Source organism: Bos indicus, chromosome 14, assembly GCF_029378745.1.
Source record: "Bos indicus isolate NIAB-ARS_2022 breed Sahiwal x Tharparkar chromosome 14, NIAB-ARS_B.indTharparkar_mat_pri_1.0, whole genome shotgun sequence".
Lineage (NCBI taxonomy): Eukaryota > Metazoa > Chordata > Mammalia > Artiodactyla > Bovidae > Bos > Bos indicus.
Window position 1 is genome coordinate 81,134,785 of NC_091773.1, and position 143,664 is coordinate 81,278,448.

Genomic DNA, 143,664 nt, shown 5'->3' on the forward strand with positions numbered 1-143,664 from the left:
ATTCTAAACATTGTATGCTTGACAACTTTTCTCACCTTATTTTGAAAAAATGAAATTCTTCCTCTTTACTCCATTTCTTCCTTTTGAAGGAGAAGTTGACATTCAGAACGAAGTGGCTTTGTTCAAATAATTAAAAGACGGAAAGCTGCTTCCTACTGCAAGGAAATAGGACGTTTTTCAACACTGTCAAAATACACGGTAGAAGCTAGAAAGCCTCCTGGACTTTCCCTGCTCCCATTCCTTCCTCCGTTGGGAGTCCCACCGCCAGGCTGTTGGCCGGTCCTCTCCCAGGAGCCTCATCTTTCCCCACCTGCCGCCTCTCACCTCCCCTCCCAGTGTGCCGGTCCCCCTGGAGCCCAGCATTCTCTTTCACAATGCCCATCAGCAGCGCAGGCCAGACCCTTCAGCGGTCAACCAGGCAACAGCTGGTCCAGAAGGCCAGCCCAAGGCAGCCAAGCAACGCTGGAACCCTTACACATCATACTGGGCTGCCTTAGGTATGCCAGCCTCCCCTGACCACACTTGTTGAGGGCACGGAGCTGTGCTTACCCGTTTCTGAAAACCTAGTGCCCTCCAGAGCGCTGGTTGTATGCACTGGAGAAGCTGTGAGCAAGATGACAATGGGGAATTTTTGCAACATCTCGTGTGCCGGGCACAACACGGATGTTGTTGCCTATATTGTTATATTTAATCCTAAATTTGACCATGTAAAGATATCTTCAGTACTCATCTGACACATGAAGAAAAGGAAGATCAACAAAGTTCAGTGATGGAAGGTCACTGCGGTGGAAGCTGTCAGGTAACTTCCGAATCCCCTCCAGCAGAGGACTGACGGGCTCGCCTCCTGGCAGCGTTGCCTGTGGCTCTCCTCACCCCAGGACCATGCCCTCTGCCAGGCAGCCGCACTCTGAGTGAGAGCCGCGGGGTCGCCCGCACTCAGGCGCCGCTTCCTGGTCCCCTCGTGGAGTCAGTAAGGCCTCCCGTGAGACCACACTGCCCCTCAGCTTCTCTGTGTAATCCCTCCCTGGGGCATTGATGCCAGTCAGCCTCATTCAGCTTCCTGATTTCTTTTCTGTCTCAGTCAGCTTCCCAGGGAGCCTCGCCGGGAGGAGTCTGGCAGCCAGTAATTGATGGACCCCGGGGACCAGACCAGCGGCCCACCTCAGCGCTCCGCTTGTGGTTCCCTGGACTGCACCCCCTCCTGTGATAAACAGGCCTTTCTGTTCTTTGTATCCCCGGGACTCAGCGCAGGTACTCAACAAGTATCTGTCAGTCAGCCTCCGCTCTGTGTTCTGGCTTGGTTGCTTAGGCTCCTTTGTTGACAGTTCTCGCCCTGGGAAGCCTCACAATGAAGTCTGCTGCCTCGAGGGGGCAGGCAAATGATCTTCTAAACTCGTGATTCAGGATCAGGTCAGAAGTGGTCAGTGTAGTTGCTTCAAGCAATACCCAAACCCTCTAATGTTAGACTTTGTTTTCTTTATCAGTGTTTTCAGAAATTCAAGCATTTAGCAATTACATTTCTCCTCCTTAAATAACAAGGCTGATCCAAGTCTTATTGATGTTATTAACTAAATATCTTTAAACCTGTTGAGAACGGAATGTTTTAAGAGGAGAGAGAAGTCACGAGCGCTGACCCTGGGCCTGGAGGGCGTGTGCATCACACGCGTCCTGTCGTGCACATTGTAACTGGCACTGCAGATGTCAGAAGCCGCGGCGACGGCTCCGTGCCCCAGATCCTGCCCACTGGCATCTTCAGAAAAGAAGTCAGAGCCAAAGCAACTCACGTGCCTTTGAGCCTTCATTGGAAAACATCATCTTGAACTTGTCGATCTTGACTAAGAACTACAAAAGGGCTACATTTTCCAATAGGGACTCAGGGGACTCAACGTTTGAGCTATTATTGGCTCAGTCTTCTCAGCTAAAGTTTGCTTTCTTTCTCTGCAAAACGCATACATGTTCATTAAAATAAAAACTCTGTTAGAAAAATAATTAGTATTAGAAATGCAACCAATCTGGCCCAGTTTCCCAGGAGCTTCTGATAGTTTTAGGCTTATGTAATTTTGTTATTTTGCGCTGTCCCAAGTAAAACAATCTTCTTGTTCTGGTTCAGTTGCTAAGTCATGTCTGACTCTGCAGACAAAATAACCTTCCTGGAGATGTGCTAGTGGGACGCCTGCCCCTTTTTTCTCAGTTTGGACCTCTGCTGCCCTCTACAGCCAACGAAAGACAACGAACGGTCTTTTCTTAGGTTCTACTTGTCTGGAACGATTTTTTTTAAGGATTTTATGCCTGTGTCATCTTGTGAAGGAAGCACTTGTATCAGCAGAAATACAGGGAAGAAATGAAGGATGTAGGTATTGAACTAAGAGTGTTAGTCACTCGGTTTTGCCAAGTCTCTGCAGCCCCGTGGACTGTAGTCTGACCGGCTCCTCTGTCCATGAGGTTTCCCAGGCAAGAATGCTGGAGTGGGTTGCCATCCCTTCTCCAGGGGATCTTCCTGACCGAGGGATGGAACCCACATCTCCTACGTTGCAGGAAGATTCTTTACCATCTGAGCCACCAAGGAAACTTGATTTCAAATTCTTCATTCTAATTAGCAATTGTATGACCTCAGAAAGTTGCTTCATCTTTTTGAGCCACTTTCAGATTTATTAATGACTACATATATCAATTAATTAATATCTAATTCAAAGCCATGTTTTACAAACTAGTGATATACTGAATAAGACCTTTTGCACTCAGTTGGCATAGAATTAGCACATGACAGATGGTGACAAGTGTTACCTAAATTGCCTCTGTTGCTTTGAGAATTGGCAAGAGGAGGAAGAAAGTAAATTATTAAGCATTAATTTTGTACCAGGTACTGTACTAGTTTTACATATATATTCCCGTTTAATTTTCATGATAATCCAGTGATGTCAAGGATATAGTCTTCCTATTATATCATAAAGGTATTTCAGCCTCAGAGAAGTTAAGAAACTTTCCCAAAGTCACAGAGCTGGACTGTGACCTACCTAAGAGCAGGATCTGTGTCTTGCTTAAACTGACAATATCTATCATTAAGTAGTCTTTGGTGAAAGAATATATGAAAAAGTGAATAATCTGGGGAACGCTGAAAGTAAATGCGAACCTTATTGCCCATGCAGTGCAGCTGGGCATGTGTCACACTCAAGCAAACAGGAGTCTTGCTGAAATGTTAACAAACCACGTGGCCTGTTATTCTGCTCTCATAAAAGGCACAGAGAGAGCGCTGCCCACCACTTTGTGCAGGATATTTTGTGTTATACAACATATTTTAGTTCCAAGTACTTCAGGAAATCTGCGTTCAATTATTAACTGACTGCTAACGGAACAGAGACTTCACTGGACACACAGCAGAGACTGCAGACAAAAATGAGTTCAGAAAAGTAAGCAAGCAAGCAGACAAGTTCAAGGAACAACAAACACTACGGGAAGGACTATAACATTCACATGTATGATACCAGAATGCCCTGTTTTCAACAACAACAAAATAATACGACACACACAAATAAGACAGTGTGCTCCAAACACACGGGGAGAGCAGCCAGTGTCCCCAAAACAAACCAGATGCTGGGCTTATTAGATATTTTAAATTGGCTATTTAAAATATCTTCAAACAGCTAAAACAAACCATTTCTAAAACAGTAGAGGAAATCATGAGAATAATTTCTCACCAATAGGAAATATCAATGAAGAGAGAGATTTCATGAAAAAATACCTAAATGGAAATTCTGAAGTTGAAAAACACGATATAATAACTGAAATGAAAGTTCACTAGAGGAAATCAGCAACAAACAAGCAGGCAGAGAGAAGGAATCAGTGGACTTGAAGACAGATCAATTAAGATTATCTAGTCTGAAAATAAAAAAAAATGGGGAAAAAAATGAACAGAGCATAAGAGACCTGTGTGAGACCACCAAGCAAAGTAACATGTGTAATTGGGTGCCCGGGTAAAGAGAAAGGGACGGAAAGAGGAAGAGGAAGGGGCAGAAAGAATATTTGAAAAAATAATGACAAATACTTCCCAACTTTGATGAAAGATATGAATCAACAAATCCAAGAAGCTCAATGAAACTCAAGTTGGAAAAACTCAAAACATCTACACACATTTTAATCAAATTGTCCAAAGACAAAGAATCTTTAAAGTAGTAAGACAGAAGAGACTCATCACATACAAAGAATCCTCCATGAGATTAACAGGTGTTTTCTCATCAAAAACCACGGTGCCCAGAAGAAAGTAGCATATTCAAATTTTTAGGAGAAAAAAATTTTTATCCAGAATTTTTAACTAGCAAAACTGTTCTTTAAAAAAAAAATGAAGGAGAAATTAAGAACTCCCTAATAAAGAAAAACTGAAAGAATTCATTGTTAGTAGACCTGCCTCACAAGACACGCTAAAAGGAGACCTTCAAGCAGCAATGAAGGGCACCACACAGCGATCTGCACCAACGCAGGTAATAAGGAGCAGCAGCCAAGGTGACTGCGGAGGGGAGTGCTAGCCAGCCTGAGGATTTTTAGTTGTAACTCCTCTGTTTTCCATTTTATTTAAAAGACAAGCGTAATCACTATAAGTCTGTGTTTACGGGCCCACATGCCTAAAGATGTAGTTTAGGCACCATAAAGGGGGATGGGAGATATATAGAAGCAAATTTTATATAACATTGAAGTTGTTTGTATTAATTTGAACTAGTTTGTTATAAAGTGTTATTTGTAATCCCCAAGGAAAGCACTAAGAAAATAAATTATATAGTGAAAGGAGCTGCAAGGGAATTAAAATAGTACACTAGAATGTATTTATTTGCTATTTATTAACTTTTTGAAAGAAGGAAGTAATGGAGAAATTAAGGGAAAAAAGACGTAAGACATAAATTATAGAAAACAAGCACCAAAACGGCAAATACAGTAAATACATCACATATGAACGATTAACCTCTCCAATTAAAAGGCAGAGATTGGGGAATGGATTAAAAAAAAGAAATATCTAATTTTATGCTATGTACAAAAGACTCACAGTGATTCAAGCACAAATATAGATTGAGAGTAAAAAGATGGGAAAAGATATTCTATGCAAAATGTAATCAAAAGAGAGCTGAGGAGAGTAGCTATTACAAACACCAGACAAAGTAGACTTTGAGACAAAGATGTCGATACGGAAGTGACGCCAGGAAAAATAAAGTGAACCTCTGGCCTCTAGCTGACTGGAGCCTGGGATAGAGGCCACAGCTAGATATAGAGGCCACAGCTAGATATACATGCAACTGCAGCACTGCCCCAACTTTAATCCCCATACTGACTCAGAGCTCAGAGGACAGTGCTTAGTAAATATCAGTTGATTGAATGAATAAATTCATATGAGCAATTTAAGTCATTCTCTCATAGAAAGGATAGTTGAAACTATAATTTTAAATGATACCTACGAATAGTATAGAAAAGAGAGAGCAAATAACTAAATTATTAAAAATCTGGGAAAGATTCACATTTATGAGTCAGGAAGAAGACTGAGCCCTCCAACGAGAAAACGATGCACGAGCTGGGACTGAGGGAGCACAGGAGAATCGTGGCGGGCAAGAAGCCGAAGACTTTCCCAAGCTGGAGAAGATGAACCGCTCCAGTGTTCTTGCCTGGGGAATCCTATGAACAGGGGAGCCTGGTGGGCCACAGTCCACAGGGTTGCAAAGAGTCAGACACGACTGCAGCTATACGCGTCTTAACACACGTGTATAATTTGTACATGAGCATATATGATCCACTTAGACACATTTCAGATATATAAACATATTACATAAAAGCATGCCACACGCCACCCACATGTCACCCTTTCGGTGCTTCACAGAGAAATCTGAATTGGAGACTTTGTGGATGCTGAAAAGGAACATTTAACCCTCCTGATAGCATAAGTAATAGTGTATAGACAGCCTTCAGTAGCCTGTGAATATCAGAAATGTTCAGGAGAAGGATTCACAGAGGCACTGCCTACTTGCTCAGCATTTGAACACCTCTCTTCTGAAGAGCAGTTTTACTGTTTTGCCCTGTCTGTACTCCGTCAACATACACTGTCTTCTTTTTCCAAAACAGTAGCTCCAATATCTTGTATAAAGTGCAATAAAACTTCTGGCCAGCCAGGAAACAAATGATGTAAAGCAAATTTGAAGTTGGAGTATTTTAGCTCATTTAAGAAATACTGTGGATCACAACAAACTGGAAAATTCTTGAAGAGAGGGGAATACCCAACCACCTTACTTGTCTCCTGAGAAAACCATATGTAGATCAAGAAGCAACAGTTAGAACCAGAAATGGAATAACTGACTGGTTCCAAGTTGGGAAAGGAGGATGACAAGGCTGTATTGTCACCTGCTTATTTATTTTATATGCAGAGTGCGTGCTAAGCCACTCAGTCAGGTCCTACTCTTTGCGACCCCATGGACTGTAGTTGCCAGGCTCCTCTGTCCATGGGATTCTCCAGGCAGGAACACTGGAGCGGGTTGTCATGCTCTCCTCCAGGGGATCTTCCCAGCCCAGGGATCGAACCTGAGACTCCTACCACTCCTGCATTGCAGGCAGATTCTTAGCTGCTGAGCCATCTGAGAAGCCCATTTTATGCAGAATGCATCATGCAAAATGCCAAGTTGCATGAATCACAGGCTGGAATTGAGATTTCCCAGAGAAATACCAACAACCACAAGTACGAGACATACCACTCAACGGCAGAAAGCAAAGAGGAGCTAAAGAGCCTCTTGATGAAGGTGAGAGAGGAGAGTGAAAAGGCTGGCTTGCAACTCAACATTCAAAAAACTAAGATCATGGCATCCAGTCCCGTTACTTAATAGCAAACAGAAGGGGGAAAAGTGGAAGCAGTGACAGATTTTATTTTCTTGAGCTCCAAAATCGTTGCAGATGGTAACTGTAGCAATGGAATTAAAAGACACTTGTTCCTTGGAGGGAAAGCTGTGACAAACCTGGACAGCATATTTAAAAGCAGAGACGTTACTTTACTGACAAAGATCCCTGTAGTCAAAACTATGGTTTTTCCAGTAGTCACGTACGGATGTGAGAGTTGGACCATAAATTAGAAGGCCGAATGCTGAAGAATTGATGCTTTCAAATTGACGTACAGGAGAAGGCTCTTGAGAGTCCCTTGGACAGCAAGGAGATCAAACCATTCAATCCTAAAAGAAATCAACCCTGAATATTTCTTGGAAGGACTATTGCTAACGCTGAAGCTTCAATACTTTGGCCACCTGTTGCAAAGAGTGACTTATTAGAAAAGACCCTAATGCTGGGCAAGATTGAAGGCAGGAGGAGAAGGGGACGACAGAAGGCAGGATGAGATGGGTGGATGGCATCACCTAGTCAATGGACATGAATTTGAGCAAACTCTGGAAGGTGGTGGAGGACAGAGGAGCCTGGCATGCCAAGTCCAGGTCAAAGAGAGTCAGCCATTACTGAGCGACTGAACAGCAATAAGAAATACTTCCTCCAGAAGAAACATCAGTTTGTATCTTAAATTGAAGAAACAAAAAGAAGTAGAGACATGAAGTAGACTTTGACCAGCAGTTCATAGGCTGGCTCCACTGGGCTGTAGCGTAACGCGACCAGGGTGTCCCTATTGGTGCTAGCGTCTCCGGAATCTTTCCTGTCTCTTTTTCTTCCTTCTTGCTGGACTCCTAACTTTAACAGATTATTCAGTTTGTTTTAGTAAGACATATAAATTGTGGTGTGTAAAGTATCTGCTACTCCAGTTTCTGCTAAATAAATCAGTGCTCAGACTCAGCGTTTGCCAAGGAGGAGGAAATGCTGCAGCTCCGACGTACTCATCCTCATTGCGTGCCTGGGCATTTGCTGTTTGAGGTGGCATTTTAGATCGAGAAGGCCAACATCCATTCCGTCTTCTTCAGGTAAGAGAACCTTGATTACGCTTTAGCAAACCTCCCTTCCTGCTTCTCAGCTCATGAGGATCCAGGGAGATTGGCCAATTAAATATTCTGGCTTTGAAATTTGATCCTGAACAGAATAACAGCTTCTTCACAATGGCCGCAGCTTAGCTTTCCTTGCTGTGGGGGACTGAGAAGATGGAGTCCCTTAGTCTGAGCTCCAGAGTCTCTGGCTTCTAACATTCCTCTGATTTGCATTTCCAGCATTTTCTTTGATTATGGGAACTATCCAAATCACTTCTAAAAAATCATAAGTTACGCTGAATGTGTTGCATGCACGCAGGCTCAGTTGCTTCAGTTGGGTCCGACTCTGCGACCCCATGGCCTGTGGCCCTCCAGGCTCCTCTGTCCACGGGATTCTCCAGGCAAGAGCACTGGAGCGGGCTGCCAAGCCCTCCTGCAGGGGATCTTCCCGACCCAGGGATCAAACCTGTCTCCTGCACTGGCGGTGGATTCTTTACCGCTGAGCCATCAGGTGTTCCTTATAACCAAAAAGAAGGAGAAAAACCTGAGGGATATATTGGAAAACACTTTTTTTTTTTTTTTTTTAAATTTTGGGGCCGGGCGCGCCGAGTCCCCAGCCAGGCGCAGCCTCAGAAGCAGAATTTGGGAGCCACCGCGGGAAAAAAAAAAAAAACACCCAAAACCCTTTGACTGGTCAACACCCACCCCCGGCCCGCGGAGAGACCTGGAAAACACTTTATTTAAAAATACAAGACAGCCCTGACCAAATGAGATCCACCCCTGAGGTGCCAGTGAGTCTCAGTGAAGCCAGGTCTCAGCAAACATCCCGGACTTTGTGACTTCCAAACAGAAGCTTTTCCATTCTAAGATGCCTTGCTGGAAGCGTATGTAGCTGACTGGTTAGTACCTTTATTCTTTTCAATACCTCTTCAATCTAAGGATGGTTTACTTTTATACCTTTTCCCTCACGTCTTTCACTGCTTCCTTATTGTCAACAGAGGGGCAACATTATGATTTTATTTCAATGTATTTTGTTTCTTTTCAGAATAAGAGTCACCTTCTACAAAATTTGTTTTTATTTTGAACACAGGCATTTTAGTACTTCAAATCTACCTGTGCACTCATTGATAATGAGAAACTGGTCTTCTTGCCCAAGGCTAACCAATAGAAATATAATGTGAACCACATATGTAATTTTTAATTTCCAAGTAGCCACATTTTAAAATGGTGAAAAGAAACAGCTGAAATTAATGTTAATAATATATTTTACTTAATACATTTAAAACAATATTTCAACATAAACTCTATATAAAGGTATTAATAAGATTTTCTACATCCTTTTTATACTCAGTCTTTGAAATCCAATATATGTTTTACACTCAAAGCACATCTCAATTCAGATGCAAATTTTAATTAGAAATACTCATTCTGTGTAGGGCTTCCCAAGTGGCTCAGTGGTAAAGAATCTTCCTGCCAATCCGGGAGATGCAGGAGACCCTGGTTCAATCTCTGGGTTGGGAAGATCCCCTGGAGGAGGAAATGACAACCCACTCCAGTATTCTTGCCTGGAGAATCCCATGGACAGAGGAGCCCAGCAGGCTACAGTCCATGGGTTCACAAAGAGTCGGACACGACTGAGCGACTGAACTGAACTGAACTGAATGAGGCAATATCCTTCCAAGGACTCAAGCTAATACCCCTTGGTAGGAGGTCTTGCCTGTGGCTGATGGAGACACGTTCCCCTGCCCTGTGTGAGCTCTCGGGACTGACCTGCTTGCTTCTTTCCAGTGGTCCCTCCTGTGACAGTCACTTCCTCAGACGTGTATACAGATCAGTTCTGAGCCAAAAACTTTGAAGGGGCGGCTCTGCAGATTTCCAGCACGCTCTCTCCCTCTCCGTGTAGCAACCTCCTTTCCAGAAATCTCCCCCTTGGATTTCCTCCCTTGGTAAGCCCACCAGGCTCTGTGGAGGCAGCGAGCGGGAACCACAAGTCCGCGTCTCATCTGTCTCCCTCCTCTGCTGCCTTCTATCCAATGTCTGAAAACCGTGCTTCATATCTTCTGTCCAGCTTTCCAGTTATTTGACAGTAGAAGGTAAATCCAGTTCCTGTTATTCTATCATGACCCAAAAGAGGTAAAAAGTCTTTCATGTAATATTGATAAATCTTTATTAAATGACAGCTGCATGAGAGAGGCTGTGCAGAGATACGCAGTTGGATTGAATGGGCAGAGACACAGTCCCTGCCCTCGAAGCAGCATGGTGCAGCATCACCACCTTGTCGTGGCAGAGGGCCTCGAGGAACTCAGAGACGCTAAGAGCCATGCTGGTCACGGCCACCCGAGTCAGACGGGTCGTACTCAAGAGTTCGGACGAAACGTGGCCCAGCGGAGGAGGGAACGGGGACCACGCTGGTGTTCTGGCCACGAGAACCCCATGAGAGTGAGGCACGACTTAGGGACTGAAGAACAACAGCAAAGGAGAGGAAAACAGTAAGAGTGATCATGCAAGTAAAATGCAACAGAAAACGTGACAGGTGACGGGGGAAAGCGATGGCTACGAAAGCATTAGAAGGAAGACCTGAGTTAGTCTGCAGGGGAGAAAGCGATGGCTACGAAAGCATTAGAAGGAAGACCTGAGTTAGTCTGCAAGCAGGAAAACACTTCCCAAAACAAAGGACATTTTAACTGAGATTGAAGAACTACGTAAGGTGTGGCATCTGTGTTGCGGGGGGATAGAAAGACTGCTAAGAAGGACATCATACGCAGAAGGCCTGTGGCAGGATGGAACCGCCAGCCGCATCAAGTCCAGCCCTTAGATTTCTCAGTGAAAAAACAGACTGAGTTTATGACTTGCCTAGTCGTACCGTGTTCAAGGCAGAGCAGGAAATAGGATCCAGAACTCCTACCTCCAAGTCTAGTGTTGTTTCCATTCCACTGACCTTGTATTCCCTAAGCTAATGTTGGGAATTACTAGATCATTTTCTATAATGACATTTGTCATTTTATGGCCCATGATACATTATGGGCAACACATAATTTTGAATTTTACTTCCATTTAAAAATCATTATGGCCAAATTTTATCTAAGATATATTTTTAATTGCCTATATTTTTATGTATTTACAAAGAATATGACACAAATTGTAAATAAATGTACGAGAGAGCCCAAAACAGAAAAGAATGAACACACACATTTAGCACGCTGAAGCCATAATAGCATCATAATGGCCGGGGAACGGTAATGCAGCTCCCTAAGTGGCTGGATGACACCCAGGAGATTCCCGCTCAGCAGCGGAAGCCGTTAGCGCTTTCAGACATTTGGGGAAATGCAGCCATTGCCCATTCCAAGCTTAATTGGCATAATAAATGTCAATTAAAACTCCTTTAAGATTTTAAATCGCAAAACTCAATGTAACTATTTATGTGTAAACTCACACAAGACTTCTTTACAAGAAAAGTTGTATTTCTTGTACATTGACCCTGGGCTACAAATCTCCTAACATGGACACGCTGCAAACCTGCCTTCGCACGGGGAGGAAAGTGCAGAGCACGTCACTCTGAAGTGGCTTACAGCTGATTATAGGTTTCATGTGTTAATAAGATTCAGTTTTCTTTCAACAAATACATAGAGAGTACCAACTACGTGCCAGGACTGGAAATACAGCGGGGAAGCAGTAGAAGGGTCCCTCCTATCGGGAGGAAGAGATCCTCCAAAATGCTGCCGGGAAGTCCCTTTTCATCTTAAAGGGATCCTAAATCTACACACGACTCCTTTAACTTTTACCTATGAGGCTTAAAAGACAATCATTCATCCAGTATAAATATAAAACAATCTGTGTTAGCTGCTGTATTTGGCAAAAACATCTTCGTGTCTTATGTACAGCTGTGTCCAAAACTTCCGCTCTAAGTAGCCCAAGCTGCCAAATGTTGGATGTCATCATCCTCTCCTTCTGTCCTCCTAGAAGATGCTGGAAAAACAACAACAAAAAAAGGATAAAAATCAGTCACTGGTGACATTCACACTTTCAGCACAGAAAACAAATTAGAATTACTCATTAAAAGGTGTATATTTATGAAATGGAAAATAAGTGCTAAAAGAGAGATGTGTGCTAAGTCGCTTCAGTCGTGTCCGACTCTTTGCGACCCCATGGACCCAGCCCCTGTGTCCACGGGACTCTCCAGGCAGAACACGGGAGTGGGTGGCCACGCCCTCCTGCAGGGGATCTCTCCGTCCGCTGCAGGGCGGGCAGGCTCGTTACCGCTAGCGCCACCTGGAGGCCCAGGCGTGCTCATTACTCGAGAGTTGCTTTTCTTGGCCGCGCAGGGCCTGAGGAATCTCACTGCCCTGACCAGGAATCGAGCCCACTCCCTGCGGTGGGAGCACCGAGTCTGAACCACTAGGCCGCCAGGGAAGTCTGCAGGAGAGGCCCCCTGAGATGGGCCTGGCCACGATCTCAGGCCAGCGTTTGACCACGGGGGCCGGGGTGAGGCACAGACCTGCTCGAGAGCGGCGTGCCGAGGGCGCGCCGGGCATCCTGCCCGACCCTCTGTCCGGCTGAGCCGGGAGCGAGGAGGAAGGCGCATTCGGGAGTCGGATATTTGTCATCTTCTTATTTAATTCTTCCTGCTCCAGTTCTTCAAGTTCTGCCATCAGCTCATCCTGAACACAGGAGAAAGAAAGAATTATGGAGTTAACGTTTCAAGACGTGGGTTTCCTCAAACACAATAACAAAAACATCTGCTACCCAATTGATATGTGAGAATCCAGTGGAATGGAATATTTAAGACTAAGTCTTTTTTGCAACACTGAGCAATAATTAAAATATGAATATTTGGGGCTGTGCAAATTTGTTGTAGCTAATCTTATAATACTTCAGTCAACAGTTTTTTTTTTTTTTAAGTAATTTGTGCTAGCTGAATATATAACCTCCAGAGCTTCTAGAAGTTTTACACTTTGCCTGTCATTTTTGCGATGTAACTTTTATGTTCTACTGTTCAGAATTCAGAATCTGTGAAACTTTAATTAGAGGAAATATATATTTTCATTTTGGCTAATGCTACTGAAAAGAAAACAGATATAGCAAAACCTTAACATACCAAATGTAAAAAGAATCAAAGATACTCTGGCTCCTTTGTTAAATTTCCAGAGCCAGTGAAAACCATGCTGTGTGTCTGAGTGAAGAATAACTCCAGGTGGGTACATTGTATTTCTTTCTGTTAGCAATAGTCCCCGACAGTCTTAATCTTAAATTACTCTGTCCCAAGAACCCAGAAAAGCAAGTCCAGCTGAGACTTTGAGGGTAAAAGCCGCCTTATGACAGAAATAATATAACTTGAGATGACTAGTTCAGGTCTAACCGGCTCCAAGAGTCCTCAGGTTGAGCCCAGCCCCCTGAGGGAGGTTGGGAGTCAAAACTAAACTTGTCGTCATTATGATTCTGAGGCCGTTGTCGTGAGCAATGACCTAAGACTCATATTCCACCAAGGAGATTTCTTCATTTATTCATTCGTCACTGAACAAATTTATCGAGAGCTTACTCCAGGCCAGGCATGAACTCAGGGCTCGGGAGACAAAATCCAATCAACAGTCCCTACATTTAAGGAGCTTTTTGGAACGCAGGAGAGAGGCTCACAAACAAATAATTATTCTATCTTAAAATGAGAGTAACAATACTATGGCCAAGGGTAGAGATCCTGAAGCCAAGCACAACACTGGATCAAGTCAGCATGTATCAGACACACGGCGAGCTGAGCTGTCTGAGAACTGGTATATCTATCTCAAAAAAGGAAATAAACACGAAAAAGAATAGCAGGAAGCCATGTGAAACAGTGCCTCAGGCTAGTTGCTGGCTTTTCAGTTCTCCACAGGCTGAAGGAATAAAATGCCTTCAGGACGAATATTCTGACATCCTATTTCTGCTAAAAGAACAATTAGGAACGAATATAGCAAATGTAGTAATAGCAGAACACACTACCCCACCCTGAATGTACGCCCAGAATCGCCAACACTGCTTGACGGTCATTACCAGCACTGAAAAGACTGATATTTTCTATAACAAATATGTGGTCACAAAATAATCATTTCCATCATTTTCAGATTTCAGGGAGCGAACACTTATTCATTCATTGGTAAAAGAATTTTAGAATTTAAGGGACTTCAGAATCGTCTAGGGACCGTCGTTCATTTTATGAATGAGAAAACCGAGGGTCCGAAAGAGAAGGGACCTCACGGGCTCAGCGGTCCGTGGCAGAGCGGGGCGTCCCCATGTGCCCAGGCCCTCCTCAGCGCGGCGTCGAGACTCCCCATGCTCACCAGCCAGCCAGGGGCAGGCGCACGTCTGGGGAGGCCCGGACAGCGCTGCAGGCCACAGATGGTCCCTGTCGAGCGGCCTTCTGGTCGCTACTGCCATTGCTGCTGCGGTTTCCCCCAGCCATTTAAACATATAAAAACCATCTTGCTCCACAGGCCAAACAGAAACAGAACTCGGGAAAGATCTGGCCTGAAAGCCACCCTTTTCCAAGCCGCAGCCTACATCACTTAAAAAGCTGCTGAAGAAACAGACCAGCAGACGCAGCAAACCAGCTCATGGTTAGTTACCAAAGGGGAAAGAGGATGGGGGTTAAATGAGGAGTCGGGATTAACACAGACAGTGTTATAAACGAAACAGACAGCCCTCAAGGACCATGGCACGGGGAACTCTACTCAGTGTTTTATGATAACCTGTAAGAGAAAAGAATCTGAAAAAACAGTTATGTGTGTGTGTAACAGAGGCAGGTTGCTGCACACGCGAAACGAGACAATACTGGTAAGTCAGCCGCCTCAGCTGTTTTAAAAAGGAGAATGGAGGAAAATGAGATGAAATGAAGTAAGTATAGAAACGAGAGCTGCTGACACCCAATCCCCACTTTCAAGGACTCTGGAACTACGTCTTACTTCCTACATGTGCTGTGTTCAACAGGACGTGAATGCAGGAGTCAGGTTCTTTGCCACGCTAACCTGAAACGTTTCAGAACATGCACCAGTCCTTCTTGTGTGTGCTTTGAGGAGGACAATTGAAATTCACAGCGCAGACTTCACCAGTATAATTATAGTCTGTTATTACTGGACTGATTAATCTCAATGGAATGTGTGTGTTAATAATGCCACTCCACGTTTGTTTCATAGCCCGGGTAATAAACAGAGGCAGCATAAGCCCTGATTTAACAGGAGCGTGATCTGCCTGTCCTGTGCAGAGTGACACAGTCTGCTCTCGTTCACCCAGATGTGTGAGCACTCAGTTTCTCATAATGGGGCTATTTACGCACCCGTCAACAATTAAAACTCACTGACTTCACATAATCACATGCTGCTTTTCTTTAATAGCTGAGAACTTAATTAGGGGGCTATTTGCCAAACTATATTAATCTTTCCTTTAAATCAGAGCTGCCAACACTTCATTTCCCTCTTAAGATAGGTGTTTTTCTAACAGATATCATTTATTCTTTAGTGATATTAAAGGACATGTGTAAGAAAACCTGCTTGCTTCACATGGTGGGAAGCTATCTTTTTTGTCAAGATTTTTTTTTTTTTTTTTTTGAGGTGGACCACTTTTAAAGTGTTTATTGAATTTGTTACAATATTGCTTGTTTTATGTCTAGGGTTTTTGGCCCTGAAGCAGTGGGATCTTAGCCCTCCAACCAGGGATGGAACCCACAGCCCCTGCGCTGGGATGTGAAGCCGTGACCAGCAGGCCTCCAGGGAAGTCCCAGGAAGAGCTGTCCTCCTCAGCAGCCATGTGCTCCATTCTTTACACTGCGTCACCCACCTCATCAAAGTCATCGCCAAATCCAACCCGTTGAGAAAATGCTTCAGAGATTTCTTGGGCAATATCCTGTTGCTCTGTAATCTCTTGCATCAAATCGTCTATTTTGTTCAGGTCCCTGGGAAACAATGTTTTGTTAAAATATTGTAGAATTTTACTTTCAAAGTATGAATTTAGACACAATAAAATCCCCTATGAAAAGTGAGTCAACTTAATATAAACTCTTGGTTATTTCAGTAGGATTATAAACGTCCCTGGTGGTAAGATTTATCAACTTGAAGACTTTACATTTCAAGAAATTAATAATTCTGTATATGCACATATTTTAAATTATGTAAGTTAATTGATAGCCATTATGTTTGGGAGTCACTAGGGGCATATCTGTAGACACATTTCGAAATTTTGTCTGGTAGGGCACGTTCAGGTGCTAAGTCGTGTCCGACTCTTTGCGACCCCATGGACTGTAGCCCACCAGACTCAGACTTTGTCCACGGGATTTCCTAGGCAGGTTGCCATTTCCTGCTCCAGGGTGGAAGGGCATATGAAACAGTTAAATACATGCTATGTATTAACTCTGCAGGAAGCGACGCCACGGGTCATCAAGGACCACGGAGAGTGAGATAAGCAGGAGCCGCTATCAGAGCAGCTTTTTGTAGAAGATGGACTGGAGACCAGAGATCCATTTTCCAGAATGCCACATAGCCCTGAGATTCTGACTCCCTGAGAACTTCCCCACGGCTGCTGATGGGCCGGGAGACAACGGATGAGAGCAGGGTTAGGCCTGTGAAGGCCTCAGAAGAATTAGCAGCTTCAGCAAAGGGATCACAGGCCCAGGGCCGATGGCAGCTCTCAAGCCAGTTCCTGGTGCCGAGCCCCTCTGGCCCCTGCAGCCCCATGGGCTCGGGTCCGAGTTTCCCGGCAGCCGCGTCTGCATCCCATCTCCAAATCATGCCTCCAGCTCTGAGGCCAGGCCATGCTGATGGGTACCGGGGAAGTGACAAGGCTACTCATTACTGAGCCGCTAACGCTGACATTTTCACTCCTAGTGGCATTAAATGCTTTGCGTGTTTTCCAGACTCCACGTATAGGAAAAGCTGAATATTTGACAGCATTCATGCAGTAATCAAAACGAGAACCTTCCATCTTGCCGTGCTGTGCTGTGCTAAGTTGCTCAGGCATGTCCACCTCTTTCGACCCCAGGGACCACAGCCCGCCGGGCTCCTCTGTCCCCGGATCTCTAGTCAGGACACGAGCCTGGGCCGCCAGTTCCTCCTCCAGCCGCCCTCCACCCACCCCTTATTTCCACTTCTTATATTCATAACAAAGATAGTAGGATCATGTATTTAAAAATCATATGTGAAATGTACAGCTAACATGTGGGCCCAGCAGTAGATTTTTCCCAAAAGGAACACCCGGGGAGGATGCGGCTTAACTGCCTGGGAGAAGGGCTGTGATTCTGGAACAGAGTTAGCACCTAACTCACAGCAACGACAGTGGGTGGTGACTCTGAGCGTGAATCTAATGATCCCTCAGAAGCTGTCAGAATGACGGCTGGTGGTCAGCTGGTTATCAGGACGGGAAAAGGTCAGCAAAGCCGCCTTCACTGGCCGCAGCCTCTCTCCCCCTTCTCCCATCCACAGAACCTTCTCCACGAGTCCCTCAGACACTCGTTGCCCTTGTACACCTTTGGCCCAAACTTCACCGTCATATTTAAGCTCAGGAAAGGATTAGATTCTCTGTGCAAATAAAAAGCAAACAGCCATGAGCCCCACTACCACTATGATTACTGATGACTGAGTGCTACTTTATGCCAGGAACTCCTAACGGCAGTGTATCTAGTTTCCCATCAACTCTCACAAGAACCACATGAGGTAAGTATGATTATTATCTTCAACTTATAGACAAGGAAGCTGAATCAGGAAGAGACAAAGTATTGTCCAAGGACAGTCAGCCAGGATCTGGGATTACAATCCAGAAAATCTGGCCCAAATCCATGTTTGTATCTATTATATTGTATGCCAGTGGTTCTCGAACGCTGGTTAGTGTCAGAATCACCTGGAGAGCTTGGTTGAAAACAAAAGGCCCAGTCCCGAGCTTCCTCAAAGGGGCGTGGGCATCTCAGTTCTCTTTAGTACTGATTTCTGAGTCCTCCCAAAGTTTGACCCTGGGAGGGGAAGATCCCCTGGAGAAGGAAACAGCAACCCTCTCACAGTACTCTTGCCTGGAAAATTTCAGGGATGGAGGAGCCTGTAGGCTACAGTCCATGGGGTCGAAAAGAGTCAGGCGTGACTGAGCAGCTTCACTTCTGCAAAGTTTGACAGCTACTATTGTACAGGTCTAATACCCTCACAGATGTTACCACTTAAGCCTTTTTGAAAGTATAGGATGAAAATATTTGCAGGTGGAGTATCAGAGAACAGTGAGACCTGGAAAACATTAAAGGCAAAATGAGTGCCCTTTATTTTCTCATGATCTTTTCTTCTTTGGCTAATATATTAAAACTTCTGCTTTTTCTCTGTGGGAGCATTCCATTCCAACATGTCAAAGAGTCTCAAATGAGTAAGCCCATCCCTGCCCAAGCCATCAGAGTTCCAAAGCTCTGAGGGAACGTAGGACTCAGAGGGAGATCGCGGTCACTCACATGTTCTCATGAACGGCTTTCATGGCTTTCGCTGCAAGGCCCATATTCTTTAACACTTCCGTGTTGGTATATGAGTTTTCCAAGGCTTCTCTCTGGAACTCAATGGTGGAAAGTGTGCCATCAATCTGAGTGAGCTGCTTCTCAAGCCTCTTCTTCCTCTTCAGGGCCTGTAATGCAGCTAAATAAGGGAGAAGCCACATTTATAAGGAGCTTTACATAAGCTCACTTACTCAAAAGACATTTACTCAGCATCAACCGTGGAGACCCGGGTTCAATTCCTGGATGGGGAAGATCCCCTGAGAAGAGAATGGCAACCCGCTCCAGTGTTCTTGCCTGAAGAATCCCATGGACAGAAGAGCCCGGGGGGCTAGAGTCCATGGTGATGCAAAGAGTCAGACACCGCTGAGCGCCAGATGAGTGAGTGAGTGAACCATGGACTCGGCACTGTAGAAACCCACAAAAGTGAAGTCGCTCAGTCGTGACCGACTCTTAGCGACCCCATGGACTACAGCCCACCAGGCCCTCCATCCATGGGATTTTCCAGGCAAGAGTACTGGAGTGGGGTGCCACTGCCTTCTCCGTTAACAGCGGCGAGGCCTATAAAGTGGACTCCAAATAAACCTGAGGAACGTAGAGGCAGCATCTGTCCTTGCAATTGCTTGCACAAACTATCACTCCCTAAAACATTTTGTTATTCTCCCAAAAATCTGCCAGGTGTCAGAGGATGAAAAGTCAGAATGCCATATTCTATAATATATACCACAGAAATGTTTTTGCTAAAGTTGGATTTTAGAAAAAGACTAGGTAAAAATAGAAGTACCTATTGTGTAATATGAAAATAAAGCTTTAGAGAAAGAAAGAGCCTGAAGGAATATCTATCTGAGCCCTATATTCTTATTTCAGTTAGCAATAATCGCGCCTCGAATAAGCGTCACTGGCTATGATACTGCCACTGTGCAAAGTTATTCTTATTTCAAAGACAAGTTAGTTGAGACCCAGAACAGTTATGAGTTGCCTGAATTTAATAACAGTCCAAAACCTAGCAAGCCAACCGAGTCTTGATCTGAAGTGACTATGAGACAATCAGTAAGGTTACATCTAATCTTAAATGTCATGAAATCAAGAGTCATCCTCGAGGATTAGATGGCGGACTGCTGAGGGAAAAGACTGTTGCCTTCAGAAAAATGAAATCCAAATTCCCTCTATCAGCACTCAGCAAAATCTTAACACGCATCTTTCAGAAATCACAAAGCTAATGAGTCCATTTGACTACAGCACCTTTGAAGGCACCCTGAAAAACAGGCCTTAAAATGTGAGTTTTGAAAAGGCATTTACGGAAAGTACAGGAAAGAGCAGCAGAAGAATGGCAACGTGAAGATAATCGAATGGCACTGACAAAAGAACGCAGTTTTATGGTTTCAGAGTGAAACGGGATTGCAAGAGATTTCTGAGAGAAGGCTCTTCTCTGTTTTGAATAATTTCTTCTTGCACTTCCAACAGATTTAGTATATTTATTCAAATGCTTTTTGTTTGGTGCACAAAGACTCCTAGCCATTATACTTTCTTGTTGGATTTTTATTAGTGGTCAATAAATAAATATTTCTTTGTTGTGATTGTTTATTGTTTAATCACTAATTCGTGTCCAGCTCTTTTGTGACCCCATGGACTGTGGCTAACCAGGCTCCTCTGTCCACGAGATTTCCCAGGCAAGAATCCTAGAGTGGGCTGACATATTACTTGCCGTCCATTTAATCCTTTTTACATTAAATTCCATTTTGTTTTATATTAATACTTAATATAAAATTAATACTTATATACTATATACTAGGATTAAAGAAAATTAATATTTCAACTTTTTTTTTTGAAATTTACCTGTAATAGTTCTATGTGTACCTCAATTTCAAAATTTTTTCTAATTTTTTTTTTGGTATGCCTATAACAGGTAGAATATATTTGAATGTTTAATGTGTATGATTATTTTTGACCATTTGGATAGTCTCCAACTTTTAAGGTAAGTTTTTAAGTTATTTTTATTTATTGTAATAACTGATATTGGTCCAAAATGGTCTTTTTACCATCATTTTTTGTGTTTTATGTTATGCTTTTTATTTTCTTTTTGCTTTCTTGTCTATATAAAGATTAATTTTCCTTTGTTTATTTTATCCCCCTTTAATTGTATGATAGTTACACATACTAAATTTATTCTCCTACTGGATACACTTGTATTTAAATAATATGCTTAAAATTAAACTTAAGCTTTCTATACATGTTGAAAATTAATCAGCATCTATAAAACTAATTTGGAGAAGGCAATGGCACCCCACTCCAGTACTCTTGCCTGGAAAATCCCATGGACGGAGGAGCCTGGTAGGCTGCAGTCCATGGGGTCGCTAAGAGTCGGACACGACTGAGCGACTTCACTTTCACTTTTCACTTTCACGCATTGGAGAAGGACATGGCAACCCACTCCAGTGTTCTTGCCTGGAGAATCCCAGGGACGGGGGAGCCTGGTGGGCTGCCGTCTATGGGGTCAGACAGAGTCAGACACGACTGAAGCGACACAGCAGCATCATAAAACTAATTGTTCCTAAGCAAGATTGTCTTAACACCCCAAAACCCCAAGTGTTTGATTGAAATTGTTAGGTAGGTAGAATAGGGAAAAGGAGTCCAAAATGGCGGTGGCTAAAAGACAAGGAAGGTCAAAGGAAGGTCCGAGGACCAGAGTGAAGACTTCAGGCAGAACAAACAGCACTCCTGGCTAAGCCCAATTTGCATAGGGCAGGCCCAGGGGGAGGAAAAAACAAATAAGAGGAGGAGCCAAAGCGCTTTCTCTCGGACTCTCTCTCCTGCGTGCCTGCGCTCTTTTCTTTCTCTCTCTCTCTCTCTCTCTCTCTCTCTCTCTCACTCTCCTGCTATCTTCTAAATAAAATGGAGCTGTAATACTGATTTGCCTAAGAGCTGTAACACGGTTTGTCCAAGACCCGAGAGCTGTGATGCGCCGAGGGCTTTAACGTCCGTTGCTCCAAATCTTTGTTGTGACGAGACAAAGAACCGAGGAACATACACTCACGTGACAAAATAATCTGACTTTTATTAGTTCCAGATGACTACCAGTTTTTAAAATTATTCTTTCAATGTTTAAGGAAATATTTCTTAACAACTGCATCAAGCTTCATAGACACAATTTCAACAGTTACTTACACTAAACTGAGAGTGTCTGCTGGCTTGCTTTCTTACTACTGCTTCTTGTATCCTATAATATCATGAATCCAAGAGAAGAGAGGTAATGTAGAGAATAAAATATGTTAAATAAAATCTGTTAAAAACAAAACTTACATTAGTGTCTACAGGGAGATCAAGAGGCTATTGTGTTATAAGACAAGAATGGGCTGTCTTAAAAATGAGCAACTAGAAAATAAGAAACAGTTCTTAGAAATTAAAGACATAATTAAAAAATAAATTAAAATGTTTAAAAGGTAGAATAATAAATACAGCTGAAGACTAAATTAGTGACTTGGAATATAAAGTTAGAGAATTCTCCCAGAACAGAGAACAAAAAGACAGATAATTTAATAAATTAGAGGACAGAACCAACGAATCCAACATCCATCTTACAGGAAGTTCAAAAGAGAGAGAATGTTTCAGGGGAAGTGTGGATACTAATAAAAATAAGCAGCAGTTTTAGTAGAAAATAGGCAGAAATAATGGAGGGGAAGAAGCAATAAAGAAATCACAGAATGCGCTGGAACTTTCTGCACACCCAGCACTTAGGACTCAGCCTACCACTGCAGAGGCCCAGGGTTTGATCCCAGGTTGGGGAACTAAGACCCTGGGAGCCATGTCCTGTGGCCAAATAAATGAAAGACAGTTACCGCTGATGACGTGATGAAAAAGAAATTAAAGAGTACAGTTTCCCCAAGACGAAGGGAGATGATTCTTCAGAATAAAAATACTCACTGAACACATAGATGGGAAAACAAAAAATAAAAGGCACATACCTAGACCTCCACCTCGAGAAAAAAAAAAAATCTTAAATGTTTCCAGAGAGGAAACAAACGAAACGATTATTGACAAACGGATGAGACTGATACTATTAGTAAACTTAAGACATGTTGGCTCTCCAACAGCAACAGCATTATAACTTTGGCAATGTGCTGAAGCCAGCATTCTGTAAAAATCCAAGCAATTATTTAGATTTGAAACAAATGAAGTCATCTTGAGACGCATAGGTATTTAGAGAATTTATATTTATGAACCGTTTCTGAAAGAGAATTCTTTTAGGTTTTACTCCAGTAAAACTAAAAAAAAAAAAAAGAAAAAAAGTCTTAGGACAATCTAGGATATCGGAAGCAACATTAAGGAAATAAGCCAGCAGACACCGTGGTTTGATGTCAATAGCTGCTGCAATCATAGTCACAGAGGTGTGTTTCTCCATGAGGCCTCCCCATAGACCTGGGCAGGGCGTGCCAACGGGCAGGCCTGCTTTCGGGGGTGGGGAGGAAGCAGACAGGCCGGGCGTTCCTGCAGTTGCCAAGGACGCTGTAGGTGTGGACATTCTTCTGCTTCCCTCGTGGTGGTAACTCTTCCTCCCCGTCCCTTCCGCCCGCGGGGAAGGTCCAGGGTCATCTCGCCTCCTCCCCGGGGCCAACACCACAGTTTCCAGGATCGCATGAACAGCCCTTCTGACTTTAAGAACGGTTTTTGTGTATTTATTTAATCTTTCCTTTAGGAAGGAAACTAAAAAAAAAAGAGGCCTCGGGCACAAGGGCCTTCCTACAAAATCGCACAGAGCTGCTCTGCGGAGCGGCTCAGCACGGTGGACCGCAGAGCCCTGCTATCCGCCGGGGGCCACGACTGTGAGCGGGCCTCATACAGGACTACAGTTCTGTGTTAGTAAAATCTATCCGACCCCATCTCCCCCACACTGAGAGTAAGCCCTCTGTGGAAAGATACAGTATCTTATTCCCCTTTCTCCCCAGCACCTGACCCAGCTCAGGGCACACGGCCAAACGAAACACAAAACAAAAACCGACTTTTATGGAGCATTTGAAGTGAAGTGAAGTGAGAGTCGCTCAGTCGTGTCTGACTCTGCAACCCCGTGGACTATACACTCCACGGAATTCTCCAGGCCAGAATACTGGTGTGGGTAGCCTATCCTTTGCCAGGGGATATTCCCGACCCACGGATCAAACCCAGGTCTCCCGCGATGCAGGCCAGCTGAGCCACAGTTTGTTACACACCAAGCTGAGCCACAGTTTGTTACAGCCAAACTGGTGCAGCCAAACTGCACCAGCTGAGCCACAGTTTGTTACACACCAAGCTTGTGTGAATTGCTTCGAGCGCATCATGCGATGTGGTTAACTCTCACAAAAACTGCAAGAGTAAACACGTCATTGATCCATTTCACAGAAGACAAGATGAAGGAATGTTAAGCGAATAAATCTGACAATTGTGTGCGCCATGACAGCACAGTACACTGGAAAGAGTTTGACCTTCAAGGCCAGAGGGTGAATTTTTCTTCCGTGACTTAATAGATGTATGTTCTTGGATAAGTCAGTTCCCTTCTCTGAGCTTCAGTCTGCTGTGCTGGAAAAGGAAGACAGAATCCCCCAGAGGCTGGGCGATTATTCTAAGAATTAGTGATCATTTATGGAAACCGCCCTAGACTGAGCAAGTAAATATTGTTACTAACAACAGTGATTTATATAACATTCCTTAGTTAATGAGACTGTATATCTTATTTGTTTTTTGTTTCTTTTTTTACTGAAGTAGAGTCAGACTTGACTGAGCGACTTCACTTTCGCTTTTCACTTTCATGCATTGGAGAAGGCAATGGCAACCCACTCCAGTGTTCTTGCCTGGAGAATCCCAGGGATGGGGGAGCCCGATGGGCTGCCGTCTATGGGGTCGCACAGAGTCTGACACGACTGACGTGACTTAGCAGCAGCATGGACAGGGGAGCCTGGCGGGTTACAGTCCTTGGGGCAGCAAAGAGTCTGGCATGACTTAGCCACTAAACAACAAAATAGTTGACTTACAATGTTGCATTAGTTTCTGCTGGATAGCAAAGTGACTCCGTTACACCTTTCCACGTTCCTTCTTATACTCTTTTCCATTATGATTTACTCGAGGTGTTGAGTACAGTCCCCGCACTGGAGAGCAGGACCATGTTGTTTATCCGTCCTGTATCACAGCTTGCATCCACTAATCTCAAACTCTCAGGCCATGGATATCTTGTTTCTGAGACCCTCTGGGCAACAAGTCACCTGTTTTTTCACCATAGCTCACCATAACAGGAATATACTATTAGAAAACAGCTCTACATTTCAGTGGTGCAGTACAAAATACTACGATACAGCAGGTATCCTCAGAAGTTAAACTCTAAATACACGTCTCCACCCGACAGACCCGAAGGGGAACATCAGCGTCCGCCTCCTCCCTGCCTTGCCGAGCAGGCTCAGTGTTTATGCTCTTTTGGGACCACCTACCCCAAGACATTTTCTTTTTGAGAACTTTACAAAACTTTTTCATTTAAAAATATGCCACGTTTCCTAGTAAGAATTGATTTTAGATTACTTTCTACAAATCGAGAAATATAATTTGGTAGAAAAGACAGGGCTTTGGGATCACTGCTGCTGCTGCTAAGTCGCGTCAGTCGTGTCCGACTCTGTGCAACCCCATAGACAGCAGCCCACCAGGCTCCTCTGTCCCTGGGATTCTCCAGGCAAGAACACTGGAGTGGGTTGCCATTGCCTTCTCCTTGGAGTCCCTAGATCAACATTTTAATCCTACCTATACCAATTAAAACCTGTGTGTAATACCCTTAGTGTGTGACCTTAACTCTCCTTAAATGATGCTTCCTCACTTGAACAATAACTGTTGTGGTTGCTAAGTCACATTAACTCTTTTGCAACCCATGGACTGTAGCCTGCCTGACTCCTCTGTCCATGGGGTTCTCCAGGCAAAAGTACTGCAGTGGGTTGCCACTCCCTTCTCCAGGGGGTCTTTCAGACTCAGGGATAAAACCCACATCTCCTGCATTGGCAGTCAGATTCTTCACCACTAAGCCACTAGGAAGCCCCCACGAAGAACAATAATGACACACGGAGGACGTAAACAGGCCTCTGCACTCTGCAGTCAGGCTGCCTCCTTTCCAATCAGCCTCCGCCCCTCCACGCTGCGTGGCCTTACACAGTTGCTTATGGGAAAATGGGGATAAAACTCACATTACTGTTGAAGATTAAATTAAATAAGGTATGTAAAGTACTTAGACTGGCGCCTGGTGAGTGATTAATAAATATTAGAAACCTTCATCATCATCACCATCTCCGTCACAAGATGTCAGACCACATGGTGGAAGCCACATGCTATCACGCCCAACCTTGCCAATGTTTTTTAATTAATAATAAGTTTTGGTTTGGACACAGTTTTGAATGTTGGTGTTCACATATGGATTTGGCTCTTCAAAGTAATTGGGAGTAATTTGAAAATTCACCAGTATGTGAGATCTCAACTTACACTATAATCCACATACCGCGAGCTACACAGTGGCCTGAATCAGAATCCTAAACTCTGAAAGCCAGCAGGTAATGAAGGAAGTGACGGAGAAAGAGGTCAAGGGGAAAAGCTTTCTTCGTTTTCTCACCTTTGAGGAAGAGACAGGGCAGTGTTTCAATCACAATAACAGTGCAAGAGTGAGAGTAAACGGCAGTGGAGGCTGGCTCCAGCATCCGGGGGCCCGCAGGAACAAGTGGGCCCTCTGGCCACCAGGAGAGGTGAGCCCCACCCGTGGGGGCAACACAGCTGGGCTCCCGCCCACCGCTGCCGTGAAGCTGCACACCCAGCTCTCCACACGCTCAAAACAAGCCAGACATCTGGGTTTGCATCCCAAATCCTTCAAATTTAAAAACTAAGCTACATTTTCAAAAAAACCTTGTGTGAGCCAAATTGATGAGGTCTGCATGGCTGAACCCAGCCCCAGGACAACGGGCGCTCATTGTAGCTTCCATCTGGCACAGTAAGCTGAGACAAGAGGCTTCTGTTTCAGAGCCAAGAGGTGTACATGTCACCAGTCTCTCTGTGAACTGTTTCTCATGAAATGATGATGCTCCTGCCCACCATGAGTTGGACAGGCTTTGTTTCCTAATAACCAATCTAGGAAAGAAACAGCTGTATTTTTTTTCCCCAAAGACATACAACAAATGTTGCAAATCAACCATGCCTCCAGTTTCCGCAAAGAAGGACACTTTTAGAATCCTGTAATTTAACCTGTGTAAAATGTGCAACTCAATCTTCCAAGCTCCTACATGCGGTTTTAGGCAGCTGATGAAACCTGGGGAACATCGTTTTGAAAACAAAGGAATCTGCTGTACTCCGTTGAGGGGGAAAAACTTGTAGGGGTTTTGTCTCTTTGCCTAATGGTGATGTTCCTCCAGCAATGGTTGCAGAACGTGCTGTATGTGTTCTGTCGAGGGATCCAGGAAGAGCCCTTCCTGTACATGCACTGAGCATTTGGGGCTGAAATGTAAGAACTTGAACCAAAATTCAACTAGCCCTATGCGACTTTATCACATTGCCAGAGGAGGAAGGCTTTCAGTCACCCACTAAAAAAATAACTTCAAACAGCAGAGAAGAGCAGCAGTTTCACTGCTCAGATAAGGTACAGGGCATCCCGGTTAGAAAGGTCGATTTGTTCTTTGCTCATTCAAGATGTATAAACATGTCCATTGTTCATCCATCAGGTGGCAAAAAAGCCTTTTCGGAACCATCATACCCAGGGACTATAGACAAAACTGTTTGTGAAATATGCAACTGCGTTATGACAGCTCCTCTCTCTCCCAGGAATGGATGATTTCTGGAGAAGGCCTAAAAAGACGAAGCCTGGAAGATTTAATCCTAGACAGCGCTTAACTGATGCGTGCCACGCATAATTGCTTATGGTTCTCTTTTGTTTTTAACTGAGTAGTCTCATAATTGTGCTGTTTTATATGAGAAACTTTAATGCAAGTCCTGTGACTCACATAAAACTCACTTGATTATCCAGTACCTTCAATTTATGGCTCCCTGCTATTGTTCTCAAAAAACACAATCTGAGTAAGCACCACCACGAGCATTCCATAAATGGAATAAAAACAAAATGTCTCTCTTCAAAGTCACAGGTTAGATGGGAAACAGCCAGTGAAATATTAGAGAATTCTAACACTCATGTATTTGTCCAGGGCCAGGCCTTAATGAATTCTCCCTGGCCTTCTTATTTATATAAAATATATATTGCTCATCTGTTCATTTTCAGTCACTCCACAAATATGTACTGAAGCATCATTGTGTTAGGCCACTGCAGGGACGAAGAAAGAAAGCTACGATCTCAGAGGAAGCAAAAGATAAAACAGGCGTTCAATCACTTATCCATCATTCAGCAACAGTACCATCTTACAGAACTGTCTCCATGGATACTAGTGTGTGTACCGTACCTCCTTCATTTCCCTGGTGGTTCAGATGGTTAGCAGTCTGCCTGCAATGCAGGAGACGAGGGTTCAGTGCCTAGCTCAGGAAGATCCCCTGGAGAAGGAAATGGCAGCCCACTCAAGTATTGCTGCCTGGAGAATCCCATGGACAGAGGAGCCTGGCGGGCTGCAGTCCATGGGGTCGCAAAGAGTCAGACATGACTGAGCGACTAACACGCTCCCTTCAAGCAGCAGAGGAGGCACAGAGGAAAAGAAAGAGCCAAGTACGAGGCACAGAAGGTACACGGAGGAGCACATCGACTCTCCGGAGGGCGAGGGACACCCTCACGGAGGAGTGCATCGACTCTCCGGAGGGCAAGGGACACTCTCACAGAGGAGGTGACGCACATTAAGCCAGGGTCAGGGTGACTGTCTACATGGATTCTCAAACACACAGCCCGGTAAGGACCATGAGTGAGGAAAGTTATTACACAAAGGCCCCCCCCCTCTTCCCTATTGCAAGTCTCCTACTCAATGATGCAAAGTTTCTGGCTGAGGTACATTAGAGACCAGAGCAAATCACGCCAGCTTGCCACACTAGCTGAAACTTATAAGTAAGATCCCATTTTCGGAGGTCTCACCAATATTAAATGTCACGAAAAAAGGATGACCAGCAAGTCAAAAGGAGACTAGCCCACAGAAATGATGTAGCGAATTATACAGTGGCAAAGCAGATGCCCAAGAAAACAGTAAAGAGGAATGAGACTGGACAAAGTGAGTAAGAGACATTCTGAGGAAAGGGCATTTGGAAGAGGAATGTTACTAAGCAGCTAGTAAGGTTGGGCTGAATTTTGTGTAAAAAGAAAAAAAAGAGTATTGATTAATACTGTACAGTGTGAAAGATTACAGTCAGGTGTCCTCACCCATCCGCAGAAAGAAAGAGACAAGGGAAGCGGAAGTTGTTTTCCAACAGAAATGTCCATCTCGTCATCCTAGAAAGCTCAGACTCTCTTTCGGAGATGAGTGAGAGCTTACTGTCAGGATGTCACCCAAGAGATCGTGAGAGGAGATAAATCTGAGAGGAGAAGGTCATGACCTCAAAGTGCCATCAGCCTTGAGTTGACAAAAAAGGAAGAAAGGCTTGCATAAAAGACTCATTTTAAATATCCACTGAAATTCCTTTTTTTTAAATAATTAATTGCTTCCAAGGTCAGTTTCCAGGCAAGTAAATTAACTTGATGTTGGAACATGATACCGAACTATTCATTAAGGTCTACTTGATATTCTTTGTAAAAACCCAATTAAGTGTCCAGGCAGAATATATAATCAATTGAATGAATGTGTTCTTCTTGCTACTAGTTTACACACTGGTAACCTCCGAGGGCCTGCTGTTGCCGAGAATACAGGGAGAAAAGTATAAACCTGAAACCAGCAAACACTGAGCAGAAAAACTCTCAAACAGCTGATCATGCTCCATTCTACAGGGTAGACACAGGCGCCTGTGGGTGTAGCTGTGTGGTGTGTGTGTACGTCTGTGTACGTCTGTATATACGAACACATGTGTGTATGTATACACACACATGTGTACACGTGTGCATGTGCACACGTGCATATGCATGTGTGCATACGCGTGTGCGTATCTGTGTGTGTGTATGCGTGTGTGTGTGATGTGCCCCTCTCATACTTGTCAGTGAGCATTCCTTGTTCACATGATGTACCAGTATTTCCAATGACTGTCGCTGTGCCTTGTAGGTGCTCCTGACAGGCAACAAACCCTGACCCTAGAGCCCCCTTTGCTCCCACTGCCTGTGACTCAATGACTGTTCCCCACAGATCCGGCGATCAGCAAATCTGGAGCGCCCCATAGCTCCTATCCCCAAAGCAAGCTATCACTACCAATACCTTTAATTCTTAAACAACACATTTAACTTGACCTCAGTGATGAACAATAGGCACTATGCTTTAGTTTTTCAAACGCGAGAGAAAAACACTCAGCAAATACAGTTCACATAAATAAAGCAGTCCGGTTGCTCAAAAAATGATAAAGCATAGGTTCTTGGGTGTATGATCTTTGAGCTACATATCAATATAAATTGGCTTAACATAATCGCAACTTTTTTTCTTTCTGCAGTTAACACAGTAGAAGTTCTGAGTTAGGATAATATCTTTATTCAAACTCCAAGGTTATATTGACTTTCACTTTACATGAATGAAATAGATGGAAAGAACTGGTAATGTAAATAGCTCTGCTCACTGAGAAAGGCTGTTGAACAAGGTTCCTGCTACAGCAAAAAAGGCACACCCACTATGACAAGCAACACGCAGCACTGTGTGAGAGAAGCAAGCAGAGTCGCCAGAAGCTCATGTTCAGAGCATGGAATCTCCAAAGTGCTTGCCAAATGTTTGGCCACACAATTGTCTCTTTTATGAGTAACCAAACACAAAAGTGTAAACTTCATTCATTTAAACTAGATGGTTGGCATTAAATTTTAATTTGCAAATAAAGAACTTCTAACGCAGGGATTCCCAACTTGTAGCAGAGAATAACCCACTTTTCCTTTCCTGTACTTCTAAAGTCACCACTCCTGCTTGCTTGCTCTTGGAGAGCTTGTTTTGTCTGAGGGTAGCAGTTACACCGTTGGTACTTCAGTCACTAGACTGCCGGACTCAGAAGAGCTGACGGAGGCCGCACAGAGCAGATGACGGGTGGGGCTTTAGCTTTTTCCCATCTTCTCACTGGAAATACCCACAAGGTAGAACTATTTGAGACAAAGGCTTAGCGTGGGCTGAGAAAGCCTCTGGTCCAGGTTTAAGAGTTCTTACTGCTTTAAAGTATAACCATATAAACTTCAGACTAAGTACTAGATATTTCCAGTGAGTTTGAAAAAGACCCTGATGCTGGGAAAGAATGAGGGCAGGAGGAGAAGGGGGCCATGGAGGATAAAATGGTTGGATGGAGTCACCAACTCAATAGACATGAGTCTGAGCAAACTCCAGGAGATAGTGAAGGACAGAGAAGCCTGATGTGCTGTGGTCCATGGGGTCACAAAGAGTTGGCTACAACTTAGCAAGAGAACAACAACAATTCCCTATTAGCACCATTTCTTGGAGGTAAGTAATTAAAATCTCTGGTACAAGAAAGTTAGTTACTCAGGAAATGGTTTACTATTTGCTTTATATTTATTCCATATTGGTTTTTTGTTGTTGTTGTTCCTTCACCTTCTGCAAATTTTTGAGCCAATTGTGTATATTAGAATTTCTATCAAATGATAGAAAAAGTAGGAGAAACTAAAATTACCAGTATATACTAGAAGTTATGACTACAGCTTGCTAAAGCAGAGGACTGAGAGTGTGACTTTAGAAAATAAATCCTCAATATTATCTATATATTTTAAGCATTGGCGATAATTTTGTCCCTTAAAAGCACAAATAAATCCATGTGTACTTAAGCATATAACAAAAATTGAGTGCCAAATTGGATTAATTATGTCCTTTCCAAACCAGAGCCCCAAGCAAGGCATCATAAACTTTAAAACTCAGAATTGGAGCTCTTGCCTTATATCTCGTATGTTTTGAGTTGTGTTTTATTCTGTTATCTTGAAAATAAAATCTGATCTGAAATAAGTAGTCCTAAATACTGAGAAACATACTAATAATACTAAGCACACCTGAGGACAAGCTCAGGGTCTTCTCCTGTCAGTTTCTTAAAGCTACAACAGGTCATGGGATTTTGGCATAATCATGGTATTAGTAGTAACTTTTCTATCTTATTCTATTTTATTGTGGCTGACTCAATAAACTGTAAGATAGCATAAATCATGGAAAATGATATCTTTGCTGAATGGAATTGTTTCCTAAAATAAGGTGCTCTTTTTTCAGCTTTGTGGAATTTAGATGAAGAATAATAACAAATGCATGCTCCTATATTTATAATATTGCTTCAAATTCATGATGGAAAAAGTTAACTGTATATATAAAATGTTATATAATACAAAAAATAGCAACAATTAGCCTCATATAAGGAACTATAATACATCAGCAAACTGTCAAAATTTGTGCCACAGGTACTTGAAAGAATGATTCTAGAAGAGAAACACTATATACTCTAGTTTCCGAGGAAGTAGAAAAGAAGCCAGTGGTAACTAGAAGTCAATTCAAGTTCACAAAGATGAAAAATGAGTTCAAAACCTAATCTTATAGGCTTCTTTTCTTTGGGTTACGCAAAGCTGACCCTAAGAAAAAATATGGACCACCCACTGGCTTTCTAACCTTAAATATATCAAAATCACCCAGAAAGCTATGAGTACCACTTATCCCAGATCTCAGAATCTCCTGCTGGGGCAGTTTAAAAGCTCTCCAGGTGAATCTGATGAAGCTAACACACTATCTATTCATAAACTGGCATTTGTGAACCAGAGGCGTGTGAATATAGTTCGGTTTTAGGAAGATAATTCACAAGGTGTGCTGAGGCATTGTTAGGGAAAAGAGAAAAAAACAGAGGAGTAACGTATATGGGCCAGAGATAGAGGTCAGGTGTATTCACAGCTAGATGAGCAACTGAACTCACTGAGTGCTGAGCTGTCAAACTGGTAACGTCGCCTTAGCTGAGTCTCACACGAAACAGCACTGCTCCGTGCAGACAGGATCCTGGACCGAGGGCTCTGGGAGCGTCCACCAGGCTCTGTCCTTGTGCGTGCAGACAGGATTCTGGACCGAAGGCTCTGGGAGCGTCCACCAGGCTCTGTCCTTGTGCGTGAGTGCAGTCGCTTCAGTCGTGTCCCACTCTCTTGTGACCCCATGGACTGCAGCCCCCCAGGCTCCTCTGTCCATGGCATTTTTCAGGCAAGAACACTGGAGGGGGTTGCCATTTCCTCCTCCAGGGGATCGTCCAGACCCAGGGATCTAATCTCTTGCATCTCCTGCATTGGCAGGTGATCCTTTACCACTAGCACCACCTGGGAAGTTTTATTCAGTATATTTTAACAAATACTTTGACAACAACGAGAAGAAAAGGGCAGCTGATTCAACTAAAAGAAATCGCTCATACATTCTGTTTGTTGTTCAGTTGCCCAGTCATGTCCAACTCTTTGCCACACCATGGACCACAGCACGCCAGGCCTCTCTGTCCCTCACCATCTCCCAAAGTTTGCCCAAGCTCATGCCCATTGCATCAGTGATGCCTCCAGCCATCTCATCCTCTGATGCCCTGTTCTCCTTCTGCTGTCAATCTTTTCCAGTATCAGGGACTTTTCCAATGAGTCAGCTGTTTGCATCAGATGGCAAAAATACTGGAGTTTCAGCTTCGGCATCAGTCTTTCCAATGAGCATTCAGGGTTGTTTTCCCTTAAGGTTGACCGGTTTATCAATATGTCTTATGTCTCATACATAAGATAATGAAATTGCAATTTAAAAATCTTAATTTTAAGACAACTGAAAATAAGATGATATTGAATAGACATAAATATAAAATGCGGAATGCAAGCTTAACATATTGATTTACACAAAGGGGCAAGGGTAAATCTGACTGGGATTTTTTTAACTCTTTCCAAGTCCAGTTGAACAAAAAGCAACTAAAATGGCATCTGGAAAAAGCAGATACAAACTCAAACTGTGTCAGCAAAAAAGAGACACGACTCTGAGCTGGTCAGTACCTAAGTGTGTAAGTGAGTGTGTAAATCTATGCAGGGCCCAGAGGGGAGAAGGAGGGATTAGGAAAGCAAGAAGTTTTTTAAATTACAGCTCAAGTGAATAGAGCTCCCAGGGCTAGTTCAGGTATTTTAGGTCTTGGTAAGGAACCTGCCTGCCAATGCAGGAGACATAGGTTTGATCCTTGGGTCGAGAAGATCCCCTGAAGGAGGAAATGTTAACCCACTCCAGGATTCTTGCCTTGAGAATCCCATGGATAGAGGAGCCTGGCAGGCTACAGTCCATGGGGTCACAAAGAGTGAACACGACTGCAGTGACTTAGCATACATCACACACACCACCGGGTAAAGCCCGACGGGCTCCCGAGGTGAGGGAGGGAAATTGAGCGTAGGGGTTAAGAAAGTATCACATTTATATTGATCTGTCTTTTCCAAGAGAGAGCGAGACAGTCGACAGGAGAATAAAACCTAGATGCTGTTTGTTAGGGGCTTCCCAGGTGGCTCAGCGGTAAAGAATCCACCTGCCAATGCAGGAGAGGCAAGTTTGATCCCTGGGTCGGGAAGATCCCCTGGAGAAGGGCATGGCAACCCACTCCAGGACTCTTGCCTGGGGAATCCCATGGACGGAGGAGCTGGTGGGCCACAGTCCACGGGTCGCAAAGAGTCCGACACGACTGTGCCCCGTACTGTCCAGGAATAAAGTTCCTTTCCCTGACTCAGGATAGTGTTGTAAACATAATCGGACAACCAGAGACCAACAGAACGCTTCGTTCTGAGATGCTTGGGGGCGATCTGAATACTGGGGCCCTTCGCGATGACTGTGGAGTTACAGGACCGTGTGACTTTCCTACTGGAAGCTAATGCGGGTGCCTGAAAGGCCTTGCCAGGAGCTCGGGAAATGTTCCCTCACAGCCCTCATGCGGGAGGCGGTGCACGTTTCCCGTCCTAGAATCTGAGCGGCGGCAGGCGGAGGGGAGAAACAGGGACGGATGACGGAGAAGCAGAGCGGAGACGGGGCCCCCTGTTTCCCGGCCGCGGAACACGTCACAGACCCTCAGACGGCATCCGAGTCACCGCGCTGTCTGCTCAGAGGTCAGGTTTCCGACCCCTCCACTCACCCACTGAACTGGAAGTTTTAGGGGCCTCCTTTTAAGTGCACCCCTTCACCAGCACCCTCGGGGTTCCGGTGCGGCTGGACTGAGGCCCGGGTGGTGGGAGCTCTGTTCAGAAAGGAGGCCGCCCCGTCGGTGAGGTCCCCGCCGGCCGGTCTGCCTCCTGTTACCTGAGCCCCTGGCACTCGCCCCGCTGGCACTGGGGTCGTTCTCTTCGCCCAGTTCTTCGCGGCCCTGGTGTGCGGCTGCAGGATTCGGCTCTGTGACCACTGTCCTAAAAGCCCAAAGGGCGTCCAACACGGAGCTAACCCGGGAGGGCTGTGCGCACAGCCGACTCCGAGGAAGCCCAGCCCGCATCCCGACTCAAGCAAAGTCATCCTTGCCCCCAGCAGCGGGGCTCAGCGTGAGCGAGCGACGCCCACAGCGGACTCCCCACCCGGGGGCTCTCATTTCACCCACGCCTGCAGCGGGGTGGCCGGCCTCGGCCCCGCGGTCGGCGCCCTGGGACGCGGACGGCCGTGGCCGCAGCCCCTGGCCCCGGGCCGCCCCTTCCCGCATGGAGACGAGTCTGGTTTCCTGCTCGGCCTGAGAGGCCGCCCCGGGCTGAGAGGAGAGGGCAGCGAGGGCGCAGAGGCCGCGCGCCGCTCTCGGGCCGAGCCACCCCCTGCGAGGGGCGGGACGGTGACAGACGCGGGGCTGCAGCGCAGGCGGCCCGGGGCTGGCTGACCGCGGCCTCCAGACGCCGACCGCCTGCAAAGACTCAGCCGTGCGGGGCCGACCTCACCTGTAACAAACCGCCGCGGAATCACAAAGGCGGATGCTTACAGAGCACCGAGTTAACGGCTTTACACAGTAAAGTCAAGCGCCCTCGGCCCTGAGGATCAACCTTATCGTCAACTTCACGAGGGTGAGGAGACGGAGACTCAGGCCGGCCCAGCCAACGGTTGGACATCTGCTTCTGTTAAGCGAATCCCTGTGACCATCTCTTAATGATACCAGCTTTTAAAAAAAGAAAAGCCTCATAAGGGAGGTTAGAACCGGGACCCAAGGTCTAAGGGTTCCACCTACCCGTGCGGCAGCAGGGGACGGCAAGGCACTGACACGCTGAGGCCCCGCTTGGGGGGCAAGAGTCCCTGGACACACGGCTGTTACTGTCCGTTTACGGTGGGGACGCAGACGCGGAGCACAGCCTTGTGGACGCAGCCGGGAGGGAGAGGGTGGGGCAGACAGAGAGCAGCTGCACACACACATGTATATGTATAGCCGACTCACTTTGCCTTACAGTAGAAACTAACAACGTTGTAAAGCGACTATACTCCAATAAGACTTTTAAAATAAACGAATAAAAACAATTGTTTACAAGTCCTCAAGCTGCTGGTCCTTGGTCATCCCAGTGACACACACAAATGTCATCCGTGCTCACGGGCGCCGTGATATGAAAATGGCCAGGAAGCGCTTGGAGTTCCACCCCATGGACATGACCATGGATTTGGTTTCCTCACCCTTAACCCTGGCCCCAGGGCAGAGTCACCCCCAGAGGCACTCCAGCCACTTACACTAGAATCTGTGGGGGTGGGATCCTCCGAGCATCGAGGCGACTTTCACATACAGCCAGGATTGAAGACTGCTCTGGAGGACAGTGCTCAGCAGAAGCAGAAAAAGGAATTAAGTGGTATCTAAAAAATGTGCTTTCCCACCAAGCGGATTGCTGGTTATAAAGGAGTTCTGTCATAGTAATCTGAACGAACTGTGCTAAAGACTTTCTACTCTTCTCCAGTTTTTAACCAGACTATAGACCTTGCTTCCAAATCTTACTCTTTCAGATTGACAGGGCCTTGATATCATGGTTGTTTTCACTCAGGCTCGTTTAGGTAGAACATGGAAACTGCCAGAGAAGTCTGAAGGAGCATTAGCCACCACTGCACGGCCTTGTTCTGAGTTAGAGTGAAAGCAAGTTTCAGACTCGGATCTGCAGATGCGCCTATTAAACAAACACATCTTGGCCATGTGGGCCAAAACAGTTTGTCAACCAGCTTTATGAGCTCACTGAAGCCCCAGCTCCATGTCTTTTAGTCTAATATACGTGATATGAAAGGCTCACTGAGCACAGACAATGACCTTCACTGGCAGGGTGCCATGCTCTATGGAAGGTCAGACACCCACCTGGACCCAGGACTGGACGCTGCACTGATCTGACCAATCCCCAGGCGCCATCCTAATGTTAGTTATAAACCTCATTCATCCTTAATGCCTGTCCTTACATTGCGAGCAAGGAAGTACCTCTAAACTCTTAGCCAACCCACATGTTTGGGATAGCCACAATTTCACCAATGAAACCCCATTTCTAAGGTTTATTATGCTAATATAACAGTTACTCATTTTACCAATAAAACCCATTTCTGACATTGAGGATGCTAGCTGTCAAAACTCCTGTTGTGGAGACCATGGAGGAACGTGAAGTGGCCGGGAATGTGCAGTGTGCACTGCAGCACTGCTCACAACAGCCAAGACACGGAAGCAACCTGTGTCCACGGACAGGGAACGGATAAAGAAGATGTGGTGCACGCACACAATGGAATATCGTCCTTGTTGTTTAGTCACTCAGTCGTAGCTAACTCTTTTGCGATCCCATGGACTCTAGCCTGCCAAGCTCCTCTGTCCATGGGATTTCCCAGGCAAGAACACTGGTGTGGGCCGCCGTTTCCTTCTGGAGTGGAATATTACTCAGCCATTAAAAAGAGTGAAATAATGTGCAGAAGCAAGGATGGACCTAGAGATTGTCATAGTGAGTGAAGTAACAAAAAGAAGGAGAAAGAGTATGATATTCTCTATATGCAGAATATAAAAAGAATCTAAAAGGAAATGATACAAATGAACTTATTTACAAAACTGAAACAAACTCACAGACTTAGAGAACGCGGTTATGGTTGCCAGAGGGATAAGAACAGGAGGAAGAGATAGTGAGGGAGTTTGGAATTGATGTGTACACACAGCTGTATTTAAAGTGGACGACCAACGGGGACCTACTGTAGAGCACAGGGAACTCTGCTCCGTGTCATGCGGCAGTCTGGATGGGAGGGGAGTTGGGGGAGAATGGATACATGCATATGTGTGGCTGAGTCCCTTTGCTGCTCACCTGAAACTATGACAGCATTGTTATCGGCTATTCTCCAATACAAAATAAAAAGTTTTTTTTTTTAATTGTTCTGTCTGGGAGTGTGGCCCTTTCTGAAATGATATTAACTGGACACCCAACGAGTGTTCTTGACAGCATGTTCTTGGACTAACCACCTCTAGAAGTAAAACTTTAACTGCAAGTACATGTGTCACTCTGATTACCAGGTAATTTACAGCCATTCTAACACTGACATTGTGTAGCACAAGGCCCTTTTAGTAGTAAGTCTATTTGGCTTTATTACATGTGTGAAAATATTTCTTAGTGGCTAGTGGAACACAGTAGCCATGAGCATGTGAAGTTACTTGGTTTATTTGAAGATGCTGATGCTGACAGTGTATCCAATGCATGGTCTATGACCAGATTCTCTCACAGCTTAGACTACAGATGGCCTCACGCCAGCCACACTTCCTATTCAAGGCCCGCTGCAGAACCAGGTGAGGGCCACACCAGTGAAGGTCCCATGGATAAATGACAAAAGATAAATGGCCTTTCTGACATCAATTGATTATTAATATTTGAACTTGAGACTTATATCTGTAGCTACTCTGATTTAAGGAAGTTAGATTGACGCTCTTATTAGTGTTGTCTTTGTGTGAATCTTTATAAAGACTACTTATAGACACTTTAGTGTATTGCCACCTCAAGGACACTTCTATATTATTTTACATTATTTTCTTCTGAAAGCAAATCTATATTTCCACCACTTCACAGAAGCAGTTGTTTTTTATTTTTCAGATTTTTTAAGCCAATATTTACTTAACAACCACTGTGGATAAAGCTACAAACAGATCCAAATGGATAACAAAACAAAACAAAAAAAACCTTGACAGACACTAAGCAAATGTCGGAGTGCCTATCAAACCAAAGAGGAGGGACCCAGGAAAAGAACAACCAATGGCTTTTTAGCAAGTCTTAATGTCAGAGTCTCTCCGCATAAACTGCCATTGAATAACATCCCAAAATATTTTCAGACATGAAGTAAAAATAGAAACCAGCACTTAACTCTAAAACAGGCCATAATGGGGACAAGAGTTGTACGCCAGAGCGGAGGAAAATGAAACTTGGTTTCTTTATTGTTGGCTATAAAATGGGCACAAGTGTATCGGACACATTTTGTGGGGAGAGCAAGACTTTCAAGGCCAACTCCAAGACATGGTTCCTTTCCAGCATTAAACAATGGCAGGGCATTTAGGGCGAACTAAACCTTCCCAAGGTTTCATTATGACTCAGAAAGCCTAACTTCTTGGGAATGCAAGTTCAGGGTTCGGTGGAGAGCACAGTCCTGAATTGCCAGCCCTATTTCTGGGTCTGCCATTGACCTTGTGTTACAAGAGCAAATCATTTCAACTTCTTACTGGGTTTTTATATGCGCCACGGGGGCTGTTTAGATTTGTTCTCTATAGAGAGAGCCATTCACCAAAGAAAGCAATTCACCCTGGCAAAGAACAAAGGGTTCAAGGTGCAAAAGAAGCATCCAGAATGATTACTGACTCAAAGTCCTTCCCAAGTGGCAATAGCCAGTGGTAGAATTAATATTTAAATCTCTGACTTTTTTTTTTTCATATCTCAACTGCACCACCAGCTAAAGTCTTCCACAGCGAAGGGAACCGGAACACACCAGAATATGCGTCCCTGGAGACTTACAGGCAAGGTAAACTGTGTGATTCAAAACACAAACGCAGGGCAGAGAAGTTGATATGTGCAGCTGGAGTCAGCAGGACTGGACCAGGGTGAGACAAGCCGGGGGCAAACTTTAAAGCGGCACCCCCCCAAAAAAAAGATTATCTTATAACCCAGATAAGTAAGATTTTATTGGAATATTTTTGAAATTCAAAATTAAGGCAAAAAACTCGATGATGAACAAAACATCACATTTTAAAATGAATTTGATTTTTTTTTAAGTCTGTACAGAACACATAGGTGTGCGTGTTAGTTGCTCAGTCCTGTCGGACTCTTTACGACCCCATGGACTGTAGCCCACCAGGCTCCTTTGTCCATGGGATTCTCCAGGCAAGAACACTGGAGTGGGTTGCCATTTCCTTCTCCAGAACACATAGGAGCCAATTGCAAAAGAAAAGAACCAATAACACCAATCCGGTCTTTACTTTAAATGTTGATGTTTTGTTCATCACAGATGCTTCTGTGTCAACTTTGAGCTTTCTAAAGATTGCATTAAAAATGCGATTCGTCTTGATCACTGAGATGTTTGGTGTGTCTCCCTCTTTCGCCATCGAGGATGGTGCTGCGCTCAGCCCTCTCCCAGTCCGGGCCGGGGGATCATCACCGGTTCCCAGAAAGGCCGGGCAGGCGCCGGGCGGACAGGGCTGCCCCAGGCCAGGGGGTGCCTACCTCGTTTGTTCTGCGTCCCGTGCTTCCTGGCCAGGCTGAGCTCTCTCTGGATGCGGCCTTCCAGGTACTCCTGCTTCTTGCCCAGCATCTCCTCCGTCTCCCGAAGTCGGGCCAGAGCTTCCTGGGCGCTGGGGGCCGCGCGGCTCTTGGAAGAGCCTCCGCCTTTGAAGAACTTGCCCAACTTGCTCATGGTGCTGGGGGGCCGGCCAGCGGTCCGCGGGGCTCGGGGCTCGGGGCTCGGGGCTCGGGGCTCCGGGCGCGCCTGCGAGCAGGTGAGCGACGTTCGCCCGGGTCTCGGCCAGGCCCGGGGAGGTGGCGCCCGCGAGTCCACACGCCGTCGGGCGCAGGTGACTCCCTCTCCCGGGCATTTCCTGGCGGCCGGGCCCGCCCCGCGCGCCGGGAGGGGAGGGCACCGCAGGCGGACGCGGCGGCCCCGCCCGGGCCCCGGGCATCGGGAGTGAAGAGAAGGAAAGAGCTGGAAAGGCCGCAGGGGCCGCAGCCCGGGGCTGTTGTACCCACGCTGAGGGCCACCCGGGGCCAGTGACCGATTTGATGCCGGCCCAGAGAAGCGCAGACGGCTGTCGGGGGTCTAGTGCGGGGCCCGAAGTTCAGTTCAGTTCAGTTCAGTCGCTCAGTCGTGTGCGACTCTGCGACCCCATGGACCGCAGCACGCCAGGCCTCTCTGCCCATCACCAACTCCCAGAGTCCACCCAAACCCATGTCCATCGAGTCGGTGATGCCATCCAACCATCTCATCTTCTGTTGTCCCCTTTTCTTTCTGTCTTCAATCTTTCCCAGCTTCAGGGTCTTTTCCAATGAATCAGCTGTTCACATCAAGTGCCCAAAGTATTGGAGTTTCAGCTTCAGCATCAGTCCTTCCAATGAATGTTCAGGACTGACTTCCTTTAGGATGGCTGGTTGGATCTCCTTGCAGTCCAAAGGACTCTCAAGAGTCTTCTCCAACACCACAGTTCAAAAGCATCAATTCTTCGGCGCTCAGCCTTCTTCACAGTCCAACTCTCACATCCATACATGACCACAGGAAAAACCATAGCCTTGACTAGACGGACCTTTGTTGGCAAAGTAATGTTTCTGCTTTTTAATATGCTTTCTAGATTGGTCATAACTTTTCTTCCAAGGAGCAAGCATCTTTTAATTTCATGGCTGCAGTTACCATCTGCCGTGATTTTGGACCCCCCCAAAATAAAGTCTGACACTGTTTCCACTGTTTCCCTGAAAGCCGGTGTGTAATGTACGTGCACCTTGATGACCTGGCCTGGAAGGACAAGATGCTGGTGTTCCACGTGTGCGTCCTGTGTGTTTTTGTCTGTGACTGCATATGAGTACAGGGTCAGGTCTCTGTGAATGAGAATATTCAGGTAGGTTCGTGCCGGGGTGCGTGGTGTGGGTTGGGAGGGTGGGGGACACCGGCTTGCAGGGACATTTGTGTGCCTCTGTGATGCAGGTGTGACGGCAAGTGGCTTATTCTCAGAGCACCTGGTCTGACTTAGACTGGGCATGTTGATGTGTGCTGGCTGCCCGTGGGCATGGGTGGATTCTAGATCACCACCACCCCCCACACCGCTTGAAGTGAGGGAGGCGGGGAGCATCTCTTTTCCTAACGTGGGGACTTTGGAGTGTGTTTCGTGGCCGCATTCAATTCAGTGTCACTGTAAGTATCTCTCTCTCTTTAGTCACTAAGTCATGTCCGACTCTTGCGACCCCAGGGACTGTAGCCCGCCAGGCTCCTCTGACCATGGAGTTCTCCAGGCAAGAACACTGGAGAGGGTTGCCATTTCCTTCTCCAGCTGTTAGTATATACAAAGCCTTTAATGGGGCGTCCTTGTGTTTGGATCTATATCAGATGCCTTTGCAGAGACACCTCAGTAACAAAAGGGAAAGAATGTCTTAGAGAAAAGCAACATTCTTTTGTTCCTTCTCAATATCTCAGTCCCGTCTATTAGAGCTGCAAACAAAGAATTTGGTAAGATGAAAGCACAGCAATGGGTAATGATTATGGATGATGCAATTCAGCTGAAAATCTGTGCAGAGCATGTTACAAAGATGTGGAATACGGGACTGAGTCTGTGTCCTAGTTTTCCAGGGCTCCGATGGCCTCCACATAATACAGGCCTATTTGAGCCACATTACCCACTGCCATCAGGACCTGTTTGTGATCATTAGCTACCCACTGATTATTAAAGCGGAGGAAGCACCCATTACTATGACAGACACACCTTGCTACTCAAGACCAATAACCCACTTTTGTCTGCTATCACACCAACCCAGAAGCATCAGTTCAGTCCATTTTACCCAACATTGGTAGATCCAGCATTACATCTTGACAAAGAAATTGGAAAGTTTTATAAGAGGCTTAGTGTCCTATATCTTAGACACACAAACATGTGAACTTGTAATTTCCCAGTAACTACAGCCTGCCGTCTCTTACCATTTCCTGCCTGGCCATCCAAAGCACTTATGAACTGTAATACATCTAATCTCGTGTATATTACACTATAATAAGCATTATCTTTTGTTATTATCTAAATGGTTCATAAATCTGTTTTGGAACTTATTTTCTTGCTTAGATTTTAAGCCCTTTGAGAGTGGAGAAATTGCACATGTTCTGCTGGTCAGTTTAACCAAAGTTTACTGAGAGTATTCTACACATAAGGTTCTGGGAATGCAAGTATAGTCTGCCATCTGGGAGCTCAGCTTATAGTAATAGTAGCAACGGGTGCCATATCTGAGCACCTATTATATGGCAAGCATGCCACATGTCTTCTTAATAACCCCTACATCAACCACACAAAACAGGTACTGCTGCTCTTCTGACAGGTAAACAACCCGGCTCAGCTGGTGACTTGGACAAGTTCACAAAGGTAGTGAGTGTAAAAGATCCTTTTGTTTTAAAGCTTCTGGTCTTTCTGCTGTTTACATGACCTTTCCCTCTGTGTGGTTCGGACCAGAGGAGAAACTCACAGAGCATTTATTTAATTAAATAACAGGGGGAGTAAAGAGGCTGCTATGAGGTATCAACTTTCAGAGATCATACAAGTATTACTGAGTCCATAAAGGGGTATGTTTAAATAAGAACCTCTCCAGTATAGAAAAAAAACATTCCTTTCTGGCTCACTAGATTCTGTATTTTTGTTGAGAGAACATTGAAGAAATAGAACAGAGGGACGGAAAGTTATGAGCTACTTAGTCATCCATCTAGCCATAGTTTCATTCAACAGCTACTTATGGAGCATCTCTGTTTCGGGCATTATGGTAGACAGTGAGGAGATGATTAAGAACAAGATGAAGGCATTTTACAGGTTAGGAGAGAAGACAGGAGGTAAGCAACTTATCCCACAAACAATAGGCTTTATAAGTTAAAGTTTTAATAAGTGCTATGGAGAACTCGGAAGGACAGAGACCTGTCAGAACAAATTGTAGATAAAGTTGATTTTGTCTTGGGTGTCAAAAAAAAGGTGGCTTGAAAAAGTGACATTTAACCTGGAATTTGAATGATGAATAGAGAATAGCTTGGTATAGAGAAGGGAAACTGGTTTTCCAAGATAAGGAATCATTCATTCATTATTTTTTGCTGAGTGCATACAATGTAGCCAGTACAGATCTGGATGCTGGAGACTCAGCAGTGAAGAAAGAGAAACTAAAATCCATGCGTTTTTGAAGCCTACTTTCTAGTCAGGAAATGATGGACAATTAATTAAGAAAGCAATGTACTCGATGGAAAAAATAAAGCAGGTAGTGTTAGAGAATTAATGATCCAGACAATATGTGGAAAAACATTGACTCTAAAGAATTAGGTTTTGACATAAGGCCAGGTTTCTGGTGACAGAAGAGCTGTGAGATTGTCTCTAAACGTCAGCTGAGTCCTGGTCACATAGGGGCCACCTGATGTTCTAAGGATCTTGTTTTGTATCCAAAGAGCAAATGAAAATCAGTCAGAATTTAAAAGAAAGGATGTAATCATTAATTTAAAATTCAATGGAAAAATCTATTTTACTCAATTTAGTGTGTCACACTTTCAGAAACACACATCGTGTGCAAAGCAAGCTACATTTGAATTAAAAATTGTTCCCTTCCATTAATATGTAAATTCAATAGGGAAAAAATAATACTGGCAAGCAAGCCATCCATCCAAATATATATTAGTGTTTAATCCAGCGGTGGGATTTAGAGAATAAATGTTTAAATCAATGATGTAGAAGCTGAAAATAACACATTAATCTTCATTCAATACTCATCCTATAAATGTGGTTTCATAAAGAGTTCTCAGCAGCTAGTGTGTTTTTCATTTTTTAATCTCAATTGATCTCAGCTAATAAGGAGGCTCTTGTTCAAAAGAATGATCTTGTTCAGAATGATTTACCATGGTTAAGATGGCAAAGGAAATTGGAAATTTATAGGTCTGTTAAAAAGACTTAGATGTCAGGCTAATTGATACATTTTGGTCACCCCTTGAAATTACATCCATTTTTAGAATGTCAAATGAACTCTCCAAAGCAGCAGCAGCAGAATTACCCTTTAAACACACTGCAGAATCATCAAATAGTTATTTATTAAACAGCTCAACGAACATGTACACATTCTTTCCATCAGCAGTTTTTTGTTTGTTTCTCAGAACTAGATATTCATTGTATATAACACAATCACAGTAATAAATACAAAAGTAGCCATTATGAAAAACAATAATTTTGCAAAAATAAGTTTTATTGCCCTAATTGATAATGAAGACCTATGGTGCCTCTGACTGAGTTTTGCCTGCATAGCTCTGTATGCATATTTTCTCATATCTCTGTCCATGCCTGATTAGAAAGAAATTAAAGAATCTAAGGGTTCTCAGATTGAGCTGTAAAATGTTTTCTACACCAGCCACTTAATGAATATAAAAGGAGAGGTAACCCATCCACCTCAGCATCATCTTTATCACATAACCTTCCCAAAGTTGATTCTTGATGCGTGCTAAGTCACTTTAGTCGTGTCTGACTCTTTGTGAGTCTATGGACTATAGCCGGCCAGGCTCCTCTGTCCATAGGGTTCTCCAGGCAAGAATACTGGAGTGAGTTGCTGTGCCCTCCTTCAGGGGATCTTCCCTATGCAGGGATTGAACCTGCGTCTCTTACGTCTACCTAGAAAGCCCCTGGTTCTTAACAAAGATCATTGGAGAATTGGATTCTCCCCCAAGAGCCTGCAGAAGGAACACAGTTATGCCAACACATTGGTTGTAGGAGTTTTCACATCCAGTACTGTGCAATGATAAATTTGTGTTTTTTTAAGCCATTAAATTTGTGGGAATTTATTGTAGTAACAATAGAAAACTAGTACATATAACAAGGAGCTGATCTGATCTAGGGCGGGTCCTAGAAACTCTTTTGAGAGCGATGAGGAGGAGAAAAGTAAGTAAGTGAGGAAAGGAGAGAGCATCCCAGACTGAGAGACTAGTCCATGTGGTGGAGCAGAATAGCTGGTGAGTACAATTACTTAAGACGTCAATGGGAAGACAGAGAAGGAGAGTAGTTTCAGATGCTAGGGACAGGGAAGCAGGAGGTGGGTAATTTTTTAAGCCATTCTATGAAATGGGAGTAATAATAGAATATATCTTAAAGTTTCATTATAAAGATTAAATAATTCATTTAGGGGCCTGGTACATAATAAAATAATCCAAAATTTTAGCTGTTATTATTGTTCAGTTCAGTTCAGTCGCTCAGCCGTGTCTGACTCTTTGCGACCCCATGAACTGCAGCAGGCCAGGCCTCCCTGTCCATCACCAACTCCTGGAGCTTGTTCAAACTCATGTCCATCAAGTCAGAGATGCCATCCAACCATCTCATCCTCTGTCGTCCCCTTCTCCTCCAGCCTTCAATCTTTCCCAGCATCAGGGTCTTTTCCAATGAGTCAGCTCTTCACATCAGGTGACCAAAGTATTGGAGTTTCAGCTTCCACATCAGTCCTTCCAATGAATATTCAGGATTGATTTCCTTTAGGATTGACTGGTTGGATCTCCTTACAGTCCAAGGGACTCTCAAGAGTCTTCTCCAGTATTGTTAGGTTTGAATAAATGTTCAAGATTTGATTTTGAATATATTGTGCAAGATAAGTGTTAGGGATAGATCAAATCTACTGAATGTTACATAAACATACAGAGACAGATTAACGAACAGCTACACAGTGAACATCTGTGTAACCACAACACAGCCCCCTGTCCTCGTGGAGCTTGCAGTACAGAGGAGAAGACAAACATTAATCAAATAATCGTATAAACAAGTAGAAAATCAAATCTGGGACAAATGTCTTGGAGGGGATATGAGGTGAATGTTACAATAGCAGGATTTGTCCTAGACAGGAAGAACAAAGAATTTCCTAAGGAAAACATGCTTGTGGTAACCGCTAAAGGAACAGCAGAAGTGAGCCAGATCAAATGGGAGAGGGAAGAGTATTCCAGGCACGACGAACACCAAGTGTGAAGGGCCTGAGACTGAATATGAAGAGGCCCCGGGGAGATAAACAGAAGAGAAAGACGGGTTGGGCCAAGATTTGTAAGACTTTAAATGCCAAGCAGAGTCATTCCTTTCTAGATCATGTGAGCTCCTTGAGATTGGGTCTTAATCAAACCTAGAATCTTTGATTCTGTATCAAACCTAGAATCTTTTTTGATATATAATAGATACTCAAAGGACTTGCTAAGTTGACTTAAGTGCAGATTTCATTTTGTAGCTAATAGAAGCCACTGAAGGTTTTTTTGGGGGGGGGACAGGTAAATTATAATCTTGCCTGGTTAGTGTTAGTAAGAAACATATGTTTCAAGTCCCACTCACTTACTATAGCAGACGGCTAATGTCCTGGAGGACTGAATTTTTGCCTGTGCATTCAGAGGTCTTTCGCAGGTGAAAGGGTAAAAGCGTTACACTCTGAAAGTGGAGTAAGAGTGAAACCTGTCTGCTAAACCGGCCCAATGACAAGAATGACAGTGAGGCCACTTGTTAAAACATAGCTTCCCAGGACCCGTCCTAGACCCTGTGAACAAGACTCCGGAGAAGCTGTGCGCAGCTGTATTTATTGACACGCACTTTACCTGATTCTTATTCTCAAGCAGCTTTGGAAAACTCTGGTATGGAGGACCTTTAAGGGCAACGGAAAGGCATGTGCAGAAGTATGAACATCTGAAAGAGCCAGAAGGTATATCATGAAAATGACTGGGGAATAGGGCGCCTGAGAGGAAGTGGTTGTTACTGAGGCTGGAAATTGTGAAAAGCTTTACTGGTAAAGTTTGTCCTCGCTAAGCTGAAAAATCTTGTGAATAATGGAGACCCAGTGGAAGATCTTAGGCAAGGAAGTGAGGTTTGGGGGAGGAAATAATTCAAGAAATGGAAAAGTACAGGTTTGAGAGACATTTTTGAGAAATAATTGAGAGTGCTTAATGGCTACTTTTATGAGAGAAGTGAGAAAGGAGAGGTGGAGAATGAATCCAAGGCTTATCATGTGGCAGAGTGCCTTTGTTAGGGAGCAGATGATGTGGTAAGAAAGCATTCCGTTTTAGACTTAGAAATACAGAAGGAGAAACCTCCAATTTGGGAGGAAGTTCTCAAGGCAGAGAATATGGTTAAGGAAGTCATTGGAACCATGGGAGTGTCACTTGTACGAGGATGTAAATTGATAAATGGTCCAAGCACAAAATTATGGGGAAATGGGCATGTTTAAGCGACACTTACGGAAATCCTTCCCAGGTGGCTCTGTGATAATGCACCTGCCACTGCAGGAGACTCAGGAGATGTAGGTTCCACCCCTGGGTCGGGAAGATCCCCCGGACAAGGAACAGCTACCCACTCCAGTATTCCTGCCTGAAAATCCCATGGACAGAGGTGCCTGGCAGGCTGCAGTCCACGGGGTCACAAAAGAGCAGGACACAACTCAGCAACCAAACAGCAACAAGGGGAGAAATCAGCAAAGAGACTCGATGGAGACGGAAGAGTTGGCAACTGTGTCTCAGCTGTCCTCACCATCTACTGGCAACCTCCTTCGAAAGGGCTTATGCCAGGACTGTTGTACTCATTGCCTCTGACCCCACAGCAGGCCACCACCGACCCCCGCCTCTGCTGGAGACTCCTGGACACTCACAGCAAGTCTGGCTCAGTCTCAGTGGGGCCACTGCTCCTTTCTCCTGGTCCTGGTGCGCATGAGGTTTTGTTTGTGCCCTCCAAGAGTCTGTTTCCCCGGTCGTGCGGAAGTTCTGTAACAAATCCCACTGGCCTTCAAAGTCAAATTCCCTGGAGGTTCTCAGTTCCTTTGCCAGATCCCCAGGTTGGGAAATCTGTTGTGGGTCCTAGAACTTTCACAACAGTGTGAGAACTTCTTTGGTATAATTGTTCTCCAGTTTGTGGGACCATCTAATGCTTCCTATACTCCCATGCTAGTGAACTGAAAGAACAAAAACATTTCCATTATTATTGCGCTGATAAATAAATATTTGCCACCCAGCTAGAACATTTAACGGTAAAATTCTATAGAATATGCCCTTGGTTAATGCTATCAGATAAAGAAACATACAAAATCTATATAAGCCACTGGTTTTAATGTTTAATTTCTTTATTTTTTATTGGACTATAGTTGATTTACAATATTGTTTTACCTTCTGCTATACAGCAAAGTGAATCAGTTATACATATACCCACTCTTTTTTTAGGTTCTTTTCCCATATAAGCCATTAAAGAGTATTGAGTAAAGTTCCCTGAGCTATTCAGTAGGTTCTGACTAGTTATCTCTTTTATATATAGCAGTGAGCATGTCATCCCAACCTCCCAATTTATCCCTTCCCCCAAGCTGAGCTTCCCTGTGGCTCAGTAGGTGAAGAATCTGCCTGCAATGCAGGGGATAGGGGTTTGATTCCTGTGTCGGGAAGATCCCCTGGAGAAAGAAAGGGCAACCCACTCCAGTACTTTTGCCTGGGAAATACCATGGACAGAGGAGCCTGGTAGGTTACAGTCCATGGGGTCGCAAAAGCCAGACACAACTTAGTGACTAAATCACCAATCTCCTCCAAGCCACTGGTTCTTCAAAATACCGGAAGCTGTTGACACTTGGATTTTAGTCCGAACTCTTCTACTAACTTGAGCAAATCATTTAATTTCTCTCAACCTGCAATGCATGAGACAGGGTGCTCAGGGCTGGTGCACTGGGATGACCCTGGGGGATGGAGTGGGGAGGAGGTGGGAGGGGCGTTCAGACAGGGTGCTCAGGGCTGGTGCACTGGGACGACCCTGGGGGATGGAGTGGGGAGGAGGTGGGAGGGGCGTTCAGACAGGGTGCTCAGGGCTGGTGCACTGGGATGACCCTGGGGGATGGAGTGGGAGGGGCGTTCAGGACAGGGAACACATGTACACCCATGGCTGTCTCATGTGAATGTATGGCAAAACCACCACAATATTGTAAAGTAGCCTCCAATTAAAATTTAAAAAAGAATTCACACACAAAAAGAATTTCTCTGAACCTGTTTATCTTAAAAATAAATAAATAAATAAAGAAGGAAGCTGGGATAGCTAGATATCTTCTGCTACTTCCAGCTCTAAAATCTAAAGTTTCTCTCCAGACCCAAACAAGCCTGAGATGAAAATTTTAAACAGATTTTTGAAGAGCAAATCTTGAAGTAAGGATACCTGTTTCCCAATCCACACTCCGCCTTCCTCAATGAATATTTGTTGGGAAATATTCAAAGGTATATAGGACGCACTGGATATTTCACAGTTCTTGTCCTTAGCACAGCTTTGTCACTCACCCACTCTGAGGCGGGTGGTGTCACGTCAGCGGCATGGCATCCCTTTAACCCCACCTAGAAGAGCCTCTCTTTTCTCAGTACCTTTGAAGTGACGCATCAAGCACATGAAGCTTCCTACCTCCCCATGGAATGACCACAAGCTTTCTTCAGGATATGTGTTAAATGAGTCTGTGTTCTCTCAACTGAGGGGCCCTAGGCAGCTCAGTGCACACTCAGGACTTCAAGAGCTAGAGACCTTTTTTTCTGCCAGAACGTTCTTATATCATCAAGTAACACTGGTGTAGAATGAGTCAGGAATTCACACACACACACACACACACACACACACACACACACTTCTGAGGAAGCCTTCCACAACTCCAATTTCGCGGAAGGAAGATAAGCACAGAGGGCACACAAGCACGCAATCTCCCAGAAAACCGGGTATTTTTTCTAAGGACTAGGCGACAGGACTTGCACCCGAAGAAACGCCGGACAGATCAACAACCCCTCCTCTGGCTCCGGACGCTCGGAGTGCCCAGTCCCTCTCGGCACGGGCCACACCCCCACCTGTAGGCCCTGCCCCCTCCCCGCCCATTCCCAGCGGGGACCGCCTCGCCCCGCCCCCGCCCTACGTGCAGGCCCTGTGCCACCCCGCCCGTTCCCAGAGGGCGCCGCGCGCCGCCTCGCCCCGCCCCCTCTGCGCCAGCCCCGCCCCCCTCATCCCGCCCCTCTTCCCGCCCCCACCTTCATGCCCCGCCCCCTCCCCGCCGGTTCCCCGCGGGCGCCGCGCACCGCCTCGCCCCCTTGCCCCGCCTCTCGCCCCGCCGCCCCTCCCCTCGCCTAGCCCCTCGCGCGCGCGGAGATGGCGGAGGTGGACGTCGGGCGGCACTGCCAGGTGGAACGCTGCAGGCGGCTAGGTGATGCGGCGCCCCAGCCCCGGCCTCGGGGGTCCGGGCCGCGCTCTGCCTCCGGGGCGGCGGGGCGTGAGGGCCGCGGCGCGGGGCGGAGGCTGAGAAGGGGCCGGGCGTGTCCCGCGGGCCCTGCAGTTGGCCGGGTCGGAGGCTTTCTGGCGGCCCTGGGGCCTGGGAGCGGCTTGTCCCCCTGAGGGGCCTGCGCGACCCTGGAAGCGTACCCGGCAGCGCCCGCTCCGGTTTCCAAGGCCGCCTCGCCGAGGAGCCGCGCGCGCCCGCTGCTGTCTGACGAGCCCGGGAGGGAGCGCGTTTCGGTGTGGAAACCGGGAAGGTGCCCCGTCCCGCCGCGGCGATCTGGGTCGTCGTCCACAGCCCTTCCGTTGTCTGTCAGGGAAGGACTGGGCTGGGTCAGCTTTGAGCCTCGTTTTCGCTGGCTGCTCAGGGGACGGACTTTCAGTGAAAAGGCCCCAAGCATCGCCTTGGGAGCGTGTCTGTGCGCTCTCAGCTCTGTCTTCTTCGGCTCTGACTGTTTCTGACTCAGTAGACGTTTACTGAGCACCTGCCTTGCTTCTGGCCCACGTAAGGGTCCAAGACATGGCCATTTCCACAGAAAAGCTCTCAGGGTAGTTCGCTGCGTTTTAGAGCTTTAGTCAGGTGATGTTCTGTCTCTGCTGAACTGAGAGACCTTGTGACACACGGAGTCCAAGCTCACGGCCAGTGGGCGTGTGGCACAGGCCTTAGGAATGTGCAGCAGGCAAGTCCTGAAGCCGAGAGCCACACAGAACGCCGTCTGTCTCTAGTACCCGGCTTGCACTCCAAATGGATGCTATCACATCTGGCTCGTGCTGTTACACATCTCGGGGCCAAACAAGTTTTCTCTCCCATTGCAGCTTCAGTCGTTGGTAGCAGGTACCCTGTCACTATTGAGAAGGGCTCTGGGGGTTAGCCCAGAATTAGTGGGAGTGCTCCAGTTGATCAGTGATGACCTGTTGTGGACGATGGGCTAAAGGGCTCAATCCCTACCAGGCTTGTTACTTACAGGACTCTGTAGCTTTCACCACTGGCTGTGATCCTCTGCCATTCAGTAGCAAGGACCGATGTTTCTTTGCAGACTCTCATAGGGAAGCTTAGCCTATTGGGTTTTGACCATAAGTGATGTAATTCTGGTATACCTGATTATCAAGTCCATGATATCTACCATCTGTGACATAGTTCATCTTCCCTTCCAACTTCAGGTGTCTCTTAAAATGTATGCACTGAAATGAGGCCAGGGTCTGGCTCTTTTGGAGTTCGGATTTCTCGCAGTCTCTAGTGGAGAGCAGTTAAGATTTAGAGGATATTGTGAGTGTACTCGGAGAAGGCGATGGCACCCCACTCCAGTACTCTTGCCTGGCAAATCCCATGGACGGAGGAGCCTGGTGGGCTGCAGTCCATGGGGTCCGCTAAGAGTCAGACAGGACTGAGCGACTTCACTTTCACTTTTCACTTTCATGCTTTGGAGAAGGAAATGGCAACCCACTCCAGTGTTCTTGCCTGGAGAATCCCAGGGACAGGGGAGCCTGGTGGGCTGCCGTCTATGGGGTTGCACAGAGTTGGACACGACTGAAGTGACTTAGCAGTGAGTGTACTAGATTTCATTTAGCTTCTGGATGAATAGAAGAATGGTGTCAAGTGTTAGGAAGTTACCTTAACTCTTACCCCTGGGTCCTCTTAGTTTCCATCTAATACTTAGTTGGTCACCAAAGTCTCTAAAAGTAGCAATCATGCACATTTTCCCCATTTTAAAGAGACATAGGAGTTTTGCAGAGTAATGTGTATTTCAGTTTTCTTCTCTTTGACAAATGTATATCTACATACCTGGTATGGAACAGATGCTTACAATATCATGCTTTCAGGACAGTAGTGACAGTGCATTAAGCTCACTTCTCAGGTGAGGGAAGAACTATATTAGAGTCCTCTTGTCCCACAAGCAGCAAGTAGCCACGGGTCCCTTTGGGTTACTGTGCACGTGTTTTAAGTCACTTCTTTCATGTCTGATTCTTTATGACCTTATGGGCTATAGCTTCCAGCCTCCTTGGTCCATGGGTTTCTCCAGGCAAGAATACTGGAGTGGGTTGCCATGCCCTCCTCCAGGGGATCTTCCTGACCCAGGGATTGAACCTGTGTCTATTACATCTCCTGCATTAGCAGGCAGGCTCTTTACCACTAGCACCAACAGGGAAGCCCTGGGTTACAGTAGGACCTCTTTTTTCTTATGGGTTACAGTAGGACCTCTTTTTTCTTATGGGTTAAGATACCCTGTAGGATGAGATCTTTTGGAGTAATAGTGGCTTTCTCTTAAGTGCAGTACTTTCTGTTTTCATTTTGTAAAGGCAGTGTGATTAGATACATCCAGCCTCACTTGTCTGTGTTCTGTAATTTATTATGAGGTACATTGAAAACAGATTAGAGAATGAATGATTATATTCAGTGATTTGTGGTCAATTGCCACATCTAAAAACAGATGCTTTCGTGTGCTTTCCAAAAATTCATTTCCTGACTTAATTGTTGCTTAGTCCTAACTTAGTTGTTCCTTAACAGCAAGGAAAGAAACAATTCAGGACTAAATTTTTCACTATCAATCCATCTATTTAATTTCTGGAATATCTTTGAACATGTCTCTACCTAGTCACCCCAGGATTTTTCTCAGAGTTTGAGTCTATTCAAAACAAGTGAATTGTTGTAATTATTCTTGTTAATTAACAGTTCTGACCTTACTATTATCTTTTACATATCTCATTTAGTTTTTACAATTACCCTATGAAGTAAGTGTGGCATATAACACAGGTATGTACACACAATAGATATACATACACACACGTATACATATCCACACAGGTGCAATGTACTTATATCCTATTTTTATCTATATTACCTAACAATATATTTTTGATTTTGTATACATATACAATACCATATACTGTATCTATATCTATATATATATCTAGTGTGTGTGTATGTATATATATATAACCCAGAGCTCTACTGTTAAGTAACTTGCCTAGCATTGCTAGATTAGTAAGCAGTGCAATCAAAACTGAAATCCAAGATTGTCACTTCAAATGCAGGATTTTTGTGATATATGTTCCTCAGAAGCAACATCTGGTAAATATGGGAAAAACACTCACAGAACTTCTTTTTTTCTGATTTAGTCTGTTACTGCAAGTAATATTTATCTCCTGATAATCTGGTTACTTCAGAGCACTTGAGGTTGTGATAGCCTTTGTTTAACCACTGCTTGCTGCACTAGGATATTGTTCAAAAGGAAAGTTCTCCTGTAGCCACAGTTCAGTGCTTGATTCCTTTTTACTTAAGAAACCTAAGTCAAAATCAGTTACTGACCAGAACATATAACATTTTCCCTTTATTTTAGATTTTCTTCCATTTGTATGTGATGGATGTTCAGGAGTATTTTGGTAAGTTAAGTTTTTATGCAGGATTTAGAAGTAATTTTAGTGTTGATATGAGATTTATTTCTAAAAAGCAGAATGATTTAAATAGTTTGTACTTTAGCCATTGATATCTGATATTCACTAGAATAATCACTTGAGGAAAAAACAGATTAGTCATAGGCTCTGATTACTTATGCATATATGTGGCTAGTCTTTAAACTTTCTAGAGTTACGTGTGTGAGTTTTATGTAAAAATTATGTGTCTTAATCACAAGGAGAGAATATATCCAGAATATAAAGAATATGGTTTTTAAAATCCAATTATGATTATTAGTTTTTATTTTTATTAGTACAATGGAAAGAGTCCAACCTATATATTTCTCAAATTGGGTACTATATGGCCTTTGCATATATATTACATGCAATGTAAAACCTGGGAACAAACAAGAATTTTGGAAAATGTATTTTCAATTAAACTTTCAAGTATCAGGCATTTAATGTATTTAATAGAACACTGAAAATAAATTCTTTTCAGACAATAGTTCAGAAAGACTTATTAGAAGTAAATAAAAATAGTACATATGTTTAAGTCATTCAGAACTAGAATACTCCTTTGACATATTATTATTGGTTATTTTTGAGAAATAAAAGGAATCAAAAGAGCCTCTTGTGTTTTCACATACCTTAGAACACTCAAAGTAAAAAGGTAATTGAGGTGAATTATTTGCACTCACATTGAAGTGGAACAGTAGTTGGGTTTTAAAACTTATGAGACTATAGGCGCTCTGTCTTTTGTTTGTCTTTTCAGCTGATTCTTGTATGCAGAGTTGTTAATGTGGTGTGAGTGTAATTAATCTTAAGGATTTAACCATTAAAATATCTCAAATTTCTGCAGTTATCTTTAAGTACGTTATTTGATTACATTTAAATAAACACTTTTCTGTTGTTGTTATTTAAGCCTTGAACACAGGAGCAGAGAGTCCCATAGCTGTCCTGAGGTATGTTAATATCTCCTAGTGAAACATGTTTGTATTTCAGAATTAGATTCTATTTATCTGTTTACTGTGGTTGTGCTGTGTCTTCCTTGCTGCTCACAGGCCTTCTGTAATTGCAGGGAACAGGGGCTCCTTTCTGGTCTCAGGGCGAGGGCTCTAGGCACCGAGGTGCAGTGGAGCTGCGTTCAGATTGGGGCTCGCGGGCTTCAGTGGCTGTGGCTCCAGGCCCCAGAAGGCACGGGCCCAGTAGTTGTGGCCCACGGCTCCAGTTGCTCCTCGGCGTGTGGGTCTTTCTGGACCAAGGGTCGAACACACGTCCCCTGCATTGGCAGGCGAACTCCTGTCTACTGTTTTGCCAGGGAAGTCTTGATTCTGATTAAAATTTGGCGTACTAAACTGATTTATAAGAGACTGTTACTTTATATTTTTTCCCAATTTGTTTTAAAAATAAACTTGCCTACTTGGTATTTATAAATTTTTATTCTTATAATTTTCATTCCTTTATACTACCGTTCTGTGGAGGTAGCCCACTTTTAGCTTCAGGCTCTATATTTCTAAATATGTAATGGAATTAACATCCTCATCATATGCTCCCTCCAGTTTGCTTCACTGTTGTGCTCATTTTCACTGGTGCCTGGGGTTAGGATTCTGTGGTAATAAACTGTGCTGACTCCATCAGCCTTAGATCATCAGGAGCAAACCTGCAGTCCAGCAAAATCCCTACCCTAATTCTGACCACGTCAAAGATTAAAAAGAGCTGTTAGATAAAAGCCAAAATACCGTCTTTATGACATGTAAAGAATAAGTTGAATGATGAAGCTTAATGTAGAGCCAAAAAGATCTTCAAAGAAAATCCAGAATTAGGTGGATTTGCCACCTGTCACAGCAGTGCTGCACCAGGTTAGGCCTCTTAGGAAATAAAGAGAAAGCTGAGCCTAATTTTCCTGAATTTGTAATCAGAGAAGTTGCTCCACCTCCTTTGGGTCAGAGGTCGGCTGGACGTTAAACTGAATTCACTCCATTTGGAAAGAAGCATTTGCCTGCCATTTTGCAGTTGATATTTATTCCTTCCCACCATTTACCAAACACTTTACCAAGGATTTTTACATCTGTTCTCTCAATTATAAAAATTAAGATTAAATGAGCTTCAGTCAAAATCTGGCCTTCTGAAGTTTTGGTGATTTGAGGGAAATAAAAATTAATTAACATACTGGTATTACTCAGGATTAACTGGAGAGAAATACTCAGAGTCATATAGTAAACATTATTATAAATCTCTGTGCTTTCTTTTTTCTTGTGATATAATTTGCTTTCTGTGAATGTCTCATAGAATGTCTCTCAGTTAGATCTTATTAATTAAATAGTGAAATAAAAATCTTCTACCTTTAGACCATTGAAATGAATTTGGAAAAATGGTTAAGAAATTACTTCCAATGAGATGTAACTATATTTTTATAGAGAATACCCTTTGGTCATGGATTTCAAGCAATTACCATTGACCCTTGAATGACACAGGTTTGAACTGTGTGTTTCCCTTACACGTGGATCTTTTTTTTTTTTCACTAAATGTGTGCTGCACAAAGCGATGAACCTGCAGATGCAGAACTGCAGCTATGGAAAGCTAACTGTGAAGACACACTCGGATTTTTAACAGTGTGGGGAGTTTGTACCCTAACTCCTGAGTTGTCCAAGAGTCAGCTGAGTTCATTTAACTCTAGAAACCTGGTTACTTAGTACTCACAATAGCCTAAGTGATCTGGATTTTTTTTTTTTCTTAATTTCATAAAATCTTTTTCCTCTGGTGTAATATTTGCTAGTAATACAGTAGGTGGCACTAGTGGTAAAGAATCTGCCTGCCAATGCAGAAGATGTAAGAGGCGTGGGTTCTACCCCTGGGTTAGGAAGATTCTCTGGAAAAAGAAAATGGCAACTTACTTCAGTAATCTTGCCTGGGAAATCGAATGGACAGGAGCCTGGCGATCCACGGTCCATGAGGTTGCAAAGATCGGAACCAACTGAGCATACACACAAAAAATATTATATCGTTGTGAAAACTTTTTTTAACTCTGTGTATCATGGAAAAATATAATTTTAAGTGTTCTTTTACATATATTTAAGCCTCTAAAATCAGTGTGGAAGGTGGATATGACTTTTCATTTGAGGAGTGATGGGCTGATTTCCCAGTCCGTGTAAGTCACTCAGTTGTGTCCAACTCTTTGCGACCCCACAGACTATATACAATCCATGGAATTCTCCAGGCCAGAATAGGAGTGGATAGCCTGTCCCTTCTCCAGCAGATCTTCCTGACCCAGGAATCAAACTAGGGTCTCCTGCATTGCAGGAGGACTCTTCACCAACTGAGCTATTACTGGGACATTGCTGTGTAGTACGTTACAAAGTAGAAGACTGAAATCGTGGAGGAGGACAGAGTAGTCATTTTAACATGACTTAGAAGGTAAACACGCCACAGTAGGGAAAATTTGAAAATGTGGGGCAGTCAGTACAGTAATCGTTCTGCACACAATTGTTATAATCTGTGCAAGATTGTGTGGGTTGCTTTTACAAGTTGAAGCAAAAATGCTCTGGATATCGAGAATAGATTTGTTGATTTACGTTTAATGTGAAATATGATGCCATACCCCCCTTCCACCTTTTCAGGTGACTGTAATCAACGAGAGACTGAAGTCAGACACCGGTACATCTCACCCATGCTCCTTCAGGGACTGTGCTGAGAGAGAGCTTGTGCCCATTATGTGTCCTTCCTGTGAGAAGAACTTTTGCCTGAGGTGACCACTAAGACCGTTCAAACTGTGTCTGTTTAAGTCACATGCAAGCACATGAACTACTGTCCCTCTTCTGTCGCTCACAGACACCGTCACCAGTCAGATCACGAATGTGAAAAACTGGAAATCCCTAAGCCTCGTATGGCTGCCACTCAGAAACTCGTTAAAGACATTATTGGCAAGTACCTGGAAAGCATGTTTGTTGTTTACTTACTGCCGTATACTCTTGAGTTCAGAGCCCTGCTTCTGTCAGCTTGCCGGTTATGGAAGGTGCCGTTAGCAGCCCTGATGGTTATAACTTGCTATAGATTTTGAGGGCATTCTTGTGACAGTATTTTTCCAAGTCTTACCTAGCCAGTGGAAATTTGGAAATTCCATGGAAATATCCGGTAGGTGTTCTCTTGCTGGACCACTTGTATCAGCTGGTTAACCATCTTGGCTAGAAGTTCCATTCATGAAGCTAAAGTAGTGGTTTACGTTCTTCAGAGACTAAAGTTAGGACTTCCTGGTGGTCCAGTGGTTAAGAATCCTCCTGCCAATGCAGGGGACACGGGTTTAATCCCTGACGCGAGAATATCCCACATGCTGTGGGGCAGCCAAGCCTGTGTGCCCTGGAGTCTGTGTTCCTCAAGAGAAGCCTGAACACCGCAACTAGAAAGGAGCCCTCTCTCACCACAACTAGAGAAAGCCCGCATGCTACAGCGAAAACTCAGCACAGCCAAAAATAAATAAGTAAAAATTGAATGAAAAAATAAAATGTAAAACTATTAAAAAAAAAAACTAAGAAAATGAAAGAAAAAGATCCCTTTTAAATAAAAAGACTAAAGTTTAAGCCGAGTCAGCTGTCCTCTGAATGCTGCTGATAATCTGACATATGAGGAAAGAATGTATTTGTGATGTTGACCAGTGTTACTGCCAACATACTCAACTGAATTTTCATTTTATATTAAGGATAATCAGATCAGATCAGATCAGTCACTCAGTCGTGCCCGACTCTGCGACCCCATGAATCGCAGCACGCCAGGCCTCCCTGTCCATCACCAACTCCCAGAGTTCACTCAGACTCATGTCCATCGAGTCAGTGATGCCATAATAATTTAAATTAAATTCTATTAATTAAGTAAAAAATCTTCTGTAACACTTCTCTGTAGAAGTGTTAGTGATTGCTTTGGATTAAATAGATTTAAGTTGGAAAGAAGGACATGTAACTTAAGTTTTTTAATGTGCAGCTCACTTACGTCCACTCAGTGCTATTTTTCCATTGTTCTTGTAAATATAATATCTACAAAATGAATGTGGTCTCCATATATCTTTGCTGCTGCTGCTGCTAAGTCGCTTTAGTCGTGTCCGACTCTAGTATATGTAATTCATATATGTTTCAAGGCCACAGTTAATAAAACTTTGGAAAATGTGCAAGTTCCTATTTGCTTATATCCCTATGCTTGCTTCTTAGATTCCAAGACAGGAGAGACAACAAGTAAACGACGGAAAGGTGCAAAAAATAGTGAAACAGCTGCAAAGGTAGCACTGATGAAATTAAAGATGCATGCTGCTGGAGACAAATCATTGCCACAGGTTGGTTTTAGATATTTAGGAAACAAAAAGGTTCCAGATACGGTTGGAGCCCCCTTTGTAGTCTTCCCTTTCATGAGTAACAGCTAAACCTGAACTCCATGTGTATCATTTTTGATACTACAAGGTATAAGCCTGCATAAATAATGGTCTTGCAAGTTTTTTTTGCATTATAGAAATGGCTGTAAGCCATATGTATCGTTCAACCTTTTTTTTTTTTACCCTTGGTATCATGTTTTTAAACATATATCCGTGCTGATATGTTTAGTCTGTTTCATTCATTTTGGTAGCTCACATTTTTCTGTAGTATGTATGTACCAGTTTATCTATTCTCTTAGTGAACACGATTCAGAATCCTTTTCCAAGCTGTTTGCTGTTATAAACTGTTCAACAGTGAACACCCTGTGTATACATGGGAACATTTCTCTAAGGCAGTTTCTTTCAAGCTCTGTATTATCAACTACATTTTCTACAACTATCCAGTACATATGTACCTACATATATACCTTAACACAGTTTTAGTAAGTAAGATCTAGCCTCATGAGGATGTGTATCTACTCTGATATTTTTTGTTCTATGTAAAGACTGTTGACTTTATAGCCCCTGAAGGATTGAGACCATCAACTTGAAAAATGATATTCCAGGGAACATACCTAGAAATAGAAAACTGGAGAATGGGGTTTGCTCATCTTTGGCTTTATTAAATATTGTCAGTTTTTTATTGTCAGTAATTGTACTGATTTATCTCCTTCTTGCAGTGTCTGAGTTTCCTGACAGTGTTGGGTATTATTGATTATTACCAGTCTAACAGATTGAAATGACACATCACTGAGGTTTAAAGTTGAATTTCCCTGTGATGAGTGTGGTTCAGCTCCTTTGCATATGTTTATTGGCTATTTGACTTTCTCTCGTGAATTGCGTATCTTCTGCTGGGTTGTTTGGAACTTTTAAAAAGGTCTATAAGGGTCTGTATATTCTAAGTTCTGATCTTTTCTTGATTAAATCAAATCCCTTATGATTATACAGTGGAAGTGAGAAATAGATTTAAGGGACTAGATCTGATGAACTATGGACTGAGGTTCGTGACATTGTACAGGAAACAGGGATCAAGACCATCCCCATGGAAAGGAAATGCAAAAAAGCAAAATGGCTGTCTGGGGAGGCCTTACAAATAGCTGTGAAAAGAAGAGAAGCGAAAAGCAAAGGAGAAAAGGAGAGATATAAGCATCTGAATGCAGAGTTCCAAAGAATAGCAAGAAGAGATAAGAAAGCCTTCTTCAGCAATCAGTGCAAAGAAATAGAGGAAAACAACAGAATGGGAAAGACTAGAGATCTCTTCAAGAAAATTAGAGATACCAAGGGAACATTTCATGCAAAGATGGGCTCAATAAAGGACAGAAATGGTATGGACCTAACAGAAGCAGAAGATATTTAGAAGAGGTGGGAAGAATACACAGAAGAACTGTACAAAAAAGATCTTCAAGACCAAGATAATCACGATGCTGTGATCACTCATCTAGAGCCAGACATCCTGGAATGTGAAGTCAAGTGGGCCTTAAAAAGCATCACTATGAACAAAGCTAGTGGAGGTGATGGAATTCCAGTTGAGTTATTTCAAATCCTGAAAGATGATGCTGTGAAAGTGCTGCACTCAATATGCCAGCAAATTTGGAAAACTCAGCAGTGACCACAGGACTGGAAAAGGTCCATTTTCATTCCAGTCCCAAAGAAAGGCAATGCCAAAGAATGCTCAAACTACTGCACAATTGCACTCATCTCACATGCTAGTAAAGTAATGCTCAAAATTCTCCAAGCCAGGCTTCAGCAGTATGTGAACCATGAACTTCCTGATGTTCAAGCTGGTTTTAGAAAAGGCAGAGGAACCAGAGATCAAATTGCCAACAGCCGCTGGATCATGGAAAAAGCAAGACAGTTCCAGAAAAACATCTATTTCTGCTTTATTGACTATGCCAAAGCCTTTGTGTGGATCACAATAAACTGTGGAGAATTCTTCAAGAGATGGGCATACCAGACCACCTGACCTGCTTCTTGAGAAACCTATATGCAGGTCAGGAAGCAACAGTTAGAACTGGACATGGAACAACAGACTGGTTCCAAATAGGAAAAGGAGTATGTCAAGGCTGTATATTGTCACCCTGCTTATTTAACTTCTATGCAGAGTACATCATGAGAAACACTGGACTGGAAGAAGCACAATCTGGAATCAAGATTGCCGGGAGAAATATCAATAACCTCAGATATGCAGATGACACCACCCTTATGGCAGAAAGTGAAGAGGAACTAAAAAGCCTCTTGGTGAAAGTGAAAGTGGAGAGTGAAAAAGTTGGCTTAAAGCTCAACATTCAGAAAATGAAGATCATGGCATCCGGTCCCATCACTTCATGGGAAATAGATGGGGAAACAGTGAAACAGTGTTAGACTTTATTTTTCTGGGCTCCAAAATCACTGTAGATGGTGACTGCAGCCATGAAATTAAAAGACGCTTACTCCTTGGAAGAAAAGTTATGACCAACCTAGATAGCATATTCAAAAGCAGAAACATTACTTTGCCAACAGAAGTCCGTCTAGTCAAGGCTATGGTTTTTCCTGTGGTCATGTATGGATATGAGAATTGGACTGTGAAGAAAGCTGTGCACCAAAGAATTAATGCTTCTGAACTGTGGTGTTGGAGAAGACTCTTGAGATTCCCTTGGACTGCAAGGAGATGCAACCAGTCCATTGTGAAGGAGATCAGCCCTGGGATTTCTTTGGAAGGAATGATGCTAAAGCTGAAACTCCAGTACTTTGGCCACCCGATGCGAAGAGTTGACTCATTGGAAAAGACTCTGATGCTGGGAGGGATTGGGAGCAGGAGGAGAAGGGGACGACAGAGGATGAGATGGCTCGATAGCATCACTGACTTGATGGACATGAGTCTGAGTGAACTACAGGAGTTGGTAATGGACAGGGAGGCCTGGCGTGCTGCAGTTCATGGGGTCGCAAAGAATCTGACACAACTGAGCGACTGAACTGAACTGATAAGGGTATATGTTCTAAGTTCTGATCTTTTCTTGATTAAATATGTTGCACATATCTTCTCTTGGTCTATAGCTTGTGTTTACTTTGTTTTTGATCTCTCTAGTGATACAGACTTTTTAAATTTTAATGCACTCAAATCTATTAATTATTTCTTTAGGATTGTAATTCTTAAAATGAGTTTTTTACTTACATTTTCCTTTAAAAGTTTTATTGCATTTTTTTGTTTAGCTTTTTATTGCATCTGGAACTTAATTGTAAGTAAGTAGAGGTAGAGATTTATTCCTCCCCCTCTCAACCAATGGGCTACTTATCATAACGTAAGAAAGTGAAGAGTTCATCCTTGTAATGTCACTTCTGTTACACACCAGCTTGTTCTGTAAATGTGGGACTCGTCTAGGGATCTCAGTTCTGTTCCTTTGGTCTGACTCTCAGCATCAATATTGTACTGTGTTAATCGTAGTAGCTTTTACAGTAGTAAGTAGGAGAAGGCTGTCCACCTCATTCTTGGCTTCCAACTGTGTCTATTCTTGGCCATTTATTCTTTTGTAAAAATTTTAGGATCACTTCGTCCTGTTCTGTGAAATGCTGATTTTGATAGAAATTGTGCTAAACTTTAAGTAAGAGACAGTGGACATCTTTAAAATTTCATTCCTCCTATTCATCTCCATAGTCTATCCCAACTCTATTTAGGTCTTTATTTATGTCTTTAAATAACATTCTATAATGCCTACCATACACATTTAGATGTCTTAAGTTTATTTGGCTCTTCATAACTTATGCTGCCATTATAAATGGTAATTTTTTTAAATTAACATTTTCCTAATTTGGTTATTGGTGGTTGTTGTATAATGTCTTTCTGTCTAGCAAATAAACTCTGATAGTTCCCATATTTTGTAGATTTCCTGTCTAGTTTTCTGTGCAGTCACATCTTCTGCAAATGGTAACTTTGTGTGGTTTTTGTTTTCAAATTTTCTTCTCTGTCACGCTTCCTCCTCCTTACTACTCTTGTGTCACTGTTGGCTGAGACCCCCGCCACCGCGTCAGGTCACGTAAGTGACAGCAGGGCTCTCCATCTTGTTTCTTTCTTTTTTTTTTCTTTTTTTTTTTCCCGTCTTGTTTCTGACTTCAGTGCAAATAATTCTAAAGTTTCATCACTAAATATTATATTTGCTGTGGATTTTTGATAGTAGCCTTCCTTGGGTTAACAGTATTTTTCTACTCCTAGTTTTCTAGGAATTTGTATCAGGAATGGGTAGTAAATATTGCTATAATTTTTTTCCTCCATCTAGTAAGACGATTATCTGGAGAAGGCAATGGCACCCCACTCCAGTTACTCTTGCCTGGCAAATCCCACAGACGGAGGAGCCTGGTGGGCTGCAGTCCATGGGGTCGCTAAGAGTCAAACATGACTGAGAGACTTCACTTTCACTTTTCACTCTCATGCAGTGGAGAAGGAAATGGCAACCCACTCCAGTGTTCTTGCCTGGAGAATTCCAGGGATGGGGGAGCCTCGTGGGCTGCCATCTATGGGGTCTCACGGACATGACTGAAGCGACTTAGCAGCAGCAGCAGCAGTAAGATGATTATATAGTTTTTTTCCCTTATTAATGTAATGAATTACATTGATCATCTTCTGTTGTGAATCACCCACATATTCTCAGATAAACCACTTGACTCTAGTATATAATTCTTCTGAAATGTACTGCTAAACTGATTCACTAATATATTATTTACTGTTTTGTCCTGACATTAGTAACAAAAAAAACTAGTTGAGTAGCTTTCCTCTTCTATTCTTTGAAATAGAGGCATATTGTTTTTGAAGGTTTAGTAATGGTTGTTACAGCCTTCAGATTTGTTGCCTTTTGTAGGGGGAGAGTTTTGAATACTAATTAATCTGTTAAATAGTTCCTTGGTTTATTTGGATAATCTATGTCTTCTGAAATATATGTTGGTAAATAACATTTTTCTTAAAAATTTCTGTTTAATACAGATTTTTCAGCTTACTGTTACGTTCCCACATCTCTGTTGTGTCTTTCATTAGTCCTTCATATTTTTCACTTGTACTTTGATTTCCCTTTGAACAGTCTTGCTAGGGGTTTGTGTTTACTTTTTTAATTTGCATTTTAGTTTTTTCAGAGAGTCATGTTTTGGTTTTATTGACTTCTCTATTGTTTCTTTGCTTTCTGCTTTACTGATTTTGTTTTTATATTATTATTTCCTTTTTTTGCTTTGCTCAGATTGTCTCTGATGTTGTTTTTCTAACTTCTCACATTGAATGGTGAGCTTACTTTTTCAACCTACTTATTTAGGTGTTTTTTTCTAGGGGAGGTAACTTTATTTTGAGTTTCCTGTGTGGCACTAGTGGTAAAGACTCCGCCTGCCACTGTAGGAGACATAAGAGATGTGGGTTCAGTCCCCGGGTCAGGAAGATCCCCTGGAGGAGGGCATGGCAACCCATTCCAGTATTCTTGCCTGGGAAATTCCATGGACAGAGGAGCCTGGTGGGCTACAGTCTATAAGGTCACAAAGAGCTGGATATGACTGAAGTGACTTAGCACACATGCATGCAACTTTATTTTAATACAATTTCAAACGCAGAAAAGTTCTAGAATAGTACAAAGAATGTTTTCATACTGGTTACCCAGATGTTCCAATTACTTACATTTTGTCCTGTTTGTTTTTTAATGTGCAATCATTCTGTTTGTCCACGTGCATATGTGTGTGTGCGCTCACTAACTTTTGGTCAGCCTGATCTATCAGGTTCTGAAACAGATGGTATTAAATAAAATCTCTCACTGTAGCTGTGGTTTTGTCAGTTTTTTCCCCTATAATTCTTAGTAGTTTTGCTGAGTTCTATATTATCAAGTACATTTAGTTTTTTCATCATTACGTCCTCAGTATGAATTTTTTGCCTTAAATCTATTTTGAATTATGATGTTTCACTGTGTTCCTTTTGGTGAATAGTTACTACTATGTGTGTATTCCTTTGTATTCAACTTTCTGTGTTGTTTTATTTTTAGAGTGTTTCTTGTAAGCTGTATGTAGCTGGACTTTGTTTTTTTAATCCAATCTGATAATATCTGTCTTTTATAGGTGAGTTGAACCCATTTATATTTATTATGATCACAAGCATTTAAATATATTTCTTCTATCTTACGTTTTTTTTGCTGATTGTCCTTTTGCTGTTGTTATTTATTTCCTTCCAGTCATCTTTTGTATTGATTGAATTTTCTATATTCTCTTTTATTCTGCTGGTCTAGAAACCATTGATTATAAACTTCTTTTAATACTTTTTTTAATGTTTCTTTTTTGAAGCCTTCCTTATTTTTCAGTTATAGAAATACTACATACTTTTAACAAGGGTAATTTAAAAAGCTATATCAGGGAAAAAGCCAAACACCCCCTCCTGTGTCCACGTTCATCCCACTAAAGCAGTGGTTGTCAAGTGAGGGTGGTTGTGCCCCTCGGGGAGGCCGGACAGTGTCTGCAGACCATTTTGGTTGTCACCCCTGCGCACGGGGACACGACTGGCACAGCAGGCAGAGGCCAGGGGTGCTCTCGGCACGGGACAGCCCCCGCAGGAAAGCACCGTCCAGCACGAGGTGTCAGCAGTGACGTAACTGAGAGGCCTGCTCTAGAGTGTCCAGTTCTTTTATGATTTAAAACATAGTAGCAGAAATTTCTGTAGCACTTACTTTGTACCAGGCCCTCTTCTAACACATTTAATCCTCGCAGCAGGCTTATGCAATATATACTATTATCTCTGCCTAATAGATGAGATAATTGAGGCACAAAAATGTTAAGTAACTTGGTAGTAACACAGCTAGTGAGAACTGCGAACTGGAATCAGGTGGACTGGCTCAGAAACCATGTTCTTAGCACACTTAACACTTTACCACAGAGCGTGCAGGTCTGTACATAGAACTTTTCCCCCTGCATCATTAAGATTTGTGTGTGTATACATGTATGTATGTACTGACATAAGTTATTTATATATATCCACACCCATGTATATATTAATATATGTATGTATATTTTACATAAAGTATCTACTGGTATATGTATGCAAAGATATAAAGAGTGCTTTAGGATCATTATTTCATAAAAAGGGCATCATATTCATTTAGTCAACACTTTTTTTGAATACCTGCTATAAATCAGGCCCTGGGGATATGACAGTAAATTGTTAAAGTCCCTGCCATATAGAGTTTATATTCTAGTAGGATGAGATGGTTATTTAATGTATACTACAATTTTCAGAGAGTGATAAAGCCTATAAATAAAAACAAAGCAGTTTTCAGATAGATAATGTATTCTTTGAGCTCTGTATATTCCTCTATAAGTTTCTAACAGCAGTCCCTCCAAGGGAAATAGGATGGTTTTAAATCGTTTTCTTTGAAAGATGGATAATCCAAGGGATCCTGAGTTTCGTTGCCTTTTTCCTGTTAATGAACATTCACTTCGTTTCCCATTTGGGTGACTAGTTCCCTATTTCTGATTTCTTTTGTCTGTGAGATAGATTCCCTGGAGTATGTTTGCCGAGTCCAAGGGTATGTCTATTTTAAATTCTTATAGATGTTGTCAAGCTGCTTTACAAAGAAGTTGCAACAATTTACATTTTTACCATCAGTAATTAGGATAGTGAACTTTTATTGACTGACTGTATCATGCCAAGCATTGTCTTGTGGCTCTGGGTTTTTTACCTCCCTTAATACTCATGACTATCCCGTCATATATCATTATCCTCATTTCACAGATGAATAATCTGAAGTGTTAAGATCACTTGCCTGGTCAGAACCTGCCATCTGCCCTGTTTAGTACACTGCCTCTTGTGGTCACTTATGAGCATACTTCTCCCCTCCCGTGGTGTCTAGTAACTGTTTAGATAATCTTTTTAAATGTGTTCAGTCTAATGGCTGTGAAAAGATCTTCTAATTGTTGTATACTGTGGGTTTCCTTGACCATCGTTGAGTTTGTTGTTGTTGTTCAGTCACTAAATCGAGTCCGACTCTTTGTGACCACATGGACAGCCGCACACCAGGCTTCCCTGTCCTTCACTGTCTCCTGGAGCTTGCTCAAACTCATGTCCATTGAGTCAGTGATGCCATCCAACCATCTCATCCTCTGTCGCCCCCTTCTCCTCCTGCCCTCAATCTTTCCCAGCATCAAGGTCTTTTCCAATAAGTCGGCTCTTTGGGTCTTTGTGTTCAGTAGCCAAAGTATTGTTCAGTTTAAGTATTTTATTATGTTCATTGGCCATATATGAATGCTCTTCCCTAAATTGCCCTTGCATATCCTGTGATCATTTTTCTTTCACATTGTTATTTTTATTTCACTTTTATTTTGCTTGGTCAACTGTGGATATTCTTGGAATAGAATAGATATTGATCCTTTACCTATAATCAGTCTGCTTTGGAAACTTTTTTTCAAAATCTATCTAATAATCTTGATTTTACTTATGTACCTTATTGACATCAGTGTTCTAAATTTTTCTAGGGTCTGTCTTTTCTTTCATTTCTGGTTTGGTTTTCTTAGGGTTTTAATTTTTTTTGTTCATCTGTCTTTAATTGGTCTGGAATTTGATTTTAACATATTCTATGAGCTAAGGATATTTTCTTCCAGTTGTTTAGCTCCTTTGCCCACTAATTATTAAATAAATCATTTTTGTCCTATTAAATTGAAATACCAAATATCACCTTCATGTTAAATTCAAGATTTATTTTTTACTAGGTTTGTTTTTGGATTTCCTATTCTAATCCCTTATCTGTTTTTTACTTGTTATGTTAATACCAAGTTGACTTCATGTAATAACTTTATAGAATGTTCTAACATATGACCATGTAAATCCCATCCATATTTTCCCAAATTTTGTCTTAGCAGTTCTTTTTTTTCTTTTGGTTTATTCATCCATATGAACCTTATGATTATTATATACACTTTTTTTTTTAAATCCATCTTGGGATCTCTATGGTTGTCATAATGGGACAAGGTTGTCAGTGACAGACTCCAGCAAATACTGCTGAAGGATGTAGGCTCTTTAAAAGCCAAAATGGAGAAACGGAGAGAAATCATTATGAAAAGCAAAAAAGAACACAGCTTGATCTTAGAATGTAGTTTCTTTTATCTGTCACTGTTTCCCACAAGGATGTAGGCCGTGAATAACAGTGCCTACAGAAGCCTGGCTGCCTTCTCAGGAGGATCTCTTACCTTGTTTGCTTCCTCCTCTTTGTGCTAGGGATTCTGGCGCCCTTCCTACCCACCAGGTGTAAGGAATTGGTACAAGACCTCCTTCGTGTTATCAGGTGATTTCTGCAAAGTTAGGTAAAGTAAACTCAATTTCCCAGCAGCGTCTATTAAATCCTGACTGAGGATCATTCCTGAGGATTTCTCTGATTTTGCTTTACATGATATATATTAATTTTGAGAGAAATGACATTTTTATAAAATTATCTTCCTATCTACGAACTTTATGTCTTCTCTTTTATTTAGATATTTTATTGCCATCTGTAACATTTTATATGTTTTTCTTCATCTAAGTCTTATTCCTTGTTGAATCCGCCTGCAATGCAGAAAGTGTGAGTTTGGAAGATCCCCTGGAGGAGGGGCAACCCTCTCCAGTATTCTTGCCTGGAGAGGAGAGGCTCATTGCATGGGCAGAGGAGCCTGGTGGGCTGCCATCCATAGGGTCACAAAGAGTCGAACATGACTGAAGCCACTGAGCACATATAAACATCTCTAATTATCTTACAGATTTTCTTTCTTTGGTGAACAGAATATTTCCCTGTACCTGTTTCCAGAACTTACTGTTCACATAGGAGGAAAAAAGGTCTTGATTTCTGTATATTCATTGTATTCAGTCACAGCATCGAATCATCAAATTCTTTTATTTATTTTAGAAGTTGTTTTGTTTTTGCCTTTGATTTCCTAGGTGTACAGTTACATCCCATTGACAAACAGCTTTAGTTTTCACCTTTCAATAATTAGTTCATTTTCTTGTACTATATTATATATAATCTCCAATATAATGTTTTGTAATAATGGTGATAAGAGGCATGTGCTTATATTTAAAATTTTAATGATTAAATACCAATTCTTCTCTCAAAACCTAAAGTTACTTGAGATTGTATCCTCTTGAATAAGACAAAGAATTTGACATGTTTTCTGCAGTTGAGTATCTCCCATCTCATTGACTTTGTTTACACGATTGTTTTTAAATCAGTTGCTATTTAAATTTGCAGTATATTTTTTGAGTTTCTTTTTTTCTTAAGACTCACTTTTGATTTGGCTCAAGCACATTCTTTAGTAGTTCATTCGTCAAGGGTCATTGTGGTAAACTCAATCTTTTTTGTCTGAAACTGTGCTTATTTTCCCTCACTTGAGCTGGATTGTCCGTTTGCCTCTCTCAGCTCTTCTAATAGACTATTCACTGGCCTCTTTTGTTTATTGTTTGGGAAGTATGTGCTGTGGATCTTGCTCTTGTTGCTCTATGGGTAATCTATACCTTTTTTGTAACTTAAGATTTTTGTCTATGATATTTGCAGTTTCAGTGCAAGGTTTCTAGGTATGATTTGTTTCAATTACGCACCTTGACCCTTGAGGTACATTTTAGCTGTTGATCCCTTACCCTTAGAAAATTATTGTTGTTTTCTTTCTGAACATTGCTTCCTTCTCTTCTTTTCTGAAATTCTTATTGGACATGTTTTGGGGATTTATAATTTCTACCTTTATGTCTGTTTGTGTTGCCTTCTAGATGACTGCCTCAAATCCATCTTTCAATTAATTAAACCTTTTTATTGAATATTATAGAAATTTATTGTTTAAGTTTATTTCAGAAACTGTATTTTTAAGTTTTTTTAAATTTCTAATTGGTTCTTCATAGCTTTTCATGGTTCATTTCTGCCTGTTTTGGTTTTATAACTGTTTGTTCTGTTTTTATGAATATTATTCTTTAATTTTTCTCATTGTTCATCCTAAATAGGGGCTTCCCAGGTAGCTCAGTGGTGAAAGAATCTGTTTGCCAATTCAGGGGATATAAGAAATGCCAATTCGATCCCTGGGTCAGGAAGCTTCCCTGGAGGAAGAAATGACAACCCACTCCAATATTCTTGCCTGGAAAATCCCATGGACAGAGGAGCCCAGAGGGCTACAGTCCGTGGGGTCACAAAGAGACGTGGCTGAGGACCCACAGATATCCTAAACAACTCTTTAAAATGTCTTTTTCAAGTTTAGTTTCTCCTACCCATAATAAGCTAAGCTCTGATGTGTTTGGAAGTTTCACCTTCTAGCTTCTGCATGTTTGTGTTGAGCTTCTGTGTCTCTCCGAACTGTCTCACTCACCTCTCCCCGAGTCTTGCCTTTTCTTCCACAGGCCCACCTACCCACGCCCTCTGTTCCAAACCCAAGTCTGAGACTGACAGTTTTTGCTTCTGCTCTGCACAGATTTTCAGCCTACTGCAGATCCACTACTGAGCTAGAAGGCTTTGGCTTTGTTCCCTCTCAGGAGGTTGTATCTGCACTCTTGTGCCTCCCTGAATGGCAGCTTTGTGAGCAGCAGCCTAAGTCGGCCTGCAGCAGTGACTTCCTCAGCCTCCTCTGCTGGGGGCCCCATCCCCAACAGGCCACTGCCTCCAGGCAGTCAGCCAGAGGCAGGGGCCCCCCGCCCTGTGCCTTGCTTTTTCTCCTTAACCCGCCTCTTCTGGGCCCTGGGGCCTGTGGCTCAGCCCTCCTGCTGTCACTCTGCATTTCTGTTTCATTTTGGATACTCAGACATAGTTATTTTTTTACTTTTAGGTGAGGGTATATCTTTTAAAATTTCTCTTTTCATGTGTATGCTTTTATTGCCATGTTTCTGGAGCAAGAACTGTGAGGTTACAGAGTTGTCCCAAAGCTTGAATTTCCCATAATTTCTTCTTTTCCTGTTATATGTAATAACACATTCCACTGGTCTTTAACAAATCTAAATTTCTTAGTGCTAAGATGGAAATTGTGTTGAATCTAGTATTTCTTAAAATAATTGTGATCTTTCCCTATAACTGAGAGACCTTCCAGTTATGCCAAAATATTTATTGTAGCAGGAATTGGTCTATAAAGCCAGCACTTTTTTAAAGTGATTTTAGGAAAGAAGAGTAGCTCAGAAGCTAAATACCCTTGCTTCTATTCTTGTTTCTTACATTTGTAATTTTGCAAGAAAATGCAATATAAAGGAAGCATATAGGGTATAGAATACTAGAGGAACCATCTCTGAATTTCTGAGTCTTTCTCTTTTGTTGATGTGGTACTTTTCTGATTTTTAAAGTTTCTTTTTTTCTCAAAGGCCCTGCTATCTAAGTATGTAGTGAGGTCTGTTGGGGATTTTCTCCCCGGGACTTGGAAGCAATGAACCTGAAAGAATGACACTCAGACAGTCTCTTGCAAGGACTGACAAGTTTATTTCTGCAGCCAAGCCTTTTTATATAAGCAGAAACAAAGAGCTTAAAGTATAAGCAGAGTGCATACAGGGTTAACACATAATCAGTAAAAACATTTCAAGGACAGCACTCTAAGTGACTCATGTGCTTATCCTACAACCTGTTTTCTCAAGTAACATCCCTATTTATTATTAAATCTTGGCGCCGAGCATAACCAAAGGCAGGAGATGTTTTTCTGTCCACAGTACACAAAGCCGGGGTACTTCTGGCCCTTTGCCATTTTCCCAAGGACTTTCTCCTAATTCAGCTATTTTGTACTACGCTTCCCAACAAGGTCTTTCAGGTGAACAGAAATGTATATGTATCAGGAATTTTTCAGTTGTAAGAGACAGAAACGTGACTGAAACTCACTAGCCATATCTTCTCTTGTATAATGAGAAGTAATGCATTGATCTGGTCTCACAGGATGACTGAAGTCCAGGACTCAAAGGCTGTTGAGAGATGCCATCTGTTTTCTCGACTTGTCTCTTTCTGTTAGATTCACTGTTTTTCCTCTGAAAAAACTTTTCTACATTGGTTCAGGAGTGGCTGAGAGGCATGGGGGATAACTGTAGAAACTTTTGGATGTAATTTAGCAAGACTTATAAAAAAAAAAAAAAACCTCTGAAAAAAATGTTGCTCCTCCCTACCCCCAGGTTTTGAATGCAAAATCCCAGGAAATGATTAGCCTAATTTAGGTCACATGCCTATTTTTGCACAGATCATCCAGACTAGTGAGAGAGTCATTTCCTAGGCAGGTTGATAAGGAGTCTGGCGGTCCCCAAGGAGAGAGGGGTCTGGAATTCTCAAGGAGGAAGAAAGGACAAACGTTTTTTTTTCCTTCTCTACATTCCTTAGGATTATATAACAATAATGTATCCTGCCTGAGGACAGTCTCTGGATTAAACCTTCTGGCTAATTCTGTTATCTAAATATGTAAATTATGGGAGTAGGTCTGGTGAAGTCTTTACAACCTCCAGACATTCTTTGGATTCATTGGAGAGTATAAAACTTCATTGCTAACACTAGCAAGTGGGTACTCTTTCTGCCCCCTTCGATGCCTATGTCAGAAGCTTTCTCTGTCTCCTTTATACTTTAATAAAACTTTATTACACAAAATCTCTGAGCAGTCAAGCCTCGTCACTGGCCCCAGATTGAATTCTTCTACTCTGGGGGCCAAGAATCCCGGTGTCTTCACGTGATTCAACAACAACCTTTCACTAGGGACTTGGGTCCTCTGCCCATGCATTTAGATGGATGCTGGGCTCTATGATTGTCTTCCCACTCAAAGGTGTGTCATCAGAGGATAAGCCTTCTCTGGCCAGGAGAAGCAAGGAAGAGATGTCACCAGACAAAACCAGATGTCTACCTCATGTGTATAACCTGTATTTTAAATTTTTATCTTTACAGACGGAAAGAATTTACTTTCAGGTTTTCTTACCTAAGGGGAGCAAAGAGAAAAGGAAAGCTATGTTCTTCTGCCGAGGATGGAGCGTCGGAAAGGCCACAGACTTCGCAGCTTCTTTAGCCAGCCTTAAAAATGACAACAACAGACTAACAGCTAAGGTAACAACAGGGTGTAACTTTCCCTGGAAGTTTTAGAATACTCTATAAAGCATGTTTATTTACTGCATATGATGTATTTCTGTCTTAACAGAAATTGAGGTTATGTCACAGTGTCTCAGGAGAGGCATTACCCTTGGATCATATTTTGGAAACCTGGATTGCTAAGGAGGATTGTCCTTTGTACAGTGGTGGAAATATTATCTTGGAATATCTGAGTGATGAAGAACAGTTTTTAAAAAATGTTGATTCTTACTTGGAATAGCCATGCAGGGACTCAAGCCAGAAATCACGAGGAAAATTCATCGTTCGTCAACTTCTTTTACTACAAATACTGTGTGTGTGTGTGTGTGTGTGTGTGTGTGTGTGTGTGTGTGTGTATAAAAGTTCCTTTCGAATGCCATTATGTCATAATTTATATTATTAGTCTTCTATTAAATTGAATTTGAATTTTTGTGTTTTCAAGTGTAACCATGAACTGACATCCAGTTAAACAAATGCTTGTATCTAATTAACTTTTATTAGTTTATGCTGTAATTACAACAACAAAGATATATTCTCATTTGGTTAAATGTCAGCTTTGATGGGCCGTGAGTCTGCTCTACCCAGAATCTAAGATGAGGCAATGACCGTTTTGGGGGACATTGCCGTTCTTATGGTAGAAGAAAGAAATGGCTCTTAGAAGATAAGATGCATGACCTTTTGCTTTAAGCAAGACACATGACCAAGCCTAGTCTCATGGGGTGGGGAAGTATAGCCTTAGTATCTGCCTCCATTATGATGCGTAAATTGGTGTGTATACATGAATCATAGAAACTTAGAGGTCATCTCATTCACTCTACAAAGTTTGTAGATGAGGAATCTCAGGCCTAGGAAGAAGAAATTATTTTTTTGTTGCCACCTAAGTGCTTTGGGGCATATCTCTGATAAAAACCCCCTCCAGTGACTTCATCATTTTGTTGGTATGGATATATTACAATAAAAAGGAAGATGGGATAGCTGAAGTTCATTACAGACCCTTTATATATACCCAAGCACAACTCATGCCAAAAGTAACAACCTTGTACCAACACATTAAAATTAATGCTCCTGACTGATGTCTTCCATCTATACTCCACAAAGTACCACTATAGAGAAGGAATGGAAATTATTTCTGTTTGTTATCTGTCCCTTTCCTACTTTGCAATAGACAGGGGTAGTGGCTTTAGGTTTAATTAAGGGAATAAACTCAGAATGTTTATTTCATCTCTAATTCTTTCTTCATACTGTTTTCATGCGGTGAATGGAGATAACTTCTGATTTCTATCAGCTGCTTATACATTCATTTATTAACCAAGTTATTCAAGTACCTTCTAAATGTAAGGATTTGATGCTAACTGCCATGGTGGATACAATGAAGAAATGCATACTTAATTAAAACTAAAATACAAAGCAGTATGGCAAGTGCCAAATGAATATATAGTAAGTGTCGTTACGCTCTAATAACTCTTTTATGAGAAACCAGAAGACCAGAAGTAAAAATAATCCTTAAATATATTACCAAATACCAGAAAGTTTTAATACCAACTAATACCTTAGCATCTGTCATAATTACTTGCACAGAGTAAGCTGACCATGAATTGAACAAAAGCTAAATGTACCAGAAAAAATACCAGTGGGGTTGAAAAGAGAGAAAGTAAGGCAGCAGAGATTGAGCTAAACTTGAGGAGACCAAAGAACAGGTCCTGTCATGCCTGTCATGATTAGAAAAGAGAAAGCAGTGTGGTGGGAAGGACTTACTTAAATCATCAGAAATCTTATCTCGGATAGTTGAGTGGACTAGTTGGAAGAGACACAGTTGCCAGCATTCTTGGAGGCTATATGGATCCAGATGCTGGGAGGATCCAGATGCATTGTGGGCAGGAGAGGAAGTCCCTCAAGGGTCTCATTTCCAGATGACTCTTGCAATCCGACCCCTTTCTCAGGCTTTCTTTTAAGGCTTTGTGTCTGCTTAATACGGAGAAGGCAGTGGCACCCCACTCCAGTACTCTTGCCTGGAAAATCCCAGGGGCGGAGGAGTTCTAAGGTTGACTGTACCCACCTTCCCCTTTAGAATCTTTTCACTGCTCACAGGCAACTAGAACTGAAAGTAGAAAACCCACAAATTGAAATAAGTTTTAAACTCAGATAAATATTTAACGTACATGATGATAGAAATGAGTTGTCATATAAGCAGCCAGTAAAGACATGTGAATGATGAACTACTAGATTTTCCCCAGATTTGTCAGATTGTATTCTAGATAATTCTTAAGGAGAAGAGGAAAGGCTGCAGATGGAAGAATCTGAGGAAAGTAAAATTTACATGTCACACCTCTTTGACGTGGGAGACAATGACTGAATGAAGATATTTGGTCACAGAACATGAAGGCAGCTTTGGCTTCAAGTCCTTTGTGTCTGTTGTTCTCGTCTTTTTAAACCAGGGAAGTTCCCTGAGAATTTAATTGAGATATCACAGAAACAGTTCCAGTTGCTATTTTCAGTATTGGTACACTGTATCTTGTTTTTCTTAATGTGATACATGGAAATAAAATTTATGAACTATAATGTATTGCATTCGAAATATTAACCTACATAAATCAAATTTTCAAAAACTTGTAAAAATGTGCAATAAAAATTGCTTGGACAGTTTTTGAAGAGCAAACGTTTTATGATCTAAAATACTCAGCACATAACTGTCATGGTTAGATGAGACACATTGTCATGATTACATGAAGGGTCTGCTGAAATGGTTATATGATCAGACACTACTAGTTCTATAGGCCCAGTAGTAGATAACTATAAAGGGTTTTTTGCTGTTTTGTCTTTTTTTTTTCCTGCTTAGCATCACAAACCCCTCCTCTTGTCTAGAAAATTGAAAGCATTTGTGAGTCTATGGATTGAAGTCCAAAAAGCCTGATACTTTTCCTTATTTCTGGCAGCCCTCAAGCATATGGCCTAAGTTGGGTCAGTTGAACTATCTTTGTCCTTAGCTGTGAACTAGGAGTAGTGTTACAAGGAAGGAGGAAGAATTCAGAGTTAGTCCCAGTGGCCTTCCGTCACCCATTGGGTCAGAGTCCAGGTGCCCAGCAGCAGTGGTCCACTAACCAGACTGTTTCTTTGGCCGTGCGTATGGCTATATGCTTTCTCTAGGTTGCCAGGCTATCGGGTAACCACCCAGGAAATTGTTTTTCTACCTAAGGACACCGCAGACAGTTTCAGTTTTTGCCTCACTGATAGGATCACTATTGAGAGTTGTGGGAAGACTTACTGGCCTAAGGTTGCTGCACGGCCGGGTTGTGGGCTCCGCAGTTTCCTAAGTAATGATAAAGAGCCACCAGGACTACGCTCCAGGAGGGAAGAATCGGCTGGCTTGGTTACTGTGGTGTACCCTGCTCCTGGCCCAGGCCCCCAGCACGTGCGTTTAGTAAATTTTTATTTGATTTTGACCTGAATGAATAAAATAATAGTACTCAACTTTAGGCCTCCTCAACATCTATTTAAATTTTTGGATCCTGTCTGCTTTTAGCATAGAAGGGAACAGAACTCAAAGACGATGACACTAAGGTGTTAAATTCAGGTAAATAGGAGGCTGTTTTTCCAGTGGCAGAAATGAGGAAAGGGGTGGGGTTGGGCGGGAAGGAGCTAGGTTTCGACGGTGATAAACTGAACCTGTTAAATGCTGTGTCTTTTATGTTTCATAACTGGGTTAAACCGGTTGTGTCACTCCTTGGACAGCTCTGCACTTGTTTGAATAGTACAACAGTCCCTCCTACTGAACTTTGATCCGGCAGAAACAACTGTTAACTAACAACTTCAGACCATCACTGGAACACCTGTACGAAGAATGTTCTTCAGTTTAGCTTTGCATACGTGATTTCTTTTAAACTTTTAAAATGATTAGAAAACTTTTTATTATCCTGCTTTTGTCATCTGTGACTCTTGGAGAAGCCAGGAAATCCTTTCTCAGTTTCCTGAACATAGAAAAGACTGAAGTGCTGTTTATCACAAAGACGGAAGAAACTGTGGTTGTAAGGTCAAGTTACAGAGATAAACAGCCAAACTCCAGCTACCTCCGTGTGCAACTGGAAGATGATAAAATGCTCCAAGTGGTGAATGTGACCAAGACCTTATCGGATGTGACCAACTTTACCATACACCTGGTGACGGGTGGAGACGGAGAGACAAATCTGACCGTTCAGCTGTGGGATTCAGAAGGTAGGCGCGAAAGGCTCATTGAAGAGATAAAGAATGTCCGAGTCAGAGTGCTCAGACAGAGACAAGACAGTCCTTTCCAGGCATCAAACCTCATCAACAGAAACATCCTAATGCTGTTTCTGCCAATGATACTGTTAAATAAATGTGCGTTTGGTTGCAAGATTGAGTTCCAGGTGTTTGAAACAGTGTGGAAGAGACCTTTGCCGGTAGTTCTTGGGGCGGTTATACAGTTTTTTCTTATGCCGTTTTGTGGATTCCTTCTGACGCAGATTTTGGCCTTGCCTGAGGCCCAGGCGTTTGGATTTATAGTCACCTGTACGTGCCCAGGTGGGGGTGGGGGCTACCTCTTTGCTCTGCTTCTAGAAGGAGATGTCACTTTGGCCATTCTGATGACTTGCACGTCAACGTTTCTGGCCCTGGTCACGATGCCTACCAATTCTTACATATACAGTAGAATCTTAGGGTTATCGGGTACATTGCATATTCCTATTTCTAAAATTATGTCAACCCTCCTTTTCATCCTCGCACCAATGTCAGTGGGAATAGTCATCAAGCATAGACTACCTGACAAAGCAAAGTTCTTGGAGAGGATCATTAGGCCTCTGAGTTTTATTTTAATGTTTATAGGGATTTATGTGACTTTCAGCATGGGATTGGTGTTCCTGAAAACAGTTAACCTAGGCGTGCTTCTGTTGGGTGTCTTAGTTCCTGCTTTGGGGTTGTTGTTTGGGTACTTTTTTGCTAAAATTTCTATGCTGCCTCTTCCTGTTTGTAAAACTGTTGCTATTGAAGGTGGGGTACTGAATAGTTTCTTAGCCCTTGCCATTATTCAGCTTTCCTTTTCACAGTCTGATGCAGACTTAGCATCTGTGGCTCCGTTTACAGTGGCCATGTGTTCTGGATGTGAAATGTTATTGATCCTTCTGTTCTACAAGGCTAAGAAAAGATGTATCCTTAACATAGAAGAAAAAAGAATGAAAAATCCCCCAGTCTAACGGTTAAAGCTTTCCTGAATTTTCCTACTCTGAATGAGATACTGTGGGAGATGCAAAGAATATCCAAGATGATTCCTGCTCTCAACTCACTTATGCTCTGATTGAAAACTTGACATTAGGGGAGAAATACAGTCATATGTGCCTAACACCCAATAGACAGTCCAGACTGTTAAATGTGCAGGAATTCAGAAGGAGACTACTATAGCATTGGATTGGAATATAATACTTTATTATGATATATCCCAAGTATTTACAGGAGGGCTGCCCTTCCACAATAGGCATTTGGTAACCTCTCACACAGTGAAGGGACATGTAAATTCCTATTGAAATCAGTCCATCTTAAATGCAGCGCCTCTGGTCTCCTCGGTGTCCCTCCCGTCATCTCCACCGTTTGCCTTGGGGCACAGGGTCCTCTCTCCCCACTCTTCTCCCTTCTTCCCTCCTCTTTCCTTCATTGCAGTAGCTGTTTCCTACAGACCGTCTCCTGTAAAAGCTCTCTAGCGGTCTCCTCTCCATTCCCAGTCTCGCTTTTGTTCTGCCCTAGATTGCTGCCTCCCTAAACCTTTCTTCCCCAGCTTTTGGCCCGTCTACTCTCCAATCACTGGCAGATTAATGTTCCTAAAACTTAACTTTGATCATGCGCTTTCCCTGCTGCAAAGCCGTGTCACCTCTTGAATAAAGTCTGTATTCCTAGTGAGGCATTTCCTACTCTGCTGACTTTAGCTTTCCGGTTTTATCTCCTCTCCCACTTTTTACACGCAGGCTTTGTTCCAATCAGCAGATAACTGGGTCACTCATGACTGTGCCCTTTGTTCACATCGTCCCTGCAACCTGAGGGGCCCACAGCATCTCTGTCTAAACTCGGACCACTCTCACAGACCTGGCTCAAACACAAGCTTTAACTAATCCCTGCTAGCTACCGGGAATTGAAATTTCCTCTAAATTCTCATCAGTTTTTTACATTCATAGTATTTAGCCAGTCTGGCTTGCATTACAGTTCTTTGTGTTGCTATTGTATCCTCCTTATCTTGCTATAAGTCTTTGAACATGTATTTTATAAACATGTAAACAATGCAATATAATAAGTTTATATAATAGCATAAACAGTATAATATAAACAGTAGAATATGCTAATGCAAATAATATTTATTTTGATACTTTATATAATGTCTAGTACGTTTCCTATGTGCTTATTCAAATAAAGTGTTGAAGCACAGACTAGGGCCTAAATGAATAGTATGCTTGTTTTTATACTAACATTGAGTTTTTAAAGGCAATTTTTAGTATCTAGTTTCAGTTTTCACTTTTTTCCAAAGAGAGTGTGAGCATCAAGAAAGAAAAATATCACTCTTAAATAAATCTGCTTCCCACATTTCACAGGCCTGTAGTTGTAGGCAAAGTACTTAATCACTCTGTAGTACCATGTTTTCACCTAAAAAATGGAGATGATAGTGTAAACGCCATCAAATTGTCATAGGAGTTAACTGAGATCTTATGGACAGTATACTTAGAACAGGGTACATGCTCCTCAAGTGTTAGCTGCTATAATTATTTTACCACACTTCAAACTTTTGACCCTGGTGTACCTACTATTGTTTTGAAATACCAATCTGATAACTTTAGTATGGAAGCTAAAACTTTGAACATTTTCCTATCAGTGTCATTCACCATCTGACTTAGAGTATTCGGGAACTTTTGTTCAGTTTGCCAACTGACAAGACAACCATAGTTTGTTTTGGTTTTTTTTTCGTATTTTACCAGATCCAGTATTTGAATACCAAGATTTATCAAAGCCCTGGTTTGGCATGGTTGGTGGATGGTTATTATTCATTTTATAAAATGATAATTGCCTACATGAAACACTTTACTGTTGACTCCATTAAAACAGAAATCTCCACTTAGGACATTAAATTATAATTAAGCTTGCATACATTTGACTTTTGCACATTTTCATGAACATATTTTACTGATAGGGAGATAAGAAATTGCCTTTCCAGTTGTACTTTATCCTTTACCTTGCAGAGAAACAAGACATTTCTCTGCAGTTCAGTTTTCAAATTTGTAAAAGGAAGAGATTCAGTTGAAATTTAAGATATTGCTCAACTCCTACGCCTGTAATTCTGGCATGAAACTCCGGGTCATTGACACCATAGATGGTGATGGATTCAGGTTGACGGTAATAACCACCCACAGCAGCTGCTTTCTACTGGAGGCAAAAACCAAAAGAGGAGTTTCTTGAAGGCAGAGACCACATATTATTCTTTGAATTCCCTGTAGTTTTTAACCAATGGCTTTAATCAAGTTGGTGCTCAGAAAACATTGAGTTAATTAATCATTAATGTCTGTAAAAGTCAATATCATATACTTAGGGGCCAGGTTATGCCTGGGTCTTCATTCCCAGCTCTATCACCAGCTGGGTGACATTGGTCAAGTTACTTAATCTCTCTGTGCCTAAATTGATGTGGAAAGTGGGGATAATGATAATACATACCTAATGGTATTTTCATGAGGAGTAAATGAGTTAACATTAGTAAGATCCTCAGAATAATGCCTAACACACAGTAAACTCTAATTATTATGGTTACTCTATGCATGTTTGATCTTGCACCTAAAAGCAGACAAATGTGTGTGAATGGAACTTGAAATGTATTTCATTTATCTTACAGATGTATCAGGGAAAGACTGAAATTTTACATGAGACAGTTTGTCTAATTTAGATGGGGATGAAGTTATTCAGGCCACTTACTTGTTCTTTAAGAAGGAGAGACATAAAGCAGTCTACCTAATTGTTTGAGTTCAGACCAACAACTTGTCCAGCAATAATCAGTATCAAGGCTGCAGAGAACGAAGAGCTTTATTTGAGGTTTTAAGACTGCAGTTCAAGAGACACAGGTTTGGGTAAGCCTGAAAGAGTATCATAGGGGAGAAAGAGAGTCAGGAGCTTATACAGGTGAAAGTTACAAGGATGTTCGCGAATTTTGAGTAACCTTGATTCAAGAAAGGAAATAATTGTCCTTAAGGGACAGGCTGTTGTGAGTCATTTTAGGTTAAGGGCTCAATAATCTCTTGAGTTTCTGGAACACTGGGTAGATGTTCTGGGTGCATGTGTTAAGATATTAAGGTGTATTTGGGCTGAGACGTAAATCACACTTCCTCGATAGCATCCTGCCTACCAGCTCCATCTTCATTTTCTTTTCACACATTTCACACAGCCATAATTAGTTAGACAAAAGATCCAAGGGTAAAGGGATAAGTCATGTTTAAAAAAAAGTTTCATCCCAATCTTTAATAGAGATGATTCTATGATATATATTGATATATATATATTTTTTGCAACTAAAAACTGTCAGCAATTTCAGCCTATGTTATGTCAAAACATGAAACCTTGTGAGGTATCCTGAAGATTCCACTCATGAAGACCCCCATTTTGTGTGTATAAATTCTTGTCATTTTTAATCAAAGTCCACTAAACAATTATTAATTAAGAAAATCTTGGTATGTAGACTCAGATTCTGTGTGTGTGTGTGTGTGTGAGAGAGAGAGAGAGAGAGAGAGAAAGGAGATTCCATTTAAAAGAAATCCACTCCAGAGACTAAATAGAGTTAGCAAGATACCCAGGACTGCCGGGGGAGGAATCACGATGAAGGTCACTCTTTATCACACAAATACAATGCAGCTGGACACCCATCACTCAAGCAGGTGACCACGGAGCACTCTGCTTGACAAAGGCCGTCCTTCCCAGCACCTCTCCATGAACACTCAGGTCTCGGCAGGTGTCATCGGCACTGCATCTCACCTCTCCTCCAGGTTCTCATGGATGGAAGTCAGCTAGTAGGAAAAGGTATCAACAGCCCCTAAGAGGGATCTCATTAGGGAAACCTGGAGTGGTGACCTGGACAGCATGCCAGGGAGCAGATTCTATCCTGAGGCAGTGGAAGCTGAGCCCTCTATAACCCCCAAGCACTCTGGCATAGTACACAATCGAGGGTTGGGAACAAAACCTGCAGGCGTGACTGTAACTTTAAAAATTACCCCTTTGGGAAGCGAAGAGCAACGCACCAGGCACCAGTCTCCGCAGCCATCTGAACCGCTCAGCACTGGACAGAAGCCTTGTGGATAGCGGGCAACCAGTGTGCAACACCGCCAAAACCAGATCTGAGCACTAGACCTCTCTGTGCACTAGAGGACTCTTCATTTCACTTTCGGTCAGGCATCTGAAAGCAGAACAGCTTCCTTGGACTGAGAAATTTCCAAGTTACTTGAAGACAATGGTAAACTAGCAGCTGAGGCCACTAGAAAAAGGCTGTACTTTCTGCTCATTTGAGGTAGAGAGCTTGAAATAGTTTTTAATTTGAAGGAGTGAGATAGTCCATCCATCTTATTTCACTTCCAGTACTCTGATTTTAGCAGCTTTGCCAAAGCAGTGGGACCGTGTTTATTTAAATGAGATTTAAAGAGGACTCATCACATTTCTGCAAATGCCTGGAAAATTTTATTTGGTTAAAACCCAACACTTGTCATCACATAGTTGGCAAGATTATTATTTTAAGATAACAATGAAGAACCAAAAATCTAATTTCTGAAGTTTTTTTTCCATCAAGAAAACAAAAGCAACTTTTATTAGACAAATCAAGGTTGTCAAATCAGATACAGCATCATTCTTTCAAAGGAGACAACGTTCTGGCTCTTTGTGAGATTTGAGAATTGGTCCCACGCTTCATGTCATTTACCTTTGAGAATTCTCATTTGCAATACATTGGTGACAATATCCCATCTTCTGCTCAAGCTAAGAGAAGAAATCACTGCAAATACAAAAAGCCAAATAACCTGCTTCCTTGATCCTGTTGTGACATCTTACATCTGTGCCATTTGCATTATAATGGTATATGATGCCAGATGTGTTATTTCAAGAAGAGGAAACATCTGAAGGACTGTAGACTAGTCCTTGCGCCTCATGTGATGCAACCTCATCATGCCAACACTCCACATTCCCTGAGTGTGGACTTTGGAGTCAGTGTTTTCTATGCTTTGCTCTTGCTGTACGACTTGAGGATAAATAAACACCCTGAGCCTCAGTTTCCTCATCCATATGATGCAGCTGATTATATCTTCTCATGGAACTGTTGCAACATTCAAGTAAAATAATGCATGTGAAAAAACAAGTGCCTGAAGCATGGTAAGTCCTCAGTAAATGGTAAGTAACCAAAATAATTCTTAATAGGGGCAGTTGGTTCTGACCAACAAATACCTATCTGTCTATCAACTATCTATTAATCATGGGTTAACTATAGTGTTTATTGTTCAGAAGAAAGAAAACTTGCCTCTAGGAAACCTTCTAAGTTCTTCTGGCTGGACTAAGAATTACATTGACGTGAAAGTTGCTCAGTCATGTCTGGCTCTTTGCAACCCCATGGACTATAGAGTCCATGGAATTCTCCAGGCCAGAATACTGGAGTGGGTAGCCTTTCCCTTCTCCAGGGGATCTTCCCAACCCAGGGATTGAACCCAGGTCTCCTGCATTGCAGGTGGATTCTTTACCAGCAGAGCCATCAGGGAAGCCCTAAAATGATATGAGACAGAGGTAACAGGAGAAAATCAAATTTAATTTTATACTTACGAGAATTCCACAAACATAAGAGGGCCAGAGACCCCACATGCAGGAGAGGGTCAGAGGCAGAAAAGTAAAATGAGGACTATATACCATCCTAAAGGAGGTCAGTCCTGGGTGTTCATTGGAAGGACTGATGCTGAAGTGGAAATTCCAATACTTTGGCCACCTGATGTGAAGAAATGACTCATTTGAAAAGACCCTAATGCTGGGAAAGATTGAAGGCAAGAGGAGAAGGGCATGACAGAGGATGAGATGGTTGTGGCATCACCAACTCAATGGACATGCATTTGGGTAAGCTCTGGGAGTTGGTGATGGACAGGGAGGCCTGGCATGCTGAGGTTCATGGGGTCGCAAAGAATCAAGACACCACTGAACGACTGAACTGAACTGATACACCATCCTGAGCTAAGGAATGGGATGGGTCCTGGGAGCTTCCAAGGATAGGCGAATGATAAGAAGAAAAGCAGATGTTTGGTAATTAGATATTTGCCCTACCATATAGATGGGCCCTTTAGATAAAGTATATCTCCAGTAATAAACTGTTTTCTGAGAAAACCCCCCAATTTAAATTCTTCTAGGTAGTTAAGGGAGGGACAGTAATTTCTCTTGCATTCACCAGGTCTCAGTTGCCTTTAGCTCAAAATAATCCTTTTACACAAGTGGAACATTTGGAAGAAGCTCCTTTTGAACCCCTATAACATGCAAACATATAGTGCAGGTTTACACAGCATCGGTTCAGTTCAGTCACTCAGTCATGTCCGACTCTTTGTGATCCCATGGACTGCAGCACGCCAGGCTTCCCTGTCCATCACCAACTCGAAGAGCTTACTCAAAGTCCTGTCCATTGAGTTGGTGATGCCATCCAACCGTCTCATCCTTTGTCATCCCCTTCTCTCGCCTTCAATCCTTCCCAGCATCAGGGTCTTTTCCAGTGAGTCAGTTCTTCGCATCAGGTGGCCAATGTATTGGAGCTTCAGCATCAGTCCTTCTAATGAATATTCAGGACTGATTTCCTTTAGGATTGACTGGTTATCTCCTTGCGGTCCAAGGGACTCTCAATAGTCTCCAACACCACAGTTCAAAAGTATCAGTTCTTTGGGGCTCAGCTTTCTTTATAGTCCAACTCTCACATCTATACATGACTACTGGAAAAACCATAGCCTTGACTAGATGGACCTTTGTCGGCAAAGTGATGTCTCTGCTTTTAAATATGCTGTCCAGATTGGTCATAGCTTTTCTTCCAAGGAGCAAGCGTCTTTTAATTTCATGGCTGCAGTCACCATCTGCAGTGATTTTGGAGCCCAAAAGCATAAAGTCTCTCACTGTTTCCACTGTTCCCCCATCTATTTGCCATGAAGTGATGGGACCAGATGCCGTGATCTCCTTTCTGAATGTTGAGTTCTAGGCCAACGTTCTCACTCTCTCACTCTCACTCAGATGCTGCTGCTGCTAAGTCGCTTCACTAGTGTTGGACTCTGCGACCCCATGGACTGCAGCCTACCAGGCTCCTCGGTCCGTGGGATTTTCCAGGCAAGAGTACTGGAGTGGGGTGCCACTGCCTTCATGCAACATAGATTTAACAAATGAAAGTTGAAAAGCTAGAGACATACCTCCAGTTTGTGTTTTGTCAAAAGAGTAGTATGGAGTAAAAGGGAGAAAGAAATGGAAATAGGAAAACTGGAAGGAATGAAAAACGCGAGAGATGGCAAAATAGAGGAGAGGAATTTTCTTTTAATTACAGACAAATGTATGGGCAGGAGAAAGAAGCACAGATGAAAGAGAAGGTGCAGACCCGGAAGGCCTAGGCAGGGCGGGGCGGCTCCGGCAGATGTGAGCCGCGGCGCTGTGGGCTGGGGGCTGGGCGCAGGGGTGCGCGGTGGGGGCGGGGCATGCGCAGGCCCCGCCCATGGGCGGGCGGCGGGCGCGGGCCTTCCTGTCGGGTGGACGCGCTCGCTGCCCTCCCGCTGCGCTCGCTGCGGAAGCGCCGCGCGTCTGACAGGCTGGTGCGCCCGCGGCCGCGCGCCCGCCGCCCTGAGGTGAGCCCGGTCTCCCAGCTGCACTTGGGCGGGCGTGGGGTCGGCTGGCGCCTGCGGCCCCGCACAACGGGTCGGGGGCGGTGGGCTCGGCCGGGGCCACCTGGCGCGGAGGCCTCGGTCGAGCGGTTGAGGGCCCGGGACGGCCCCCGCACCGCGGGGCCTCTGAGCGGCGGGTGCGGGGTGACCCACTGGCTCTCGTCCCGCCGGTCCCGGAGGCCCGGTCCGTGTCCGGGGCGGGTGGTCCCCTCCAACCCCCGACCGCGTGTCGCGCTTCCGCGGACGGGCGGCAGGAGGCGGCGAGCGGGGCAGAGACATCCACCGCGCCTCGGGGGTTCGTCTCCGAGCAGGCGAAGGCGGCGAAGGTGCTGCCTTTGGGCTTGTTGTAAGACTGGTTGAAGGCGAAGGCGCGCACACAGCTGAGCACAGTGTGGGGAAGACCCCCGAGTGCGCCAGGGGTGACGGACGGCGGCCCGTGGGCTTCCAGGCGGGGCGGCCTCCTCAGGGTGTCCGTCAGAGGCGGCGCTCAGGGGCTGCCTGCTCACGTAACTTACGTGTTTGGATCTGCAGGCCGTACCTCTCTTTTGAGGTCAGGATCGTGTGTTCAGCGGCCGGATGGACCTCGCCTTTTGGCTTCACAAAGGCTCCTCACGCTCTCCTAATTAAACTTTCGATCTCCCCACCTCCTACCCAGATCTCAGATTTGACTCTCTTCTATCGTTCCATGCTGCGGTTAATGTCACGTTATCCATTCACTTGCCTAAGTGGGAAATCTGGGCCTCGTTAAACTCTCCCCCGCCCTCAAGCCCCGTATGCACTCTATTGCCGAGTGCCCTCACCTTTTCCTCCCAGAGCCGTTTCCCTACCGTCGGTTCCTCCCTCCACCCTCCCGTCCCTTGTCCTGCAGCCCCCATGTAATGATTCCTCATGGCTCCCAAATCGAAGTCATGCCTCTAAGGCGTGATCATCATGGCATGACCCCCAGCCACATCCTTCCTCCTGTTCCTCTTAATCTCTGAGCTGTCGTGTCACTTAGGCCTTTTGGTTCCTCTTCACATACCAGGAGTCCTGCAGTTGAGTTAGTCCTTCAAACCTTGGTTGAATCGTGTTTTTAGGGAAATGACATCTGGTACCTAAGACCAGGTCAGTGTTCTCTGTTAGGTGCTTCTCATTGAATAAATACTCAATGCATAGCTCTCGAATGATTGAACAAGTACAGCCTCTGGGTGGAGAATCCCCAAAAGAAAGGGTAACTGTTGAAATGAGCCTGGAAGAATTGGTAGGAGTTACACATATCAGTGCTGTGAGAAGGGGAGATGTGAGTGGCTTAAGCACAGTTTCCCGCTAGAAAGCAGATTCACGGTGAGAACATCCAGTTCTTTTGAAGCCTAGAAGAAGGGAACGGGAATAAGAATGAAAAGAAGAAAGAAGATCTTCGAAACAATTCTTGAACTGCTCTGAGTAACTCAAAGAGTGGCTTCCTTCTAAAATCATTTAAATGCTTATATTAAGAAACAGGCTCCCCACGTGGCTCAGTGGGAAAAGAACCTGCCCGCCAGGCAGGCGTTGCAGCAGACCCTGGATCGATCCCTGGGTCGGGAAGATCCCCTGGAGAAGGAAATGGCAACCCATTCCAGTACTCTTGCCTGGAGAACCCCAAGGGCAGAGGAGCCTGGCGGGTTACAGTCCATGGGGTTGCAAAGAGTCGGACACGACTGAGCACGCATGCATATAATATATATATATTAAGAAGAAACAGCTCAAAGTATCTGTCTTTTGCCCCCACCCCCATCCCCTCTCCTCCCCATTCAGATACTGTGAGCACCATGATTGGGATTTCAGACCGGTCTCCGGGGTGAAATTCTGGCAGTTATTCTCAACTGTAAAGATTACACAATTAGGGTTGCTTTATAAATGATGCCACACATTTCTGACTCTGACAGCTTAAAACGCTTCACTATCCTAGGTACAGATTTTAGAGTGTGGTTAAGCCTGTGGTGAGTTATTTTAGTCTTCTCTGCGAAAGTCAGTGGAAAGTTGGACAGTTCAGAAGACAAAACTGTTTTATTTTTTGTCCTCTCTGAAACCTGCAGCAATTCCTTTTTAGCTTTATACATTTTTTTAGTCCTGGAATTTTCTTCCCTCGGAATGTCACAGTGGAAAGAGCAGTGGACTTTCAATTCAGAATTGAGTTCAAATTCTGGTTGTGTCATCTGTCTATAAAACCTTGGGCAAATTAGTTATATTCACTGAGCTTTAAGTTCTTCATCTTTACAATCTCTTTAAAAATAATTTTACATGTGCAAAGCACCATACTGCCTGATACTCAGTTAGTGCTTTCTCCCCCTTCCCTTTAAAACTTCTTTAATTTCCATCCATGGTCAGTTGAATCCATGGATTCCAAAACTGCAGATACTGAGGGCTGACTGTTCCCTGTATTTTTCTAATTTTTACTTTATTCTTAAACCCAAATATGCATCTATCTTTTAGAATATTTCTTGTGTCATTTCTTCTCTGTTCCTCAAATGATTGTTGTTTTTTAGTGTGATATGGTATGGGCCCTTTGAGAAACACTTTCATAGAGTACTTTTTGTTATGAAAATGTTTCTACAATAGAAGTGAATGAAGCTAGGTTAAAAATGTTTCTTAATGGACCTGTGAATGAATATTGGGGAAAAAAAATGAATTCTAGAATCAGGAAGGAGGGTGAATCCTGAATGGAAGTATTTTGCAAATTGAGATGTTTTTGTGAACAAACTTCTGTAATTAAGACTTTGTAAGCAATTTGTAACTGCTTTGTCTTTGTATGTGTTCAATCTGTTGAGAAGATGGCTGATCCTTGGCAGGAATGCATGGATTATGCAGTAACCCTGGCAGGACAAGCTGGAGAGGTACGAACTGAAATCTCAGCCACGATGTGATGGATGTGGGCAGTATGTGGTTGTCTTCTTAAACAAAACATGTATTTTTATTGACTGGATTTGTTTTCGATTTACTTAATGGGTGAATACTTCCATTTTATGTCATTAAACATTTTGTAATAACGGTTGTGTATCTAAAATGGCTGTAAGATTCTATGGTTTTATACGTAGAAAGTCGTAACCACTAAGGGTTTATTTTATATACATTGTGGTAAGAAATATTTAAGAATACCATTCCAGACAGATTGATTGTTTCAAATCATTTCTATTATTCATCTTTTAATTCGATTTAAAATGACTTATATGCTTTTCTTATTTGCTTACCAAAAAAATCTTTTTAGGTGGTTCGTGAAGCGCTCAAGAATGAAATGAATATTATGGTTAAAAGTTCTCCGGCTGATTTGGTAACTGCTACTGACCAGAAAGTTGAAAAAATGCTTATCACATCCATAAAGGAAAAGTATCCATCTCACAGGTATTGCTTATGTCAGTTTCGTGTGATAAAAATGAAATCTAGGTTGGTCTCCAAGATTTTGACTTTAGACTCAGAAATTGACTGCGCTTAATTTAAGCTGAACTGGAATTTATTTGGAGGGTGTCAGAATCCCTGAGAGTAGGACTGAGCAACCAGCGAGGAAGGCAGAGCTGGTTAGGGTTGGGTTAGGGTTGGGTCAGGGTTAGGCACCATCATTCAGAAGCTGCTGGTAGCCTCACTCCTGACTGTTCTCTTTGGATGTCTTACCCCATTAGCTCAAGGTTACAAATCGTGGGCAAAAACATCCCTTGCTGAACTTAGGGGTTTTTTCCCCTAAGCTCAAACTTCCAGGGAGCAGTGAACAGGGGATATTTGGATTCCTTTATAGAAAGAGGAGTATTGGATGCTGGGAAGTTAATGTGACAAATGTCTGTCATAGAGAAGATTTGAAAGTTCAGTTTTAGTCTCTACATTGCAAACATTTTTAGGTGCTAAAGGGGTGGTAGCTTTGAGTTTGAGAGAAAATACTAAAATCTGTCTCTCTTACGGGCATAGAAATACAACTGAAATATTGTCATCATTTTAAAGTTTTAACATTGTCATTCACCAGTTCTTCTTGATCATGCCATCAGCCTTTCCCGGTATTTCAGCCACTAAGGAGAAAAAAATATTATTTAAAGCTGCATATGCTTTCTCTCAGTAAAAAGGTTTATAGCTAAGAGAAAAAGACATAAAAGAAATTCATGGTAATGATTATTAGGACTTTTCAGTTTTGAATAAAGGACATAAATAACAAAGAAAGTAGGAAAGGAAAGAAGAAATCCTATGAATTCAGATACCATTTACAGAGTTTGCCTGACATTTACTGCACAGTATGTTTTAGGAATGCATATTGATACAGTAATTTTGGTGGGTGATTTTCTTTCTCTTTAACTTATTTCATGTTCTCTGTATTATCTATTGCTGCATAGCAAGTTACTCTTGAAAAACTTAACAGCTCTAGATAACATAGAGTTTTCTAGGATCAGGAATATGGGAGTAGCTGGAGTGCATGGTTCTGGCAAGGGTCTCGTAGAGTCACAGTCGCACTGTGGGTCTTCTCAAGGCTCAGCCGGGGATGAAGGGCCCGTTCGCTTGTGGCTATTGGTGGCCTCGGTTCCTCGTGGCTTGCCCGCTGGCAGCTTCCTCCAGTTTCCTCACCACGCGGGCCCCTCCACAGAGCGGCTCACGGTGTGGTGAGCAGCTTCGCCTAGGGAGCAGAGGGGAGGGGAAGGGGGCAGAAATAGAGTGAATAAGACGAAACCTCAGTGTCGTTCTGTCAAAGAGTTTTCAGAATTGCATGTTGTCACGTACACTTTGTTCTTTTGGCTAGAAATGAGTCTCTAAGCCCAAATCCACACTCAAGGCAGGGACATTAAGCTCTACCTCTTGAAGACAGGGTTATGAGAGAATTGGTAGACTTAAACCTCCACATTTCCTTAGTAAGTTATCATCTGCAATAAAAGCCTTTTTCAGCGTGTCTCTTCTTATCTTGGTAATACATTTGAGAATTTTGAATTCTGTCATCTTTCACATGACTTGTTCTGGGGGAAATAAAATTTTCTCACTTTGATCTGTCTGAAGGAAAAACAATAGAAAAGTGTGGTTGTGTAGACTTTTGTTATGTTTTATAGTAGACTAAAGGTTTGAAAATTGTTGAAAACAGTAGAAAGATTCAGAATTTGTCATATTTGCTTTTAGTTTCATTGGTGAGGAATCTGTGGCAGCTGGGGAAAAAAGTATCTTAACCGACAACCCTACATGGATCATTGACCCTATTGATGGAACAACTAACTTTGTACATGGGTATGTTTTTAAAATTTTAATATTGTAATTACTGTTTGTATATTAACTGAATGGACTGTTCAATATAGTTTTCATAATCACATATACTTTAGAGAATTCTGTGATTGTAAAATATGTTATGCATAATTTTCATCAGCTGTGGATGAGGTAATGAATGATTAATGTTATAGACATGTGCAGTCAAGTGCCCTGTTCACCATTCTTTTTCTCATTGTTGAAACCACATAAAAATGTACGCAAGCAACATTGCTGCTTTGAAATCAATTAAGGAACTGACTAACTCAGTACTAGTGTATGCCTTTATAGAATGCATTTAATCCAGGAGAAAAAACTGTTAAAAAGAACATGGGTTTAGAATGTGTGACTTTGTGACCTTGGGCAAGTTACTTAATCTTTTTAAGCCACAGTTTTATTTTTTTCATTCTCTAAAATGGGCACACTGATGGTACCTGCCTCATAGGATTGTTGATGGGACCTAATGAGTTGTACATTTATATAAAAACTTAATATAGTGCCTGGCACAAAGTAAGTATGTAATTCAGTATATGCTGAGAAGAATATGTTAAAAAAAAAAATATATATATACACACACACACAAATTAAGTATGTAAGTCCAGATATATAGAAGAAAGCCTGATGGAATTAAGAGTTTCAACAAGTAGCCGAGTTTGGTGGGATGACACATAATTGTTATATTTGAAGTTGCCGTACGTATCTTTATGAATACAACTGTTAAAGCCATAAAGCTAAGAGGTAGGATCTATGTATGATGGAATGTTAGTGCAGAAAGATGCTCATGATATGAGGTAACATACAGAAGATTATAGTACAATGGATAGTATGATCCCATTTTTGTTGACATTTAAGCTATATTCATGGAACTTGGCATTCCAAAAGTATAGAAAGGCATGCGGTGCCAAGTGGCCTTGCCACTTCCGACCCCAGCTTCTCAGAGCCCATTTCTGGAGGCAGCTGTTGTTATCAGTTTCTTGTGAATCCTTTCAGAGATGTCTCGTGCCTGGAGGAGCGTTATGCGTGTATGCATCTGTGTATTCTGCCCCCCAACCCCCAACCCCTGCACTCACACAGAGAACTGCATGTTGTATACACAGTTCTGGGGAGGGATGAGACTCTTCACAGGGAAAAATTGTAAGCAGTTATATTATGAAAACAAGTTTGTTGAAAATAAGTTCTATCTTGGTAAATTTGTGTTTTTTTTTTTTTAAGATTTCCTTTTGTAGCTGTTTCAATTGGCTTTGTGGTAAATAAAAAGGTATGTTGTTTAAATTTATGGTTGGTAGAATGCCTTGCTCTCATTTTCTGAGAAAGAGTAAACGAGTCTCTGTAATAAATTTAGGTTTGTCTCTATTCAATATATGTAGCTGCATTATTTTGAAATAAAATACAGACCTGCTAAACTTGTTATGATACTTTTTTCCAGTGAAGAAAATACAATGTCTTCCGAGAAGATTTTACAAGGAAAAAATATGCACAAGTAACTGAAATACGATTCAGTATTTAATCACCATTATATATGTGAATATGATAGGAATTGATGTAGGATCTGAAATGTGTAATGAAGAGTTGGGTGCTGAGCTAGGAATGCTTTAGTAGACATTTTAGTGAAGGGAAAGACCAGGAAGTGGTAGGGCCAAGTATGATGAGAAAATACAGAGTATGTTCAGGAACCTAAATACTTGCGATATCTAAAGCCCAGTAGAGTACACTCTACACCTGTTGCATTTCCATGCTATTTGAGTATTTGATTAATAAAGAAAAAATGAATGATGTTTACTAATACCTTACGTAACTGTCTTCAAGGAGCTTGCGATATATTTGATCAACATGTACACAAAAGAGTTAAGAAAACCCTGAAAATAAAAACATAAATTAGTGCAAATGAAATCTTAGGCACAGGATTGTATTAATCAGTGAGAACCTTCAAAAGGAGATAAGTGAGCATTTCTCTTATCGTCAGTTCTGGGCTGTTGAATTCCCAGTTCAGTGCAAATGTTAGATGTCGAACTATGAAAAAAATTTTTAAAAGTACTCTAAGAACATGAAGAGGGTATAACACATCCTGCCAGCAGCGGTTTGAGGAAATCTTCATAATAAATAGAAGGGATCTTAGAATTTGGTCATGTGAGTTGGGTCATATTGGGAATTTTCCAGGTAAAGAAGAAAAGGAAAGCATTTTAATCAGAAAGAACAGTTTGGGGACGAGCGGGATGTGTATGGGCGACAGTGAGATGTTCATTGTGCGTGAAACTGGAAATGGTTGGAGCAGAACTGGTGAGGTGAGCTCGCTGTGGTCAGGCTGTGAGGCACTGTGGCCTGTCTGTGCTGGAACACTTAGTGGCTTTGAGGTGGTCGGAAATCAGGAGAGGTTTTTCAGTGCAGAGTGCCAGATAATTCCAGCAACATTAGAGGTCACACCAGACGGGTGGGCAGTTCTGAGCTGAGATGGAGGTGGTGAGAATAACTGAAGAAATGGCCAAAATCAGCAAGTGTTTTCAAGATAAAATTGACTCATGGGGAAGGACTGAGACTGCGTGATCAGGTAGCGAGTGAGTGTGGCCTCTTTGGCTGAAGTTCTGCATGCCTAGGTTCCGAAGCACAGTCCTAACCTGTGTTGATGGGGTTGGTAGGAGCCACACACAGAGGGACGAGAAAGAAAAACCTGTCAGAACCGAGAGAGCTAAAAGGGAATTGGAAGAAAAGGAAAAGTGAAAACCCCTGAGACACACAACTGTTGGGGGTTAGGCAGAGAAGAAAGTCAGAAAAAAAAAAGTGACCGTAAGAGAGATCGGAGGTAGGAGGGCACCACCAGGAGCACAGAGTATGGGCTTAACTGTTGGTGGTCCGCAGCCTCCAGGTCTTCAGAGAAGACATTTGGTCCATAAGAGTCCATTCGTGATCTCTTTGCAGGGAGTTTCAAGAGATGCATGGTCAGAGCAGAAGCCAGATTGTAATGTAGAAAGAGAATGAGAGACGCAAAGTCTCGACCACTCTGTGGCAATGAGGAGAAATGGAGAAGGTAATGAAGGCTTGGTGAGGGAGGGCCACTGTGGCGAGAAAGTACCAGAACCAAAGCCCAAGAGGCAGGGAGCTGTTGATGGAGCAGTGTTTCAGAGAAGAATTCACCTTAGAAAACAGGGAAGATTGCCTTCATCTGAGGTGGGAAGGAAAGAGGTCAAAATGTATGCCCCGAGTTTGGAAACTGATGGGAGGGGAGTCAGGGTTCAGACCTGATGAGCTTTTCCTCGACTCGGTTGGGAATTAGCATTTTACATAGTCCACGGTCTAACCGTGGTCTAACCGTATGTTAAAAACATTAACATACCACATATTCTTGCTGCTTTCTTAGAAAAAGTATTGATTGAATGAAGACAAATACTCAGGTTTGGTAAAGAAAGCTTGCGTTCCTCCCACAGATGGAGTTTGGAATTGTGTACAGTTGCCTGGAGGATAAGATGTACACTGGCCGGAAAGGAAAAGGTGCCTTTTGTAATGGTCAAAAACTACAGGTTTCACACCAAGAAGGTAGGTTTACCCTCTGATTTTTGGCGTGATTCATACCATGTACTCGTACGGTAACCTTAGAGCTCTCCAAGGCTTACTGACTCATAAGTGTGTCTGTTTTCTCTGTACTTTCTCATCGTGACCGCGGTTGTGGATGCGGTCGTGGAGGCTGGGGAGGCAAGGGCGGTGGAGCGGACGGTGTGTCCACGGGGCTCCGGCTCTGTCAGGGGACCTGGAGGAGCCAGAGTGCCCCCACCCTCACGGCGGTATTGGGTCACTGCTTCAGCCCCCGCGTCTCAGATTCTTTCTACAATTCCTCTGCTCTGATGCCACTGGGACTAGTTATTAGTAAATTGAAAGGGAAAAGGCCCTTCAAGTTGGGAATCATTAAAAATGAGACATAAAGCTATTAAATATATAGGATAGTAAACAGCACCTTTCTACTGTATAGCGCAGGGAACTAGATTCAGGGTCCCATGGTAAACCATGATGGAAAAGAATACGAAAAAGAATACCTAGATATGTGTGTGTATATATGTGTGTGTGTATGTGTGTATGTGTATATATAAAGCTATAACTGAATCACTTTGCTGTACAACAGAAACTAACACAACATAGTAAATCAACTATACTGCAATACATTTTTTTATTTTATTTTTATTTTATTTTTTTTAATTTTAAACATTCATATCTTATTCATTTCTAAATGTCAAGAGTTATCAGCAGGACTTGAAAACACTTTAAAAACAAGTCCTTGGTCACCTCCAAATTATTCTTGGTGACCTTAACATCCCTCTGGCCATAGTCTTGGGATAGAGGGCATATAAAAAGTCACCATAATACATTTTTCTTAAATGAGGCATAAAACTTTTTGTAATGAGCTTAGTGATTGGCGTTTTTAAGTCTGCTTTCTCTGGGACAGCTCACTGTTTTGGAGGCACTTACCTTCCCTAAGGCAATCCCAACATTTTCCACGGTTGACACTTGCAGATTCGTTTCTTTTCTGTGTTTTTCAGATTCTTTTACGTGCAGCAAAAACTTGAGAATCCGCCTCCGCTTTTATAATATTTCTCCTCAGGCACTTAATTTGAGGGCAGATTTTGAATTTGTTTTCTTTTTATTGAACTCTAAGACCCCAGAGATTAGAAGATACATCCTAATTCTTGAGATGTTAATGTGAAAAAAATGTGCATTTTAGAACTGAAGGAATGTGGCAGCTTTCATAGAAAGAAGTCTTTCCCCTTTTCTGTTATTTATCTCACTTAAACAGGTTATGTGATTGTTAGAAGAGTTCACAGTTATAAACAAGGCTCAGAACAAGGTGGTGGGCATACATCTCAGCTGTGGGTGGAGATGAAGTGTGAGGTGTCCCAAGAGTAGCCTGTGAGCCAGGAGGGTTGAGTGTGTCGTGAGCGTTGGTCACGATGTTTCAAAGAGAAAATGGAAAATACAGGATAATTTGTCAAGTTAGTAAATGGAGGTCAGATGATTTATTTTAATTTTATTGACGTATAGTTGATTTACAGTGTGTTAATTTCTGCTATACAGCAAAGTGGTTCCACTGTACATATTTGTATTGTTTTCCATATTCTTTTCCATTGTGGTTGATCACAGGATGTTGAGCGTGGCTCACTGTGCTGTACAGTAGGGCCTTGTTTATCTGTTCTATATGTAGTAGCTTGCGTTCTCCAATCCCAAACTCCCAGTCCTCCCTGCCCCACCCTTCTCCCCTTGGGCGACCCCAGAGCCTTTCTCTGTGTCTGAGCCTGCTTCTGCTTCACAGGTATATTATGTGTCATGTTTTAGACTCCACGTGTAAGCGATGCCTTACGACGTCTGTCTTTCTCTCTCTCACTTCTCTTAGTATGATACCTCTAGGCTCATCCATGCAGCTGCAAATGGCAGTATTTTGTGGTCGAGCAGTATCCCACTGTGTATATGTACCACATCCTCTTTATCCATTCATCTGTCGATGGACATTTAGGTTGCTTCCATACCGTGGCTGTTGTAAATAGTGCTGCAGTGAATGTAGGAGTGCATGTATCTTTTCAAATTAGTTTTGTGTGGATATATGTCCAGCTAGATCATATGGCAACTCCATTTTTAGTATTCTGAGGAACCTCTGTACTGTTTTCCATGGTGCTTACACCTGTTTACCTTTCTACCAACAGTCAGTCAGTCTCGTCAGTCAGTTCATTCACTCAGTCGTGTGCAACTCTTTGAGACCCCATGGACTGCAGCACGCCAGGTCTCCCTGTCCATCACCAACTCCCGGAGTTCACTCAAACTCATGTCCATTGAGTCAGTGAAGCCATCCAACCATCTCATCCTTTGTCATCCCCTTCTCCTCCCGCCTTCAATCTTTCCCAGCATCAGTGTCTTTTCCAATGAGTCAGTTCTTCGCATCAGGTGGTCAAAGTATTGGAGTTTCAGCTTCAGCATCAGCCCTTCCCATGAACACCCAGGACTGATCTCCTTTAGGATGGACTGGTTGGATCTCCTTGCAGTCCAAGGGACTCTCAAGACTCTTTTCCAACACCACAGTTCAAAAGCACCAATTCTTTGGGGCTCAGCTTTCTTTTTAGTCCAACTCTCACATCCATACATGACTACTGGAAAAACCATAGCCTTGACTAGATGGACCTTTGTTGGCAAAGTGATATCTCTGCTTTTTATTATGCTATCTAGGTTTGTCATAGCTTTTCTTCCAAGGAGCAAGCATCTTTTAATTTCATGGCTGCAGTCACCATCTGCAGTGATCTTGGAGCCTAAAAAAATAAAGTCTCACAGTTTCCATTGTTTCCCTATCTATTTGCCATGAAGTGATAGGACCGGATGCTATGATCTTAATTTTTTGAATATTGAGTTTTAAGCCAACTTTTTCACTCTTCTCTTTCACTTTCATCAAGAGGCTCTTTAGTTTTTCTTCACTTAACAGTGGTATGATTTAGTTTTAATTTTTGTTTTATTTCAAATCTATATATAAATTATTTCTAAATTCTACTTTTTAAAAAATATATAAGGCATTGGTAGCTAAATGTATCATGCGTGTAGCCAAACTGGTTATATTCTGCACTTTTGGGGAGGTAGTCTAAGAAGCTAGATGCCTTTTGATGATCATAAAAATGATGATAAAATGACTAGAAGAGAAGAAAAGTTCATAAATATTTAAAGCCTTAGAAAGAAAGAAATATGATTCAACTAGGAAGAAGGATAAAATTGTCCAATTTGGTGAGCTTCAAGTGTCAAATTTTTTTATCAGGTTCTTATTGATAAACTGTAGTAATTATTTGAAACTTTTTCTTTTAGATATTACCAAATCTCTCTTGGTGACAGAGTTGGGCTCTTCCAGAACACCAGAGACTGTGAGAATTATTCTTTCTAATATAGAAAGGCTTCTTTGCCTTCCCATCCATGGGTAAGCTCTCTTCACTTTATCCCTAAAGTTGAACATTCTATTAATGCTATAGATAATTTGACGTCCTAAGGAATGAATTTTTATTTAGAAATGAACTTTTAATTAATAGACATGGAGTCAGTACCATAATTCTAATTTTAAAATGTGATTTTTAAAACTTTTATTTGAAAATAATTTGAAATTTTAAAAAATTTGCAGAAATAAAAACGTATAAGAAACAGCAGTATGCAGTTAAAAACCTATAAGAAACAATTCAGCTATTGTTAACATTGTACCCATTGCTTTATCATTTTCTCACTCCTTCTTCTCTCTTTGTGTATGTGTGTGTGTTTGTGTAAATATTCTCCTTTTTTTCCCCCTCAACTATTTCATGGTAAATTACTTAGTGTGTGGCTCTTTATCCCTAAATAATTCAGTTTGTTATTTCCTAAGAATAGGCATATTCTCTTCCATAACCACAGTACAACTATTGACTTCATAATTTTATCTATCCACACATACTTAGTTTTGTCAGTTGATCTAACTATGTTGTCTATAGCATTTTTTTCCTCCAGGGCAAGATTCAGTGTAGGGTTAGCTTTACATTTGGTTGTCATGTCTATTCACTGCCTTTAATCTGGAACATTTCCGTAGCCTAAGCATTACCCACTTTCTCTGAGTTTTCAAGCTATTTGCACAAGGTACGCAGGGTAGACTCACAGTTTATTTCTGGCCTGTCTGTATCAGTAGTCTTCTTCCCCCCTTATCATTTCTTATTTTATGTTATTTCTTCTTCTTTTTTAAAAATCTTGATTAAATTACTTGGCAGTTTGTCAGTTTTTTTTCAAAGAAAGAGCCAGGATTTTGATTATTAATCTGGTCTGCTGTCTTTATCCTCCCTGCTTTATTATTTTCATCATTGTGCTTTCTTGTCATTCATTTTGTTGTTTCCTATTTTTTTTTTTCCTTTTTAAGTGGAGAATTTATTTTTATGCTTTGATTTTTATTGAGGTGAGTATTTAGGCTTGAGTTTTTATCTGATTGCTGCTTCAAATGTATCTCACAGATTCTGATGTGTTTTCATTGCAGTTATTTTTCTGGTAACTTCTGTTTGTATTTCCCTTTTTACCCAAGAGTTGTATTCTTAAACTTCCATGGGGAAGTTTAAGCTTTTTGTGCTTTCTTAGTTTTGTTTTTTAATTTGTAGTTTTATTACATTGTAATAAACATATTTTATGGAGCCTTATGTTTCCTTTGTGCCCAGTATATGATCAGCTTTTGTGGAACTTCTATATGCACTGGAAAAAAGTACATTTTGTACTTTGATGTTTGGGCTTGAAATCTACTTTGACATCAGAATTGCAGTCCCTGCTCTTCTCATTGTTTCCATTTGTCTGGTTAATCTTTGTCCACCTTTATTTTTAGTGTTTTTGAAATCAGTGCATTTTAAGTGCACCTCTTGAATACAGCATAGAGTGGAGTTTTGCTCTATAATCAGTTTGAAAATCTTTTCTTTTTAATAAAAAAGTTAGGCTTGTTCATTTATTTATATGACCATTTTGTTTGGTATTATCAATTTTGTATTATCTTATGCTGTAATTGTATTGTGATTTGTATATTATGTTATGTTGTATATTAAGTACTCTGTACTTATTTAGTGTATCCTCTTTTTTCTCTTTTTCTATTTATAAAAGATTCAATTTTATTCTCATGGGTTTCTTTTATATTAAAACTCTTTATAATGCCCTTAATATTCTCTTTTCTTACTTAACCGTTCTGTTAGTTCTGTTAGTTCTGCTTAGCCTCTGCCTGTTGCCTATATAACATTCAGTGATTTTACTCTGCTTTTCTCTTTTTCTCTCCCTCTTAATCTAGTTTTTTTTTTTTAAGTTGCATTCTTTCTAGTTTGTCGGGCATATTATTACTACGTATTGTTTCACCCATAGTCCCATCCTGTGGTCTTAGTTTTTCCTTTATAAAATGGTCACTGTCTTGTGAAGTTTTCCTGGTGTCAAAAGTTCAGAAATAATAGAAGTAAAACCATTGAATCACTGAATTCAATATTTATTGTGCACACACCAAAAAGATACTTTGCAAACCAGGAACACCCAGACCAAAACATGGGATGAGGCTCAGCCATGTGTTGTTATAAAGCAGCTTATACAGTGAGAAGGCAGTGACTACTTATTCTTCAAAACGATTGGCTATTATAGAGTTTTCTTAAATGACAGGGAATTGATTAGTGGTTAACTCATATCTACCTTGAGAAACAATTGAAGGTTTGCTTGTAATTTTCAGAAGCATAAGCAAGCGATGATCCAGGTCTAGTTACTTTTGCAAAATGTGCTAAATTAAGCTTTGTTTTCATGACTAAACTGATTTGGTCTGCTCAGGGAATTTTCAAAACTGGTCTCTGTTTTTTGCTTTAACACCTATCACCTTTGGATTGATGAAGCTCATCCTCTAGTAGATTCCGTGGGAAGGGCACCTGTGCATGGTATGCCATGATTTCTGGCATATTCCAAACTGTTTTCCTATGGTCTTGAAACTCCAAGGGCAGCTTGGCTGAATAGAACATCCTTAGTGAAAGAAAGTATGAAGAATATTTCTTTAAAAATGCTATTTCACTGTTGCTTTGCTTTGTATGTTGTTTTTGAGAAATCTGGTGCCAGTCTGATATTATTGGCTTTTAAATTATTTCATGTTTTGTTTGGAGTCTCTGAGACATTTTTGTTTTCTTTTAATCTTTCATGGCTGACACTTTTATAAGGGTATATCTTGGAATTCTTACAGTTGCTTGTGTGGGATGGTTTTCTCCCTTTAATCGGTAGATTAATGTCTCTCTTCTTTTTTTCTGGCAAGTTTTCTTGAATTTTAAATATTAGTTCACTTATGCTGTTTTCATTTTCTTCTTCAAAGACACCAGCAGGAACATTCAACCTCCTTTGTATCTTCTCTTCTGTTACTTTCTCCCTGGCCCTTTTTACTTTCTTTTACTGTTTTTTTTTTTTCTCACTGCCCTTTTTCAAGTTTTCATTTGCATCTGTTCTCTTTAAGGGTACCTTGTGATTCAGTCTTAATTTCTAATAAAGTTTTGTCTTTTTTTATTCCCCTTCATTTCTGAGTTCTATTATCTCTCGTATTATTTTATCCTTCTTTTATTTCGTTCACTTCTGGGCTTACTTTTCCTTTTGCAGAGCAACCTTATCAGCCAGAAAAAACCCAACACTTAATTACTGATGATGTTTGATGTTCACTGTAGCTACGTGCAGCCGCGTCCACTTCTTTCTGTCTCTGTTCCCTTTGTGATCTGGGTTCCTGGTTTCAGTTCTTTCTTCCGTTAGTTCTGTTCTTCTGTGTAGTTTCTGTTATGAATCTCTGTTAGGTGTAGGAGGCGGGGATTGGCATGTCATTTTCTCTTTCATTTCTCAGGGTTTTTCATTTCTTTTACTTTTTAAAGACTTATTTATTTCTGGCTGTGCTGGGTCTTCGTTGCTGTGCTCAGGCTTTCTCTAGCTGTGGCGAGTGGGGGCTGCTCTCCACGGTGGGCCACAGGCTCTGGGGCACACGGGCTCAGCAGTTGTGGCTCTCGGGCTCCGGGGCGCACGGGCTCAGCAGTTGTGGCTCTCGGGCTCCGGGGCACACGGGCTCAGCAGTTGTGGCTCTCAAGCTCCGGGGCACACGGGCTCAGCAGTTGTGGCTCTCGGGCTCCGGGGCACACGGGCTCAGCAGTTGTGGTTCACAGGCTTCAGCAGTTGTGGCTCTCGGGCTCTGGAACATGGGTCAGCAGTTGTGGTTTCCAGGCTTAGCTGCTCCGTGACGTGTGGGGTCTTCCCAGACCAGGGATTGAACCCGCATACCATGTATTGGCAGGTGGATTCTTTACCACTAGATAACCAGGGAAGCTCACCACCTCCTTTATTTTATGTTGAAGTATAATTGTATATTAACTGTAAGTGAGATTTATGAGGCAAAGTAAATCATTAGGGATCCATTTCCTTTTTTTAATTTTTTGGGATTCATTTAATGAAATGCACTGTATTTGTTTACTTCAATGATGTTTCTTTTGTGTTGCTTTAGGGAACGATTTGATCATGACATGCTCCTCTTTTGAGGCCCTCTAATTTGCCAGGCCCTCTGCTGGGCACTTTGCTTCTGTTGTTTCTAATCATTGCAGCCATAGCCAAGTTGGTTATCCCCATTTCGATGACAAGAAGACTAAAACTTGAAGAAGAAACTTCTTTCAAAATTACAGCTTTTAAGCAGCTGAGCAGGGGAGCAAACTCAAAGCTTTGTGATTCTGAAGATAGATAGATTCTTCTTAGCGCTGCTGCTGCTACTACGTCGCTTCAGTCGTGTCCGACTCTGTGCGACGCCATGGACTGCAGCCCACCAGGCTTCTCTGTCCATGGGATTCTCCAGGCAAGAACCATCCTAACTGTAAAGGAGGATCAGACTAACAGAGGGTTCAGACAGAACACATTTGCAAAATCTAGGCCACAGCCTCAGTTGTTTGGTGATTAAGTACTATCTTTAGTAATACTTACCCATAAAAGAATATACTTACTGATCAAAAGACCTCTTGCCAGAGAGCTGTTGAGATACATCAGAAGTAGACAGAAGCATTGCCTCTAGCGCTGGTCTTCCAGCCCAGGGTTCCGTGTCTGAATAGAATGCCAAGAGATGATTTGTAGAAGATCTTGGTATTTTCTTTCTATGATGTGAGATATGAATTATCACATATCCCCTGAGAAAGTGGGGAAAGGGCACCATTCTTGATAACTGAAAAAAGCCATAATGTTAATTTGGGTTTATATATCTATGGACATTTTTGGAATCGCTAGTTCTTAATTTTGATATATAATAAAACTGTAGGCAGTAAAATGTATTTAAAAATCAAGGGCATCATGTAATTCTGGTCCTTTTTTGTTGTTAAATTGTTTTGGCATGAAGGATGTACTAGGCACAGTACTAGTTTATTTTTTAAATACAAAACAGATACCACATTGCTTCTTTTTTAATTTTATTGGAGTATAGTTGATTTACAGTGTTGTGTTAGTTTCAGGTGTTTAGCAAAGTGATTCAGTTACACACACTCGTATTCGTTCTTTTTTAGGTTCTTTTCTCACGTGGGTCATCCCAGAATATTGAGTAGACTTCGCTGTGCTAGACAGTAGGCCCTTGTTGGTTGTCTGTCTTACGTACAGTGGCGTGTGCTCATCTCAGCCCTGATTGACCCCTCCCCCATATTTCCCCTGTAGACCGTAGGCTTGCTTTCAGTATCTGTCTGTTTCTGTTTTGTAAGTTCATTTGTCTCAATTTTTTAAAATTAGATTCCACGTATCATACAATATCACTGACATGTGGAATCCTTTTATTTCTTAAAAAATAATGAAGGGTCTCAGTGAACAGACCTGACTGCTTTATTTTCAGAGGACTTCCCTGGTGGCTTAGAGGGTGAAGCGTCTGCCCACAATGCGGCACACCTGGGTTCGATCCCTGGGTTGGGAAGATCCCCTGGAGAAGGAAATGACTGCCCACTCCAGTATTCTGGCCTAGAGAATTCCATGGAGAGTCAGACACAACTAAGTGATTTTCACTTTCAAACAATTAAAAAAAGAACTTTGAGTAAAAACCATTTGAAAGTAGTTAATTTATAGACATGACAGTTCCTTTTTCTTAAATACTTCAGTGTGTATATTTTTGATAAAAGGGACATACGCTAAGATAACCACAACAGTTATAAAACTCAGGAAATTAGCTTTGATACATTGTCTAATATAGTGACAATTACATTTTGAAAGAATTCTAATCCAAGGTCCAAGCCAGAATCATATGCTGCACTTTAAGTGTTCTTCTCATCAAGCTTTTTTTTAAGATTTATAGAACTCGGCTGTGCTAGGTCTTGGCTGTGGCAGTGGGGGCTGCGCTCCACGGGGCTGCGGGGGTCCTTGCTGCAGGGCCTCCTCTGGTCCGGGCGCACAGCCCCCCTCACAGGTGAAGAAGCTGCAGCCCCCAGGCTCTAGAGCCCTGGCTCAGTAGTTGTGGTGCTTGGGCTTAGTTGCTCTTTGGCACGTGGGGTCTCCCCGGACCAAGGATCGAACCTGTACCCCTGCATTGGCAGGCGGATTCTTTACCATTGAACCGCCAGGGAAGCCCTCATCAGGGCCTTTTAATCTAGAACCGGTGCTTAGCCTTTATCTTGTATGACCTTGACATTTTTGAAAACTGTAGGGTGCTCGCTTTACAGCACGCCCTTTGATTTGAGTCTGTTGGATTTCCTCTCGATTAGATTTGGGTTATGCGTTTTTGGCAGGAACGCAACAGAAGCACTGTTATGTCCTCCTCCTCAGTGCATTCTATCAGGAGACACGGGGGACCTTTGTTCCGTGGTGTGTGTCGCCCAGTCGTGTCCAACTCTTTGTGACCCCGTGGACTGTAGCCCACCAGGCTCCTCTGTCCATGGGATTCTCCAGGCAAGAGTACTGCAGGGAGTTGTCATGCCCTCCTCCAGGGAATCCCCCGACCCAGGGATGAACCCAGGTCTCTTGCATTGCAGGCGGATTCTTTACCACCAGGGACACCCTTTGTCCCATTACTGGATGCTAACTTTGATCACTTGGTAGTGATCTTGCCATCTTTTCCATCGTAATCATTATGTATCTTATAGGGAGATACTCTGATGTGTAAATATCAATCATTTTAGCATTTATTGATGATTCTTTCCTGCATCAGTTATTATTATAATGGCTGATAAAGTGATGTCTGTACTTACCCTAACTTGGTATATTTCCGAGGACGAGGTTCATTGAGAAGGCAGATGTGAAGCAGGCCTCGCAGGCAGGCCTCGGTGACAGCAGAGCCCAGCAGGGCGGTCACCTCCTGGGCACACGCACCGACGCCCGCACCACTGGGGGTGGCCAGGGGCACACTTGCACTAAACTCCTACAGACTCCTTGTGTCGTGGGGCTCTCGTCCCTGGGTTTAGACCACAGTGACAAGTCATGCGTGCCATGGTGGCAGAATTAAAGCATTTTCTTCAGTGTTTTTCTTCCCAAAGTATCATCATTTTAATGTTTATCTTACACATGATTGCTTTGTTAGGCTTCATTCTGTCATTTATATAGTATATCATGATAATTAGGATTTACGTATTTTGATTTTAAATTTAAGTACCACCTTTTTCTTTTTAACAGTCTGTGGATTGGTTCAAGTGATCTCAGTCACACTTGCAACTGCAGCTAAGGAGGAATGCCTTATGTGAAGAATTATTTTTCCCCGTTTTGTCTGTTAGGATCCGGGGTGTTGGAACAGCAGCTCTGAACATGTGCCTGGTGGCCGCTGGGGCTGCGGACGCGTATTATGAAATGGGGATCCACTGCTGGGATGTTGCAGGCGCCGGCATCATTGTGACTGAAGCTGGCGGAGTGCTCCTGGATGTCACAGGTAAAACTGCGGAACAGGAAGGCGTTGTTTTCTTTCCATACCTATGGGACTGTCCTCCAAATATGGCAGTTTTTTTTAGATATATCTTTTAATGTTTCCCTTTAATATTTTTTTCAATGTTTACACCTCAGCTCTTCAGGCAACACAAACCATGTAATTTTCTGCAGAATCAAAATAGCAGATATTGGGAGACAGAGGCAAAAATGAGAAGCTAATGGTAGTGTACAATTAATAATAATAAATGGCTAAGCCTCTTCAGGGCTTCCCTGGTGGCTCACCTGGTAAAGAATCCACATGCAATGCAGGTTCAATCCCTGGGTTGGGAGGACTCCCCTGGAGAAGGGCAAGGCTACCCACTCCAGTATTCTGGCCTGGAGAATTCCAAGGACTGTATAGTCCATGAGGTCACAAAGAGTCACACACGACTGAGCAACTTTCACTGTCACTCTCAAGCCTCTTTAACTGTGAGTACCAGGAACTCTTGAGAGGCTGTAGAAAAAGTCTAGAAAGGCACTGGATCTGAGGTTGTACCAAGATCCCTTTGAGTGGTGACCGTGGTGGCAGCTGAGTATGGGCTTCCTCCACCATCACTTTCTGCCTTGGCCCTGGGGGAGTTACATACTTTCTCTGCACTGATGATGACATGTTTAAAAGTAAAGAGTGAGCCTGGGTTAAAACAGTTTACCAGCAGTCTGGGAGAAAAGCAGCAAAGAATTAAGGAGGTGGGCAGGAGAGCAGTGTGCAAATCCCTGGCCTCGGGTTTTCTGTCCAGAGGTTCCAAACATTAAAGAGGCAGTGAAAGTAATGAAAGCAGGAGCGGAGCACATCAAAGGAGAGAGATGGCGGTGCAGACCCGCACTCCTTTCATCCAAGGAGAGAGAGAGAGATGGTGTGGTGCAGACCCACACTCCCTTCATCAAAGGAGAGAGAAAGGTGGCGTGGTGCAGACCCCCACTCCCTTCAAAACGGGTTTCTAAAAGATGCTTAGAAACTCATTATGTACTAGCGAAGCTTAAACATTGTGGTTATGACACAATGTAGTTTTTTTCAAGATAATAGAAAATATTAAATGTTATGATCAACCATAGTACATACTGCTATGCTTGTTTTATAGGAATTATTTTTTACAAGATATAACCATTTTCCATATTTGATTTTAGGTGGACCATTTGATTTGATGTCACGAAGAGTAATTGCTTCAAGCAATAAAACATTAGCAGAAAGGATAGCCAAAGAAATTCAGATAATACCTCTTCAAAGAGATGATGAAGATTAACTCCGACGGCTTCACACATTCAATCACAGTTGCGTCTCTCCAGGTTTTCTAATGCACTCATGGTGTTACAAAATTCAGGACTTCTGTTTCACTTGAATAATATGATTGGTGTGAATTGCTTTCAGCGTCCATATTTAAAAACTACAACTTGTTCTGTGTTTTACTAAGAGTAGGTGTGCAAGAGTGGATGAAATAGTCCATTGTTTTAAAAATGTCTGTGTGGTAAGAATGTCCTCTGGGAAAGTACGCAGGCCGTTGGTGAGACAGGTTATCACGTCAACTGAAATAGCCAGTTAGCAATTTAGAGTTTCTAAATATTTATGAGCCTGTGAAATTTTGACTTACTGTTTCTGTGGATATGCATTCCTAATGAGATGGTTAACTTTTTGGAAAAATTTCTTTAGTTTCAAAAGCCATAGTAAATTAAATTTGTAAGAAGTGTATAATGAATACTACGAAGACCAAGATTTCTTTCTCTGCAGAAAACCTTGCTTTATTCATCAGTGTAGCACCCAGCATGGTACCTGTCAAATAGGAGGCGATCCAAAAAGAAGCATCGGAAGAGCGATATTCTGAAGGCAGGAATGCCTAGTTGCTACAGAAAGTAATGAGCTGATCGCTCTGTGATTTTACTTCAGGTGTGGAGTAAGAACTATCTGGTCATCCTTTCTATATTTCACACAACCGTTCCTGCTCACATTTCATATTACCATGCCATTCCAGTGACTGCACCAAACAGAACTCACCTCGCCCCTCTCGGGCTGTGCTTTTAAGTGTTGAGTGGCCGCAATTAGAGCAGAGGAGAGCCCAGCGAGCCAGAGACGCCGTCCTCGCGCCTGCGTGGGGCTGCGTGTATCGGTTTCCTCTTGCCCAGAACACGCTGTCCCCAGGCCTAGTAGCGTCCAGTGGGGCCTGCTTATTGTGGCACAGTTCTGCGGTCAGGAGTTCCGGCACCTTAGCGAGCATCCTGTCCCGATGGGCTTCCGTGAGCTTGCAGTCGAGACGTTGAACGGAGCTGGAGTATCTCAGAGTCCGACGGGGGCTGAAGCTCCTCCTCAGTCTCGCTTGTGTGGCTAGTGGCGGCAGCTCCTTGCTGTCTGGCGGCCGGAGGGTTACCTTCCTCTCCATCTTCGTAGCTGAGTGTCCTCATCGCCTGGCGACGGCCTTCCCCCGGAAGTGAACCGAGAGCGGAAACAAGCAGGAAACGGCTGTGCCTCTTGTAACCTAGTCTGTGAAGTATCACCATCACTTCCATTCTTTTCTGTTCAATAGATGTGACTCTAAGTCAGCCACACTCAAAGGCTGGGGAATTCCCCGAATAGATAGCATCATTCTAGAATTCTCTCTCTTGAGCTCCAGACTCATGCTTCCAGAGGCCGAGTGAACTCTCTCTCAATGTGTTGCAGATGTCTCATACTGAACGTGTCTCCAAATAAACTCAATCCCTGCTCCCATCTGTTCCTCTGCTTACATTTTTTCTCTTAGTTAATATTTTACCCAGGCAGACAGGTGATATTTTTACCCTCCCGTGCCTCTCACCTCCTACATGCAGTTGGCCATCAGTTGTGTTCAGATGTACAAGGAAGTCTCTCTGGAATTTTTCTCCAGTTCCGCATCTCCATTGCAACACCTGGACAGTTACCTCCTGAATTATTACAGTGGTCTTGAGTCATTAGAGCCCCCTCCAGTCTCTCCTCCATGCCAACACCCAGATCTCACTTAAAATCTAATCACTCACATAAATATGAAAAAAAAAAAAAGGGGGCTTCTGTGGTGGTCCGGTGGTTAAGAATCTCCAAGTCCCCTAGCAATTCAGGGAACTCGGGTTCAAGCCCTGCTCGGGGAGCCAAGATCCCCCCTGTTGTCTGGCAGCAAGTCCACAACCAGAGAGACTCCTGCCCACAGTGACAGAGGAGCCCAGGTGAGATCCACTAGAGAGATGCCTGCCCGCAGCAACAGAGGGGCCTGTGTGCTCGACTGAGACCCAGCGAAGATCCCCCTGCTGTGGGGCAGCTCAGTCCACAGGTAGAGGGATGCCTGCCCGCAGCAACAGAGGGGCCTTCGTGCTGCAACTGAGACAGCGCAGCTGCAGAAAACCTGTTCTCAGATCCAGTCCCTCCCCAGGCAAGGATCCTGGGGTGGAAGCCCATGTAACATACACCTGGGCTTCCCTGTGGCTCAGTCAATAAAGAAGCCGCCTGCGGTGCAGGAGACCCGGGTTCAACTGGGTCGGGAAGGTCTCGGAGGAGGAGGTGGAAGGTGGAAGCCCACTCCAGTGTTCTGGCCTGGGGAATCTCATGGTCAGAGGAGCCTGGTGGGCTGCAGCTACAGTTGCAAGAGTCAAACACGACTTAGCGACTACACCACCACCACCACCACCACTCACCAGATTGAATTTATCTCTGATCCATCATTTCCAACATGCGAACCTGAATCCCTCACTGATGCCCGCTTCCTTGCACTGTTGGACTCCTGTACTCGCTCCTTCCATCCAGCTGCTTTTGGCCAAAGCCCCACAGGCAGCCTGTGACCAAGCCACCACCAGAAAGTACCAGAGTGGGCCTCCAACCCAAGCTTCATCTGCCTGGAATCCCCTCCTCCTACCAGACTCAGCCTCCAAAACATAAGCCAAAGGTCACTGCCTCTCTACCCCTTTGGCTTACCTCTTCTTTAGGATTGTATGCAAACTCATATTGAATTTGTCTCAGTGAGTAAGTTTTTGTTTGTGTGTCTGTATCCCCACAATACTCTGAGCTCTTTGGGAGCAAGGATCATGAGTAAGTCAGTTTTCTGACTGTCAAGCAGTAAATGTCAATATTTTGTTGGGGAAAAACAATTGGTATGTATTAATTTTTTTTAAGAGAATGGGTTTTATTTATTCAGCCATAGTTTGTTCTTTTGTGAGTGATTGTTTTCTGGAGAAAGTAGAATCTTTTTAGTTCTGAGTAGATAAATTTGGCTTAAAGAACGGAGTATCTGCATTTCAGAATGCCCCGCGTGTCTATTTGCTGAAGACCCCCTCCACTCTGTCCTCTGCGCTGGCAGAAAATGGCCACTAGGGGGCACCACAGTCACGTTCGCGTTATTCGCTGAGAGGTGATTAACTTCAGGGCAAAGGCCAGTTTTGAAAACAAAAAGCTCTTTTATGACCCACGGTTGTTTAGCTATGCATGACTTTTGAAAGAAAATTAACGTTTAAACTTCCTACCCCTTATCTCCATTCTTCATGCCTCTCAGAAATCCTTCCGCCAACAGTCATATTTGGAATGTTTGCTAAGAAAACTCAACTCCCCATTTTCCCTCTACCTCCAGCAAATTCTTCACTGAACCAAACATTATCTCCAACTCTACACAAACCAGTTTGACAGAAAATATCACAGATAGAACAGTTTCCACCAGCATGTATTAGGAAGCAGGCACTGCGCTGAGGTGTGCATAGGTGGGGGGAGTAACCAAGACTTGGTACATAGCTAGTTGGTCTATTTACAACCTAAGGTGGAAAAAAGTAACTTTGGGCGTTTTAAAGAGGTAACAGCACAGAAGAATAAGTGTGCAAATAAAGCCGCAGTGCAAGCACTCGGAAACAACTGGGTCCACTCGCTGGGCTCCAGGGAGGGCTCGGGGAGGGCTTCGCAGGACTTAGGGGAGGAGAAAGCCAATTTAGGGTTTTGGGGGGGCGGGTTTTGGCCATGCTGTGTGGCTTGTGGGATCTTAGTTCGATGACCAGGGGTCAAACCCATGCCCCCTGCTTTGGGAGCTTGGAGTCTCAACAACTGGACTGGCGGGGAAGTCCTGAGTAAGCCAATTTAGGAAGAGCAAATACAAAAAAAATTTAAAAGAACAAGTTTCTTTTAAACTTGCATAAGTTTCTACTATTGATGGCCTATTCGAAACAAAACAGTCAATCTTGCATAAAAATGTGCTAAGTGGAAGAAGAAATCCCCAAGGTCTCTATTTAAAGAGGTATGATGGTTGAGGGACTAACTAGTAAATCCTGAGGTTTTCTTAAGGATATACCTCCAGTGTATTCCATACATTGCATTCAACGTATTCAATGAATCAGAAGACTAGCTTTGGAACAGGAGGACAGGGAAGGTGGACCTTAGAATCTGCATTTACCAACGACCACGAGAGAGGGGTAGAGTGGCTGAACAAATAGGAATCTTCTCTGAAGGACAGCATTCTTAACTTAGACCTTGGGGTGCCCACAGATTAAAGTCAACCATCTGTGAGCTTACAGTCAAAGGTCACCAAAGGATAAGTCACCACCAGTGAAAGTTACAGGAAGCAACAATTTAGACACCTTAGGACCTCAGATCTCAGAACCGTCAGACACAAGATACAAAACAGCTAGATGTGAACTGTTGAAATAAAGCTAGGGTAAAATGTGCATGCTTAGTCTCTTCAGTCGTGTCTGACTCTGCGACCCCACGGACTGTAGCCCGCCAGGCTCCTCTGTCCACAGGATTCTCCAGGCAAGAACACTGGAGCGGGTTGCCATGCCCTCCCCCAGGGGACCTTCCCGACCCATAGGTGGAATCCGAGTCTCTTATGTCTCCTGCAATGGCAGGCAGGTTCTTTACCACCAGAGCCACCTGGGAAACGAGGGTAGAAGGTACACAAACAAACAAATAATGAGCGGACGTATTTGGGGAAAAGAACAAGACAACTTTTAGGAATGAAATAAAGGTCGTTTAAGTACAGAACTTGGTATGTAGATAAAAGAGAAAATGCAGATCTTCTGTGGCACATGATGGGGTCCGTGTGCACGTGCATGCATTTTGGTCACGTCTGACTCTGCGACCCCGTGGACTAAAGCCCACCAGGCTCCTCTGCCCATGGGAGTTCCCAGGCAGCAATACTGGAGTGCGTTGCTGTGCCCTCCTCCGGGGAGCTGCCCGACACGGGGATCAAACCTGCATCTCCTCCATTGACAGGCGGATTCTTCACCACCAGCACCAGCTGATGGGGTTACATCCCTGTAAACGATTGTAAGCTGAAAATACTGTTGAGCCAAAATGGATTGAAAACACCTACTGAACATCAAAGCTTGGCCTAGCCTGCCTTAAATGTGCTCAGAACAGTTACATCAGGCCCCAGCAGAGTAAACTATCTAACGTAAGACCTAACATACGATGAAAATTGAACGCACTCTTGGATATCCACTGGGTCAAAAACAGTAATGGCACGCCTAGTCATTTACCCCAGAGAAACAAAACATGAGCATAAAACAGAAAGCAGCACCCAGATGTTCACAGACGCTTTATACATAATAGAGCGGGAAACAACCCAGACGCCCTTTAACAAGTGCGGGGTTAGCAGTCTGGCACGTCCACACCACATGTGCAAGCAGAGTCATGACTCTCAGCGATGCCCACGTCCTACATCCACAACCCGTGTGTCTTTTCTCAATGTATGAACACAACAGCTGACTTTGTAGGTGTGCTGGTGGGTACAGGCCAACAGCCATCAAAGTGTGCTCGGCAGCGCTAGCAGCAGGATGTGCAAACTAAAGCCATGTGATATACGTTCTAATTTTAGAATGGCTGAGATTAAAACCTAGAGCAAAATGATGATAATGTGGAGGAACTGGAATGTTCATTCATCATCACTAGTTAATATAAAATTGTACAAGCACTCTGGAAAAGATTTTAGTAGATTTTTTTTTTTTTAAGTAGACATCCTCTTTCCTTATGTTCTAGCAACTCCACTTCTAGGAATCTAACCAAAATAAACAAAAGCTTGTGTCCACAAAAAGGCTTGTATCAGAATGTTTACTGCAACTGTATCTATAAGGGCCACGCCTGGGGGAGACAAACCAGGTGTCCAGCAAGAAGCAAAGGGTGAAATTGTTGTTGTTCGGTGGCTAAGTTTGTTCGACTCTGTGACCCCATGGACTGCAGCACGCCAAGCTTCCCTGTCCTTCACTGTCTCCCAGAGCTTGCTCAGACTCATGGCCTTTGAGTTGGTGATGCCATCTAACCATCTCTAAATGGGTAAATAAATTTCTCTAAATAGATAAATTATGGAATATTTTTTCAATGGGATATTACTAAAAAACAATGAACTACTAGTGTGATATAACCACTGAGATGATGTTACTGTGGTGGTGGACACAGGACTCTACACTTTTAAAAACTAGACCAGTAAAGAGTCGTTTTTACCATATGCAAAATGGAAGCACTCAGCCAGGAGAGTGGGGAGGAAGGAAGATTAAATGTAGGCTGCAGCAAGTGAATTTACCTTTATTACAGATGAATGACATAACCCAACTGGAGGGGAGGGGAAGAAATAAACTGGTCTAAATATCTTTGTCAAAAAGTGGGTCTGGGAGGAATCACTTCTGGATGCATGTATACAGTATATTGTGGAAACCGCACTCTGTACTCCAGTTGAAATTTTTGTTCCTTACAGGGATATGGATAAGCATTCCGAAACAACTTTACATGTAGACTGAGACTGAACAGTTTAGTCAATAACCTGTCGAGGACGAGAGACAGGTTTCTCACCATCAGAGAAAAAAAGTTGCAAGTTAACAAAGGTGAGATGTTAGAATGAGTCCTGTGAGGCCGCAGGGTTGGAATCAGAGATATCACGTGACCTCAAGTTTCTCCCAATGCGCGTGCACCTTGGAATCTGCGTATCTACTTATGTTGGCGTGCACGTGCACATACAGACCAATCAGTACAGACATGAACAGAGGTGTGTGTATATACGGGTTAGCAGAAATACATGTATTTCCTAGATGTTAACATAAGGAGAACCTGGATGTAATATTTTTACCAACTCCCAATTAGTATAAATTACTTCAACATTTAATAAATTATATAAACTTAGAATTAAGTTCTGTCATACGGACACAGAGATCAGACTTGTGGTTACCGCAGGAGAGCACAGCTGGGGAGGGGCCGAGTAGGAGACTGGGGCTAACAGGCGCAGATTGCTAACCACAGGATGGAGAGGCAACGGGCCCTCTTGTCCAGCACAAGGAACTAGCTTCCGTATCCTGTGATAAACCACAGTAGAAAAGGATATAAAAAGAAGGTAGATAAAACTGAATCACTTTCTGCTGTACAGCAGAAACTAACACAACATGCTAAATCAACTATACTTCATTTTTAAAAATATTATATTGAAGTTAGGAAAAGAATAATAATTCACTACTGATAGATGCAAAAATACGGATGGGTCTCAAAAAAAATTATGAGTAAAAGAAAATAGACCTAAGAGTTCATAATGATGATTCTATTCCTATCAACTGTGGGAACAGGCGAAAGTAATGGTGATAGAAATTTTATGGTGGGTGCCCCTGGTAGGGAGGGAATGACTGCAAGAGCATACAAGAGAACTTGCTGGGCGAGTGAAAATACCCTGTGTCCTAACCGAGGTGATGGCTACATGGGTGTGTACATTTCTAAAGTCTCATCGAACTGCACTTTAATGGTGCATTTATTGCACGTACATGATACCCCAGTTAAGTTGCCTTTTAAAAAAGATAGAGTAGAAAAATGAGTTTAAAGCAAAAATGTATAAAACATATCAGACATAAATAAAATAACACTAACTTGATCAAGGGAAAGACCCAAGAACAAGCTCAGGTCTGTTTAAAGCTTTGAAAGTAACCGTAACTTCCAGACTGATCCCAAACTTCTGAGCACTGAACTGGAAAATGCCCCGTATCTCCAGGAAACTAGGTGAGAGCGGCTGTCCCCGCACCTCTAGTCTCGGCCTCCGTGTCTGTCTGAGATTAGTTTACAACCATCAAAGTCCTGATAAACGATCGGGGCCTGTGGCACCCACTCTGCAGCAGCTCGTTCTGAAGTTCGTGCCTCGTCCCTCCTTTGCTTGGAAGCTCCTGAGGCCCAAGACTGCTGTTACCCTAAGAGCCTGTCCAACAGCGCATCCAAAGAGCTAACCCGCGCGCCCTGGAGCCGCCATCACCCACACCTCAGCCCCACAGAAGAGTCCCCTGGGGGCCTGCCACGTCCAGTAAGCCACTGACGGGAAACTTAGCTGGGAAAAAAGGTCATGGAAAAGAGCTGACTTGGAGACCCTTTGCACGCGTCATTGGCATGACAGGAATGGGGGCCTGGGGAAGAGACAAATCTGACGGACAAAGGACCCTGGGCTTACGTGTCACCAGGGCCAGAAATCTGGAAAATGTGTTCTTGGGAAACTTTTTCAAACCATCTGGGATTAAGTTACCTCATCTGAAAAAAACGTTAGTCGCTCAGTCGCGTCTGACTCTTTGGGACCCCATGGACTGTAGCCTCTGTCCATGGAAATTCCCCAGGCAAGAACACTGCAGTGGGGTAGCCATGCCCTTCCCCAGGGGATCTTCCTGGCCCAGGGATTGAACCTGGGTCTCCTGCACTGCAGGCAGATTTTTACCGTCTAAGCCACCAGGGAAGCCCCAGGTGAAAGTGCCAGTCGCTTAGTCGCGTCCGACTCTCTGGGACCCCATGGACTGCAGCCTGCCCAGTTCCTCAGCCCATGGGATTCTCAGGCAAGAATAGTGGAGTGGGTTGCATGCCCTTCTCCAGGAGATCCTCCTAACCCAGGGATCAAACTCAGGTTTCCTGCGTTGCGGGCAGATTCTTCACCATCTGAGCCACCAGGGAAGCCCCAAGAATCCCATGGACTGAGGAGCCTGGTAGGCTACAGTTCTGGGGTCTGTAGGGGTCGCCACAGAGTCAGACAAGACTGAGCAACTAACACTTTCACTTTTCACCTCTGAAAAAAATGAGCATATTCATGTCAAGGGATACCCACATTACGTTGGTAACCCTACCTGGAGATCTACTGAATATGACAAACCTAAGCAAAAGGGCTTCCCTGGTAGCTTAGATGGTAAAGCGTCTGCCTGAAATGTGGGAGACCTGGGTTTGATCTCCAGGTCAGGAAGATCCCCAGAAGAAGGAAATGGCAACCCACTCCAGTACTCTTGCCTAGAAAATCCCATGGACTGAGGAGCCTAGTAGGCTACAGTCCATGGGGTCGCAAAGAGTCGGACACGACTGAGCGACTTCACTGGTTCAAGCAAAAGGTTAGGGTTTTCAGGCCTCCTAATATTCAGAGTACATCATGAGAAACGCTGGGCTGGAAGAAGCACAAGCTGGAATCCAGATTGCCGGGAGAAATATCAATAACCTCAGATATGCAGATGACACCACCCTTATGGCAGAAAGTGAAGAGGAACTAAAAAGCCTCTTGATGAAAGTGAAAGTGGAGAGTGAAAAAGTTGGCTTAAAGCCCAACATTCAGAAAATGAAGATCATGGCATCTGGTCCCATCACTTCATGGAAATAGATGGGGAAATACTGGAAACAGTGTCAGACTTTATTTTTCTGGGCTCCAAAATCACTGCAGATGGTGACTGCAGCCAAGAAATTAAAAGATGCTTACTCCCTGGAAGGAAAGTTATGACCAACCTAGATAGCATATTCAAAAGCAGAGACATTACTTTGCCAACAAAGGTCCATCTAGTCAAGGCTATGGTTTTTCCAGTAGTCATGTATGGATGTGAGAGTTGGACTGTGAAGAAGGCTGAACGCCGAAGAATTGATGCTTTTGAACTGTGGCGTTGGAGAAGACTCTTGAGAGTCCCTTGGACTGCAAGGAGATCCAACCAGTACATTCTGAGGGAGATCAGCCCTGGGATTTCTTTGGAAGGACTGATGCTAAAGCTGAAACTCCAGTACTTTGGCCACCTCACGCAAAGAGTTGAGTCATTGGAAAAGACTCTGATGCTGGGAGGGATTGGGGGCGGGAGGAGAAGGGGACGATGGAGGATGAGATGGCTGGATGGCGTCACTGACTCGATGGATGTGAGTCTGGGTGAACTCCTCGAATTGGTGGTGGACAGGGAGGCCTGGCGTGCTGCGGTTCATGGGGTCACAAAGAGTCGGACACGACTGAGCGACTGATCTGATCTGAATCCAGTGGTTGGGCTTCCCAGGTGGCTCAGCAGTAAAGAATCTGCCTGCCAATGAGAGAAACACAGGAGACTCCGGTTTGATCCTAGGTTGGGAAGATGCCCTGGGAGAAAGAAATGGCAACCCACTCCAGTATTCTTGCCTGGAGAACCCCATGGACAGAGGAGCCTGGCGGGCTACGGTCCATGGCATCGTTGACTTGGACACGACTGAGCGATTGAGCACAATAACGTGTCCTCATGATTAGGGCCAAGTTTCCACCTTGGACAGGCTTATCCCAGGTGAGATGCTCAGGTCTTCTCATTGCACGTGATTTCAAACTGCCCCATTACTGGTCACATTCACTTTATCACTCATTTGAGAAAAGAGAGTGGAACTGGGTCACGTCGCAGACTGTAAAGAAGAGGAGTGGCAGGGCATAAGCCTGCCACGTCGGCCCCGGGCACCCTGCTCTGGTAACACGGGGCGTCGGCGAGTGAAAGGCTGCCCCACGGTTTCTAAATACAATCCAGAGAAGGAAAATACACCTCATGTCCCCCATTCCAAGGAGATGGCATTTTCTTTCTCTTTGGATAACAGACCAAAGTGAAAGATCCGTTCCCTCAAAGGTCTGAAGCCTTTTTTATAACCGTTTCCTATTGAATCTGTAGCAGCAGTCTGCCTTCTTCCGTTGCCAAGTTGGTCTGTATTACTGAAGCAAAACTCAAGGCTGTGGCTTTCTGGGAGAGAAAAAAATTCCTAAGAATAATAGAATAACAGTTGAAGGGAACAAATCTCATTTCAAGGGGGTTCCACATCACCAGCCATGCGGCCCAGCTCAGCTCAGCACCAGCCCTGGCGTGAACAAGCACAGCCCAGCCGAGCTCTGCACCGGCCCTGGCGTGAACAAGCAACGGCCTTCTTACCTGTCAGGGGGGCGGCTCCCTGAACATTGAGTTACAGCTGTCTGAAGACCTGACTCCAGAATGAGAACTGCACTTTGTCCCTTTTTCCTTGGTCATGTGCTCCAGGGAAGAACTTATTTTTATACACTTTTCTTTCCTACACTCAATGCACACACGTACGCATACACACATGTACACAATTTTCTTTCCTTAGCTGAGAACATGCACAGTTTTAGATTAAAGCCATTAATGCCCTATCCTTGCAGAGTTGACTTTAATTTTTAATTTTCCTTGTGAGACTTTGGATAAACACAGAAGTTATTTCCATTTCTAAGCAATATTACATTAATCACATAAGCTTTGAGGTCAAAGAGAACCACGTTCATATCCTTAAGTGCCAATACTTCCTGGGTGACTTAAGTCAAATCACTTAAATCCACATCCTAAATGACTTGCAATATATCATTTTAGTAGAATTTGGGCATTTAGACAGAATAAATATGAGCACTATGAAATATAAAAAATATTTGCAAAGCTGTATGAACACAAAATTTCGTGATCAGTAAAACTATCATTCAGAGCATGATATTTAGTTTACAAAGTTCTTTACATGTATACTATCTAAATAAGATAATAAATAATGCTGCATAATGACCCTAATAGGGTGATATTATCAGGAGTCCTATTTTACAGATCAAGAAACCCAGACTGCCAATAGTTAGGTAACTTGCCAAAGACAAATACAGAATTAAGGCTTAGTTTCTGAAACCCATGTGATAGCTCTCATTTTAAAGATAGATAATTTTAAATGTCAAAAAATAATATAACAACATTTCAGAAAGTCTAGAAGTTTTGCTATTTACAGATTTTAGGTTTTCAATTAATGCTGTGCCTTTCATGGTACGTCAGGAACATATTCTCAGTACACTGACTCTACTTCTGACACAATGGCTTTGAACCCAGGCACAGATGACAGAACATGAATCTGGGTTGTGGTCACTCATCCACTACATCCACGACCCTGATGCTGGGGAGGATCGAGGGCAGAGGAGGAGAGGGCGACAGAGGACGAGATGCTGGGTGGTATCGCCGACTCAGTGGACGTGAACTTGAGTAAACCCCGGGAGATGCTGATGGACAGGGCACCTGGTGTGCTGCAGTCCGTGGGGTCGCGAAGAGTCAGACACACCTTGACGACTGGACAAGAACAAGATCCACTGCAGAGCCTGGAATAAATGTGAGCCCCAAACTATTTGTAGAAAGGGGATAGAAGAGCTTTAGGAAGATCACACAAGACCACATATGCGAAGCACCTAGGGGGGTGCCTGGTAGAAGGTGGTCAAAACACATCGGTTTCTCTTTTCCGTGTAGCCCTGCCCCACTGCTCACAGCTGCCTGCCCCCAACTCAGGCAAGGAAAGTCCTCTAGTCCGGGAAGGCACACATCTTCCTGGTTGACACAGGAATACAAAAGACTGACCCTGGCTTTACTACGGAGTCTCTGATGTTCTGCGGGCCCGGGTGATGCCAAGACTAGATTTTATTAATACCCTGATAGTTGATCTTGGCTCCTTCTTCCCTTGTTTTTTTTTAATAGGATTTTCCTGAAAGGTGCTCCTTCAGTAAACCACCTTTATTGGGCACACCAGTTCCTGCTCCTAGAGAACCAGACATGAGATACTGGTCTCACGTCTGGGGTCCAAGCGCAAATAATTCTCCTATAATAATTAAAGGGTCCAAGCTCAAATAATTCTCCTCAAAGTCTTTTGACAATAATTCCTACGGAAACTGGCTAAATGCATTTTTCTATCTTGAATCAGCTCAAAATTCCTCCATTCTGACATGGGCCCAGGGAACTCGATTGCCTATCAGCGATCTTTCACCCAAAGAAAGCCAGTCTCATAGTTAACCTGAGCTCTGCAGAGCGGATACTCTGTGTCTGCGGAAGCCGTCTTGCTGATGTTGTTCAGTCGCTAAGTCATGTCCCTTTGCAACCCCATGGACCGCAGTCTGCCAGGCTCCTCTGTCCACGGAACTTCCCAGGCAAGAATACTGGAGTGGTTGCCATTTCCTCCTCCAGGGGAGCGAACCCACGTCCCCTGTGTTAGCAGGAGGATACTTGGCCACTGAGCCATCAGGCGGTCCAGACGCTGTCTGACTTCTGTCCTGCTACAGTTTATTAGGAAAGTGGAGGTTATCTAGAGCTCAGAAAAAATAAGTGAGATTTCTTGATGTGGAAGCGCCTGGTTTTAAAATCGATAGGCTTCTAGAAGTAACTATTTTTAGCACAAAACTGGTTGACATATCTACATAAATTTTCCTTTTTCTTTGATTTCTCATAAAGCAAGCTCTGGAGACTGGTAACATGAAGGGGAATCAGGGCTTCTTGAGAAAACATTGGGTTTAAAAATGGTTCCATGTGGTTCGAAATATATTTTAGACATTCGGTAGGAAAAAGTGTGCACTTAATCATAATAATGAGATTTGGAAAAGGTTTCTGTTAGCAGAAAACTCCAAGGAGGAGCTGGGGACTGTGAGGCATAACCTTAAATGGTTACGTGCAAAGCTTGTTCTCACCAGCAAGCTGGAAAGAGAGACTGGGTTGACTGAAAGAGGGATGATGGTGGTGGGAAGAGGCACAGGGTATGAGTGGGTGAGAGATCAGGAATAGTTGCTGTGGACATTTAATAAGGAGCCGTCTATCGACAGAGACAGGGATTGGCAACGAGGAGGTAGCAGCCAGTAGAAAATGGGCGGTAAAAAGTTTGGTAAAAGTCCGATTCATTCATTCTGTCATGTATGCATTCAACAATATTGTGTTTCTATGTACTGGGAACACCATTCACTTCAGTCGCTCAGTCACGTCTGACTCTTTGCCACCCCATGAACCGCAGCACGTCAGGCCTCCCTGTCCATCACCAACTCCCGGAGTTTTCTCAAACCCACGTCCATCGAGTCGGTGATGCCATCCAACCATCTCATCTTCTGTCATCCCCTTCTCCTCCTGCCCCCAATTCCTCCCAGCATCAGGGTCTTTTCCAATGAGTCACCTCTTCTCATCACATGACCAAATATTGGAATTTCACCTTAAGCATCAGTCCTTCTAATGAACACTCAAGACTGATCTCCTTTAGAATGGACTGGTTGGATCTCCTTGCAGTCCAAGGGACTCTCAAGAGTCTTCTCCAACACCACAGTTCAAAAGCATCAATTCCTCAGCACTCAGCTTTCTTCACAGTTCAACTCTCACATCCATACACGACCAATGGAAAAACCATAGCCTTGACTAGACAGACCTTTGTAGGAAAAGTAATGTCTCTGCTTTTTAATACGTATAGGGTAGAGGGAGAAAAAGTTTGAGAGGATATATACTCCCCCAAAGAGGGTGCCCTAAACTTAAATCCTCCATGTCCAGGGCAGCGAGGCAGGGCATCCTCCTTCCCGCCCCTGAGCCCCTCGACTGGCTCCGCCCCTGCTCTGTGCTCCGCATCACTTCCAGTCCTCGGCTTCTTTTCCTTTTCTCCGTATTTTAACCATCTTCTAGCTCCACCAGTTCTCTAACCCAGCCTCTTCCCAGAACCCTAGAATCTCTCTTCCCTCAACTTTTCATTTGCCCTTAAAGATGCTGTTAAATCCAGGATCAGGATGTCCTGGTTTCTATTTTTTCAGTTGTGTTAAGCACATAATATGAGAACAACCTTCTCAACAGATTTTTAGTACAGGTGCAATATTGTTACATACAAGCACGATGTCGTACACGGACCTCTAGAGCTTATTTATCTTGCATTACTAAAACTGTACACCCATTAAACAGTAACGCTCCGTTTTTCCCAGCCCCTGGCAACCACCATTCTTCTTTCTGCTTCTTTGAGTTTGACTGTTTAAAATACCTCACTGAAGTGGAAGCAAACTGAATGTCCACTGAGGGATGCACGGGGAGCACAATGTGTGTGTATACAATGGAGTCGTTTGTTGCTGCTCAGTTGCTAAGTCATGTTCAACTCTGCGACCCCATGGCCTGCAGTAAGCCAGGTGCCTCTGTCCTCTGCTATCTCCCAGAGCTTGCTCAAACTCCTGTCCTCTGAGTCAGTGATGTTCTGTAACCGTCTCATCCTCTGCTGCCCCCTTCTCCTGCCCTCAGTCTTTCCCAGCATCAGGGTCTTTTCCAATGAGTTGGCTCTTTGCAACAAGTGCCCAAAGTATCAGAGCTTCAGCAATAGTCCTTTTAGTGAATATTCAGAGTTGATTTCCTTTAGGATTGACTGGTTGAATCTCCTGCAGTCCAAGGGACTCTCAAGAGTCTTCTCCAACACCACAGTTCAAAAGCATCAATTCTTCGGCACCCAAAGAATGTTCAAACTACTGTACAATTGGGCTCATTTCACATACTAGCAAGGTTATGCTCAAAATCCTTCAAGCTAGGCTTCAGCAGGACATGAAATGGAATATTATTCAGCCATAAAAAGAAGTCTTACCATATGCAACAACATGAATGAATTTTGAGGACATAATGCTAAGTGAAATAAGACTGGATCCATTCTTACAGCTGGTCTTTGAGTATGGAAACCTCCCTAGGGGTTTTACTCATCTTTGTGATCATGGTATATGGTCCCATCACTTCATAGCAAATAGATGGGAAAACAATGGAAACAGTGACAGACTTTATTTTGAGGGGCTCCAAAATCACTGCAGATGGTGATTGCAGCCATGAAATTAAAAGACTCTTGCTCCTTGGAAGAAAAGTTATGACCAACCTAGAGAGCATATTAAAAAGCAGAGACATTACTTTGCCAACAAAGGTTCATCTAGTCAAAAGAAAAAAGAAAGAAAATGAAGTCGCTCAGTTGTATCCAACCCTTTGCGACCCCATGGACGGTAGCCTACCAGGCTCCTCTGTCCATGGGATTTTCCAGGCAAGAATGCTCGGGTGCGCTGCCATTTCCTTCTCCAGGGGATCTTCCCAACCCCAAGATCGAACCCTGGTCTCCTGCTTTATAGACAGATGCCTTTAGCATCTGAAAGCCACCAGGGAAGTCAGTCAAAGCTATGGTTTTTCCAGTAGTCATGTATGGATCTGAGAGTCGGGCTATAAAGAAAGCTGAGCGCTGAAGAATTGATGCTTTTGAACTGAGGTATCATGGAAAAAGCAAGAGAGTTCCAGAAAAGCATCTATTTCTGCTTTATTGACTATGCCAAAGCCTTTGACTGTGTGGATCACAATAAACTGTGGAAAATTCTGAAAGAGATGGGAATACCAGACCACCTGATCTGCCTCTTGAGAAATTTGTATGCAGGTCAGGAAGCAACAGTTAAGACTGGACATGGAACAACAGACTGGTTCCAAATAGGAAAAGGAGTTCATCAAGGCTGTATATTGTCACCCTGTTTATTTAACTTCTATGCAGAGTACATCATGAGAAACGCTGGACTGGAAGAAACACAAGCTGGAATCAAGATTGCCGGGAGAAATATCAATAACCTCAGATATGCAGATGACACCACCCTTATGGCAGAAAGTAAAGAGGAACTCAAAAGCTTCTTGATGAAAGTGAAAGTGGAGAGTGAAAAAGTTGGCTTAAAGCTCAACATTCAGAAAACTAAGATCATGGCATCTGGTCCCATCACTTCATGGAAATAGATGGGGAAACAGTGGAAAGTGTCAGACTTTATTTTTCTGGGCTCCAAAATCACTGCAGATGGTGACTGCAGCCATGAAATTAAAAGATGCTTACTCCTTGGAAGGAAAGTTATGACCAAACTAGATAGCATATTCAAAAGCAGAGACATTACTTTGCCAACAAAGGTCCGTCTAGTCAAGGCTATGGTTTTTCCTGTGGTCATGTATGGATGTGAGAGTTGGACTGTGAAGAAGGCTGAGCACTGAAGAATTGATGCTTTTGAACTGTGGTGTTGGAGAAGACTCTTGAGAGTCCCTTGGACTGCAAGGAGATCCAGCCAGTCCATTCTGAAGGAGATCAGCCCTGGGATTTCTTTGGAAGGAATGATGCTAAAGCTGAAACTCCAGTACTTGGGCCACCTCATGGGAAGAGTTGACTCATTGGAAAAGACCCTGATACTGGGAGGGACTGGGGGCAAGAGGAGAAGGGGACGACAGAGGATGAGATGGCTGGATGACATCATCAACTCGATGGACATGGGTTTGGGTAGACTCCGGGAGTTGGTGATAGACAGGGAGGCCTGGCGTGCTGCGGTTCATGGGGTCGCAAAGAGTTGGATACAACTGAGCAACTGAACTGAACTGACCTGAAGTTAAGCCAATGTACGGATAAGAGCTGAGAGAGACACACATGAAAGAAAACAAAATCTGGCAAAATGGCAGAAAGAGAAAGAGAAAATTCCTTCTGGAGCAACTATAAGATGGGAGAATAGAAGGGAAGAAAAAAGGGCATTTAAAAATATTTTGCCCTGCATTATTGACTAAATTCCCCTAAGAGATAAATGGCATACATTGATTTATTTCAGCGATGATTTTTATAACCGAATGCGTCCTTTGACTGCCACATTTAGTTAGGATTGGGCTGTATTAATCCTGAGATTTATGCAGGATACAGAAGTTTACCCTTGAATATAACTTCAGATTGGCCCATTGAGGATCATTTCTTACTTATCATCTTCCAACCTGCATATGCAAACTGGAGGTCGCTGCTACGAACTGATTCGCCCCTGTCACAGTGTCAGTGAGTGAAAACGCTCACATTTGTCACACTCCGTGCCCCAGAATGCAGCAGCTCTCTACCTGAGAACTTCAGTGAGTGAAAACACTCACATTTATCAGACTCCACACCCCAGAATGCAGCAGCTCTGTACCTGAGAACTGACTGTAAGGGGCCACAGTCTTGTATGTGTGTGACTACAATGGAAAGGCACGGTGCTCACTGAAATTAGAAAAAAGGAACAAAAATGGAAAGCCTGCTGATTTGTACACGGGGTGTGTGTGTGTGTCGCTCAGTCGTGTCCGAGTCTTTGAGACCCCATGGACTGTAGGCCGCCAGGCTCCTCTGTCCATGCGATTCTGCAGGCACTGGAGTGGGTTGCTGTGCCCTCCTCCAGGGGATCTTCCCGGCCCAGGGATTGACCCCGTGCCTCTTAGGTCTCCTGCATTGGCAAGCAGGTTCTTTACCACCTCCCACCATATTCTGTTGCTTAATGCAATCCCAGGACATGCTCAGATTCAAGGGGGTAGAAAACTTAATTCTACCCCTAATGAGGGAGGGGAAGACAAAGTCATGTTGCATGTAGGATGAGCATTATGACCATTTTTGATAAGCTATAATCTGCTGAAACTCCAGTACTTTGGCCACCTCATGCGAAGAGTTGACTCATTGGAAAAGACTCTGATGCTAGGAGGGACTGGGGGCAAGAGGAGAAGGGGACGACAGAGGATGAGATGGCTGGATGGCATCGATGACTCGATGGACGTGAGTCTGAGTGAACTCCAGGAGTTGGTGATGGACTGGGAGGCCTGGCATGCTGCAATTCATGGGGTCACAAAGAGTCGGACACGACTGAGCGACTCATCTGATCTGATCTGAATCTGCCACAATCATTATTATTATACATGTCAAGTTAAGTAACTTGCTTAAGAACACAAAGGTAGTAGGCGGAAGCAGATCTTAAACGTAAGCATATAAACACTTGAACGCCCGTTAATGACTCCAAGAGTCCGTTCACGCACTGAATCAGTCACCTGCTTGCCTGCCTTTCTCTTCAGAGATGCTGTGCTTCTACAGCTGTTGTTTAGTCAGGATCCAACTTGTTGAAACCCCACGGACTGTAGCCCACCAGGCTTCCTGTCCGTGGGATTTCCCAAACAAGAACACTGGAGTGGGTTGTCATTTCCTTCTCTAGGGGATTTTCCGACCCAGGGATCAAACCCGTGTCTCCTGCATCGACAGCCGGGTCCTCGTTGCTGAACCATCAGGGCAGCCTCGCTCCATGAGGGCAGCCCCGCTCCATGAGGGCAGCCTCGCTCCAGGAGGGCTTGTCTAATTCTTCTTTGTATTTTTCCCAGTGTCTGGTACAAGTTCTATCACAGGGCGAGTACTCAACACATGTTTTGCTGAGAAAACAAATGAATTATATAACATCACTCGTTCCACCAAGCTCAGAAGGAGCTATTTTCTGGAATGATCAGTTTTTTAGCCCCTCTGGACATAAATGATGCCAATGACAAGGAAATTCCTGAAGCAGATCAGCTCTGAACTAATCACTGCAGAGCAAAGACACGATCCTATATGGAAAAGTTTATCATCTTTTTACTTCATCCTCATTGCAAACGTTGATGGTAAAATTAAAGCATTAAGAAAGGAGTGCCCAGCTTCAGGGGGAGGGGAGTCTGGGGAAAATGGACACGTCCAGTGTTCTTGCCTGGAGAATCCCAGGGACGGGGAGCCTGGTGGGCTGCCGTCTGTGGGGTCGCACAGAGTCGGACGCGACTGAAGTGACTTAGCACGGGCATGGCTGAGTCCCTTTGCTGTCCACCTGAAACTGTCACAACACTGTTAAGCGGTTGCACTCCAGTATAAAATAAAAGCTTTAATAAAAAGGAAGGGGACTCATGCTGGAAAACGTCTTCCAAATACTCTAGTCCGTGTGTATAAATTTGTGCCTGATTTATTTTTAATCACCATGTCCATTTTTCATTCATAGCTCCTGGACTCTGAGAGGTGATCTATATGTTGCAGGAACGTGCCGGGTACTCCCCACTCTCTTTTTCCGCCCTGCTCCGACCGGCAGGGTTGACCTGTGTCGCAGAATCACTGGGTCCTCTCTCCGCGGGCGGTTCTGGCCCGGGGGAGTGAGGCGGGGTGGAAACGCGGGCGCGCTGGCTGCACCCTGGGGACGCTCCTCGCAGGCCGGGCGGGCTCCTCTGCAGAAGCGCTTCCCTTCAGGGGGCACCCCAGCCCCGCGGCCTCTGCACCCGGGTCCAGCCCGACGCCCAGGCCTGAGCCGCGAGGCTCAGGAGCAAGACACGGGCGCGCCGCGGCCACCGCGCTTGTCCCGGGCTGGCTCCCAGCCTGATGCTCACGCTCGGCCATTCGTTACCGTCACCGCCAGCACCTTGCTTAAGTGGGTTTTCTGTCAGACCCTGACTGAGAGACACGGTGTTAGGAATTCGAAGCTTTGTAAACGCCTTGGAATGAATTCCCTCATGAATCGCTCACGACTTTGGTTAATGTTCTAAATCTGTGTTACAGCGGGGTTTGGGGCGGTAGACGGGATATGAAATCAGCTTCTCTTTGACTCTTAGCTTAGGTTGTGCTTGGCTTCGATGTAATAAAAGAAGGTTTTTCATGAGGTTTTCTCCCTGGCTTGATCCTTTAAGATACATACTTTATGTTCATTAGTTTTGCATCATTTCGTAGTCAATCTTACTTTTCAATCATAAATTTAACCTCTTTAGGGAAAGCGATTAAGGCACAGATGTTTTTATGATTAAACTATATTATTTTAATTTACGACATACAACTACAAAAGGATTGGTTTCAGTGGATTTATGTCACAAAGGGAAATTAATTGAATAAACATATTTTTTTTTAGCTGATACTATGTTCTAAGCACAGGATCAGGTTCTGAGGATGGACACATTGACTTAAAACATAGACAAACACATACATATCTTATCACAGCTTTACTGAAACATAATTCACACACCATATGATTCCCCCTTTTTAAGTGTACAATACCCCATTGTTTAGTGAAAAAAAGACTATCATGCCAGATTAAATAAAGTGAAATATTTAGCATTGTCTTCCATGTCCGTCAATAATAGAACAGGATGATGTAATAGTTGGAAAAATTCTGAAGTGCATTCATAGTTGTCTACTGAAAAATAAGTTATATCCACAGCTATTGATGTGGAAATATATCAATGATGCATTATTAAGTGAGAAAGGACATTTGTAGAGTAATGTACATGATATAATTTCACTTTTTATTAAAAAAAAGATCAGCCAAAACAATTCTAGACACGTCTCTGTACCCTTTGTCCATAAATAGGGAAAAAAGGATAGAGGACCTTGAAGTGTTAACATTACTCTGGAGTAATTGGAGTGAAGAAATGTATTAATATTTACTTTACATAACTTTGCATTTATGTAGTGAATGCGGTGTGAGCATTTTTTGTAGGCATTTTTGGTACGTGTGTAATTTTACTGAGAAATTTAGCAGGAAAATGTTAAGAGGAAAAACAAGACTCATCCCCACATCTAGAGCTGCTCCTGAATTTTTTGACCAGTCAATAGTGACTCTGACAGCTTACATCACCTGTCTCTATGCTATGTGGAACATGAGTGAAAAAAATTTGAATCTATTGTGGTAAATAGGGGCAGCAACAGCAGGCAAATGGAATTCAATTTGTTTAAAATAGCATAATCAATTTTCTCAGGTATTAACATTTGTCTCAATGACCAAAAAATTGAATAGCATGGACTGGATAGCTATATTTTGATCGTGCCTCCTCCTGAAATGGAAGGTGTAGCTGCAGGGCCACCACCCACTGGACCTGTCCTCATCCATCACGAAACAACCACTGTTGCCAAGGATATCCATCTCCAGCTTGTTTGGGTACCAACTGCACGTCCAATCCTGAACTAATCACGACAGGAGGCTGAAGCTGAAGCTCCAATACTTTGGCCACCTGATGAGTAGAGCCGACCCTTTGAAAAAGACTCTGATGCTGGGAAAGATTGAGGGCGGGAGGAGAAGAGGGCAACAGAGGATGAGATGGTTGGATGGCATCACCAACTCGATGAGCATGAGTTTGAGCAAGCTCCGGGAGACAGCGATGGACACGGAAGCCTGGCTTCTCTGTCCTTCACTATCTTTCCTGACTGTCTGTGTCCACGGGGTCACAAAGGGTCAGAGACAACTTTGAGACTGAACAGCAAAAGGAAGGGAGATGGAATTCTGCTGCCTGATGAAACCAATTTGAAGCCACCAGCAACAAGAGATTGTTGTTAGAATCAACAGTCCCTTCTAATTCACGTGGCAACAGTGATTAATTTCATACCTAAGTTGGCCATAATCAGGCAAAGGACTTCAGTTTGATCGCAAAGATTTCTCTTTCTCTCTGGGATGTAAACAAGAAAACACTGGCCTGAGTTGCTGCCGGTACGTATCTTAAACCGTGTGGGGACTTTATAATGACATTAAGCCCTTGGAAGGCAAAGCAGAACAATAAAAAGAAACTAACACCTTGATTCTGCTGTTGAGTCACTGGCTCATAGCTAGCCTGAAGTGCATTCTCACACTGGATTTTATAGGTATGGAAATCAATACATTTTTTAATTGAATACATCTGTCTATTTTTACTATTTTTCTGCTCATGCAACCAAAACATCCTAAAAAGTATTCCCCCCACCCACCATCTGCATAGTCCAGATTGCTAAAAAAAAAAAAGTTGAAGTTGTATTTCCCTCTACATGTTTTTACTGAGAAAACTCTGGCATTTTTAAAGCACCTTAACGAACACACCCTACTAAGGGAAGTGGAAAAGAAGCAAAACCCGGGCCATGAAAAGAGCACGATGGTTCCTCTCAGTGATGACACCCACCAGAGCTGGGGTGTGCTCTCCACCCAATTTCACATTTTATTCACTCATATCCTGTCGCCTGGCATTTGATTTTCTCAGAAGTGAGCCACAGGCACAGCTCTTAGTATGTCGTAAAACTCTTCAGCAAAGCAGATCCTTGTCTCCACTGCTAATAAACATCGCAGCCTTCAGCCAGCCTCACCATCCGCGGCAAGGAGAGTCTGGGTTTGCTAAACCCATCTTCCTTTTGGCTCCCCGTTCACCGAGCTTCACCCTGTGCTTGGCCTGCGAAGACAGAAACCTACCCAGGTCTCCTGAAAGGCCTGGAGGTCACGGCCACGTGGCCGGAATCTGGAGGTCATTTGGAAAGTCCTGCTCGGAAGCAAGCACCTTCAGCGGCTTCTTGGTGGAGGCAGCTTGGTTGAACGGTTAGAAGAAGTGCAGCTTCTGGAGTCAGACACTCCTGGGTTTGACTAAAACCTTGGCGCCTTAGTAGTTCGGGGCCACTGGACACGTTTCTTACCGCAGACATACCGCTGCATTCCCCTCCGTGCCGTGGAGACGGTAACTAGTGCCCCGCCTCTGGGCCGTGAGGTTTAGCACAGAGATCTCCATCCATCGCTGAACAGGGCACCCAGCAGGCCCTGAGCACTCAAGAGACAACAGCCAGAAAGAGGGAGGGCCCGAGACAGTAACAACCTCAGCAGCTGCACCCGAGTGCTTAAAGATCCGGCCAAGGAGACGAAGGCGGGAGCGTGGAGCGCGGGTGTCCACATACCATCAGGACCTCCGCAGAAAGAGTCTGTACTGACTACTGCGCTTTCTCCCTAACTCTTTGCCAGTTCTTCCACATTATCAATAACGAGTTCGCCTATCCCATCTGTGAATAATCAGAGCAGGGCAAAACCTTTCAGGCACTTTGCTTCCCCATCAATAAGCTGAAATTGCTTTTCCAGTCCCCAAACACCACACACACATACACACACACACGTGTGCACACACACACATGTACACACACACACACACTCTAGACAGTTTATTGAAGTATATTTTGTGCATGACAGTGGGCAAAAAGAAAAGAAAAAAAAAAGAAAGCTATTCCTTAAGATCAAACATTGTTTTCAAGTCTAGGTTAGCCTTCCTGGAAAATCCATCCACAGTATTTTTAAGCAGGTTAAAATGTCTGAGCTGTGATCAAACGGTGTGCCAAGAACATGGTTAGACAGAGAGGCTTGGAAAATTGGAAAGGAAGGTTTGTTTCCAAATGAAAAGTATAGCACAGTCACAGCTGGCACTCCAGCATGGAGGGCTCTACCCGGCTCCGGAGAGAAAGAAATGCTTTGAGCCTGGGGCCAGATCGCTATCAGGGTGCAACTGGGTTCTTCCCAGACTGACTCTTCTGCCTTCCTCTGCTTTAAAGAAACAGCTTCTAACAGGACTTCTGCAATCACCGAAGTCGGCTACCTTTTCTAATCCGAATCAGTAGCGGTTACACGTGGAAGCTTTGTCTTACTTGGTTGTGCCATCTCTCCCTTAGTTGACTGCTGGATTCTCAGGACAAATGTTCTCCCCGGAGCCTATGAACTGGATATACCCTCCAAACGAATATAGCTTCTGTCTTATCCAGGAGTTCTTTCAGAAAAGACTTAGACAGCTAGATAGTGGGACTTCTCTCCTAAGAGTCATCACAAAAAGGCATGAGGGTTTAGCTTTCATAAATAGGTCAGGTGGCACAGTTGGTAAAGAATCTGCCTGCCAGTTCAAGAGATGCACTTTCGATTCCTGGGTCGGGAAGATCCCCTGAGGGAGGGCATGGTGACCCACTCCAGTGTTCTTGCCTGGAGAATCCTATGGACAGAGGAGCCTGGTGGGCCACAGTCCATGGGGTCACAAAGAGTCAGACACGACTGAGCGCACACAGACACAGGTCCTCTCGACAAGCTGCCTAGGGTAGAATCTGACCAACCCACCCCCACCTGGCAAACCAAAGAAGCCTGAAATTCTAGGTTTAGCTTCAACAGCATCAAATAAAACCCAGAGCACGCAATTTACAATTAAATGATTGTAAATGGTTTAAATAATCCTCCATTTCCTAGCTGTGTAATTTGGGGTAGGAAGGTTACATTCCCTGACTTTCAGTTTGATCCATTATAAAGCGGAAAGAATAAGAAATGGCCTCATAGATTGTATATAACAAATGAGATCATGTAAGTGGTTCTCCTCTGCAAAGCCAAACAAAATATACATAGCTAATACGGAAATGTTTATAATTATTATTCATTACACATTTATCTTGTATTACTGGTATCTGTTAAAATAGCTTTTCCCTTTGAGAAAAGCACTTCAGTCACACCAATTATTTGCACTTTAATGTGAATAAAAACAAAAGTAAAGAGGCCTTGCCTCGCTTGATGACTGAGGAAAGGCTCTAAGAAATAATAATGTTAGACTAACTATGAAAGCAAACAGGTCTTCCCAGAGGCTTAGAATAAACTTTCTCCTCTCCAAAACATCTTCTATGTTGCTACTGGGTTAACCTTCTTTTCCCCAACAGAGAAAGGTAGAAGATGCCACCTTTCAGTCGATAAATGATGTATTGAGTGCTCGCTAAGTGCCAGGCATGGTGACAGGTGCTGGGAATGTGACAGACACACAGGTCAACGGCCCTTGGACCCTGCCGTCCGTGTTGGGGACTGACTCCACCGAGAGAGGAAAGGCCAAGACAACGCCTTGAGATCCTCCCATGCCTGAGGGTCAGGGGTATGTAAGAAAGAGGGTGAAGACAGGTCTACAGAGAAGCAAGTTGGGGAAAAAGAGATGGATCCAGAGTAGATATGGAGATCGATTTTAGGCAAGAGAAGGATGGTCTTCCGTTCTCTAAAAGGAACCAGTTGGTTATTCAGCAGATACGTTTCTCACTCCTTAGCAGCTGCACTGGGGCCCCAACAGCTGAGTGACAAAAGGCGGCCACGCACCGTGTTTCCCAGGAACTAGGCTCTGCGGTGGAGACCAGCGTGTAGGGGCTTTGACAGGCGTTTCTGAAGATCAGCCCCGGATGTACAGGCAGAGGATGGAGGCACGCTTGCGCAGAGGGCTGGGTCGAGCTGCAACCTCAGCAAACCTCCCCGGGGCTCCGGGCGGGCCGGGGGCTGGCCCTGCAGGGTGGCTCCCAGCGGGTGGAGACGACGCCCCTCACCCGCGCTGAGTGGGCCTGCTGGGCGCGGCCTCAGGCCAGGTGAGCGCTGCACTCAGCGCTGCCGTGCGGCGGGCACGGTCTGCCCAGCACTCCAGCCTCTGGGGAACAAGGCCCTCACGGTGGGGGACGTGGGGGGCTCACCCACGCTGCTCCCTGCGAGCCACCTCACCCGTTTACAGACGCGAGACGACCACCCAGCAGGGGGCAGCAGTATGATTCCGGTCGGTGGGGCTGGGCTGAAGGGTTTGTAGAGTCAGGGTTCTGGAACGCAAGGAATCAAAACTCCAGCGAACTGAAGGACACCAGGATTTCTGGAAGGGCAGGGATTGGCTCGGGAAACTGATGAGAAGGCCCAGGAAAGAAGCTCCAAAGTGGAAGGAAGAGCAAAGAGAGGATGGGGGCCCAGGGTCCCCACCGAGGTCCTCTCCTCCGAGCAGCCTGCCCTGGATGCCTCTCCTGAGGCCATGCACACGGTGCCGCCACCCTGCCTCTGGGACGAATTCTAACGTGCTCCCCGCTGCTCCGCATCACGGGCTCCACACTCAGGGACGCAGGTCGAAGCCCGTGCTTGGCCCAGTCCAGGCGGCGCTCACACGCCAGCTGCCAGGACTGAGCGTGAGGCAGGCTGTGTCCTGCCGGCATCCTTGGCCAGAGGGGAGGACCTGGCTTCCACGTCAACTCGTGAAAACGTGTCCTCGGCCATCAACATCAGAGGGGCTTCAGACTCCGGACCGATCTTTTAAAATTCTAGAGACAGATAGATGGGTGGATGGATGGATAGGTACAGAGATTGATAGATCGTGCAAAGACTGGCCCATCGACTTGGCCCTGCGCTCAGGAGAAAGGGTGAACGAGGGTCACGCAGGGCTTCCCCTGGGGGCTCAGCGACATAAAATCCGCCGACAACGCAGGAGACACAGTTTCAATCCCTGAGCCAGGAAGACCCCGCGGACCTCGGGGCGACAGCGCCCGAGCCTCACGGCCACTGAGCCCACGCGACGCAACGACCAAGTCCCCGGCCCCGAGCCCGGCCCCGCGACAGGGGGTCCGCTGCGATGGGATGCCCGCGACCGCGGCTGGGGGCTGCCCCCTGCCTGCCGCCCCCAGGGAGAGCCTGCAGGGCCAGACTCAGGGCGGCCAACGCAAACAAAGGAAACGCTGTTTCAACAAGGGTGACGCAGAGGTTAGGCCCCCGGTGTGCGTTCGGGGGCAGACCCGGGGCTGGTGGGGCCGCCGGGCACTGACCGGCCCACTGCCCGCTCGGCCAGGTGGGCAGGGCTGTGAGGGTTAGGGTTGGTGTGGGGCCCAGCCGGACAGACTGGGGCTGGTGGACGGCCTCGGGCTCAGCAGAAGAACGCGCTGGGGAGACGGGCGCAGACCCGGTCAGAGACGGGGATCAGAGAGACCCGAGACCGCGGCCCCCCGCGCAGCGCAGCGCTGCCCTGAGGCTGCGGCCGGTTCTTCCCAGCAGGCGGAGGAGGGCCTTCCACCTGTGGTCACACGCGCGGCCAGACCGCGCCTTCGGCGGAGAAGGCGCAGGGAGCCTGCGAGTTGAGAGTTTTCTGTTCCAGCAAGTGAGCGCCGGAGACCAGGAGACCCAGAGGGAGGCTCGGAGAGCGCTTCTCTCCTTGTCTTCTCCTCCAGATGAAGGAAGGGCCAGTCACGTTTATTCCCTGCCTGCAGGACTCAGACTGTCTCACAAATACCTTCTCTTTAAAACCACACAAAGGCTATCCTCAATCTTACCAAGGCAGAAGCGGGTGTCACAGACTCTGAAAACATGAAGACCGTCAGAGCTCAGGAGGGTCAGGGTCATCTCTCGTTTACCCAGAGCAGAGTGCCTCCATGCTCTGGGAGTACTGGCTCTCTCACCCCACCAGATGCTAAACCCTTCCTTCCACACGTGGCCCTGATGGGCACTTGTACTTCTCAGAGTTTTGCTTCTCAAATGGGGATTTGTATTCTCTGTATAACACGTCTGGGGGCTCTGAGGTCCCAGACTCAGTATAAGCACATTCCTACGATGACAATTCATTTGTTTGGTCCACAGCACTTGGCGTGCGGGTCTTAGCTCCCTGATGGGGGATTGAACCCACAGCTCGTGGAGTGGAAGCACGGAGTTCTAACCACTGGAGTGAGTGAGTGAGAGTCCTGTCCGACTCTCTGCGACCCCATGGACTGCAGCCTGCCTGGCTCCTCTGTCCATGGAGTTCTCCAGGCAACAATACTGGGGTGGGTTGCCATTTCCTCCTCCACCAACCACTGGACCACCATGGACTTTCCTCCTATGATGGAGGAAATTTTACTTGAGGATTCTGCAGGGCTGGGGTTTCAGGTAGGAGAGTATGCAAAGTGGAATATTTTCATTGACTAGTGTTTAAAACATTTTTTCTTTAAAGAAATACAGATACATTTAAGATGTGAAAATGTAAGAGCAAATAGGCCATGTTGAAGAAATCGCAAGCTACTTTGGGCGGAGCCCTCTGAGATATGCATTCATTTGACTAATGGCAACATTTGAGAAAGACTAGCTATGAGAAGACCTAAGGAAACTTGGCTAAGCTCTCCACCACCTCCCAAGGCCACTCGTGTGCAAAGCATCTCTGGCCTTCATGCCTGAGCTTCCTGATCATGGGAAAGCATGACTTGCTGATGGGTACTGGGAGAAGTCAGGCCCTAGGGGAGCACCCTGAGCGTGGCATGCCAGCCTCTGCGAAGACTGGAACCTGCCAGAGACAAAAGGATGAGTCAGAGGCCCATGAGTATACCGGACGAACAATGAGAAGAAGGGCAGCGAAGGAAAGCTTTGGCTTGGGGTTGGGAAAATCTCCAAGCAGTGAGAAGAGTTAGGTGGCCGACTCACAGAGGAAGCAAACGAGGTTCCCCCAACACTGAGCTCATCAAACCCAAGAGCCCTCACTCAGCTTTGTCAGAGAACCATCTGAAAAAACTCCGGAAGGACAGGCTGGCCAAGCAGGTCGTTTTCGGCTCCTATTTCTGTTGCTCCATGGAATGAGGGTGATTCGAACCGTATGTCTTAAAACCACTCTGCATGTTGGTGGTTTGGCTGTTTGGGTTCTTTGAAAGTACCACGAGACCCTGGTCCTTGTGACAAAGCACAGCACCCTCACCAAGTTCATTTCCATCCTGACTCCCTTATCCTCTCTTCCCGAGCGTGTCACGTAATGTGCTTTCTTTTAGAACGTGTTCCAGACTAAACTGGACTGATGTGCTTTAGGTAAATCGTGAGGCCAAAGAACAAGAGAATATGAAAGATCCCACACTGGGTAAGATCAAATTTCAGGGCAGCCTGGGGTTCTGAATCTGACAGTGGTACCCAGGGACATGTGGTTAAAAACAAAACACGCACTGGTTGTTGTTAACCTCAAAAAGACAGGGATGAGCCGTGAGCAACTAACATGCCTATCTTGTGGGCAGATGTTTTATGACTGTCTTATTCCAACTCTAGTCAAAACAGTAAAAACAGCCTGGCCTTTGAAATCAGACAAAGCCGGGTTCTGGCATCCTGGCACACAGAAAAAGACTTTGAAGAGTGCCTTTATCTTCTCCGAGCCTCGTCTGTAAAATGGACACAATGAACACTTCCACCGAGCACGGCTTCGAGGAGGAATTGGGAAAATGCCTGCAGAGGCGGGCAAAGAGCAGGTAATGGGTAACTTTTAACAAGTGGTGTGCAGAGGTTCTGTCTGAAGCTCCCTTAAGATGTCACGCTTTCTCAGTGTCTAGTGCGTTAGTTCAGCTGTATATGAGATATAAGCCACTGTTATGATTATTAGCCTTTAATGAATCATTTCCTACTTCATCAAGAGACACCAGCTGCCTTTCTATTTGGAAATGGTCTTACTCCTCATCTGATCAGGCTGCTGCAACTGAATAACATGGACTGGGTGGAATAGCAAACCTTTATCCCTCAGTGCTGCTGCTGCTAAGTCGCTTCAGTTGTGTCCGACTCTGTGCGACCCCACAGACGGCAGCCCACCAGGCTCCTCCGTCCCTGGGACTCTCCAGGCAAGAACACTGGAGTGGGTTGCCATTTCCTTCTCCAATGCATGAAAGTGAAAAGTAAAAGTGAAGTCGCTCAGTTGTATCCAACTCTTAGCGACCCCATGGACGGCAGCCCACCAGGCGGCTCTGTCCATGGGATTCTCCAGGCAAGAGTACTGCAGTGCGTCGCCATTGCCTTCTCCACCTCACAGTGCTAGAAGCCATGAAATCCAAGAGCAAAGTGCTGCTAATCTCAGTTCAGTTCAGTTCAGTTCAGTCGCTCAGTCGTGTCCGACTCTTTGCGACCCCATGAATCACAGCACACCAGGCCTCCCTGTCCATCACCAACTCCCGGAGTCCACCCAAACCCATGTCCATCGAGTCAGTGATGCCGTCCAACCATCTCATCCTGGTAAAAACCCTGCTCCTGGGCTGCAGATGACATCCTCTGACTGTCTCCTCACATGGCAAAGAGAGACGGAGCTCTGTCAAGTCTCTCTCCTTCATCTCTTGGCTCTACTGTGTAGCGTGTAGGGTCTTAGTTCCCTGACCAGAGAGCCAAGCTATGCCTCTGCAGTGCGAGCACGGAGTCTTAGCCACGGGACCACTGGGGAAGCCTCCACGTCTCTTTTTAAAAGGGCGCAAATCTCATTTGTGAGGGCTCAGCACTCATGACCATGTTACCCCCCGTTTCCCACCTCCGAATCCCATCGCCTAGGGGATGAGGGCTTCAACATGTGAACTTGGAAAGGGAGGCGAAGGGGGCACAAACATGTAGTCCATCGCAGAAGGGAGTGTTTCATTAACAGTGCCCCGACTTCAGACTGCAAGCAGGGCTCTGCTCTGTTAATTCTTGATCCCTAGCGTGCTTCCCAGACTTCCTTCCTCAATCCCTTCCTGAATCCGAAGGGATTAACCTATAGCCTACTTTCCAGATGCTGTGCGTTAACTCTGCCCTTTTATAGGTTTACCTAAACAAATATAACACTCTCTAACATCTGCCATTTAAATAAGAGGAGATTTACGACCTACTTGTTGCAATGAGAATGTCAAGAAGAAATGGATAACTGCTTGTGCTTGCCTTGGCAGCCTGTCTGGGTTTACCAGTAACCTCTTTTCTTGCCATTGCTGGAACGGCCACAGGGCAGGTGCACAGCTTTGACAGCGCATCTGAATGAATGACCTGGAGGACTGCTCTGACGGGAGACGGTCCACGCTCCAGAGTTTCTAACTGTGGGATCCCACACGCGTCTCCGTTCCCGCCAGTGTTTTAGCTGCTACGGAACAAGGAGGGGGCCTTTCAGATGGCTCCGCGCCACTCGCTCAGACACCAGTCCAAGTCCATGAAGCAGCTGTGTTCCAGTTTGCCGGTAATCACTTGTAAATAAAATCAGGGTTTTGTTCACTTCTAGGCAGCGGGGGTCTCTGGGATGTATCCCTGCCAACGCAAAATGTGCCGGCGTCATAGATAAACAAGGAAAGCAGAGAGCAGAGACCACAAGGAGCAGAGTCCAGGCCAGAGGACAGAAGGTCCCTCCTGCTTTTACTTGCAGGGCCACCGCAGGGTCATTTCCTTCAAGGGACAGACCGAGGTGCTCAGAGCAAAGGCCGGGAGAGCCGGGCCGTCAGAGGGTGTCGGTGGTGGAGTGCTCGCCTTCCCCTCTTTCCATCTACCTTGCACCAATTTGCCCTGAAGTTCAAGTGCCTGAGCTCCTCAACCCCACTAAGGACCTGTGCCCAGGACTCAGGAGTGCCCCGGGGTTCAGATACCAGTGAGAGCATGGGATGCAAATGACAGAGATTCTGACCAACTGACGCAGGAAAGGGAACCAGTGTGGCAGGGACCTAGGGAAACAGCCTGGAGACCATCCGCTTCTAACGTCACTGCTCTACACCGACGACCCCTCGGCCACCAGGTTCTGCTATAACGACCCTGGGCTCGTGAGTCTGCCACCCTGTGCAAAAAGAATTGGTAAGTGGCCGTGCTAAGTGCTGGCAGAGTGTCCTCAACACTCGGAGTTGGATGCTGGAGAATCTGATTGGCTACACACCAGTTGCATAATAATGTTCAGCTGCTAGAGCAAAGCTAAAGAGAGAATAGCCCGCTGCGTCCAGTTCTATAGCGAGAGTAGCCTGCCACCTCTCTCAGGACTTTCTCCAAAACGCAAAGGACATTTGTAGGTTCTGGGCGGTCAGAATGACTAACATTCATGACATCCTCCATTCTGACTAAGGTCTCCCCAGATCCTTCTTTGCTTCTTAACTTTTTTAAAAGCATTGGTCCTGTAAACACAGTGAAACGCTTCTCATGACAACCAGACTCTTAGAGTCATCTGATGGGAACAAAAACAACGTCTTGTTGGGTCCTGTAGCAAGCCCCAGGTTCTGGATCTTACTCCTTCCTGATATTCTTCCACTTTGACTAGACAAGACGTCATTGCTCAGACTTCCCTGGTGGTCCAGTGGCTAAGACTCCAAACTCTCAGTGCAGGGGCTCCAGGTTCAATCCCTGGTCAGGGAACTAAATCCCACATGCTGCAACTAAGACTCAGCACAGCCAAATAGATAAAAGTCATTACCTGACAATATATGATATGTACACACATATGAAAATGAGATAGATAAAGCAGATAATGAAGTACACACACACGCCTGTGTGCACACATACATGCCTGTGCACACACACACACGCCTGTGTGCACACATGCATTGCAAGGTAAGAGATATGGGTTGATGTTGTAGTCCTCATTTTTGTAATTGAGATGAGGCTACAGCTGATGTGGGGCTTCCCAGGTGGCGCTAGTGGTAAAGAACCTGCCTGCCAACGCAGGAGACATAAGAAACACAGGTTCAATCTCTGGGTCGGGAAGATCCCCTGAAGGAGGGCATGGCATCCAACTCCAGTATTCTTGCCTGGAGAATCCCATGGACAGAGGAGCCTGGTGCGCTACAGTCCATGGGGTTGCAAAGAGTCAGACACGACTGAGTGACTTAGCACACGCACATAGCTGATGTTACAGGTTGGGTTCTTTGAGAAGTAAACTCTGAGATGGCATTTAAATTCAGTATACTTATTTAAGAGACCCCTTGGGATCAGCCCCTGTGGAAAGGTGGGGAAGGAAGCAGCGCAGACAAGGGCAGAGTCCAGCTGCAGCGCAGGCCATTTGGGGACCTTGGTTAAGCAACGGGCAGGTGAGTCATACATAATTCATCCATCTCAACCCTCCCGTCTTTAAAGTCTTTAGATTCCATCTCTACAGTGAAACTAACATCTTTTTCATGTAGGTCCAGATTTCAGTCAACCAACTGAAAAAAAATTAGAACCACTCCCAGATGTTTAAACATGCACGATGAACCCAACATAAACTGAAAATAGACCAATTTCCAAAAGCTCAGCCTGAAATAAAATGATCCTCTTCCATTTTTAACCCAACACCCTCAGAATCCAACTCCTGCACACATATCTTAGATTTTTGTCCACATAAGTTAGTAAAGTCTGATAATACTTTTGGAGTATAAAACTCTTTTCTCAGATTTAATTTTTTAAATGTCCCCAACCCAGATATTCTCTGGAGAAGGAAATGGTAACCTACTCTGGGATTCTTGCCTGGAGAATTCCATGGACAGAAGAGCCTGGTGGGCTATAGTCCATGATGTTGCAAAGAGTCGGTCATGACCAAGCACGCACACATGAGGCTCAAAGATGTCAAGACAGCACATGAAGTATTAGGCCCTGCTACTCAGTCAACTTAGAAAGGAGCCATAGATTTAGGAAAGAGTTACAACGTCTATCTGTGCCCTCAAGCTCTACTCTTTATTCGGGGGGCCTCTTTTTTTCCTTTTCCTCTTTGAATCCGGATGCTACACACCCCTTCCCAGGTCACCTCTAGGGAAAAATCCCATAAATACCTTTGCCCCCAGCCTGATAGTTGTACTTGATCCCGTGCTGGCCGTGGGGTTGCAGAGACGTCAAGCGGCAGCGTTTGCAACGCCTCTCCTGCGCCTCTCAGGCTTCATGCTGAAATGAGCAGCTGTCTCCAGCTCAGCTCCCTCACTGTCCACTGCGAGCCTCTGGATGCTTCTGTCCTCATTACATTTTAGCGTACCTTTCAACCTTTGGAATCGACAGTCTAAAAATCGTTGGTGCTGTCTTCTATTTTGACTTTGAATGAAATAGACTTTTCACTATTAGAAGAATTTGAGAAACTAGAAAGTTTGTAAGATAGAAAGTGTATAAAAGTGGGGTATTTCACTATACTCATATTTTCATGGGGACAATAAAAATAAATGGGCTTTCCCAGTGGCACAGTGGTAACGAATCTGCCTGCCAATGCAAGAGATGCAGGTTCTATCCCTGGGTGGGGAAGATCCCCTGGAGTAGGAAATGGCAACCTGCTCCAGCATTCTTGAAGGGGAAATCCCATGGATAAGAGGAGCCTGGGGGGTCAAAAAGAATCGAACATGACTGAGCACACACACAGCCCAGATATCCTAGGAGCAAGTGTTTAACAGACAGATAGTAAGGTTGGTAGAGAGGACAGAAGAAGAAATGACTTCTGTAGGAGCTAGAGACTTGGTCACAAAGTTCTACAGCAGTCTTGGAAAGGGGCAAACTATTTCAGCTGGCCATGCAGGCTCACTGCAGTTGCGAGCGTAGACACTTAATGCTTTCACAGGGTCCCATTCTAATTCACGGAGGTCCCATCCTATTTCATTTCTTCTAACTTTAGAAGAAGTTTAACAAACTTTGAATTAAGCTGATTCTGTGATATGTCAAACCTTGGAACAAAACTGTTTGGTTTGGGGCCATCCCCATCCTAAGCCTCTGAGAGATAAGACATTCTTTTCCATAGCCATAAAAAATACCTTTCTTTTAGGCTGTTCCTTGAGCCAAGAATGTAGGAATTTGAGTTGGCTAATCTCTTGAAAGCTCTCTCTAGTGCCATTAGAAGTAGCCGCCCAGTGAAGAACAGCCTCTGTTTGTCCGCCCTGATCTACACTCCATTCTTCACTTCCTCGCTCTTTGTCCCCAAAAGCCCTCTCCAGGTTCTGCATCAACCGGGTGACCTCAGCCTTGCAGCTTCAGGTTGGCTGCAGCCCCTGGGGTGCCTGAGGGGGAGACTTGGATTGAGAAAGATAAGGGAGGATTTGCCTCCTGGCCTGCAGCCTGCCAGGACAGAAGGCAGTGGCTGGGTCCTTCTACCAAAGTCCACAGCTGCTTTCCTTATAAACCTAAGGCTGCACCGCCAGCTGTCTGCGGCCCTGGTGACTGCTCCTCCCTCTCGCTCTTTCAGGCGCAGGAGCTGTGGGGACCTTGCAGTTCATATCCCTTCGCTGCTGCACGGCCTCTGGTTGATTTCCCTCAGCCCTGCTCACAATACTCTAATAAGCCCTTTGTTAGACTTTCCTCAGCTCCCTATTTGAGTGTGCCATCTCCTTTCTGCTGAGACACCGTGTGATACACACCTCAGCCAATAGTTCTCAAATTCTGGGAGTCTTCATTGCACCCTGGGGCATGAAACGACTCAGTCCACCAAATCTTGCTTTTGATATGCGTTTTATCCCAGACTGACAAGCTTCATTAGCGGATTCTCAACTGTGCACCATGAGCTCTGGATGCTCAAGACCGAATCTGAGCAGAACTTCCATTGTTCTTCATTCTAATAGATTCAAGGAGCCCACAGCTCACACTGTCCTAAAATACACCCGCGTATACTACAGTTCCAGGATCCGCACTTGCCAAGCTTCTTGTGTATAAAGGACAGAAAGTACCACTGAATTACTTAAGCAAAAGCAGTGACTTCTTGGGAGAAAACTGGTAGCTAACAGGATTAACAGGAAAGTTGGAAAACGAGGCTCCGAATGGAGTAAAAGGAGGCAAAACATAATCAGAACCGCACCAGAGCTGCCTCTCAGGTCGGCGCCACAGAGCGCTCATGGCCCCAGCGATGCAGGGTGCAGTGAGCGTTGATGATCAGGGCTTGACAGCCCCAAAGCCACTGAACTTGAACGCCCTCGCCACCGAGTGCTCAGCCCACTGCAGCTGTCCTGATAACCTCTAATTCACGGCAGTTCTTTCTTTAGTCCATTGACTCCAGCATTTTCACGTCAGCCGCAGACCAACCCTGAAATTAGTGTCAACATATAGTTCAGCCTTTTTATCCTTCTTGGACTCAGAGCTCTGTTGTCTTTTCTGCCACCTCATCTTTGTCCTTTTATCCCCTTATTAGACATTCTAGCAGAAGACATTTTTCTCCCTTTCTCTCACAACAGAGTGAGGTATAGCTTGAGCAGAGATTTATAAGTCAAATGTTCATAAATTCAATATTTCTATATAGTTTCTTAGAATTGTTTCTTAGATACATTTAGTATTCAAATGTCAGGACAAAGTTCTACTTCGGTATAGAAGGCTTACCTAAATATTTAAGTCACACTAAGGCTTTCAATTTCTTCAGCAGTCTGGGACACTGGTATATCAAGTTGCCTTGATAGGAAATCATGAATTTGTTCCTGGTTTTGTTAGGCAAAATATGTAAAGGACATATCCTCTCGACTTCTTGGTCCCACAAAGAATCATCCAAAATACCTCTCTTAGATATGTGAAGATAAGACAAGAGTTAATGGGAACCATTTGGAGGTATTTGCCAAAAGCCCCTCCAGATGTTCTTTGCTGTGCCAAAGGCACAGCACATCTCTGATTAGATGCTGAGGTTTGCGTGGAGCTTCATGGACTTTGGGATACATAGGTGG

General features: G+C 43.8%; 4 protein-coding genes, 2 long non-coding RNA genes and 1 other non-coding gene across 10 annotated transcripts; 4 read left to right on the plus strand and 3 right to left on the minus strand.

Moving 5' to 3' along the window:
• Nucleotides 1–780: 780 nt before the first annotated feature.
• LOC139186982 (uncharacterized) lies at nucleotides 781–15,921 on the plus strand. The gene is made up of 2 exons (XR_011570689.1): nucleotides 781–7,916; nucleotides 15,553–15,921. It is a non-coding gene; the product is annotated as an uncharacterized lncRNA (long non-coding RNA).
• CHMP4C (charged multivesicular body protein 4C) lies at nucleotides 10,992–40,433 on the minus strand. The gene is made up of 5 exons (XM_019974025.2): nucleotides 40,085–40,433; nucleotides 18,358–18,535; nucleotides 15,720–15,834; nucleotides 12,412–12,574; nucleotides 10,992–11,882 (listed from the first exon to the last, which is right to left on the minus strand). Exons 1-5 carry the CDS (start codon nucleotides 40,272–40,274, stop codon nucleotides 11,818–11,820), a joined length of 711 nt encoding a protein of 236 aa, XP_019829584.1. The 5' UTR covers nucleotides 40,275–40,433; the 3' UTR covers nucleotides 10,992–11,817.
• LOC139187027 (U4 spliceosomal RNA) lies at nucleotides 19,179–19,321 on the minus strand. Its single transcript, XR_011570730.1, has one exon. It is a non-coding gene; the product is annotated as a U4 spliceosomal RNA (small nuclear RNA).
• A 6,406-nt stretch (nucleotides 40,434–46,839) lies between the features above and the next one.
• On the minus strand, nucleotides 46,840–51,553 carry LOC139186983 (uncharacterized). Its single transcript, XR_011570691.1, has 2 exons — nucleotides 50,980–51,553; nucleotides 46,840–48,511 (listed from the first exon to the last, which is right to left on the minus strand). It is a non-coding gene; the product is annotated as an uncharacterized lncRNA (long non-coding RNA).
• ZFAND1 (zinc finger AN1-type containing 1) lies at nucleotides 50,622–76,254 on the plus strand. Its single transcript, XM_019973853.2, has 8 exons — nucleotides 50,622–50,764; nucleotides 54,171–54,213; nucleotides 55,148–55,187; nucleotides 57,843–57,970; nucleotides 58,054–58,145; nucleotides 59,421–59,542; nucleotides 73,435–73,590; nucleotides 73,682–76,254. Exons 1-8 carry the CDS (start codon nucleotides 50,710–50,712, stop codon nucleotides 73,850–73,852), a joined length of 807 nt encoding a protein of 268 aa, XP_019829412.2. The 5' UTR covers nucleotides 50,622–50,709; the 3' UTR covers nucleotides 73,853–76,254.
• Nucleotides 76,255–76,395: 141 nt separating this feature from the next.
• SLC10A5 (solute carrier family 10 member 5) lies at nucleotides 76,396–78,815 on the plus strand. The gene has a single exon (XM_019973848.2). The coding sequence runs from the start codon at nucleotides 77,499–77,501 to the stop codon at nucleotides 78,813–78,815; it is 1,317 nt and encodes a 438-aa protein (XP_019829407.1). The 5' UTR covers nucleotides 76,396–77,498.
• IMPA1 (inositol monophosphatase 1) lies at nucleotides 77,700–108,795 on the plus strand. Of its 4 annotated transcripts, none has more exons than XM_019973852.2 (9): nucleotides 77,700–77,820; nucleotides 89,288–89,350; nucleotides 89,722–89,855; nucleotides 91,596–91,700; nucleotides 92,928–92,973; nucleotides 95,135–95,243; nucleotides 98,532–98,640; nucleotides 105,914–106,065; nucleotides 107,226–108,795. In XM_019973852.2, the coding sequence occupies exons 2-9, from the start codon at nucleotides 89,288–89,290 to the stop codon at nucleotides 107,339–107,341; spliced, it is 834 nt and encodes a 277-aa protein (XP_019829411.1). In that variant the 5' UTR covers nucleotides 77,700–77,820; the 3' UTR covers nucleotides 107,342–108,795. The 4 variants fall into 4 exon arrangements, 3 of the variants coding, with proteins under 3 accessions (XP_019829411.1, XP_019829408.1, XP_070659071.1); XM_019973849.2 differs by lacking the exon at nucleotides 77,700–77,820 and adding an exon at nucleotides 83,855–83,991; XM_070802970.1 differs by lacking the exon at nucleotides 77,700–77,820 and adding an exon at nucleotides 86,330–86,462.
• The last annotated feature ends 34,869 nt before the right edge of the window (nucleotides 108,796–143,664 follow it).

Excerpts from the sequence above, each read along its gene's own strand:
- ZFAND1 (XM_019973853.2), top strand. The coding sequence starts at position 50,710 with ATGGCGGAGGTGGACGTCGGGCGGCACTGCCAGGTGGAACGCTGCAGG. Across the intron at positions 55,188-57,842 it reads AGTCCCATAGCTGTCCTGAG|GTGACTGTAATCAACGAGAG; the intron begins GTATGTTAATAT and ends CCACCTTTTCAG. Across the intron at positions 59,543-73,434 it reads GAGACAAATCATTGCCACAG|ACGGAAAGAATTTACTTTCA; the intron begins GTTGGTTTTAGA and ends TTATCTTTACAG.
- SLC10A5 (XM_019973848.2), top strand. The coding sequence starts at position 77,499 with ATGATTAGAAAACTTTTTATTATCCTGCTTTTGTCATCTGTGACTCTT.
- CHMP4C (XM_019974025.2), bottom strand. The coding sequence starts at position 40,274 with ATGAGCAAGTTGGGCAAGTTCTTCAAAGGCGGAGGCTCTTCCAAGAGC. Across the intron at positions 18,536-40,084 it reads CGGGACGCAGAACAAACGAG|CTGCATTACAGGCCCTGAAG; the intron begins GTAGGCACCCCC and ends TCCCTTATTTAG. Across the intron at positions 11,883-12,411 it reads GGCACGCCGCTCTCGAGCAG|CATCTTCTAGGAGGACAGAA; the intron begins GTCTGTGCCTCA and ends TTGTTTTTCCAG.
- IMPA1 (XM_019973849.2), top strand. Across the intron at positions 89,856-91,595 it reads GAAAAGTATCCATCTCACAG|TTTCATTGGTGAGGAATCTG; the intron begins GTATTGCTTATG and ends ATTTGCTTTTAG. Across the intron at positions 91,701-92,927 it reads ACAACTAACTTTGTACATGG|ATTTCCTTTTGTAGCTGTTT; the intron begins GTATGTTTTTAA and ends TTTTTTTTTAAG.